Raw genomic sequence first — 136,939 nt, forward strand, 5'->3', positions numbered from 1 at the left:
AGAAGGGGAGCCAGGCCACGAAGAACATGCCCAGCAGGATGCCCAGTGTCAGGCTGGCCTTCAGCGCCTTCTTGCTGTGCTTGTTTGCAAACCTCCTGCTCTCGCTACCAGCTGCAGGCTGACTTGGGGCATGGGGAACCTGCAGTGGGAGTTGGGGTGGTGAGTAAGAACTTCTCCCCAGGCCGGACCCTCCTGCCCAAGGGAAGTGGCATTTGGTGCTGCAAATCCTGCAAGAAAATCCCACTCTTACATCCCTTCTGGCAGAGGCGGGAGGACGGCCCACCCCACCACCTCTGTACCATAAATCAGGAAGAGGAAGCAATAGAAAACCTCAACACTGACAAGATTATTTTTTCCCCTGTAAAACAGGAGCTTTATCATTAAGTTACACAGGAAACCCAGCTCGGTCAGTGCTTTGGTGAGAGTAGAGTGTGCCCCGAAGAGGCAGCTCTGGCTGCTGAGTAGAGCAGCAAAATAATCATATTTTTAAAGTGGGACATCAAGCATTTCAGCCTACAAACACCGTCACTAACTCAGTTCTCTGTCCCTTCTTGCAATCTAGAATTCATTAGTATCTCAGCTTTGCCACAATTAGGTGAGGCCCTATTGCCACTCAGCTTCCTGCCCAAAAAGAGAACAAGAATCCATTTAAAAGCTGACACTGCATTTTCAGCCGGCCACTCACCTGAGCTGATGTGAGGCTCCTATCAACAACCTACAACCTGCACCCTGCTGGGACGTTTGCCTCATTTCAATTCAGCTGAAAAGTTGGTGGGTGCAGGCTCCCCGTGGCAGAGGAAAGCACCTGGGCATCCCCCAGCAGTACAGCAGTGGGGCCATCAGGCTGTGATGGGTTTGGTTGGGTTGAGTTGAATTTGGTTGAATTGGGCTTGGCGTGGTTGGGTTTGGTTTGCTCCATGGAGCCCAAAAACCCGTCACCCAGGGGAAAAGAAAACAAACATGTTTTGATATTGCCTGCCTCTCCTTTGATTCTCATTTTCCTTTTCAGAGCCTGGTGCAGCTCATCGTGCGCAGGAGGGCTGGCTAGGTCTGAGTCCTGCCTCCTTTCTTAAAAGAGAACAACAAACCAAATCAAGGTACTTCAATGCAATTAAGTTTGTCTTTTCCTGTAGGATATGAGGTCAATAAAGCCTATTAGAAGGAATTAAAGCTGTTAGATTTAGTGGCAATTACCTTCTCCTGGAGATATACAGACAGCCCCAGCTGCAGCCACGCTTTGGCTGCAGGAACACACGTGCTGCTGCTTAACCAGCAAGCTCAAGTAAAGAGCTATCTTGCAGTTCCTATTGTAGGCCAGGTAACAAAAACAGAACCTGGATGTGCAAAATAAGGTGCCCTCCAGAATTTCCTATTTGCTGTTTAAGCTCCTTCTCCCCCATACGGCTCACACCCACCACAGTCAAGATTTGCTAGTTGAAAGATAAGATTAAAGCCCTCTGGGATGACACGAGAGGGAGCGAAAGCAGCATTTATTTTGTACCACTGAGCATTTTTGCATCTGAATTTATTTCTCTGCTTCTGCTCATGCTGTTCCTGTGCTCCTGAGCAGCTTCAACGCTCAGCATCACTGGGATGAACGTGGGCACCACCGCAGAGCCACCGTCCTCCCTCTATGGAGGTGGTTGTTGCCCCAGATCCCCACTCTTATCCGGGAGAACAGGAGATGCTGCTGATGGCTGGCAGCGGTGGATTTGCTGCTTGCAGGCTGCAGGAGTGTGATGAGGGCTGTGTGCTCCTGTCCCATCACAGATGCATGGCTCCCCACTGCACACCTCCTCTCCACAAGGAGCCCACCTGCGTTCTGGGGCTGTGACACGGTGCATGGGAACAAGGCACATGCTGGAGCCCCCCATACTCAGATTCAAGCTGCGTGGGCTTCCCAGCCTTCCCTGCTCCCTGGCTCCTGCAGAGGACGCCGTCACCATTTCCCCACCGCCCCCCCAGCTGCAGCCCTTCACCTGCTCCATGCTCTCGGTGGTGGTGGCAGTGGCCACGTTGGAGGCGAGGGAAGCCACCTGCACGGCTTGCTTGCGAGCTGCCAGGAGGATGCGGCAGTAGGTGAAGGAGATGGCGGCGGATGGGAGGAAGAAAGTCAGGCAGGAGGCCACCAGGGCGTAAGGCAAGCTGACCACCAGCCGGCACTGCTCCTCGTCCCCCCGGGAGGTGACATTTGGAGACCAAACCTCGAATTCCAGCTTGTGCCAGCCCAGTTTGATGGGCAGGAAGGAGGCCAGAGCAGCCAAGGTCCAGGTGGCCAGGATGAGCCAGAGGGCCCTGCAGGATGTCATGCGCAGCTTGTATTTCAGAGGGGAGATGATGAGCAGGTAGCGGTCCAAGCTGATGACGCAGAGGTTGAGGATGGAGGCGCTGCAGCACATGACGTCGAAGGCGTACCAGAGGGAGCAGAAGTCTCCCCTCAGCACCCAGTGGCCGTAGAGCTGATTGAGCATGGCGGGGGGCATCACCACCAGCCCCACCATCAGGTCGGACATGAAGAGGGACACCAGGAAATAGTTGGAGGTGTTGCGGAGGGAGCGCTGGGTGACGATGAGGAGGATGAGGAGGGAGTTCCCGGCTGTGGTCAGCAGGATGATGAAGCAGAGGAAGGCGGCCATCCAGCTGCTCCCCACCAGCAGTGAGCGCCCCCCCAGCACGCTGGCATTGGGGGATCCCAAAATGCCCTCCATGAGGAGCGGGGCAGCGGGGCTGGCTCTGCAGCCGAGGACCTTCTCCACCTGTGCTAGGTGATCATGGCAGGCGCCGGCTCCAGGGGAGGGAGCTCCATCTCTCCGGCTGTCCTCCTTGCTGCTCTCTTCTCCCTCTCTTCCCCTGCTCTCTCTCTTCACTGGCAATCAAGGCAGTGACATTTCCAGGAGCCGATGAGCAGCGAGGTTCTCCTCCCTGTTACTCACAGCCAGGCTTCTGCTCGTCCCTGCAAATCCCCTCCGTGCCGGGATGTGCCCGGACAGCACTGCTGGACGCCGAGGATGCCGTGGGCACCGGGGGAGCTCTGGACAGGAGGACACGCCGGACTCTGTGATGCTCTGCACCAGGGAGTCAGACGGACCACGCAGCGCTGGGGATGCTCAGCTCTCAGCTCTCCGCTGCCTTCGTCCACCTGCAGGGCTCTGCCCCACCGACCTCCTCCGTGCCTGAGCTTTGCTGCTGCAGCCGGAGACGGCGAGGAGAGGCAGAGCAGCCCTGGGCGCGGGGATGCTCCCAGCCACGCTCAGACGCGGGGAGGAAGATGCAGGAGCACGGGAAGCTGCCCGGCGGTGCCTGGCCCCCGGCAGAGGTGCGTCGGGCGTGCGGGGATGTGCGTGAACGGTGTGCGTGCAGCAGCCAGCCAGACTTTTACCTGCTGCTCTGCGATGCACAGCGCAGGATGCAGAAATGCCGATACGGAGGAGGTGGGGCGGAGGGGAGAGGAGGAGATGCAGTGAATTGCTAATGAACACGGGGATTTGGGCTAAACTCTGCGAAGTGGCAGCCAGAGAGTTCCCTTCTGTGCCTTAAAGACACAGTCCGCACCGTGCTCTGCCTCCCCCCTGCTGTGCAGACCCCATGCTCACTTTGCAGGCCAACAGCACTCTGCGGCTGAGCCCGACTGCCAGTGCTGAGTGCAAGGTTCTGTCCTCAGTGCCGGCTGATGAGAGCAAAATTTTGCATAACCAGATACAAAGCAACAAAGCCTGCATCCAGTACCTGCAGCTGCCCTCTCAAACAGCAGCCAGAGGCAGGCAGGGGGCTGGGTGGGCCCAGGGCGACTTGTCCCTTCGGCAGCAAGGCCGAGGACCCTACGTGCTCCAGCAGCTCCTCCATGCCATCTTCCAGAAGATGCTTCCAAATCTCGAGGTGCCATCGTGCAACCTGAGCTCCCACCTCCACCTTTCACAGTCAGTACCTCGAGGAGCTTGGCAGACACTGATCGTTTTCTTCTCGTTGCTGACAGGGTTTGTCCTTCAAACGGGCTCAGGTCCCACTGAGGGCACCGCAGACGCCGGCACCGACCCCAGTGCTGATGGAGAGATGGGACAATGGGACACCCCTGCATCTCCGTGGCCAGAGCAGCAGTGAGTTGTGAGGATGTGCCTGTTTGACCCTAACACACTGCCTGTGATACCAGTGGGAAACAAGAACATGAATGAAGGGAAGGAACAGAACTTTGTCTCTTTATCGAGATCTGCTTCGCTAATCTGCTTTTCAACAACTGTCCCACTTTTCCTAGCAGCTGAATGGGAGTGCCTGGCCTGGATGCCATCTGCGAGCAAGACAGAAGGGAGATGCACAGCAGGACTCATCTGTGTGTGTGAGGAACACGGTGCTCCCCCCAGCAGTGTGCCACTCCATAGCTGCTCTCCTGGGAGGATGAGCTCCCCTGGGTGCCTGCGCGTGGCTTCTGCCCCTCTGCATCTGCAGGATCTCCTCCTGGGACGCTCCCATGCAAACCTCCCCAGCCGGCCCTGCGTCACGCTGTCCTGGCAGGCAGCCCGGGGCAGAGCACACACACGCGAGGCTCTGATCGCAGCAGGAGGTTGCTTTAGAAATGCGTTTGTACCAGGAAAGCCTCACTTCCTCGTCCCATCTGTGCTGGGAACAAGCAAGGAAACCCACCCTGAGCCCACGCTGTGGCGGCCTCCCAGCTGGGATAAATCACTGCAGCGGCACACGTTTATCCCAGCTGGGCCTCGCTGCTGCTCCAATGCCCCGCTTCCTTCTCAGCACCGCTGCACCCCAAGCTTGGAGCATCTCAGCTTCACCGCAGAGCTTCTGCTCCAGAGAAGACTGAACAAAGCCTGAGCACCTGAGCATGCTGCATTCCCTCCAGCAACTGGAACCTTACGTGAAGTCCTGGTCCAAGCTTGTCTTCCTCCGGCCCAGAAGCGCTCCTGGAAGCTGCAAAACGTGCTGAATCGAGAGTGTCACCTAGTGGCAACAGAACCGACCGAGGTCGCACGAACCCGCAGGGAGCCCGTGCACAGCCTACGAGAATGGGACCAGAACTGCAGACACGGGCCAGGTGCTGCATCCCTGCGGTTGGTTTTCCTTTCAGCAGCTCTCCCTGCTCTTGAAGGGAAGGCAGCAGAAAGCTTAAGGGAACCGTGGCTCTCCTTGTGCTCTCCTGCTGCACTGCCTGGTTCTGACATCCAGCTTGCTGCTGAAAACCAGACAGGCATCAGAGCGCCCAGAAATGGAAGTCAGAACTAATTTATTTAAGAAAACAAAACCAAAAACCAACAAAGAACACAAACCAAAACTTGTACAAAGGAGAGGGAGGCGTCGGTTACAAGCTCTGGAAGCTTTTGTCAGGACAGTGCCAAAGAAATTAGCTTTATACAACAGAGAGAGGGGTAGCAGGAGGGGCCCCCACGCTGAGCCCAGCCCCGCATCTGCAGTGGGGTCCAGAGCAGTCCCTACAAAGGTCCATCAGCATCCCGGGACTTGTCCCCCTTCTCCCTCCACCACAATTAAAGTGCAGCAGGGAAGGAGGGGAGAGGGGCCAGCTCCCACCAACACCACCCCAGCACAGGCTGTGAAATGTGAAGCCGCAGTGCCCGCGGCACAGTGCAGCTCCCTCACCCTTGCGAGCTATGTGGTGGCCCTGAGGACCAGCAAGGAAAGGGCTCTGGCCACCACGGCTCCCAGCAACCTCACACACAGCCACAGAGGCACAGCCAGGGCAAAATGCTCCCTGTGAGTTACCTCACACAAAGGCACGGGGGTTGAAGTAGGACCCAGCGAGCGCCAGGAGGAACAGCGCGCCCATGCCGAGCCCAGGCACCCCAAGGCAGTCAGGGGAAGCACGAGGAAGAAGGGAGACCCCCATCCCACAGAAGAGATGTGCATCCCTTGTGTGGCTGCAGGGAAGCCGCGCCCTTCTTCCTCCAGACCAGGCAAGAGCCACGTACAGAAGAAAAGCCCAGAGGGCTCATCGAGGGCTCCACAGCAGGCTGAGGATCCTGCAGACAGCCCTGGGGAGCCCGGCTCGGCTCCCACTCTCTGCCAAAGCCCCCTCTGCCCACGTCCCCGCTCCTCTCAATATATTATTACTATGATGTGCAAGTAGTTTTGCATCAGAAACCCCCAGCCCTCCTGTGGCCCCGCTGCTCCAGCCCCACGTCCTGCCCGTGCCTCAAACCGCTCCTCCAGCCCCAGGGTGTCGTGGAGAGCAAAGCGTGAGGGTAGCTATTAGACAGGAAAGCCTCTACCACCCCCCTCCCTTCCCAAGGCCCGGCCCTCTCCCTCGCACACACTGCCTGCCCGCGTTGCAAGGACAGTCCGCGAGGGCCGGGTCACTCGTCGCCCTCCTCCTCGTGGTGGTGGTGGCTGGAAGCGGGGGGCTCTTCTACCTCCTGCTGGTGGTGGGCATAGTGGTGGGGGCCGGGGCCCTCTGCGGCCATGTTCTCCTCCGCGTTCAAGTAGACGTTGAACAGGGCTCCCTCGTGGCTCGGCTCCTTGCCGCAAGCCTGGCAGCTGCAGTGAAGTATCTTCTCCACCAGCTTGTCAACCCTGGGGATCTCGTCGTTGCCTGGGCAGTCCAGTGTCACCTGGGGAGAGGGACGAGGATACAGTGAGCGCGTGGGCTTGATCCCAATGGCCATCTTGACCTGCCCCATGCACAGCAGACTCAGGGTATTTTAAGCTAGAAATCGTGGCTTGCTACCCAAATAGTCATGGTCACAACACGAGGGTGCTTGGGAACATCTTGCAGCTGCAGAGGCGCTGTACCAGCTGGGGAAATGAAATGGCTGAGGTGGGACCTGCCCCCAGGCACTGCAGGCTCAGCAACATCAGGGTAACTGCAGAAAGCACGGTGCCAATAATCTCAGCTAGTTTGGCTTGAGCCATCTGCCAAAATGACTGCGTCCAAAGCAAAGCAGAGAGCTGGAGGCAGTGCCCTGGTTGCCCAAACCTCCCTTGGAGACAGCGCTTATGGTCCTTCCAGGATCCATGTGGCAGGAAACAGATGCTGGGAGGTCTGGGGGTGACTGGCAGGAGGTGACTCTTAAGTCAGGAGCAGGTGACAAAGGGGAGTGGTGGAGAGCAGAGGCACGCAGGATGAATAATGCAGGGACTGGCAGAGGATGCTTCTTCCTACACCGACAAATGCACCGTGCATCACCACAGTCACTCTGCTCCCAGCAGCCCCTGCCACCCAAGCGTCTCAAGCCAGGGCAGAAACACCTGAGGCAGCCTGGAGGAAACTGCGAGCAGAGCAACCTCAGGGAAAGAGAATGACTTCCCCCAGAGAGGCGGCAGTGCAAAGCAGAGAGCAGAAAAGACAGAGGAGCAGGCAGGGATACTTACAATTTCCCACATGGACTGCGCCGGCATGCAGGAGTCGCAGTGAACCAGGGACTCTGTGGACTGAGGGAAGGTGTTGGGGACACTGTAGCTGAAACACTGCCCCAGGCAGGCCCTGTGGAGACAGCGGGACGGAGGAGGGCTCAGGGTGGCCGCCTGCTCTTCCCGACGAAGGCAGGGAGAGGTTTGGCAGGTAGGATCCCTACCTGTTCTGGATGGACTTGGACTCGCAGCCGCTGTGCCCCACGATCTGGGTGATGTTCTTGGCCTCACACCAAGCGCTCTTGTCCGGGAAAAGGGCGAGTTTGTTTATGGGAGGCGGCGCAGCCAGGAGAAGCGCTGGGAAGAGAGCTCCGACCACAAAGCGGAACATCATGGCCAGCTCTGCCGAAAATCTGCAACTGGAGCCAGGGAGCAAAGCGTTAGCAGGAGGGAAAACAGGCAAGCTGACCCATCTCCAGCCCCGCGGCAGCTCCTGGCGGGGGCGCGCACACGAAGCGCTGCTCAGGGAGCGGGACGCGCCGCTCTGCCTCTCCCCTGCAGCAAACCCTCTCTTCCGAGCTCCGTGCCAGGAGTAACAGCAGCCTTTCCACCACATCTTACCCAAGGACAGGCTGGAAGGAGTTTGCAAAACAAAAGCGTCGCCACCGCAGCCTGCGCCAGGTTGGAGAGCTCGCAGACCGCAGAAATGTTTGTGTTTGAGGAAGGCGCAGACTTGCCCGCTTCCGCTTCTCCCACCTTAAAAGCCAAAGCCACAAGACTTCCCAGCAGAGACAAACCGCTTTCCCAGGAAGGAAAACCGCTCTTCTCCTAGCAGCGCGCAGCAGGTGTCGCTGCAAGGCAGCGGGGAGACGAGGAAACCTCACTGCGGAGGCAGGAAAGCACAGAAACGGCCAAAGGAGCGCTGATGTTTACAGAGCCGTGCCCGTTCGGCGGCGCTGTCCGACGGTTCTTCTGCGGATGGGTCCGCAAACAAGGGGGGTCCCGTGCCCGCCTGGAGGAGCTTTGCTCGCAGCGGTGACGGCCGGGGAGGTGGCAGCACCCCGCAGAGATCCCTGCCAGCTTCCGTGCGGGCCGAGGTGCCGGCGTTAACTGGGGTCACTGGGGAAAGGCAGATGGAACAGCATCACAGGAACAGGGACATTTTTTCCTTCGTGGGGTTTGGATCGAGCCGCAGTGAAAGGCAGACGTTTGTACTTTCTAAAATATTTGTTAGACCCGTGTTATTTGTTATTTCCTTCTATTTGTTTATCCAGACAAAGATCCAAAGCCCACACTGGAAAGACTCCCATTGATTCCCATGGCTCCCAGGCCCAGCCCTCTAACGGAAAGGAAGAACGCCGTGTTTATCAGCCCGGGCCACTGGGGTCAGCTCTGCTTGGAGTCCTCCCAGCCGTGCACTCAGCCCTTCCGCGCCATCCTCATCAGCCTGAGGGCCACCAAGTTTGTCTGGACTGCTGAGGCTTTCAGAGCTCAGCTCTGCTGCTGTAAGGCCATTACAGGGGAGAGGGTCCAGCCCTGGTAGCCCTCTGCTGAGGCTGAGCTCCGGGTCTGACTCAGGAACCCTTCTTCACAAGGGACACAGAGCGAGCCGCCTCCCTGCCCTGCATCCCAACACAGCAAAGCCCCCCTCCCTGGCCCCACCATCTCTGAGCAGAGCAGGTCGGGGTCTCTGCTAACTTTTCTTACTTGCTGACCGTACAGGAACTGAAATGATATAATGTAGCACCACTTCTGTAGGCCTGGTCCGTGCAAAGCAGGCTGTGCAGGTTTTGCTTGGAGAGGAGCAGAAGGTTTCAGCCCCTGAACTCACGTCGCCGTTAATGAGAGCAGTGTGATTAAACTTTTGTCCTGCAGACAATTCTTAGGGCTCATTTCCCTCAGAATTCTTTCCGTTTCACTAGGCAAATTCTGAAATTTTCTGCTGAGGAAAACGCAGCTGAGCTGCACACACTGCGTTCGCTTGGTTTTCTGAAGCAAGCATCACTCATTCCTCAAATGCCAGCGGCTCTGTGCTGAGGAATCCCACTCCCAAAGGCAAGACCGAGATCAGAGCCGGGATGTGACCCAAACAGCAATTGCAAACCCCCTGGGGAACAGCTGAAATTCCTCAGGAGTCAGCACGCAAGTTCACTTCCACATGCCCGATTAGAAAGCAATTTCCTTCCTTGCAAAGAAGGTGGTGGCTGGTTTTTTTTCCAGGTTTCTCTGCATGTACACATGGCGGCAAAGAGGCAAGCAGCTCCAATGGAGCATCCTGCTGCAGCCTGGCTCAGCAGATACCAGGGATCACCTGGAGCACCTGGGATCCTGCCTCCAATCCCGAGAGGAAGGCGGGTGAGGTTGTGCTCTGCTAAAGCACAAACCCTGGCCTGGAGTCAGGAAAGCACTTAAGCACATGCTGAAGCCCTCTGCTTTCCTGAGCAAGGGTGCCTTCACGACCACGGCCCCAGCAGTGTGGGGCTGGTGCTGTTTGCAGAGGGGCTGCAGAGGCACCAGGCACATTTACAGCAGTGCAGCTGAGTTTGGGAGGGAGCTGGGGCTGGAAGCAGCCTGCTGGCGGCTGTGCCTCGTTCTCTGGCATCGTTTGAACCAGCCGAGCAAACAGAGCTGCCATGAAAACCATCCATCTGACAGCAGCCACAGGGCGGGGGACAAAAGCACCGCTTTCCTTCTCCTCCCTGGCTGCGAAGGGAAGCGAGAAAGGAAGACGAGGTATCCGAGCAGGTTTGCAAACCCACCATTAAATAAAGGCACTGAGCACATTCCTCAGTGACAAGCTAAATTACATGGTGCAACCCCTCAAGGAACAAGTGTGTGCTCCCCAGCACTGAACCCAAGCCTGGCCTGCCGGCAGGGCCAGCACCACCCTGAGCACAGGGCCTTTCTCCTCTCCACAGCAGGGCACGGATTTTTCTGGTCAAAGCTTTCCAAGCAGAAAGTTCAGCTCAGTTCTGCAGATCATCAGCCCTGAAGGTCTCCCCTCTTTGGAACTACAGCTTCCCCTGCCGCCCGTCCCCAGCTGCGTTCCTTCCCTCCCTCGCGGTGCCCAGGCTCTGCCCTGAAGACACCTGGGGTCGCTCCTGACCACCAGGATTCTGAAGCCAGAAGAAAAATGCTTCTCTCACAGCCCCGCATCCTCTCCCTGATGAAGGAGCAAAGAAATGACTCAGCCCTGGAGCCTGGCACATCCCGGACTCCGGAGACAAACAACATGCGTGCAGCTGCAGCCTCGGAACCCAAAGCCCTTTTTCCAGCCACAACCTGCACCCGCGGAGCCAAAGGGCAAAACATCCGCGGCCAAAGGGTGTCAGCTCACGGCAGAGCCTCCTGGGAGCTGGGGGTGTGGAGGTGGAGCTTTGGGCAGCCCTGAGGACTTTCCGAGCCCTGCAAGGAGAAGGAGAACGGTTCCAAGGATGCCTGGAAGCAGCTGGGAAATCTGCATCGTCCTGCCGGCCGGAGCGCAGCAATCACAGCAACTCCCTGCGAGGCCGAGCTCCCACCACCCAGCCCACAGCTGTTCCCAGCCATTTGGAAACTGAACACTTGGGGAGGGAAGTAGGAAAAAAAAAAAGATCTAATCAGTGTTACCCTGTTTTTCCAGAGGGGAGGTGTAGACTGTGATAGAAGACGAGCCTGCAGGTGGACGTGGGGAACGTTTCATGAGTGGTTTCACGTGTTTATGTGTGTTTTTCTCAGCCAGGATCTCGTAGTTTTGCCAAAGGCATAAAAATGGTGACACGGGTATGCGGTGCCCATGGCCACACACACGGCATCGCAGGCTGTGCGAGACAAGGAAGCCCTGAGCTTTATAAACATCGCCTAGCTGCGGCTCAGAGCCCGCTGTGCTGCATGGAAACAGAGTCGGCTCTTGGCCACAAAAACCAGAAAGCACCAGATCCTTTTGGGGCTCCATTGCTGTGCCAGCCGTGTCCCGAATTAACGTGAGCAATGACATGATAACATCACCAGGGGAGAGGGGAGAGATCAAGCTTGAAAGTGGTTAGAGGTAATTCTTCAGGACAGCAAGACAGATGAGTGCTTAAGTGAACGCAGAAATCCCATCCGAGAGCTCAGGCCTCGCTTTGCCGAGCTGCAAAATCCGGGAAGAAACAACAAAACAAAAAGGGAGCACCCTGAGATGTTTAAAATGCACAAGGACAAATCCTGAGAGCTGCTGCTAACGGAGCAAACGCTGCCTTGCTTCTCACTGTGGAACATTTCTCACTGCTCCTTGCAGAAGCAGGAGGTGTCAGAGCTCCCCGTTCTGTAATGTGCTGATTTCCACTCCAGCACGGCTGGCTGATTTGCAGGGATGAAAGCGCTGCAGCACATCGAAATCCCTCTCCCCTCCAGAATTCACTTTTGGCTTCTCAGCTGCGTGCCAAGTGCCTGAAAAACCTAACTGATGCAGCTGGAAAGAGAAACCCAAGCTCCTCTGCCTACAAGAGTCATTGGAAAGCTACTTAACGACCGAGGCTTAGGACGGGGTCTGAAAGCAGCACTGCTGGAAGGACACGGACGGCCGTGGTGGAGGCGAGAGCAACGTAAGCAGCTTCTGGAATCATTTCAGTGGGTTGATCTCTCCAGCATCGCAGCCACGGCCAGGAAAGCGCAGCGACCTGAAGCGCTGCCCTCTGCCCCGTCTCTCCTCCAGGCACCCACAGCAGCACTGCAGCTGCACACCGTGCTCACATGCCCAGACCTGAGCGAGGCTCAGCTCCCGCCCGCCTTCCACCCCACGCCGGTGTTTCCCATGCGCTGCCCCAACATCACACACCGCGGTCATTCAGTTTCACCGTTCCTACACCAGCCCGTGTGGAAGGGGCCGCCTCGTCCCTGCACACCCCTCTTTTTCGGGTGAAGCCAGCGCTCCTGAGGCCAACAGTGAAGCTGGGAAGGGTCCCAGCGGCGCTCGCTTTTCCCGGTGTGAGATTTGAAGCCGGCGCAGCCGCATCCCCGGGTGCTGGCTCCCAGCAGGCCCAGCTCTGCTTTCACTTAGCGAAGCGGGACCGGCTCCTCCGAATGACTCCGCCGGTGCAAATGAGATCAGAATCTGGCACCGCTCATCCTACTCAAAACAAGCCTAACTGGAACCAGATAAAACCAGTTTGAGTAAATAGTGGCCACCGGGATGATGATTTCTTTTTGCTGAGCACACCCGCGGCGCAAGGCCGGCTCGCAGCCGGGGATGGGTGTTGTCTCGAATGCCAACCGCGCTCGCTTTCGGCTTGGCCGCTCATTCATTACCAAACTTGCATAAAGAATCGAGCCGTGCCCCGTGCGGCGCGATCGGGTTCCAAGCTGACAGCGGGAGGTGGGAAGAGGGGGCAGAACGGGGACGGCTCCCCAGCGACGGTCCTGCTTGGGCCACATGCTGGCCGCAGCCAAACCGAGGGCAGAAATGCGGTGCTGCTGTTCCCCCCGCTCAGTTAATCTCTGTTTTGATCCGAAATCCATCGCCTGCACTGTTTGCCCACGGCATTCAGACGGGAGAAGACACAGCGGCGGCTTTCAGGGCCAACGGAACCGCTCGCAGCCCCGCTGCTGTTTTCAATGACTCCCAGGCGCTGGGGCTGACCTCACACTTGACATTCAGACGGTCTCTCCAAAACTGCAGCGCTGGGCCCAGCACACGCAGTGAAGGTCGATAAGAGCCTGATCAAAGCGGCCGAGCCATTCCTCCCTCCAGCTGCACTCATTTCCCCGCCGTGGAGACGCAGCCGGGCGCTCCAGAGGCTGAGCTTTGAGGGAGCTCCGTCACCCTCTTTGCAAGACCACAAACTCCCCAAGATGGAATTCCGAGCTGAGAGGTCAAGCCAAGAGCTCGGATTCTTCTCGGGGCTGTTTGCAAACACTTGGGATTTTTATACTGAAGGCAAATTCCGTTTCCCGTCCTGAGGTTTTGCAAATTTGAGGCGAGCTGCTTTGTTTTTGAGATGGGAAACTGCCTTCAAAAAGCAAAAGTGCCAGCTGCGGGCAGAAGAGTTTTGGCCAGTGGGACACTGCAAAGAGGATGAGAAGTTCTGAGGCTAAAAATACAAGGGAAAATCCTGCTTGTTTCAGCGAGGTGCTGATTTTTCTTTTCCCATAAGAACCCGTATGGCAAAGCTGTGGTGCCGCAGCTGCACCAACAGAGCACACAGTCTGAATTTTGAATTACGGGGTTAATCCTGTACTAAAGAGTTAGTCCACGGGGCAGAGCATAAGATTCTAAGGGACGGTGCCCTCGTGAGATGTTAGCAGGCAAGTTATGGCATAAGGGATCGTCCAGATCAATTTTACTGCAGCTTTAATGAGCTAATCTGCGTTCTGGCCCCAAAACATGAGCAAGAAAAAGAGAAATCTCCCCAAACGGGCAGCCTGTTGTAGTGAGCGCAGAACGACTGCTGCAAATGCTTGTAAAAATGGAAACACCGCGTTACGGTTCAAGAAGCAGCCACAGATAGTTCAGATAAACGGCTTCATCGGGTTCCAGGAAAGGCAGAAGCTGCAGGATCCATTCTCAGGGCAAACTTTTCAAGCGAGAGAAGCTGACTGCCGCTGGGAAGACCTTCCTCTGCGCTTCCCAAACGGCCGCTCGTCCTGCGCTGCTCTGCGAACCGACTCGCCGCGCATTGCCGTTCAAAGCCCCGGAACGGACGGGAAGAACTCTGCCCCGCAGATGCGCTTCCATCTCCCGTTCTCTTATTTCATTCGAGCTAACAGGCGGCGGTGAAAATAGTTTAATGACCGCACGGCAGATCTCCCGGAGTCCGCCCCGTCTGCGAGCGATTCGTGCCGGTGGCAGCGCCCTCATCAATCGCTCGGGGGAGAACGGGGGAGAAAACGAGGCAGAAAATCGAAGGGCAGAGAAAGCGAAGCGTGCCGGCTGGGTGCGGGGCGCGGGGGGGAGAGAGCGGCTCGGGGAGGGGTGGGGATCCCGGAGGAGGATTCCCGGAGCAGTACTCACCTCCCAGGAGACGGCGGGCGCATCCCATGGGCTCCGGGGCCGCGGGCGGCGGCTGCGGGCGGTTACGGCCCCGCGGTGCCCGGCGGCTGCCGCATCCTCGGCGCCGCGGCCCCCGGAGGCGCGGGGCGGGCGGGAGCTGCCGCCTCCCTCCTTCCCTCCCTCCCTTCTTTCCTCCCTCCCTCCTTCCCTCTTCTCCTCCCTCCCTTCTCCCCGGTGCCGGGCTCCGGGCGGTGCCCCCGGCCCCGCCGCCCGCTATTGCACAACCGGGACGCGGGGGGGAGGAAAGCGAAAGGAGGGGGAAAGAGGGAGGGGACCGCCTCCTCCTCCTCCTCCTCCTCGGCTCCGAGCGAGCCCCACAGTGCCCTTCTGAGCCAGCGAACGGGCCGTGGGGCGAAGGGAAAGCTGTGCGCGGAGGTGATTTCCCAGCGCTCGCTTCCAGCGGTGACATAAACAAAGGCTGCGCTTGGCTCGCTGAACGCAAACGCTTCCTATTAAAACGTCGTATGTAATAGAGAGGGTTTGGGGCAGAGGCTGAGCCACGGCGAAGGCTGTGGGAACGTTCTACAACACTTTGCTTTGCTTTTTCCCTGCCTTTTTCACCTTTCCTCATTCGCTTCTCCTCCGCTCCTCTTTTCTCTCTCCTTCTACCTTTCTCCTTCCCATTAAAGCTCACAGCCCAGTGAAACCCCGTCCACTGCCGTCTTTCACTTACGATAATTGTTCAGAACAGGAAGGGCTCTGTTTCTGTACAGATGCAATTAATCTAACAGAGGCTGCTGCATGAAACACTGGCACGGCCCTGCCCAAATCGCAGCTACCTGCAGGGCTCAGATGGGCCCCGGTGGCTCCGTTTGAATCCAGAGATCAGAGGGGTTGGAAGGGATGGTGATAAGAAAGCAGCAGCTGTGCTGAAAGTTGTGCTGGGAGAAGCAAAGGAAGTTTGGAGATGGCAAAGAAGGCTGGAGGCTGTCAGCAGAGCAATGCTTTCCTGCTGCTTGGTTCCTTCCAGCCCCAGGATAATAGGATGTTGTAAATAAGCAGGATGGCAAAATCCTGCTTCCATCATCGCTTTCTTATCCTGCTGGATGCAACCTACCTGGCCCCAAGCTGCTCAGCCCCAGAAGGGCCAACAATAGACAAAGGAGCTGCCTTTTGCCCCCGCCACCGTTGGCAGGACTCAATTTCCCTGTTCTTTCCCCCTCTGCATCACAGGGCTGAAGGTGGGTTTTGGACTCAGCCCTGCCTGCTCCTCAGGGCCAACACAACCAGCCCCTGCCCCGGGGGGGTGTTTTATTCTGCGTGATGAAAGAGGAGACAGCGGAGTTTTGGAAGCAACATCTCAGGTCTGTGGATAATGAAAAAAAATCAGCTGGAGGCACAACCAGAAATGAAGCAACTGACCACAGACATTGAGATGAAATTCACCCAACTGTGTCGCGTCCTCAGTTCAGTATTTGGATGATTTCTGTGGGATCTCAGCCGGGCTGTGATTATTTGGAGTGTGCAGCCATGTAAGCCAGCCTGTGGTTCACTCACTGCTTCCTACTATTCATCTGTGTTCCAGTGCTGTAAACAGCCAAACAGCAGAAAGGGAAACACGGCCATCTGTACATCTGGGGGTGGGGGAGTGCAAGAAGCAGACTGCAGGTTTTCTGGTGTCAGAAGAAGCAGGCAGAGGTGCTGCGTGACTTGCTGGCTCGCTGGCTGTGGGATGGAGGAAGCTGCTGAGAGGCTGTCGGAGCCCCAGGCCAACATTTTCTCCCTTTTTTCTGGTGATGCAACATCACAGCCAGAACAAGGAGCGAAGACCTGCTGCTTGTAGATGTCATTCGGACGGATGGTGGCCAAGGCGCGGGCTGGAGGCGGCTGCACTGCAGCTGGGAGCAGAGGGGAGGCAGAGCAGGGAGGTGATGCAGGCAGAGATGAGCAGTTCTCACAGCGAGGCCCCTCGAGTCCCTGCCAGGTTTGCCGACATCAGCAGCACTTTTACACTCCTCTCTTGCTGGCTCCTGCTCACCGTAGGCTCTGGGAACTTCCTGCCTGCCCCCAAAACACCGGCGCCAAACCACACTGCTGCTCCCATGCCAAGCAGTGCGATATGTGGGTCAGTGTGACACGATGCTGCAGTCTCACCTCACCAAATTCAGGTGCCTAGAAGGTCTGTGCCCTGATGGACATTACAGCTCTGCCCTTTCCCTTGCTGCTGGATCACAGCACAGCCGAAATCCACTCTCAGGTCTCTGGGAGCTTCCCTCCCTCACCCACTGCTGCTGTTTTGGGCCTGCTGACAAACGCCCACAGTGCCAGGGGCTCCCCGCTTGTCAGGACAGGACTAGGAGCTGTAGGCGTGAGAATTAACAGGGTGTATTTGGAAGTTAAAAATAAAATGATTCCTTTTATTTGTGTCTTAGCGCAGATTCCAAGGCGACCTGCCCATGGCTGGATGCTAGAAAACACATGAAGGGAAAGGCAGCTGGGAAAAGGGAGCGCCTGTGTTGGTGAAGGAGCTGCTCTCCTGTCATCTCAGCTCAACCCACCTCACCACGCTCAGCTCACTCCAGCTCTCGTTGGCAGAAGGCACGACGTGGTGGTGCAGATCCCTGGGGCTCCTCAGGAATCCTCTGCTCTGGCCAAGCAGGGCAGCTCATCACACGGCTCCTAAACAAACCTGGAGGCATCTCCAAGATCAGGATCTCAACTTGCTGTGTCCAAGAGCAGATGTGGGTGAGGGAAGGAGCAGTGCTCATGTCAGGAGATGGATTCAAAGACTTCACTGCTCGGCAAGCGAGAAAACTGGAGTCATTTCTCATCACCACCTCATGAGATGAAGGGAGGGGCCAGCAGGGGCCAGTAGGGTGTGAGCTGCACCTCCTCACCAAGGCATGTGCTTTTAAACCCCTGGGATGCATGCAGAGCATCTGGCTTTGCAACAGAGTTAATGGGAAGCTGAAGGAGAAAAGGTTCAGTCGTGGGGGTAATTCGGACCATCCACCTCCAGCAGAACGCAGCTTTGGGGTAACAGCTGAGCCCTCTGTGCGGGCACAGCAGAAAGACGTGAGCTGCAGTGCCTTTCTCTGGGTTAGCTGGCGTGATAGGAAGCCCAACACACAGAAATGTGCACCAAAGATGTGCAAAAAAGCAGGACCTGTGGGCAGACTCAGCTGGCAGGGTCTGTGCTCAGGAGTAAGGGAAAAGGATTTATCATCGAGCTCATTAGAGAACATCTGGGCTCAGCAAAGGACCTGGAATGCGACTCAGCACGGGGCGCTCCTCTCTTCTCCAGTGCTGGGAATGTGAGCTCCTGCAGGGTGAGACTCAAGCCAGCTGTTTCTCTAATCCCAGCAGCCTTCCTGCCGTGGGGTCCCGATGCTGTGCTCAGCACGCAGGAGAGAACGAGAAAGTCCTGCTCCCTCCCCTTGGTGGCTGGGATTAATGGTTTCTCTGCAGTGCCAATGCGTTTTGGGGCCCTGGGGCAGCAGTAAAAAACAAAGTACCCCTCCCATCTGCCAGCAAGTCCAAGTGTGTTTAATTGCTTTTCTTCCCACCTTGCCCATTGCTGCCGCTCACAGGCATGCTAGGCCCCTCCGTCCCTCCCTCTCTCGCTTCCCCAGCAGCTCAGGTCATGCAAAACTCTTCAGTTCAACCCACGTCTGCAGGGATGGTTTCTATCTGGGAAGGCTGTGACGAAGGCTGGGCTTCATTCGCAGGTGCCCTCCTAAGAGTTCAAACTTTTTTTCCCCCTTCCACTTCCAAAATGTCATTTCCCTCTGACTCCATTACAACCAGCTAACCCCCCCATCACCACCTTAACTGCAATCCTCTTCTATTGATTGCTTTCCTTGCAGTGCTGCCTGATGGCCCCAGCCATGTCACAGTAGGTGCTTGTCTGTGTTTAGGGACAGTTCTGGCACCAAAGCACCTCCCAAGTGTCAACCAGCAGCACGGACTTAGAACACACATGTGCACAGGGAACAGTCTGCACATTACCAAAAGGAAGCCAGCGCCTGCCTCAAGTGGGGTGGCTCAGCCCACAGCAGAACCGTGTGCTGCTGCATGGCAAGAGACAAATTCACTGCCTTTAAGAAGAACACCTGCAATCAGAAGGCTTGAAGTCCTGGTTTCTTCAATCCTGGTGCCACCACAGTTGCTGAATATTCTTTTTAAAAGAAGGCAATGGAGAAAAAAAGGATGAATATGTGTGCGCTTGAACTGCTCTTCTCCCACTCCCCACAGCTCACAGAAGGTAAAGGCAAATATTGTCCTCAAGGTGATAGCAGGATTTTCATACTTTTGAGGGTGTGGCTGCTAACCTCACCATAACGTGGGACCCTGAGCAATTTGCTTTCATTCCCTCCCTCCCCTCCTGCCCCGAAGCAGGAGCGTGATTTTGGAGTATGTGAAGCAGCTAGTTCTATTGCAGCTGGTGAGGAACTGAGCACAACCTGCCAGGGGACACAGCCAGAAGTCTTGGCTTGTCATTGCTTTCTTCAGCATGCCAAGAGGTCTGAGCCATTGTTCACTATTCTGCTTTGGGTTTTTCTAACAGGGATAGATAGGGATTGACAGGGATTGATTCAGCAGCTCCTCTGGTGTATGACAAGAGTTAACACTGAAGCCTCAGTGAAATCACTAGAGCTCATCCTGTGCTCCCAGGAGTCACAGTGACCTTTTCTCTATCTGCCAGCCCACCTCTATTTATACCTAATATGGATATAAAATCCACAGCTGAGCCCATCGTAAACCGCAGCCTCCCTCCAGCATGTCGCCTACCAGGATGCTCCCGAAGATTGAAGGGAATTACTTCTCAGGCATAGGAGAACACAGCAAGTTCAGTTCCTGCAGCCCCAGGCTGATGTCCATCATCCAAAGATGCACTTATTGATGCATGAAATACCTCAGCTCTGAGTGATTATCTATGACACCATGTAAACTTCAGAGAGAACTAAAAAAAACGGGCCCTGTGCACAGAAGAAAAGGGAACAGAAGCACACACCATCAGCTGTTCCTTCAACCCAAACCAAGGAAAACAGGCGAAAGGGAGGAGCTGGGAGGACAAAGCAGTCATGATCAGCATAGGAATAGGTTGTCTTCCATCTGAGAAGCCTGCCAGGGACATCTTCAGGGAGTGCCTAACAGCGTCCTTGGGCTGAAAGATTTCTGCATTTTCATACCAGATTAAGCCGTGGGACGGAGATCAGAACAGTGCAGCCAACCTTTACAGCCTTGGAAGTTCAGCAGAACTTGTGGCCAACACGAACAGTTAGATCATCTGATATGCATCCATGTGTGTTACAGGTCGTTAGGCTTCACCCGGTTACTCCCATGCTGAGCACTGCAACTTGCATTTCAGACACTGAGAGCTGAAAAATGCACCCACTGCTCTGCTGGCTTACCTCAGTCTCACTGCTTACAATCCAGTGCCTCCCTCCCAGCTGCAGGGGTCAAGCTTCAGTCTCACTGCCTCTCATTGTACCTCTCCCCATTAGTAAGCCCTGCTCCTGTGTTTGTTTCTTCTTCCTTTCCAGGAAGTCAGCTCCATATTTTAATCCAGCCATCTCCTGCAGCTGGAAGAACAGTTTCTCTCAGTGCACATTCCTGATGCCAGTTTGTTCAAGAACCATTCTGGCCATTTTTGCACCTGTACCTTGTCCTTCTGGCATCCTCAAATTGCTGAATCTCACCTCGGAGTGAAGCAGGGCTCAAAGCCATGGCCAAGTGAATCACAGGATCACAGAATGGTAGGGGTTGGAAGGGACCTCCAGAGATCATCGAGTCCAACCCCCTGCCAAAGCAGGTTCCCTACAGCAGGTCGCACAGGTCGGCATCCAGGCAGGTTGTGAACATCTCCAGAGGAGGAATACTTTCCCCAAGTGGGGAGAATATTGTTGCTTCTGTTCTACAGGGGACAAAACCGAGGTGCTGTCTGTCACGACTGGACTCCTAAATCCTCAGTGACCACATGGCTCATGGGATTAGTAAGGGTCTTGGGTTAAGCTTTTAGTCACTGCTACTTCAAATGCTACACTGAGGGGGAGGAAGAGTTCTCTGCCTTAAACTTCTGAAAAGAAACACACTCCTTCATATAACGAGAGATTTATGAACTGAATTTGAACTGATAAGGGCATGACCTTTTCTAGGAAGGGATACACACTTCTAACCCAGAGCTGGAGTCTTTACAAGCAGTACCAATAAAGACTGTAGATGACGAGTGATTTATTAGTCACCAACAACTTTCTCAGCATCTTTATAAGCAACAGGAGGTGGGTACCCACCACCACCAGGAATATCCAGCTTTACACGGCCAGCAGTGCAGTACAGCTAAGTGCTGACAGCCAGAAGTCACCAGAGAAAGAGATCCACAGCTGAATTTCCATAAACTCTGTTCCCTTTTAGCTTGTCTCAGTTAAGCATTTCACTGTGGGTGGGCTATAGGCTGGGCCATCAGGGCAGTTGAGACACTGTACACATTGCACACAGCTGCCTACTGCCGTTAGTGTGCCAAAATTCACACCAGTCCCTTTTACAAAGGCGGAGGTGGAGTGGGAGAAGGGGGAAAAAGAAGGAAAAGTTGGTTCACTTCTTACTGTTAGGGTGTGTGTGGGAGGAAGGCAGATCAACAAAACCCAGAGCAAAAGGAAGGGGCGGCAGTGCCTGCTGAAAGAAGGGGTCTTCTGAGCAGGTCAACGATCACACCTCCAGCTCTGCCATTAGCCTCTTCCTTCCAGCTCAAGCAGAAGAGCTCTTGCTCTGATTAGGAGTCACTGCACCAACCAAGTCTCCTTTAGTCCATTCAGACACCTGCTGCTTGCCTTCCAAACAAGCGTCTTTGTGCATCTTTTTGCATTGCTCTGCAAAACTGGAGGGAACCCAATGAAAACATCTTGAAAACCAGTTTTCTCCTCTGGAGAATCACCCTCGTGAACCCTCTACAAGAGCTGAGTCTTTTGGAATGGCTTCCTCCGTTCTTTTTGGATCTGTGGGGAGCTCCACATTTATGGGTCATTCTGGATCCTTTGAGTCCCTCCCCATTCCTACTGGGATATCTGTGAGTCCCCCCATCTTTGGGGCATGCTCCATCTATGAACATCCTACATCTATGGGTTACCCCCTTTCTTATGGATCCTATGCATGCCCCCCCTTCCTATGGGTCCCACCTCGTATCTGTGGGTCCCTATGGTTCCCCCCATTCCTACTGGGGTATCTATGGGCCCCTATTTATCTCCCCCTCTATTACTTAAGTTCATCTTTAAGGTGGATCTACTATGGCTGTGACCAAGGTCTGGGATCTTGCTGAGGCCATTTGTTCCTGACACAGGTCCTGTGCCGTGGGAAGGCATCCCAGATGTGGCTGTGATGCTGAGAGCTGGGAATACATTTCAGTATCTTCTCTGTTTGTCACATACAGGTTTACACCAAAGTCAATACTGTTTGCATTAGCGATTGTAAAAACAAAATCCCTAATTCATTGGGTGTTTTCCATGAAGAAGTGGAGGCAATGGACAGCAGGTACAGAACATACCTTCTGCAGACTCCCAGACCGTGAAGAGGGCAGCCTTCCCTGAGACTCCACGACCTGCCAAGTGAAAAAGCAGTCAGAAAGGAAGGCTGATGGAGGCAATGGCTGAAGACTGGAACCAGAGCCCCAGCAGCGTGCCACGTTCCCTCCAACACTTACCAACAGTCTGGGCTGCACCGTCTCCCATTTCTAAAATGGGAACTACAAACCATTTTTACCCCTTCATCCTATCTGTTTAGTTTGTAAACTCTCCGTGGCAGAGCCTAATTTTTGCTTGTGTGTGCAGCACTTCGTACAGCAGGGTCCTGACCTTGGCAGGGGCTCCTCGGCATGACTGGAATACAAAGAAATGACGCTATCTTGATCAAACACGAAGAACTCAGATAAACAATAGAAAAGCAGCTTGATGTTTCTTTCTGCAGGCTCTGCTTTCCGTGACTTGTTTATCCATCCCAGAGCCTCAGCAGACATCTAATCAAGCTGAGTTAGATTTGTGGTCAGTCGAGCACTCGGGGAGTTGTTAAATGTTCAAAACCAGTTCTGTTCAGCAAACAGCTACTTTCATTTTGTTCCCTCTTGCAGATAGAAATACGGTTTCTTTATTCACTGCATACCCAGTTTTCCCATTAAAATTACATCAGGGTGACACAGGAACTTCTTCACTAAAAGGTGTCATTAAGTTTCAGGTAGGGACACCTGGCATTTTAGGCCTATCTTGCTTGCACTTTTTGGTACCGATCCAAATCACACCACAATTAGATGAAGCAATGATTTCAGCAGGCTTAAGAAAGAAGGAAAAATATGATAGTTTCCAGATGAGTGTATTCTACTAAATTTAACATGCCACTTGGTGCTTAGAATTTCCACTTTTTCCTCTTCCATTTATGTAATTAGAAATCAAGCAGCAAGAAACTGTTCCTATTCCAGCCTCAGTTGGGAACAGTATGGTTACAGAGGTTTGTCCTCACAAGTTTTGTACAGCTTACATGGACAGGTTCAAAAAGAGGGTCTGAATAACATGATTTTAATCACACCAAAACAGATACAGGCTGACTGTGCACAAGTTTCGTAGGCATATATATAAAAAATACATGTCAATTTAAATAACAAGAAGCAAGGCAGCTGTGCAAATCAGAACCAGTCATTTCTCACCAAACATTGGCTGAAGCTTTTCTGCATGCTGACAGTCATATTCTGAGGGTCGCTGCCACTTCTGGTTCTCTTGGTTCTTACCCAGGTTGATGCTCTTCTCTCCAGCTGAACCTGTTGGCTTCCCAGGCTGCTAGCACTGCAGCACACACACACAGAACTCAATAAAAACACTTTCCAAACCACAGAGGAGCTATGGCTCCAAAATACATAGTTCCAATTAAAAATTGGGGCCAGATAAAATGATTCAAAATTGGAAAGAGATCCTGTTTCCAATAAGCTGTTTTGATCTGATGGATGAAGGCAGTCCGGCAAGGGAGGAGATGGAAAAACAAGGACATGCTGGAGCACTGATCCTGGATGGTATCATGCTTTGACAGAATTTAACGCTGCTCTGGCATGAAAGCAATGTTATTTCATAAGTCCCTTGCTCTGGGCTAGCTCTCCAGCTTCTGTTGACTCTGAACACAGCTCAACATGTTCCTTCAGTGCACAGTCCATAACAACACCCAGGGTGGTGTGGCAGTGCAGGACTGAGCAGCACTCCAGCCAAATCTCAGTGACACTGCTCTGCAAGGTAAGGAGTTTCTCAAGCTCTCTGAACTTAGAAGACTGCCCCTCAGTCTGTCTCCTTCCTTCCTTGGCACACTTTGAAAAATAAATATTGTGCAGCTTGTTTTCCATTGTCTCCCCTTTCTGGAGAGGAGTTGTCACTCTTCTGTTTGCCTGCACGCACTGCAGCAGAACAGGCTTGCAAGCTCCCTGTCAACCCATACAACTTGCTTTCTGTCTTGGTACTCATGCATTTATACCTTGCAGCATGGGAGGAAGAACATAAGTCCTTAAGAACCACCTCAATCGCTAGGAAATTGTGCTGAGTAAAACAGCAAAGATCTCGAGTTAGATGTAGAGCAGCAGGCTGCATGCTAACAACTATTTACAAGGAGAAGGGTAAATGTGAAACAGAAGGGAGCATTTGGAGCAATAACTTGCTAAGGCAATAAAGAGATTTAAATATTTGTGACCCACTCCCAGACACTGAAATGTTCTCCCACCAGAAGAGGGGTGAAAAAACAATCAACCCTGAAACATAAGCGCTGAGCCAGGCGGTATGTGTGCCTGCTTCATCCACCACCATACCAAGGAAGCTCCAAGCTTGGCTCACCCCGACTCAAAGCCACAGAGGGACAGCGGTGGCCTGCTGAGTCAGCCCCACAGCTGGGATTTGCTCTTTTCTACTCTGCCCCTTTGGAGAGGACAGAAGTTCCCGTTCTGAAGGGCAACTGCGCAAATAGGACACAGGAGTATTTATACTCCTCTCCAAACACCAGCACGAGCAGCAGGGGTCTAGTGGATGATTTATGAGGTGGGAATGCTTCTTTGAACTGCACGTTAGATGGGGCTGCCTTTCAAGAGTGGAGAGCAACACACCACGGCTGTCTCTTCTGAAGAGCACTCAGAGAGGCTTTACCCAGGTGGTCACAGCTGCTGCTAGGTACTCAAAACGACGTCCTCCCCTTCCATGCTCTCTCTCCTGCACTCACAAAGTCAACACACCACAGAAGGCCATTTTCGTTTTATTTATTTCCCAGAAGAGCTCTTCCTTGCACTTTCCAGACACAAGATACAAAACAAGAAACAGAACTTGGTTTCATGTACAGAAACAGTTTGTTGGAGTATAAAGAGTTACTGGTGATCATTACTGAAGAATGTTGGCTTATTCCAGGCGCACTTCAGTATTCCTGAGGAATAATCATTGATTTCTCCTTCCTTCCCACTGGGATAGTCTCAGTCATTAGTCACTGTTCCTGTAAAGTAAGAAGGCTTATGTTATTAAAAAGCCATTTGGGTTCTTCGTGTGGAAGGTGCTGCACGATGTAAAACAAGCCTCTTAGCTTTGTAATGTTTCCAGAAGGTAGGTCAATGTTTTCATCTTTTGCTAGACTGAGAAGTGAACAGGGAGAGGTTACACAGCTATTTTCATAGCAGCAATGTGCCATGCTTTTGTGCAAACAAGACTCTGTCCTGGTCAGCTGAGTAATTAGAAACAAAAAGTGCTACTTAACTACTTATGGACTGAATATCAGACAGAAATTAAAGCCACAAAGGCAGGAGAAGAGATTCCAATGGCTGAACTTCTTGTAGGACATCAATATAATCCACGTTGTTATCAAAGTACAGTGGTGGAGTTGTTTTGTCTTTTTTTTATGCATGCTAAATAATTTTTCAGGTATCTGATCTGCATGTGTTTTCATTTTGCAGTGACACCTAAGTCATTCTCAGCTATGCAGTTTTAAGCTTTGGAATAATTGCTAGATGTTGATTTTAAATCAGCTGAAGTAACAGTAAAATCCATTTGATCAAATGACTTAAAGCCCTCAGAATCTTATGATCACAGATTAGAATCTTACTGCATTTTGTGTCTCTTGCTGTAGATGAATGGCTCCTGAATTGGTGTTAGTGCTTCATGATCAGTTTACCAACTCAATGGGCAGAACGATGGCCCAACTTAGGGTGGGTGCACTGTCACGTTGGAACCTCCTGATTATCTGCTATCACAAAGGTTCTCCATCCTCTCTCATTCTCACATAGGATTCAGAATTAAGAACTTGATCCTGAAGAATCAAGAATTCAGGCTGGATAAAGCCCCCAGCAACCTGCTCTGACCTCACAGCTGGCCCTGCTTGGGGGGCAGCCAAGGTGACCTCCTGAAGCCCTTTCAACTTCAGTTATCCCGCGACCTTACGAACGTGACAGGTCAGAAAACCAGAAACCATTTCACTCAAGTTGATCCACGCTTACATTTTTCTCCCTTAATGAAGCTGATTTTTCTTGCAGAATCTTTTGAGAAGTTAGCATTTGAAAAATATAAAAGCCTAAGTTTTGAAAAGGAAGTCCCATAGACTTCAGTTACAACAGTATTTTCTAGGAAGAAAACAGATGAGTGATAATGCAACAATATTTTCCATGCTCCTAACCAAGTGAAATGAAATAATTTTGTTGTAATAACCCTGGATCCATTATGCATGACACGACGTTCTGGAGAGAATTAATGGCATTAACTGTTAGATGGCTTCATCTGCATCTTCCCTCTCAGCATGTTCAGCCTCTTTGTGCCAGACAGTCAGTGGAGGCAGCGTGCTGGAAACTACTCGTCTAGTCTTGTGCCATGCAGGCAGCTGCGCTTCTTCTGTGAAGTGTCCTTTCAATTACCTCATGCTCCAAAGGACCACCCTTGCTCCAAAGCCCAGATTAGTCCTTAATCCAAACAAAATCCCTTACTAGGCTGACCTGAAAGTCAGCTTTCTGTTGCTCAACATCCTTAGTAACAAGCATCGCTGAATGAACAATGCTTTCTCAGAATGTGCATGCACGGCATTCATCCTTCGTGCAGCTATAGACAGTTTGTTCCAATTTCTTTTTAGGAATGTAAACTGGAGGAACACGCTCAGGATGGTGTACAAAGCTGATGCAATTCTGCATAAGCAACAAATGTGGCCAGAAGAGTTATGCACAGACTTGTGATGGCGGAGCAGCACTGGGCCATAGCTGGCAGTGCTGTATCAGCTGGATTTAAGTCACAGTTGCTCTGCTTCATTACCCAAATTCTGTTTTTCTGAAGTAGCAGCTCAAGGAGCTGATTGTTTCCCTTTCTTAACAGGCAGCTGGAGATAACCAGAAATAGGTGTGCCTGCTAAGGTTGCAGAAGGCTGGCATAAGCTCACCTGCCAAGCAAACCTAAAGAGGATGGACTCAACTTTCACCTCTCACCTCCGGATGCATTAGATGCTTTCAGATAAAGCCTGACAATACCACCAGGTCTCCCTCATTAGAAGAAAAAAATGAATCCGTGTCAATTTCTGCACCCTGTTTACAGCCCACAAAAAGCCCCTGGCTGAACATTTTACCTCAGTATTTCTGTGGTACTCAAATATCCACCAGCACCCAGTGGGTGGCTCCCCATGGGTATCTCTGCAGTGCTTCTCACACTGCTTTGCTCTGCAGATCCAAAATGCTGCTCCTTCCCCCATTTCTGTTTTAAGAGGCAACAACAAGTTACCAGAAAAACAGTCCCAACTTCTATACATGAATAAAAAGACTATTAATGAGTTGGTCTTTGGGTTCAGTATGCCACGAGTGCAATGTAGGCAGCTTCTGAGTAAAGATAATTCCTACTAATTAATTTATTTTAAAATATTTTTATGGCAGTGTGGTCAGTGACAATCCTGAAGTCATTTAAACCATCCTCTTTACAAACATTCTACTGTACAATGTCTTGTTATTGTTACTACGTTTTTATCCAGCCAAACAAGTCATGAGAACTTAGAAATGATTCGTGTTTTCCTGCTACAAAAAGATCACAGATCAGCTTCCACAGGCAGATCTACCTGACATGACTTTCACTTTCTTCCAGCGCTGCCAATTTCAAAGGCTCAAGACAGAATTAATTTGTTGGTTTGTTTGGTTGTTTTTTTTTTTTTTTTTTTTAAGCTTTCCTATTATTTATTTTTATTATTTGGATTTTCTTATGGTAGGAAAACCCACCTGCAGGAACTTCTACACTGATGTTATGTATTCAGTCTAAATGTTACTGCTTGGCAATACATTTGTAAGGCTTTCTAACAAGCAAGGGAACCCAACCCCTACAGTACAACAGGTTTCTACTATCAAGTAAAACAAACATTGTCTAGATGCAGCACTCAATGCTAACTCACACAAAGCTACCAGCAGTTACTGATACTGGTACTGATACTTACTTTGACAAATTTACCATGGAGAAGATATGGAGACTGGAAGTCATGTTGACAATTGGAATAAGCCATTCCTAACCCCATCCCCGACCCAAATGCAATCGGCCACGTCTTTCCTGTGGGAACAGAAGCAAGAAGGTAAAAACAACCAGAAAAGCCATTGATTTCATATGAGAATGATAGCCTTGTTACATAAACACTAAGATTGAGTTGGCACAGCATTTCCTGCAATTGCAGGACGTGAGCTGAGCACAGCAGATCAGAGATGCCAACGGCTCACGGTTCTGTGACCCGACAGCTAAAAGCTCTGGTAACTTCATTTCAACCTGATAATGAACGAGTCGTTGACACCTTCACTAAGTTCTACTGCCTCAACAATTGCTCGGTTTTAAACTGCAGCTACGGTAGACAAAAGCTAGGGAAGCAAGCCATCAAGATCACTGCAGTGCACTTACTTTTGAAGAAGATGACTGAGAAAACAATTCCTAACCCAAATCCAGCACCTGTAAGAAGAAATACAGTGAGTAAGGCCTCAGGTCACACAAAGAGATGGAAAACTGTTTAGTTCTTTGCAGTCATTCTTTGTTCTGACTCAGGAATAGCAGAGTGCAGTTGTGTCAGCACACCAAACAAAAGTGATCTTAATAGCAATTCTGAAACCAAGAATTCTTACTTTCTTCAGTAATTAGATGCAGCTCATTCCAATTAGAATCCTAACATCTGTAAGAACTTTACAATCAAAAGGAGTTGGGAAACAACTTCTCATCCCCGAGAAAATTTTCTGAATTCGTGGCCCAATTCGCAATGTGGAATTATGATTTATTTGGCTCATTGTCAGTAAATGAGAACGGCTTAAACGCAAACTTATTGTGTCCTGGAGCTTCAGATGAATATCTTATTGTATTTCGTTTATCTCGCTACTTAACTGCTTCAACGTGTGGCCTGAGGGCAGCAGAACGTGGTGCTTTGTGTTACTCCATACCTTGCAAAAGCAAGCTCCGGGCCGCTCATCTTTCACATCCACAGCACTCGCTCTGGAGCATATTTAAACACGTTTGAAGGAGCGAGTGGCTTTTCACATCCCTATCCTATATATAGAAATAACTGCAGCAGTTGAAAGCGTTTACCCGGCACCATTAGGGAACTCAGCTGGCGTATTTGAAAATCATTTTGCTTTCTTTGGAAGGCACACGTGTGATTTTTTGTAAGAATTCAGGCAAGTCTGCAAAATTCCTCTCAAAACCCAATAAATATAACGGTGAAAAGTCTGAGTTCAGCAGCTAAATCCTACCCTTAATTATATCCACTCGAGACAAGAATTTCAGATAAGGTGCAGAAGGAAAAGAATGTTTTTAAGAAAAAATAAATCAGTCACGCATGCATGAGCTCACTAAAAAATACCCAGCAGCTTCAGGTTTGCAGCAAACACATCCTGCTAAGAGTCTGAATTCTTTCAGTACAAGAAGTCTACCTTAGGAATATACTTCTGTTTTCCCACTGAATAGTCCTAAAAGCACGTGGCCTTCATTTCAGCTCCTGCTGAATGCATTACTAAGCGGGCTGTGCCCAGAACAATGCCAAAGCATCCTATGCCCTCTTGGCATATAGCAGTAAAGGTCTTTTTTAAGTGGGCTTTGTTTTTTTTTTTTAATATATATTTTCCTTAACCTTCCTTTTCCTCTCAAAAGCTTTTTTCCTTGCAGAAAGTCCACTAACGGGGGCTCAGGCACAGATTACTGAAGCACATTCACTGCACTAACTAGTATGTTAACTAAGCACCCCATGCTTTTCACTGATGAACAAGCCTTAAGCACTAGAAGAGATGACCACAGAGTAAGACTCCCACTAGCACTTCTGTCCATATTTACCAAGGGCTGGCAGTCAGAGCTGCTTTTGCAAACTCCTTTCGTTGTCCTACACGTTTTCACGAGCTCTGGTTGCACTACAGCTAACTGCTTCAGCAGCTCATCACAGCCCAGCCGGCTCACAAACTCGCCGTGGCAGACAAGCACTGTGCCCACCTGCCGAGCAGCGCTGACACAACGCCCCCAGCCGCTTTCCAGCACTTCACAGAAGGTCCGGCTTTCACTCTGATCACTTGCACAGCTAAAAGAAAAACGTCTCGGCTCCTCACAGGTCTGCAGTTCAGACAGCAGGAGATGCAGTACTCGGGGGAACGTCATACAAACAGCCAACTACTCATCCTGTGTCTGGATGTGACTGGCATTTCTGCTCGGACTGGAAGACATCAGGCATTAGGAAGAGCAGCAGTCCATCCCTGCTAAGCCCTCCACTCCCCCTCCCCAGGCAGAGCCTTCCTCCTGCACCTTTGCTATAAAACAGCTGGTGCTGGCTCTAGCAGCATGTTTATGCTATTAGGGATAATTACTATCTTCAAGAATTCATCCAGCGGACAACTGCCGGCCCCCCGGCCTGCCTTCCTGGCTGCCTTTTCCTCCAACACACTGCCTTTTTGTTTGCAGCTATTGTGCTGCAGGTCACAGTCCCACTTTCTGAGGAAGTCGCATTCGGTTTGGAGGGCTGCCCGTTCAGGACTGATTGTGTGAACTGCCCGCTCAGAAGCCTGTCCTGCAGTGAGCAACACCAGTCCCACGCTTCCAGTCCAAGAGAAGATTCCCTCTGCCAATTCAAACAGTTTAGCTAATCAATGAGAAATGATTTAAACGATGACAAACTCTGCATCATCTCAACGCACAGCCCAAGCAGTTCCTAACGTCACCACATTTTCCAGACACAGTTACCAGTCAAACCCACATTTCTTCCTACCAGTGTGGTGGTAAACCAGCTAGGTTCTTGTCATAAAAAGGCTACAATACAGAAGCAGCTGTAGTTAATACATTTTCTTTCCAACCACACTCAGAAATGTTCATTATCTGGAGTTCTCTTCACCTCCCTCCTTCACAAGTGAGAATCACACCCCCAGTCGTGAGGGCTCTGCACAGACACCATCAGCACTGCTTCCTCCTGGCATTTTTCTTTGCAATTAAAACGCAAAGCGTGAGTTTCAGATGCTCTCACTCCATCCTATTGGGCAGGAAGGCAAGTACAGAGGCTGACTGGTTAAGAAAAATGATGGTAAATTAGCCAGGGCCTCGCTTTAAGTAATGAAAACACTTCAGAGAAATACAGATCTGCCAGGTAACGTTTTGTGGGTTTTTTCTGTTTTCTGCACAAGAAGGAAACCTGAGAAACAAAGCCCAAGAAGTTGTTCATTACCATGGCCATTGCCAAAAGCAGCTAGGCTCATTTCATTTCTTGGTTAGGGAAAGCAACAAGCCGTACTGAAAGCTGTGGCTGACCCCAACACCCCTATCAATAAGAAGAGCTCAGATCTGCCTCTCATGTAGCCACTGCTTATATAACATTTGCTCTTTTCTTGGTTGGTTTAAACATTGGTTTTAACTTCAAACCAGAAGCTTGAACTACATTTCACTTCTTAGCCCATCTGGTTAAGAATCTATTTCTGTGGACAGTTTGTCACTCATCTTCGTTCCACTAGAAAGTATTTGTGGTTATGTGGTCATTTCCTGCGTCTCCAAGACAAGGGGGGAGCTGAACCATCTTTTCTTGGAAGCCAAGCAATGCATTTTGCTTTAATTCTATATAAAGTTACACCAGAGATAAACAATGGCACAGCCCTTGATGAGTTTTACAGGTTGAAGTTCTCACATGCTCGATTTCCTTTTAAAGAGGCAACACGTCGCTTCAAAGAGCCTCCCACCTGACCAGGGGACACTGGGCCTGCAGCTGTTCCTGCTACAGAGCAGCACCTCTAGGCCAGGCTCGAGCTTCAGGACAATAAAACACGAAAGGTTTACCTTACAATAAAAACAAATGAACACAGAAAAGCCAAGGGCTTGAGCCACACTCGGGCGCATTTTGCCTCCCTCTCTTGCATGACAGGCTCTTTGGAGGAAAAGGCCACAGGAAAGGGTACAACACATTTTTCACCTCCTCTGACAGTTTAAAATGTTTAACTAGGAAAGCAGCCTCTTCCACCCTCCATCCATCATCTCAGCTTAAGCTCATTTACAGTCAGTGTCAGCAGAGGACAGGGTGGTTCTGCCGACGCTGCGCTGCGCTCCCCGGCTGCACGGACGGGAGCAGCCACACAGAACTGGTGTGAGGTGAAGCTGCTCTTGGAAACTCTTATTTCTGCTTTTTTGGCTCACACACCTTCCAAAGAAAACGTCACGGTATCTCAGATCAATGTAACATGCAGGACAGCACGCGCTGCATACCCAACAGGACATCATACAAGCGCCTCGTAGAGAAACACAGATCTTCAGGAGAAGTTTCTGCCCCCAGAAGAACATCTGGGAAAAGCTTTCTCACAGCATCACAGAATTGTAGGGGTTGGAAGGGACCTCCAGAGCTCATTGAGTCCAACCCCCTGCCAATGCAGGTTCCCCACACCAGGTCGCACAGGTCGGCATCCAGGCAGGTCTTGAACATCTCCAGAGGAGGAGACTCTGTAAGTTTAACCAGCAGTGCCTCCAGCAGTGACACCACACAGTTCCTTCGAGCGACCCAAGTAGCTGCAGGCTGAAGCAGCTCTGAAGGCTGCCACACCTAGGCAGCCTTTCCTCCAATGGCTCGAAGCTTTAAGATAGATGGATTAAAATGCTTGCTGACATCCGGCAATGTGTCGTCGTTACTATAGCAGCTGGAAGGTTTGCAATTACTTAATAGTTTGGGGTTGGTTTTTTTTGGTCATCAGATCATTTTCCTCTCCCAAGCACAAAGCTTCAGGCTTTTTTTACAATTCTGTTGTTTTACACTTAGTTCTTCTAAGTGACTGCAGTAAAACAAGGAAGCAACTGCTGGAATTTGGCTTCTTGTTGTAACAAAGCAGCACCTCCACGCAGACCAGACTCAACAGAAGCAGTGAAGGACTTTTCTACCAGAGATTTCTTCCCAACTAAAACCTTCCCATTTTGATCAAGAAAATCTATGGAGCTCAGTTGGTTTCTGTGACAGCAACAGCTTTGAGGCTTCGTGGCACATCTCATCCATGGGCCCGAGCATCAAGCAAGCAGCAGCTCAGCAGCAACAGAATTTGCTTTAAACACTTAAAAATTAAAGCATTCAAAAGAGGCAGCTCGCCAAGTATCCTTCCTGTTGTAGGGTGTCCCATCCTAACCTCCCCCCTTCTCGCTCCTAGAAAAAGGTCTGGACAATGCACACAGGTAACTGTTGTGCAGAAGTGAGCCTTCTTTGCACACTGGAGCATTGCAGGGCAGGGCTGAGCACCAGCTGAAGGCTGAGAGCACGCAGCCATCAAGAGAAAATTAATTCCAAGCAGACTCCTTGCTAGGTCTTTCATGGCAGGAGTCAGATTTTCTTCAAACACCAACCTTCAAGCTTTCATTCTCATCTCCCCTGTTGCGTGGGCTGTTTACACTGCAGACAGAAAAACGAGCAAGGACACTGGAAGAAAACACAGTGAAACCAGACCCCGAGCACTCGAGGAAGAAGCCGGAAAACGAGTGTTTTGTTTTCTTGTAGCATTTGACTGTAGTAACACAGAATACTTGGGAAGACAGAATAAAAATACCCAAACACCCATATAATAGGAAAATGCTGACATGCTTTCAGGGGCCGCTTTCACCCTTAAGCACTCCTGCAGTTTAACTGCTGCCCAGATGCAAACCTTAGATAGACATCAGCACTTCTGCACACAGACTGAGTGCAGCAGGGAGTATCAAGTTTAGTCTGTGATCCCCTACACGGTCACAGCTGCTCAATCTCAGAGCCTAAGAAGAAACTCTTCATCCCCACACTGGCAAATGAGACAACGAGCATATACTACATTTCCTCCTTCCCTCTTACAGAGGACAAAGAGAGAAGAGAAAAGCAGCTCTGTGAAGAAAGGATCTTCTTAATACTGCATGCAGCCTTTAGACACAGATCAGGGTTGCACTCTCTGACAGCCATACTCCTCCACATCCACCATTACCGATGTCTAAGGGACCGTGGCAATGTAGCAAGAAGCAGAGACGGCAACATGTACTAGAAACGCTCCAAAAAAGCAGCCTGAATTCTTCTCAAATCTCTTATTCTTATCAAATGTGTACAAGCAGCCCTGATTTAGACAGAATTAAATATGAGTCTCAAAGAGCTCAAAGGAGCTGTTCCCACAAAATGCTGTCACATCCCACGGACCTAACAAGTGATTTAGGACACTGCTTGGCAGGAAGCCCCTTCTGCTGGGCAGCGTCCCCATGTGCCAACTCCCAAAAAGGCACAGCTGGCACCTGAACAATGCACTAACGCAGAGGATGAGGAAGTCGGTGTGCTTTGAATTCACTTCCAGCAGAGGAGATCTTATGAAGTCAGGGGGTTTCAAATGGCTGCAGTATCACATGGGCATCGCAGCTCTTCCTGAGGGCTTCCTGGCACACCACAAGCATGGCCAGGAGCTGCTGGAGGAAGGCACCAGCAGGGCTCCCCATAGCACAGCTTGCAGCTCCCTGCCACGGTGGCACGAGCCAAACAGCACCAGCTGCCACCTTACAGACAAAGGAAAAGCAGCTGGGGTTACAAACAAATCACAGTGCACATCGTAATGCAGTGCACGCATTGTGTCCTCCAGCATTAAAACCAAATTCCCAGTTGAAAAACAAGTCTTCTGTCCTGGTAGCTAAGACTAAATGGCACGTTACAATGGCCAAGCAAAAAAAAACCTGACAAAAACTTCAAAATAGGAATTTCAGGATTTCTGTATATTTAGACAAAGTTTAATCCAGTTTTCAGAAAGTGTAATCAAGTTTTATCATTATATAGACTGACTCTGTCCTGTTCATAACCATGTGAAGGATTATTTAAAAATACTGACACCACAATCCACACAATGACTCTCTCTGACAAATTCAATCTGGGGAATGACACAAACAATACCATTTTACCCTTGCCATTAACAGAGACAGCTATTCAAGCAGGCAAGATGATGCAAGCCAGAAGAAATCATGTAACAGTTGCAGGACAATTGAAAGCGCCTTCTTCCCTTAAAAAATTCCCATTAAATGGGAATTAGAAGCATTTTATTTTCAGATGTCAAAACAGAGGATTAGAGGAAAATGGACATTATGATGCTGAGTTCTTCACAAGCTTCCAGGCTGAATCTTGGTCAAGCACAGACAGACTTCAAAACATTCATCTTCTGCAAAAAATAAACTGATGTCAGCAGCAACTTAACACACAAGCCAAAAAGTAAATAGGTTTCCTAGATTACCTTTTGGTTACAGGTAAATTACAGCACTGAATCCTGTAAAACTACAACAGTTCCAAAACAAAACAACACGCATGCATACAAACTCCACCTCCACTTACATACACACTCTTTGCTCTGAAAGCAGCACATTCTATCCACTGCCCAAAATTACAGCCTAACAGAGAAAAACAACTCTGCCAGTCTTTTACAGATAGCGGCCTTTCTAAATAAAGAGTCAAAACCTATCAGTTAAAAAAAAACAAAGCAAAGAGAAAGTAAAACCACCACCAAAACCATTTAAACAGCGGGGTTGGAAGCAATTCAGCTGAGGTCTCTGCAAAACCCAAGTGGTATGATCTGCATCGCTCACCAGAGAAACCCCTTGGTTAGCCAAGGACACGCAAACCAGCCTGCTGTGCACAGAACGCTGTGCTTGCAGCCAGATTTACACTCATCCTCATCATTAGCAAAATAAACATCAGTCTCCTTAAAAAGGAGGACAGCACACAAGGCCCATTTAACCACGCTTGGACACTTTACACAGTGGTTTAAAGCAGCCAGCTCTTTGAAATGAAATACTGTCTTCACTAGACCTGACAACAGGTCTGTTTCGTACAGGAAAAAAAGAAAGATTTTTAATACTGAATTACAAGATGTATGCAAGTAGTGAGCAGGAGGTCAAAAATATAATATTGGAGTTCAAAAAAAGATACAACTTAAGATAAATATGTATTTTGGACGTTTTAGCAGCAGGACATCTCCAACTAAAACAGCACAGCATAACTACGAACAGCACAGCCAAACACAAACAGCTTTAAGAAACTAGTGGGAAGTCTAACAGACTAATAATACAGGACAGGCTGCATATGGCCCACAGCTATCATTTAACAAAACACTTGTGCTCATAACGGTACTCTCCTCTGCTACCTGTGTACCTTCATCTCTCACATTAAAACAGAGTGAAATTGGTCGCTACAGTTCTCACAGATGCTGGAAAAGATGCTGTCAGGCTTGCAAAGCTTCAGAAACTGAATGTCCATCTTTAGTTACAGTACCTAAAAGGGGAAAATGGAGAGCTAACCACGAGGTTCACTTTCTTCCCAGCCACTGGCTCAGAGCTACTTCCTGCTCTAGTGCTTGGGATGTGATGGAACACACAGACAGAAGCCAGCACCCAACAAAGAAGTGAGGATTTGATCCATTCCTACATCTCACATAACTGACAAAATTCTCAAGTGAAAAAGCTCATCTATTTTCTTTGCATTATAACAACCACCCTTGAGAGTTTATTGGAGAGTTCAACCCAAAAGTAACACTACAAAAGGTCCTCTCAACCATGCAAGTTTTGAACTCCTGCAGAGAAAGTAATCACTTCCACTGAGATAGGCTGGGTTGGTGCAGCCAGTACTCACGTAACAGTCTGCCCAAGCCACGTCCATTTTCAAGGCCAGCATCATCTTCTGTCACTAACAACTGCAATAGGAAGCACTTTCTGGGGTGTTACAGTTTTCAAAGCTCACAGTGAATCAGTCTGCTGTTACTGCCACAGAAGAGGTTGCTATTCTTTTAATCCAGTATCTACAACAACAAAATCTATTGCACACGAGGAGAAGGAGAGCCAAGGACAAAATCAAAGAGCGCAGCTCATCTACCATCCCAAGGCAACGCGTTGACAAACCCCATTGACAAACCTGAATTTTACTTAAACCTCTCCTCAACGCCACTGTGAAGATAACAAGCAGGAACTCTTGAGCTCTAATGCAGAAATTCTACATACATCTTATTTCCCCCAACACCACGTTTGGATAGAAGAAAACACCAACTGAAAACAAAAGGCCTGATAAAGAGGCATGCTGCATCATAACCAAAGCTGAATCTGCTTCTTTCAGCCTCCCAAGGAGGCTTTGCACATAAAGGACCCCTGCATGTACAGCTGCAGCATGGAACAAGCTCTTGTTTATAATTTGGCATACTTAATATTTTATGATAAAGCAACCAATGGTATGGAAACATAAACATATCTGGATATGTTTGTCAGGCAAACCTGAATAGAATTTCAGAAGACAAAACATTGCTCCACAGTACTTGACACTTTTCAAAGGCCTGTTATAAACAATGGAAGTTTCAGTTTACTCAAAATTATTAAACATCTTTTCTAATGGAAAAGTATTAGGTAACTAAAGCCCCGAGTTCCTCATCAGCTTTCAAGCTTAATGCCGCTAGAGCAACAAGAGATAAACATTCACATTTCTCAGATATTATTTATGTCCCTAAAAAAAGACTTTTGCACCAACAGGGCACCCACACCTCCCATATCAGACACAAGTCACTCTGTACAGAGCATTTAAAGACTTGCTTTGATGCACTCTTCCTGCAGAATCATTCAGGTTGGAAAAGACCTCCACAATCATCCAGTCCAACTGTCTGCCTACCATCAATACTGCCCACTAAACCCTGTCCTTAAGTGCTACATCACCATGTTTCTTCTCCACAAAGCCACAACCACTCTCTCATTCAGACAGTGATGTGGACATCACCAGACCACACAAATGAACTCTGCTCACTCACAGAATTCCCAGGTAAATGTGAAAACTTATCAGTGGTTTGCTGCACATGAATCGCTTCAGACACACATACAGTCATAGAAGCACAGAATGGGCTGGGTTGCAAAGGACCACAATGCTCATCCAGTTCCAACCCCCTGCTGTGTGCAGGCCGCCAACCAGCAGCCCAGGCTGCCCAGAGCCACATCCAGCCTGGCCTTGAATGCCTGCAGGGATGGGGCATCCACAGCCTCCTTGGGCAGCCTGTTCCAGTGCCTCACCACCCTCTGGGGGAAAAATTTCCTCCTATCTCTATCCTAAACCTCCCCCATCTCAGTTTAAAACCATTCCCCTTAGCAGAGAAGAAAACAAGGAGAGACATTCTAATGCTTTAAGAAGAGACACAGCTGTGTGCAGAGCTGGAACGCCAGATGCAAAGCTCAATGTCAAAGCATGCACACTGCACTACGGAACACACCCAAAGCTATCGGCGTGCCATGCTGCTTACTGCTTTTAATAAACACAGCCCACCTCGCACACAAATAATTCTAAACCCAAATTTCCATCACGGCAAAACCGAGCTGGTGGCAGGGACGGATGCAGCAACGCAGCCCATCTGGGCTCAGTACTGACGGCATTTCTCACAGACACCGCTCACCTTTAACACAAGGAGCGTCAAAGCAGAGGTCAAACCCGACCCTCCGCCATCAGCCGGGCCGGATCACAGCAGCGGGGGTCCGAGCCCGCCGCCAAGGTCACCTTGCGGGGTTCTCTCCAGCCGCTCCGCTCCTCGGCCCTCCCGGTGGGGGCGGAGCTCCGGAACCCCTCGCCGTTCCGCCCGCCGCTCAGCGGCCCGGACCGGGCCCTCAGGTGGCACAAGGCCACACGGGGCCCTTCCCGCCGGGCATGGCCGCAGCGCAAAGCCTGCCGAGCGGCGGCACGCACAGCCCCAGATACACACCGAGCCACCGCCGCTCCTCCCCAGGCCCTCCTCCTGCGCCAGGCCCTCCCCGCCCTTACCCAGCTTGACGGCGGAGTCCGCCAGACAACGATCCCACTTCCTGCCCAGCTCGCCCTCCGACGCCATCTTGACAGACCCCTCCCACCTCAGGCCGCGCCTCTACCGCCTCCTCCTCCTCACAGCAATTCTCGCGAGACTCTCCGCCGCGGGTTGGAGGCGGCAAGGGATATCTCGCGAGACTTCACTCGACCCGTTGTCAAGGTTACCGGCGGGAAGGCGCGATGGCGGCTCCTTGCCTCGAGGCCGTTCCTCCCCACAGTCTCCAGCCTCAAAAGGGCTGTTCTTCCCCGCAGTGCCCGGCTCTGAAGCTCCGGCCCCTCCTGGGCCCTGTCTCTTCATCCAGGGCTCTTGCCGTGCCCTTGTAAGGACACAGATCCGTCAGGCAGCATCTTCATCCCCCCACAGGCAGGGCGCACCACACAGAGCTGCTCCCCTCAGGGCTCCCACCTCTAGTTCGGTAAGAGCCCTTTTTGCTGTAGGGCCCTGTCAGAGTTCGTTTCATCCCATAGACAGCCATTTCCACAGCAGAAAGGTCACAGAGGACCTTCATCTTGCACAGCTCTTGTCTTCATCTCCTCAGGGCCTGAAATGAGGCACAGGTGTGAACAGACAGCAGTTACCAGCCCAGTGTTACCCTAGGCATTGCCCCCTTTACTTAAGGCCAGCCTCAGCCCTACAGCCTGCTTCCTTATGTGGGAAGAACGTCTGAGTATTATCAGAAAGAAAAGAGTGCTCTTCAGGATGTGATTACAGCAGCATTAGGGTGAGGATTTGTGGGAGAGTTATTAAGTGAATTATGAGCTTAAGTGAATCACCAGGGTATAGCCTGAAGTGGGCTGCAGTGCTGTGGAACTGGGGATGTGTGTGTAAATAGTTTCAAGCTTACTGTAATGTGTGCTCTGTAGCACTTTTTTTTTTTTCTATAAGTCTTAATCTAGGAGCCTCGTTTAAAAAAAATAATTAAAAAAAAGGGTGTTTGTCATAAGTTAGTATGAATTTTTAACAGTGTTTACTTGTTTTGATGAAGTTCAACTTAGGGAGGAAAAGGCTTTGTTTTAGAAAACTGGATGCTCTTTAAAAAGAGAAAGACCAAGCTGATAAATAAATGTCAGAACTTTCCAAAGTGGGTGAACATTTTCTGAAGTTATTTATTGTTATCGTTTGTGCACGTTGGTTGATCTTCAAGGTGTAACTGTTCTTGATCTAAAGCAATGGTGGGAGGCATTGATTTCACTCCTTCACTAAAGCATGGAATGTTCATAACTGGCTCTTACAAACAGAAGTTATACTTAGTTAACAATCTAGTTTATTTATTTAGAAGGCACACGGTTAAACCAAACCCTTGCAGCTTTAAAAGCTTTCACTGGAGAAGGCAAATCTTGTTTCCCTGTAAAGGGAGCCTCATTTTCTCCTCTTTCCCATCCACTGTACTCGCATCACTTCACGTTGGGGTCAGTATCAAAAATAGAGCCATGCATCAAATTGCTTATAAAAATACCAGCAGCATCAAGCAATTTTTTCCCTGAGCGGATGAAGGAGTGTTTTTTGAAACTGCTGATCCTGTGGTACATCCCAGTGTGCCAGCTCCACCCTTCTATTTCCAGGCACACTCAGCTCTGAAAAATATTAGGAGAGAAAAGATATTTGAAGCATCCAGATAATTCTTTTCTTTTTCCCCCCCAGTTTAAATTCTAGCAATCAATATTTTTAAAAACAACCCAGAAATACAGTCTTCTCTTTGGCCTGTGCTGGTATTTGTTATTGCCAATGTGCAGTTTCACTTCACACTTACTCGTTTTCAGGCTTTTCAAGTTGCTGGAATGCGCTGTTTCTTCACGGATGAAGGAAGTGGTGGTGAGCTGTTGGGCTGTAAGACGATTTATAAAGGGTCATGTTGCTCTGTAATGGGTCTTGAAGTATTTTGACAGCCTGGTGTCAGGAACCTGATGCTTTAAATCCCTTCTAAGGAGATGGAATAGTTCAGTGTAATTGTTTTGGATGTCCAGATTTCTTCTGAGAAATGTCTGCTTCTTTTAAATCCTGGAGTCACTGACTGATGAGAGGGGTCTCTGGAAAATGTTATCCATTAACAATCTAGAACACATTCTCTGCACCCTTTCTCCCCTGCTTACCCAAGGGAAAACTAAGGCAGGAGAGAATGTGTCCAAAGACAGCCTTTTCTCCCCATTGCTATAGTAACTTGGCAATTAGACCCTCTGAGTTTAATACGCAGTATTTATTATTGTGTGACTCCAAGGTGATGTTCAGAACACGTAGTTTTGAAAAACCTGTTTTACATTTCACAGTCTGGCGTAAGCTACCTTCCCTCCCTTCTTCCCTTGCACTCTCTTCTCCTTCCTTTCCAGTCTTTTTGTCAGCATAGAAAATAAAAATGCAAAAATAGAGGAGGATGAGCACTGAAAGAAGCTTCAAAAATGCCTACCGTTCTCTGATGGAAATCAAACTGTAATGGGTTCACATCTTCTATCACCAATTGACTTAATTGTATACCTCACTTAAAGTATTAAAATAATAGGATTGTCCACAGTTAAACATTAGGGATTGACATAAATACACTGTGGGTTGTTGTTCAACAGATGGCCATCAAACAATCAGGAGACAGAGCTGGGAAGAACTGTGTTTCCCTAGGGAAGAAGCTGCACAGAAGCCTGCAGAAGGCACAGTCCCTGCTTGTACCCAGAGGTGGAGAGCTTCCCTGCTGCTACACCAACCACAGCTCAAGCCCTGGAGGCTGTTACTTGTCTTTTCACCCTTTGCCCTGGCTTGTGCATAATGCAACATGGGACAAATTCATGTTCCCCTCAATAATTTTTGTTACAAAACTACAACTGACTTTCTTTTACATCCTGACTTTTGCCTGGGTTGAGTATATCGCCTCTTCTGGTGCAAGGCGTGTTTTCAAATTGTATAGCATCTCTCTTGTCAGTTCCTTGTTGGGCATAAATGTGTTCCCAAACTCCTCTTTTCCAAGGAATACACATGTAAGTTCTCGCATATTTATTAAATAACATGAATCCCCTCCCACACACTTTTTTTCTTGCCAAGAGCAGCAGTAATCTGCATGGGAACACAGCAGCGTAGGAGTTGTCTGCTTGAATTGGTTGACACAGCCATAGTGGGTCCCCACTTGCTCTCAGACTGCTTCTTTCATGTTACAGAGAGAATGAAACCCAGGCTGGACGCTTCTCTTGGTTACCACTTTGGTTATTTTTTTCTTCACACTTAGTGAGGAACACACATCAGTGTTTGCCAGCAGATACTGATGCTTATTTTCCTCTTGGAAAGCCTCCTTGCTGCTCGAGCCACAACAAAAAGAAGACTAAATCCAAATTCCAAGGAAAAAGAAACCCCTCTTCAGCAGGACATTGCCTTCAAGTGGGAAAAGTGCCAGAGGCTCCATTAAGTCTACTTTGTATTCTTATTGATTTTATGTGGAAGGCACTCAGATCCGTGGGGGTGAACAACAGGCTAAGGGCTGAGGTACTGCATTAGGAAACACAGCTCGTGATGCAGAGTGATCATTCAGCCCTTTACAGTGATCACATTCACAAGTCCATCCTGTGTCTGTGCTAATGTATTTTCATGCCAGTTTTGCAGAGCTGACGGAATGTTACATTCAGTTCCATCCATCAGTGCTGGTTACAGTTGTCAGCCACAGCTGATTGAAGTGGAACTTTAGAAAACGGAACAAGACGTGTCCCAGCTCGTTGTGCTAATTCTGCTTTAAGCTGCTTTTGCCATGAATACGAAGAGTGGTTCAGGAACCTGAAGGAAAGCACTTTGCATGGAAAGATTGATCTGAGCTTTTGCTAACTCTTGTGTTGTGGCTTTTTCCCTTGCAGGAATCAGCATCACTACAGCACGCCTTCATTGGATGGCTGCTACTTTGTGATCCGTTTTTTAGTTTGATTGTTGAAAAAGTGCTACTGCTCTGTGCTGATAGACTGCTTAATGAATAACCCTGCAGAGAGCACTCCTCCTCAGCTCTTCAAGCACTTTTTTTCCATGCAGATTCTAACTAGTGAACCGTGACTATTGTATTAAGAAGGAATCCAAGCCCTTACAACTCTTTTGGCTGGTATGTTAGCATGCTTCCAGTGAAGTGCAACGTGTCAAGGAAGAAGGAAAGGAATGGAAAGTTTTGTTTCTTTCTGGTGCATTTAATCAGCTTCTCCTTGTTTCTCTTTTAATGACAGGCATTATTAGTGCAGTTAATGACCAAGCTTGACAAGAATGTTCTCTATATTCTTTGCTCAGGCTAAAGACAGTTCTGCGAGGTCTTTCCTATTGCACTTTCTATGCTTAAAATATAAAGGTAAAATTGCAATCACAAGCACAGGAGTAAACAGCATCCCTGAGTACACAATGAAGAAGCATGTGCTGAAAAACAAACAATCTCAGTAATTCTGCAGGCTGCTTTTTGGGATTGATATTTAAAGAAAGCCTCGTGGTCCTTTTGTGAGCAGGCCCTGCTGGGTTTTGTGTGGTGAGGTTTCAGATGTATCACTGACATTTGCCCACTGGCATCACGCATTCTGTGAAACAACTGGGTGGAAATCTGTGGGACACAGAAAGAGTGTGGCTGCAAACAACTGCAAGGTGTTTGTGAAGGCACTCATGAGGGTGGGCAGGTACTCCTGGACTGAAATAAGCAATTACATGGACCTTTCAGGCCACTAAATTTATTGCCTTTTATGTTATCCAAACGAACCTCTAAGGCAGGCAGTCTATCTGCCTGGATACTGATGAAGAGTCTCGTTTTGGAGCCTTGTTTTAGTGCTCTTGGCATGGGAGGAGGAGTGCCTCAAACCTCTCCAGATGGACAGCATGTTGCTTTTTACCAAACACCGTATTTTGATTTTCTCATCAGCTCTTGTACTGTATTGCAAGAGTACCCTCAGCAAAGCTGCCTTGGAATTGGACTGGGAAGGAGGTGGTTTTTATTGTTTGTGCAGCTATTTTGACAATGTGTACAAAGATCTCCATAGTGAGAACTATCTATGGCTTGAATACGAAATCCCAAACCATTGGGTAGCACTGCAGGTACCTTTTTTCTATATTGGTTTCCAAGAAACGCTCAGTTTTCAGTCTCAAATCAAGTGAAGCTGCTGGTTTACAGACTGACTAATACAAACCAGCAAGCTACACTTTACCACTGCTGGAAGTGGAGACTCTTGCAGCAGTAAACTCAATTTATGAGAACCCCTAATAAAAAGTTTACATATCTTTCAAGTGCCTCAAGCTGGACATGAAAGAAAATGGGCAATCTGACTGAAAAAAAAAAAGAAAGAAAGAAAGAAAGGAAAAAGAAGCCTAAGATATCTTTTTCTTTAGCGGAAAAATGAGTGTTTGGTGAAGCGTTAAAGCTTTCTTTAGGACCTGCTTTCTAAGCATGTTCTCAGTTACATTTTGGTCCTGGCTAAATGCTGGAATAAACAAAATAAACAGGGTTTCACCATGCATGCAACACATGCAAGGAGGATAAAATAAAAAGCATATCGTGTTTGAAGGAGCTCTGGCTAAACGTGACAATGCTAAAAAAGAAGTATTTATCCTTTTGCTTCCTTGAATATAATCAAAAGTACAGGGAGAGCATATGTATTTTATAGTTGCTGATTAAAAGATGAAAAGCCTTCTTATTAGTTGCACATGAATCCGATGTTGTAGGGCTGGTAAGCCACCAACTAACATAATTGTTTGCTTCCTTTGTTTATAGGCCCTCATTCTAAGATGCATAATGCCTGCTGCTGAGCCTTTTGAGCACACTCCTAGCTGTAGGTGGATGACTCCATGCTGGGAGGTGTGGGACGTGCCTGGAGTGCAGCTAACGCGCCTCACAGCACTCAGACCTACTGAATGTCCCCCAGTCACAGACTGAATAAGCTTTGTTTTGTGTCAGCCTCTCCGAGAACTGCAACAGAAGGTAGGATGGCCACAACTGTAGTTGCATACACTGAGTTTTCTGCCAGCTGAGATCTCCACACTGCAGATTGCAAGGAAGAGCTTGCTCCTACATCTTAATAAACAAACAAAAACATTCCCTTAAGCATGTCCTGCTATAAACAAGCAAAGCAAGCAGCTGGTCCTCATTTGAAAAGATGTTACATCAGTTTCAAAAGGAATCTGCAGATCTTCTTAATGCAAATATTTTTTGGAAAACAAAAAGCAGCTGCTTATGCTGCTTTATACCTATTAGCAGGAAAACAAACTCCAGGATGCTTGTATTTCTTCATGTAAGAAAAACATCCTCTTGGCATCGACGTTCATTCAGATCTCAAATTGTTTAAAATATGGCAGGCTACATAAATCTGCATTTGCTCTGTCTTCAGCAAGCAGCTAGAAACCTTTTCAGTTCATTAACTGTAAGACCTAAAAGCAAAACAGTCATTGAGCAGTTTGCATGAGTTTTGTGACAAAAGCTGTGAAGTTTAGAGCATGTGTTTGTCCTCCCAGACCCTGCTGCAAGGAAAACATGCACATTAGACGTGTGGAACCCTGTAAAAGGAAGGAATAATCTACTGAGTAATGAAGGCGGCCTTTTCTTAATTAGTGCTGGTAGGAACCTCTGAAGGAATGTAAGGACTGAAGGATGTGGGGACCGGGAAATAGAAGGAGCTTGGATTGCTGCAAGTTACAAACTGGCTTCAGGGAGGTTAGGCTGAATAGTACTGGCAAAGAATTGAATTTGGAGACTCTAAAGCAGGAAATGCCTTTTGAGGTCATGTGGCCTTTCTACTAGGCATTATTTCCCATCCTAGGGTTTGTTTGGTAGTGTTTTTTCATGTGCTTTTGTTTGTTAAGCAGCATAGCTCCTTTTTTTCCTGAGGTTATCATTCTTCTGCTTTCCACTCTTTGCCTCCCACAATCATTTTATTTCTTCATCAAAAAGAACAAAAAAGCCCAAACAAATCAACCAAATATAGGCCAAGGTTAACTTGGAAAAATGGGTAACAGTAACAGTCATCAGCAGATAGGACAGTTTGGGTTTTATAATTCATGACCTCCAGCAGTTCCACCTCGTGCTAACATGTCCCATCCCTGGAAATCAGCATCTTGCCTTGAAGCTGAAAGTTGCAGCTGTTCTGCCCTGTGTTGTTAAGTGCAGTGAGCACAGCCCGAGCTGCCATCTCTTGAAAGGTTCTGCTTGGTATCTGAGAGCTACTAAAATTGACAGCCAAACCAAAAACATCTGTGATAATGTTTTAGTGGAAAGTCAGAGCTTGGCCTTGGCTATCTCCTGGCGGGTGGATATACCACAAAATGTCACCTCCCAGGAAAAAATGAAGCAGTTCACTTAAGAATACATAAGTCCTATTACAATTGCACACAGGCTGTGGTTTCACACCATTGCATCAGAGCAGGAAGCAATGCATGACTCCCCTTGACAGCATTTCCAGTTTCTACAGCAAAGAAGGAAAGCAAACAGAACAAGAGCTGGGCTTTTGGCTCACCACGGCCAAGCCTGCAATGCAGGAGCCAGGGAGCACCAGCAGAGGGTTCTCGGGATCCTGGCACAAAGCTCTCATGAAGCACAGCCCCAAAGATTGCTCCCAAAAAGCTGCAGCGGAGAGCTGTGCCACTACTGACTCTGACGTGCTCTGCACAGGAAGGACAGTCAGAAACGGGGATTGGTTTTACCTGAGATCACTGAAAGGCAATTCAGTATTTTAGGAAGAGATTTCTTCCAAGGACAGTCAAAGGAAAGCAGGAATGTTTTATTTACCCATACGCCCGGACACACTGATTTTATTTCACAGATGTGTATCAGCTTCTTGAGCTCTGAAGTCACCAAAACGTGCGAGCACCTGCTCACCTTCCAGCAGGCACACGCACGCTTTACAGAATCAAAGCTACGCTCCCAGGCAAGCTGGACACTTGCTGTTCAAATTACCCTTATCCTTAATTAGCTAGAAGCCGACTATTCCTCATCACCTGTCCGTTGGGACTGAAGGAATAGAGGAATAACCGCAGCACGCCTAGCCCTACAAGCAGCACTCTGCAGCACTAAGCGCTGCTCCCCCGCCCACCTTTAGGGCGCCTTCAGGCGTTCGGGCAGAACCGCGAGACCGGCGCGCGGGAGCGCTCCCGCAGGCCCCGCCCCCTGCACCTGATTGGCCGCGCTTCTTCCGGTCTCAGTTTTCCCCACCCCCGCGCTGACGTTGGTAGCGCCTGGCGCTGCTCCCCCCGCCCTGCGGCGCGGAATGGTTCCTCCCGCCCTTCTCTCCCGCCCCGTACGCGCGCAGCGCTCCATACTTGGCGAGGGCCGGCGAGCCGCGCTCTGATTGGTTGGACTGCGGTGGGAGGGCGGGGCGGTGCGGCGCTGACCCGGATGTTCACTCCTAGGCAACGGCGGAAGTGGAAGGGCCGCGGCCTGCCTCGGAAGGAGGGAGAGCGGAGCGGAGCGGACCGGGAGGCGCCGCCGTTGCCACCGCCCAGCGCAGCCCCGCCGAGCCGCCATGGTGAGCGCCGCGCGGGCAGCGCCGGGATCCGCCGCTTCCAGCCCCACGGCCGCGCCCCGCCGCTTCCTTTTCCCTCCCCCGGGGCGGCGGTGAGGGAGGCCCCGGCTGCGGCCTGCACCGGGGGGAGGCGGTAGGGGCAGGGCCCACGGGGGGCGGTGGGGTAGGGCCAGGGGTTCCGCAGGATCTGACGCCTCGCGGTGCCGCCGTCTAACGGAGCCGGAACGGGCGGGCAGAGAGCCGCCTCGAGCTCCGTGTCCCTCCGCAGCTGTGCGGAACCGGGAACCGACTGCGTGCGGGGCGGCCGAGCCCGGCCGGAGCGACACCGCTGCCCTGTGCGGTGTTCCCGGGGTCCGGGTTGGAGTCTTTGCCTTCTGCAGCCGCGCAGTCCGGCTGTGCCGTGTTGGCGGGATGAGCTCGCCCAAGGGACAAAGCCTTCGTTTTCCCTTTGGTGCTGTGCGTGGAGGGGATGCAGCCCTGGAGGTCTCATCTCCTCTGGGCGCACCCAGCAGTAAGGGCGGAGCCGTCCTGCTGTGCCCGGCCCACCTGGCGAGGTGCCTGCCGAACCCCTGTAACACGGCGTGCCTCTAGGGCTGTAATTGCTCCGGTGTTGGTACTGCTCAGGAATTTGTGGTTCGACATTTTTTAAGACCGTTCAAATATAGTTAGGCTAAGAATGTGTCTGGCTGTACATGAAGACTGGTTGAGTAATCAGTCCTTTGCTTCAACTGTAAGAATTTCAGAGGCAGTATCTTATCCTTTCCTCTGGAGGCTGAAGGTCCTGGTGATCCCACCACTTACATGGCACAGGATGAAGATCTTTGGTTTCTAGTGGAAAGTGAAGAATGCCTATGATCAAGATTCTGTGCCTGTTGGAGCAAAGCTGTGCTTGGCACCTGTGCGTGGGATTGGTATGATGGAGCATCTAACTTCACCTGTGAATGTTAGACCAGGAGGCCTGGCTGAAGTCTTTGTGCATGAGACCTGCTGCAGGATTTATTAGTCAGGAGTTCAACCAACTGTCCTGACTTCTGCATTAGCAGAAATCCTCACACAGAAAGAACTGAAGGAAAACAAGCAGGCTTCATGTAAAACAACAGTGGTGATACTTGCTGCTTTTAAGGGAATGCAAAAATATACTGTAAGAATAATTTAGTTGAGGTGTGTGACTTTATCACTCTTCAGGGGAGATAAAGCACAAGCTCTTTAGAAGTCCTGTGAGTGCTATAAGCTTTTGCTGTCTTCTGATTTCTCATGTTTAGTCACGGAGAGCAGTGGGCACGGGAGAAATCTGACCAGGATCTCCAGTACTGTGCTAGACTCAGCAGTTGGGTGGACTTCAGGTAGGAACCTGTGGCAGCTGCCCCGTTATTTGTGTGTTGTGGTGGCTGTGTACACACCTGAAGGCTTGCTCACTGAGTGGGGCAACTGGAGTGTGGTTTATCCAGGCCTACTGCAAGAAAGGTCACTGGGCTTGGTTACAAGAGGTAAATGAGCTGTGGTGATGTGTTAATAAAACCTTGCTCTTATAATCAGCATTATGCAGACAGTGCAATTTCCAGTTTCAGCTTTAGTTCTCTTCTAGAGCACCCCCAGGATCTTTTGCTTTAATAGACAATACTCAGATGGAGCATGAAGGAGCTAAAATGGCACTGGCACAGCTGCTGTTTTATACAGGTGCTACCAAAATAGTGTAAAATTTGTGAAACCAATCAACTGATGAGGACACTTTTTCATCTTCTTGAACTCTTGAGTCTGTTTCTGATTGCGATTGTGTCACTCTTGAAACCCATGGCATCAGCTCAGGGAAGGTTATCAGTGCTCACAGCATGTCCTTTGCACCTTGTGCCTCCTGAGAAATCCTGATTTGAGTTATTTTGTAGAGTCTGTGTTTTGTAAGCTAAGTATATGAGCTTAGATAAATGCTGTCTTAAAAAGCAAATTCTCAAAGTAAATCAAATTGGTGGGTGTCGTTGGGACAGGGAATGCTGTGAATGTAGTGATGTTAAATCTTTGGCTTGAGAATATTTGAACCACGAGATCTTCAGATGGGATTTCCTCATATGGTAAATATACATGCTGATATCTTATTAATTGAAATCTGGGAATGAACCAGAATGAAAGCAGAGTTTAACTCTTTTGAATTACTATTTTTAGTGCTTATTGCATTAGTAGTTAAATGATTCTCTGTGGCAAAGACACATTCTACAGTTGTCTGCTGGGCTTCTTCTCAGTTGAGTTTCCCATGCAAAGGATGGCTGATGAGCTCCAAACTGTGCATGGAGAATTCTCCTGCCTGCCCTTTGGAGCTATGTTTGGTCACATCCAAAGGGTTCCTTACTCTAATTCAAATTGTAGAGCTGATTTCTTTTTCCTCCCCTTGAACTGGTGCACATCATTGCCGTGCTGCCTCGAGTTTTGTTTCAACATGAAGCTGTTTCAGTGCCTTCTGAAGAGCTGCAATTTTACTGCCTGAGTGTGAAGTTCTGAAAGGTGCCTGTGCAGGCAGCTGGGGCTGGAGTTCAGGTCTGTGCTGAGCCTGGTTTTCTGTCCCACTTCTATTCGGTGCAGTGATTGTGTTTTTTCCAGACGAAGGATGAAATTCCAAAAGTTAAAGGTGCTCAAAATGAAACTGGTCTCCTGTTTTCATCTGTATCCTCAGTCAGTCACTGTGCGTTAAAATTTGACTCCTTTCGGCTGATTTATGTAAGGACTTCTGAAGAGTTTGAAATGCCCAACCAAACCTTTGTCTCTCTTCCCCTAATGCACAAGATCCAAAGCATTGTTTTGCCCCCAGCTTGCCCACTTTTCCTAATTCCTTGCCATTTCCAGCAAGGAAGAGGGTAAACTGCACTTAAAACGGTGAGATTTCAAATCTGAATTTCCCCTGTGGGTGGCATCCATGCGGTGTGAAGGAGCAATGAATATCTGAGCATTATAAACCTTTTCCCACCTTTCTGGTCCCCCCAGCTGTGCTGTAGTGCAGGGTTTGTTTGCTGGTAGGTTACATTTGTTTGTTTATTTATTACAAAGCTTTTCTGACTTGAACAGGAATTCAAGGGTGAATGCTGGTCAAGCAAGTTTTAAATACGTCTCCCTGCTGGTTGAGCTGAGAGGTTTTATTACAAGGAGAAAATGGAGAATGCTTGTGGAAGCTGCTCTGCTTGTTTCCTAATTATAAAGTTGTAATTTTCCATGCCAAATGGAGTGGCAACCCAATCCTTCTGGCTTTTTAGCTGCAACAAATCTCTGAGTTCAGGAATCAGAAACGGGATCTGCTTCCTATCTGTGGTTGTCTAAAATAGGCTTTTATTTAGAATTACTTTAATTATGTTAGGTAATACCTGGTGCTCGGTTTCCTAGAATGGTGGCTTGAGTCCTTGGCATCAAAGAATCAGACTTCCTTGTATTATTTGGTTCTCTTTTTGGCCCTGCTGTCCTCCTTTAGGATTTAGTGGAAGTGCAGCTTGCTGTAAGCCTGTGCTCTGTGAGCTTGTGCTGCCTTGTTCGAGCTGGGCTGAGGAGTTGCAGAATGCATCTGTAGGCCCTTGACTTATCCAGCTGCCCTTCCCATAAATTACCTGCTTTATTCCTGCTGAATGCAAATTCAGCCTTGCTGCTTTATATTCCACTGGCGTAGCTTGTGTTATTTATCAGCACGGCGTTGATTTGGGAGCCCTGCCTCTTGGTTTAAACCCATAAGAAATTGCTTTCAGTGTTCATAGCTGGGCTGCAGAGCAAGTCATTACTGGTGCTGTTCTGGAGGATGTCCTCCAGGTCTTTCAGTTACAGAGAGCAGAGCAGAGTTCTTGTTTGGTGCAGTGCCTTGGGATTTCCATCACATCCTTGTTGCGGAGCGGGAGGGCGAGCAGTGTGGGTGAAGGCAGAACCTGGGATCTGAGAATTCTAGCACCATCAGCTAGACAAGAACAAAAAGAGCACTTAAGAGGATTTTGTGCGGAAGGAAAAGGGGTTGAGATGGCTCTAAAGACATGAGCCTAGTGCTTGCCTTAAGCCATCAATCCACCCCACCGTAAATGAAATACTTATTTCCTCCGGGAATTTTGTGTTCTTTCAGGTGATACTTTCTATCTTCGTGTTTGTTAAAGTGCTGAGCTTGCAAGTGATGTCCTGTAACCTGGCTTCCCCTCTTTGCTTTGGGAAGTAGCTGGATTTAAAAAAAGCTTGCTGCTTGCTGAGGTGGCTGTGTGATGGCTGTGCTGGCAACTTGAGACGGGCTCAAGAAACAAGAGATGGTTTTGTTGTTTTTTTTTCTTTTTCTTTTGGTAAGACAATTCAAAGGATGAGAAAACTGTGAAATGGTGGAATGAGGTAAAATATCAGCTACATCATGCTGACTGCAGCAGGTGAAAACTGCATTTATCCAGCAGTTCCTATTGCTGTGCAAATCCAAGGGTCGTCTTGGGTGCAGTGCGGAGAGCGGTGTGATCTTGTCTCCATGCTCACTGCTGTGCTGGATGGCCAAGTACAGCTTTCATGTGGCTGTTGGTACAGGTGGAGGTGCTGCAGAGTGGGGTCGGGTGAAAATTGGTCAGATGGAGTAACTTTGTGTGAAATTGAAGGGGAAGTCTGACATGGATTGGGATTGGCAAATAAGTACCTCAGTATAACCTGTCTCTGTTACTGAAACGTGTTAAAACCTTGGAAAACAAAGGCACACTGGATGGCAGCTGTCTGGATTGCACACTGACTGCAGCTCTGTTTTGGGGGGAAGTCAGGCATGTACATGAACAGCAAGAAAAGCATGAAAAAACATGGAAACGTTGGGTGAGCCTTGGAGTTATGATAAGGGGAGGAATCCCAGGGTGCTTGAGTATCTTATTGGATGGAGATGGGAATTTCACGGCCTTAGTACAGGTGAAACCACTAGCTTCCTAGCTTAAAACTCTTCTTTGGATCCTTTGGATGAAGCTGAACTGTTTGCAAGCTTTGAGGTAGAATCAGCAAGGTGCATTTCACTGGGCACAGTTGAAAGGCATATTAACCTACTTTTGTGACCTTTTAGGCAATAGGAGAATGCTGGGGGGATGAGAGCTAATTAGATAACCTCTCCCTGTCTCCTCGCTGCCCTGCCAAGCATCCGATTACTTGCCAGAGTTATCCCATGAATTTACAACCCCAGCTACGAGACTCTGGGGTACTGGAAAGTGCTGAGCTCATCCCAAAGCAGCGGGCAGGAGCTGCACTAACAGCCCAGCATGGAGCTGTGTTGATTAGGTTCTCAGTAAGCATGTCTGTTTGTAGTCATTCGGTGATAGGGTATGTGCCTCCCTGCTGCTATAATAATGTGTGCTTTCTCTGCTGTTTTTGATGTAACTTGTATGGAAAAAAAATCTAGGTTGCTGTTGGCTGGAAGGAGAATGCAGATCTGCCAGGCCAGGAGCAGCTCACTTTGTGCAAGGGGAAAAAATCTCCATCTGATTTGGGCAGCTCCTCTTCTGATGCTTTCGTGACCAAGTTGATTGGGATGTGAAACAAGCAGCACGTAGGATAAAACAGTGCTTGGAAGAGATCATCCGGGATTAAAAGAAAGCATCGCAAGCAGTGCCTTCGCAGATGGTCAGGGTGGCAAATGGCAGTGCTGAATCTCGGGAGCTGCTGGGTTTGTTGTGATTAGTTTTTGTATTTAAAAATAAAATGGAAGGATTTCCTGTCTAATCACACCCATCTGAAGGTGCTAAATGCCCTGTGCATTCAGCTGTATCCACTGGTAGACAAGTAGCTTCTTTGAGAGGTACCAAAGTCTGATACCTCAGTGCTCAGGGACTGTGGCACACAATGGAACCTCCTATTTTGCAATGTCCTGTTAGCAGCATGTGCTGTAACACAGATCCTTGAATGACATGTGCTGGGATCATGTGTTTTCCTACAGATCTTTTTTCTTAATTTCTTCTGCTACTTTACTTTCTAGAAACAGCAAACAGAACCTGGCTGGCTTGCTGAAGCTGAGCTCAGTACTGCCATTGCCAGCAGAATCAGCAAAAAGCATTCTATCTCTAAAGACTGATTTGAGCACTTCTTCTGCAGTATTTGGATGGAAGGCAAGAAGATGATCCACAAGAAATAGATCATCAGGCTGGGGAACCACCACAGACCTGTTCCATTGCCTTATTTCAATGGTTGTGCTAACCAGGTAGTCAGAAACAGCAAGCCTGTGAAGAAAGAATGAAGTGGAAGGATGGGGACAACAGACTCAGTGATTTGGGGTGCATCTGCAGGGCAGAAGCAAAGAGGTAACAGGAGTTTCAGCCAAAGGTCTGAGAGGATCAGGAAGATCCTTTGAACAATTTCCTGTTACAGGTTGTGTGGAAACTTGTAGCTACTCAGCAGTAATCCTGCATTGGATGAGTCAGGGTGAATCTGCACGTGGGGGCAGGGGAGCAGAGCCTTCAGTCTTTAGAAAGCAAGAGATGCTTACCTGCATGGTGCCTTGTACATGCCATGGTGTTTGTGGAGCTACAGAAAGGGATTGAAGCACAGTGCTGCCTTGAGTCGCAAGGAAATATCTGGAGGCATCTTAAGTTACTGGGTGCATTAAGTGACACTGAATGGTTACAGTGTCAGAAAGCAGCCTGCGCCGGGATGTCTGCAGTGGGGGTGTGTGAGCTTGTGCTGCAGCCGGTATCTATTCCAATAGCAAAGCTGCTAGGCAGATCCATAAACATCTTTACAAAGCGGATGCAGGACATGGATACGTTTTATGTCTCCTTTCTGTAGAAATACCTGATGAAGAAAATGCTATTTTGTTCTTTATCCACGCTTTAACCAAGCAAAAAGATACAACCATTGTGAGGTAACATCAGCCTAATTAAACTTATTAACATTGCTTAGACTAAGGTGGTCAGCTCTGCAGTCAACTCCAGTGACTTTAATCCCATTTATTAAAAGTTAGCAATGTGGCTTTGCAGTCTGCAGGTTTTCCATGCTGTCTCCTCTTTGCTCTTTCATGTGGGGCTAATAGATTGCATATTCACTTGATGCCATGATTTATTGGGAAATGACTTTTTGCAAACTTGATGCTTCACAGGAAATCTTGGCAGAAGATGAAAGCCAGTAAATTACATTGTCATGTTCAATGACAAGTTTAATAAATAAAACATTGTTTCTGTTACCCAGAAGACAAACACTGTGCAGAAATCATTAGTGATGGTGGGAAAAGGTCAAGATGAATAGCCTGTTCCCACAAAGCCTTGGTGCTGGTCCACCCTGCTTGTCTGTTTGTTGGACAGATGAGAGACTTGCACTGGGCTTTACATCACACCTGTGGATGTGCTAGCAGGAATGCCTCTAACTGAGACACAGCCCCAGGGAGCGTAAATTGGCTGCAGGAGCTGCTGAATTCCTGCTGCTACAGCAAAGAGAGTTACAGTCCAGTGGCCTGCCCCAAACTGCCAGGGTTGTTAGGTTTTCCTCGGTCGGTGTAAAGTAGTTTGACAGATAGTTGTTCCATGAGACTGAGCTTCTTAGTAAGGTAGTGCAATGAGCTGTGGTTTGTTCTGAAACTGCTGGATGGAAATGCCTTCAGTGTGCTGTAATCCATTTGGTAATTGTGTCTGAGGTTGGGCAAGGATGTTGGGTAGTGCCCTGCGAGCACTGGGCAGGGCTCACCTGATCTGGAGGTAAGAGTGATGAAGTCCAGACACAGAGGTTGAGTCAAAGGACACTTGAAAGCATCTGCTGAAAGGTAAAGCTGCAAGGGTTTGGAAAGAGGCTTCCTGCAAGCTTTGAGGAGATCACTGAGTGCAACTGCAGGAGGAGACCTCTCAGGTAGTGCTGCTCTTTCCCTCCAGAACTTGCCTTAGTTGTGCTGTCAGCCTGAAATAGTGTTAAGTATCCAATGTCACTAGCGTGCTGGTGGCAATGAAACTTAAGCTGCCTCATTTTGCTCTCCTTCCCGTGGATTATTTTAGTTCCTATGCAAGCCTTTGGAGCAGATGTAAGTTACTGTCCCTCTGCAGGAGGTCTGTAAAGAAGAGGTGCCTTGTGAGTGCTCGAGGTCTGTGTCTATTCAGTTCGTGGGCCAACACAACAAAAGCTGGTCAGAGTTGTCCTCTCACTTCTTGCCAAGCTTGCAGGTGACTTTGTCAGTGCATACAGCACCCAGACCTGAGTTTGGAGAAGAAGCTTGAAGGAGTTTTCATTCATCAACTAGCTCTAGTGCTGCGTTTTCATGGCTTGCTCAGCTGTTTTAAACGGGAGAGCAGAGGAGAATGAAGTATGTTCTGCAGGAGAACATCTCTGAGCAGGATTCACTGGTGTGATGTGTAGAGTTGCTCTCTAAGTTCGGGTTACACAGTAACTCAAGTACAGCACTTTCAGCTCAAATCTTCCAATCCGTCACTTCTTGCTTTTGTTTTAATCTTCAATCCCCATTTCACATCTGTGGAAGGAGCATTCTCAGCAGCTGGTCTGTCTTGTTTGATCTTGACCACAGCACTAATGTAACAACAAATTGAGCTACATGTTACTAAAGATATGTGATGGCCATAATGGTCTGGGAAGATAAAAACCTCTGGATCCCATCCTAACCTGAGAGTAGTCGAGGGGGAGTCTGTCTGCATCAGCATCATGATCAAAGATTATTAAAAGAACTCTTCTTTATTACTATCCATGTTGCAATGGATCTTCAGCTTTTACTACATGTGATTGTTTCCTCAATGTGCAGTCAGACCTTCTCCCACTGGTGCTGCCAGGAGGCCGTGATTTATAGCAGTATTACAAGTGGCTTTAGATAGGATCTGCCAGAAGAGGGTTAATAGTTAAGGGAAAAGTTACGAGGGAAAACAGATTGCAAAGGGTGCGTAGAGCTGATGGAAGTGTCCTGAATGCAGTGATTCATAGATTGGATGGAGGTATTCCCCTTCCCATCTAATATCCTAAAAAGTGAATGCTGACAGCCTGTTGTGCCGGGAGCCGGCGGGGAATCCTGTGCTTAACATACGGCTGTGCTTCTCATTGCTCAGGGTTACAATAATTGAACCCTTTGCTAAAGCTTCTAGCAGTAATACTATCCTATTGTGTAATTTGAAAGAGGAGGCTTCTGCCTTTTGAGCTCGGGAAGTTGGCAAGGAGGAAAATGACGAGGAGGATGGGAAGCCACGTATCTGTTTCAATTAAAGAAATTTAGTGTTTAGTGCCACAAAGCTGAAACATTAGTCAGACATTCCTGTTGGGAGAACTGGCAGGAAATAATATGATTTACAATCTGGGGTATGTCTGCAACATAAAAGGAAGAGAAAAAGTCATTTGCTGGTTGCGTACTTCTGGTCCTGGATTAATTTACGGAGGTATTTTGCTTGTAAGCCGACCAGCGATCAAAGCACTCTGATGTGTGATTGCTTCAAATTGCCTAAGTTAAGCAAATATTCTATTTTCGGTGTCCCTTTGGGTTTTCATCTTTTATTTCAGTTCTCTGGAAATTGAAATGCCAGCTTGTGCTTGAAGTTTGGTAACTTTTCACATTCCAGGCTGGAACAAATCTGAGTACGAGCAGCTTGCAGACCCCAGGTCATCACCAGGGGCCTGGCAGCCATGCCATTTCAGAGCCAAGCCAGAGTGTTCAACTGGTAAACATGGGCAGCACTGCACAAATAATGGATGTTTTCACATGTGGTGTGGTTTTTTTTACGCCTTAATCATAACTTGTGAAGTTGTTTTTAGGTCATCTAGTTCTTTTCAACTTGCATCAGAGACTGGAGACGGCGTGGGTCAGAGTGGCGCAGCCAGACCTGGTGTGGATGGACGTTATGCTGGGTTCTGGTTGGAAAGATTTGCTGCCCCAAGTGGCTTATTTCCCAGAACAGGCTGAAATAGGGAGAAGTGCCCAGTGCAGTAGCACTTGGCTGCCCCAGCCAGTCTCTCTTGGTTCAGGAGCGAGCTCAAGGCAGTGCTCAGATAGAAACGCGACGCAGAAGTGAAACCAGTCTGGTTTTTCTTTTTGAAGAAAATGCTGAATTCTGTTTGTGCTCAGCAGCAACGCAGGCAAATGAGCAGGAGCCGTCCAAACACAGCTGTGGGGGCCAAAGAATTCAGTCTGCAGTGTTGTGATTTGTGGTGGTCAGCCTTTGAAATGAGCCTTGTAGAGCCTGGGGTGTGGGTAGCTGGCAATGGAGAGATGGGAAAACCTGGGAAAGCAGCCTGTGAATTTCTGTAAATGTTGGTAGTGACTTCCTTACTCTGTGCAGCTTACATCCACTTTCATGCTGGCTGCCTACACGTGTAAGGTCAGAGGAGTCCCTTGCTCTTAAATAACAGTGACCTTAATATGCCCTCTTTCAGGCACTGGAACATGGAAACATAATAGTTTACCGCACGATCAACAAACCCTCCTCAAAACAATCAAACACACTGCAGTAGCTTCCTGTCTTCCTTCTTTGTGGCTTCTGCATTGAAGGACATCTGTCCATCCTCAGCCTTCTAACACAGCTGCTTACTCCTGTATGAACAGAATAAATAAACACGTACACAGCCGTACCTCTGTGCAACTATGCTCTTAGATAACTTGGTTTTCTCCAGATTCAATGCTGTGCTGAGATGATTTGTGGCTGTTTTGAGAGTTTCTGTCTTTGCTGTGCTTGGCTTATTTGCTAGAGACTGAAGAGAAGAGCAGAATGCAGGCAGAAGAAGCTAAACAACCGTTCCTGTAGACATATTCATAGCATTTTGCCCTGCGGTAGATGGGAGCAGCATAGCAGAGTGGAGATAGCCAGATATCTTAGAGGAAACTTATTAAGAAGAGCTTTCATCTTGACTAATATTTTCAGTCTTTGAGATTCCTGTGATCTTTGAAATCCTTCAGTGACTTGAGCTGTAATAAAACTTCATTTAGAATTTCTGTCTGAGCTCCCTACTCCTCCACAGGAGTTCTGTGCTGGATATAACAGTGGGATGGGGGAAAGCAGGCTGGTATCAAGTAAACACTAAGCTCATTAAGTCCTGCAGCCTCAAAGCGCTTGGCTTCGAGTCCAGGCTGAGAGAGGGCTGTCTGATCACCTCACCAAGCAGGGGGATAAGCCTCTCCATGGCTAAAGGCAGGAATTCTGCGGTGTTTTGTCTAGAGGTCTGTGAAGGAATTGTCTTCAGTATGCAATTTAATGACAGCCTTAAGCAAGTGGAGATCTAGAAGAAGTGAAGGTAGAGTGGTGAGATGGATGGGCTCAGTTGTTGTAATGAGGTGAGGTGTATTCTGAGTTCCCAAAGAGCACCTTTCTCCTGCACAATTGGTGTAAGTGTTTTGTGGGATTTCCTATTAAAATGCCACTGTCAGAATCACAGAAAAACGTGTTTGTTCTTCTGTAACATCAGGAAATGTGTGCTGCTCTAAGGGCTCAGCACCTTAGATGTGATGCCTCTTAGATATCTACAGTTATTCCATACATACCCAGCTGGGGCAGAGATTGGAAGCAAAGGATGTGTGTGACCACAGGCCTGGTTCCTAGAAACCTTGCTTCCCCAGCACAGAAAGAGCCAGGAGTGTTTGCTCCTGGTAGAATTACTGATTCTCTTCTGAAAAAGGGCATAATGAGTGCATCCAGCACCCAGACATATGGCTGTGCTGCTGTGTGTGCTTTGTATTGCCTTCTTGTTTGGGCCAGCATGGATTTGTGCTGGGTTAAAGTCACCATATAGCCACAGACTTAGGCGTAGAGATGCATCAGAACCTGCCTTTATTTCAGTGCTTTAAGGGATGTGCAGGCAAGCCATTTAAATATTATTTAAATACTCTGCAGGAAGGCTGGAATCCTGCTGTTCAGCCTCGCTTCTCCTTCAGGGAAAGAGATGCTTCTCAGTGTATGCCTGGATGTTTTTGAGCTTTTCTTGGTTGCGTGCAGCCACTTGTGCCAGCTGTGGCTGAATGCCTTTAAGAATCTCTGCCTTAAGCAGTCTTGCTCGTGTATTTTCACAGCTGTTAATGAATATACTGTTATAAAAAATGTCAGTACAAGTTCTTCTGGTTATCCATAAAAGGATTCTGCAACTGCAGAAGATAATCCTTCACTCATTGCAGTTTATTTTGAAACTGCCATACTATAAAACACCTTCTCTGAGGTTGCATTTTAATAGTGGGTTTTTAACATTATTATTTCCTTAGTTTTTTGTCTGTCAAACAATTCCAGCTGGCAGAGCAGGAGAGAGCACTTCCGTGAGCGTTCCCACGATCCCCAAGCACAGAGCATGACCTTGCAATCACATACCAGCTCTCCTGTGACGTAAGGGATAGCAGGAGGCAAAGATAATACTTGATGTGATAGATCCCCTGCCTGGGCTTGGCTGTTGCAGAGGGGCGCTCGTAGCCCACCTCAGTAATGCCTGAGGGGTGGTTGCAAGAAGTTTTCCTTTCCCTCTATTTGGAGAAGGACACGAGATGTTGCTGTCAGTGGGGAGCTGGGATTTTTGTCCCTTAGTTTCTCATGATGCCCATGGGTTATTCCCCAGCTCATGCCTGGATTGGTGTTTCATCTTCAGCTGATGTGAAACATCCTCCTGGGAGGAGGACTGTTCTCGGTGTGGAAATAAGAGGAAAGGAGCGACTGTGCTCATAAGCAGTGTTTGGAGGAGCTTCTATTCTTGAGCTTGTGACCTGCAATGGACAGCTAATGGAGAACAGCAGCACCAGGGCTGTGGGTTTCTCTGCCTGTTGATTCTTCTCTCTAGGCTCATTTCTTCTGAGGATTTGCTTGTCGCGTTACCCAAGCGCTTAAAGAGTGTGGGGATTGAATGCACCCCGATTAGGGAATGCATTCTCCTTTGATCACAGCAAGTGACTGCCGTAAGTTCTGCTCTCTGTGCAGAGAGGTGAGTTGATGCCTACCTGCCTGTAGAGCTGGGGTGTTTTTCCAAAGGTGATTCCCAGTAACCTAAGAAATAACTACACAATCTCCCCCAACCGGTCTGTCTGACTTGCTGTCCATGCGATATTTACCTTTTGATAATGAATGGGCAATGCCTTTTTAGATCTGTTTTCATAAAGCTTGACTTCCTACTGCTTCTCCTTGGCACGGGGGCTGCTACTTGAATCTCGTGGCAATGCAAGTGCTTCAGTTTTGAAGCCTTTAAGTACATCTTAGAGCTTGGTTGAATGTAGGAGGAGAAAATTAAAGTTAAGCTTGTTGTGTATGGGTGTCTAGAAGTAGAGAAACAAAAAGGGAGGGGAAGAAGCAGTGAAAATAAGCTTGCTGTGCTTCAGGATGGCGATGTGCTGATGAAAGGAGTGTGCTGTTGGGTTTGCAGGGAAGTGACACTCGCCCTTGGTGAGAAGAAGAGCAGAAGGTTGTGCTGGGAGCTTGGTTCCGCTCACTGAGTGCCTGTGATGATGTCTGTTGCAGATTTTCCAACTCTGAAATGATTCTTAAGCTTTTATCTTTTTCCGTGTGGAATTTATTGAGAGGCCAACTGTAATAAACCCCACTGGAGCGTATTGCTGTGGTTTCTCAGGAGAATTAAAGCTGTTGATTCCTTAGATACAGGCAGCTTTTGGTTTGTCTTTTGGAATAAGAAGGAAATAATGGATCATACTTTGTGCATGTTTCACTTTGTTTTTTGGTAAAGCTGAAGGAGGAGGGGTGAGATCTGTCGGAACAGAATTTGCCTTGGGTACTGATTGTCTTGAGCTGAATGACACAACACGAATGAGGAAGTGCTCGGATTGTTTCAGGAGAAGGAACTTTCAGTTCCCTAACCCAGATTAATGTTGAGATAGCATGGAAAAACATTGCATTGAGTGTTTCCTTAAGTGTAGGAGACAGATTTTGGCGAGGACTGGACTGCTTGGTGTTAAATTGCTGGCGTGGCACCAGCTTAAACTGGGCCCATTGAACTGGGCTCTAGAACCCTTCTTGCAATACCATGTGAATAATCAGTGATCAAATGGTTCCAAACAGTGTTTTTTCAAAATGTTTTGATGTAAAACATTCTGCAGATTAGAATTGCTCTCTCTCTCCCCATTAGGAGGGTTGACAAGCACCACAGTTCCAGTTCACCTGACTTTGTGCTTATCTGTGCAAACTGTGACAGAGGGATGTTTTTGTTTCTGCAGAGTGACCAGCAGCTGGATTGTGCCTTGGATTTGATGAGGCGTCTGCCTCCACAGCAGATAGAGAAGAATCTCAGTGACCTCATTGACTTGGTGAGTACTGCATGCTCCAACCAAATCATGACTGAGTCCTGGGTGTGACGGATCTGGTATGTAAGAACATTTCCTGAGGCATCTCCCAGGTATGGTGATCTGCAGTTCTCTCCTCCTGTTTCGAAATGGTTGAGGAACTGCCCACAGAACGCCAGGAATCCTGGTGTTTGTTGTGGGCAGACCAGCAGGTACTGCTGTGAGTGCATGGAGATGCTTTTGGGTAAAGAATCATCAGCACCTTTCTCGATGGAGTTGTCATCAACAGCTTGAAGGCTGCTTTTTATTCCAAATAACTGGAGAGTTCATGCAAGTCGGGTGCATGCCCTCATGCTGAGTATTCTCTCCAGATTAGCTACTTTCCAGTCTGCAGTTTGACCAGGACTTTTACCATAGATGCAGCAGTGACATGTGCTTTGGAGGCCTTACTGCAACAAAATATTGCAGGGTTAGAGCACTGCAGTTCTGGAGAATGCCCAGATCTATTTATACATTATGACATACCAGGTATTCTGCAGTCCAGTGAGTATCCAAGAAAGAACCCTTGCCAACTACCTTGTGCTGATACCTGTTTTCTGCTTGCCCATGCAACATTCATTATCCTTCCATAAATTGGTAGCAAAGTAACTGAAGTCTTACCCAGATTCCCATTCTCAGTTGCATAAGGTTGAGTTGTGCATTCTGTGAAGTGATATGCTATGCATTTGGTTTTATAGTGGGCTTGTTAGTGTCAACTGTCCCTGAAAACTGTGTGCCACAGTTGCCTCTAGAGCAGGTTAAAGTATTACTAAATGCAAATGTAATCTGTATAGAACCAACTGTAGAGGAAGCTGGGAAAATGTTTTTCCACTGTCCACTCTGAATGTGATTTATGCTTAACAGTTTTCTGACCTCAGCTTCCAGAGTTTTGTAGACAGGGATATTGAATTTGGAACGGAGCTGTAAGACCTTTGAATTAAGACTTTTCTCCTATCTTCCTGTGGGAATTGCAGCCCTTTCCTTTTGTGGAGCTGAATCTTACGCATGACTCTCAGACAAGATTTGTCAGCCACTTTAAAAACCTGGTGGTTCTGCATATAGCATCCACTTGAACTGATACCTCTTAATTAAACTGCTTCAGTTGCATCCAAGCTGTTTGCCATCTTTGTGTGCAGAAGAGTGGCTGCTTAACAGGGAAAAACGTAGCTGAGAAGTCTGTTCCTAAGTGGTGTTGCAGCTGGTGTTGGTGAACTTGGGAGGAGTCCTACAGTGAAAGAGCTCTGGCTGACTGGAGTTGATCAAACTCTATTTAAATATTGCATTTGGTTCCATAAGCCAAGGTGTAGGTAAGAAAGCTCTGTGGGTCAGGGAAATAAATCATTCCCTCCAGGAAGGGATTATTTCTCTTTCTTGAAACCATTTAGTAATTGTCTACATCTGTGCCACCAAAACTCTTGGCAGCTTAAGGCATCATTCTTGTGGCTGTTGCTGGAGGTGGGACACAATAACTAAATCCTGGTTTGATCTGGTATGATACAGTAGGTTTTCTGATGAAATGTTGGAGGAATGAGTGGATATCAAGGTTTGAGCAACTCCAAGGACCATCCAGAACGATGAGTTGTTTGGAGAGCCTATGGTAAGCCTGGCTGTGTAATTGGTATGAGGTTTTTCTAATGACTCAGAAAATTGCTACTTACCTCTCAATGTTGGAATTACTTTTGGATGGTGCTCATTAGTGTTCTACATGCTTTCCATCAGCAGCACGCTCTGGGGGCTTCTTTTCATATTGAAAGTGTAACGTGAAACAGACCAGTTTGAAACATGCTTATGAGGAGGGGTTGTATGATTCCCTCACTGGTTCCTGCAGTCCCTTCTGTGGGGTGGAGATGACATAACGTATTAAAACCAGTGTGATTTATTTATAATCTGTATTTAATTTATAATCTGTAAACCTCTTCTGCAGCCCACTCTGAGCCTGACCTCCACAAGACAGAAGCCTGCAATATTTAGATAAGAGCAGTATATGCACTGCCACCTTGTAGGAGTTCCAAAAACATCATGAGCCAGCCTGTAGCAAATAGTTTTTTGACCTTTCTTGGCAGGTTTCATCCAAACCTTTACAGCTGATGATTTTTATTCTGTTTGCTTTACCATTACCAGACAATAACCTCCTTGATGTAAAAGGTCAGGCATGGCAGGCATGAGCAGGTTCATTAAATTTGTGATAGAATTATAAAAGATGGCACCTTGACTTCTGCTTCCTTTCTATTTGGTTTCCTTGCTTCATTGCACTTCCATGCTGGAGTAGACTTGGAACAGAGACCTGAGTCTTGGTTTGTTTTTTTTGACTCTCCTGTGGGAAGCATGGGTTATTCCTTGGTCTGTTTGCAGTTCAGCTTTCCATCTTTTGATAGGAGATGATCTGCAGAATGATGCACAGCTACTGTTTTGATGCTTATTTAAACCTGTTGAAAGACATGGATGGTGACTTAAAAGTGTCTGTATGCAAAGTGTTTTCAAAACAAATCCAGGAAGAAAGTAACATCTATTTCCTAGGCTTGTCATGCTGCTGGGAAATCTAGCTGTGCTAAATTTCTTCCCTCAGGTCCCTATTATTCGATACCCAAAGCTCTGCTTTGTAATAAAAAGAGCATTTTGGTGCCAGAAAGTGTATGGAATATGTTCAAGGCTGTCCATTACTGCCCCCAAGCGTCAGGCTGGCTAGGCAAGGGGTCCAAACTTGAACATGAAGTAAAAGGTTGGGGGAAAGAATAGGATTTTTGGGTCACTGGCCCTCATCAGACCAGACACTTTTCATTCATTAGCAAAACAATCTGTGGTTTGCCCTTTTACCACATCTGTTGTTGCTTTTTCAGACTGCAGAGTCCTCAATTAGAGTTCATTAGAGACCTTGTCAATCACAGGACTCAGGAGCCCTGCCTGAAAGAAGCTGTGCAGGGTGCTGGTGATGTGCCTTGGCATGGAATGCACTGCTTGGAGTTCAATTAGTTGTTATTTGTAAAATAGACTACTTGGAGGCTGTCAGAATGTGCAAGAGGACTTCTAAATCACTGGCAAATGTGTTTAGTGCAGGTATGTGCCTTTTTAAGGGCAACTTGTTTAAATTAAAGTGTTTTTTTTCTGTGTAATGTCTCTGGAAAACCATGAGGGAAGCCTTGGAGCCTGTACCTGTGAGCCAAGTGTGGGGTGTAAAGCAGGATGCATGAAAAGGGCATGAAGGGATTGCACTGCTCATGCAAATCACACTTTCTGGCACTAGAAAGGAGGCTGGTAGTACTGTTAAATGGCTTATACTGACAGATCAGAACCCATCTGTGGGAGTTGCCCTCCTGCTTCCTTACTCTGAAGGTGACAGCTGTGCAGTAAGCCAGTCCTCACATACCTTCAGCTGTTCTCTTTCCAAAAGAAACAGCACAGAAGACATCAGCTTTCAGGTGGAGCTGTTGTGGAGGACCTCTGCTGAGGAGGTGGGTGAGCAGTGGCTGAATCCCACCTTCCTGACACCCTTCCCATCACAAGGTGGAGGAGGGGTTGGCTGTGCTCATGAGCCACATGCAAAAGTAAGGAGTCTGCAGCTGGGATGTCTTGGTGACTTTGGCTTCAAGTATGGAAGTTGATGTGCCCTCTGTGTTGGTAAAAGTTAAGCAGGTTCCTCTGCAAGTGAGAATTTCCTGCAGTGTTTAATTTGGATGCTTGCCTGTGGGTACATGTATAAGTCAAATGAAAAAAATCCAGCTGACTCAGAAGAATCAGATGGCTGGCATGAAGGTGAGAATTGTCCTTGTAAAACTTGACTGTAGAGTGGACAGGCAGACTTGCCATGTACAGGGCTTGCTCACAGCCGTGCCTTTCTTTGTCTCTCTCCCCAGTAAAGCTGGTATTCAACTTATCCCATTTTTATCCAATGTTAAACGTGAAGGCCTTCTCGTAAAGCCTCAAGTTCTTGTTGCCATGGAAGAAACAAAGCTCAAGTTCTTCTATCTATAAATCCATTGCTAACTTTGTTAGGTGTTGTCTGGTTTCTCCCAAGGGTCATTTGCAGTTACGGTTTTGAGGATGACCTCCTATGATGAGAAACATCAAGCAAAGATGAATGCTTAATTATTTTAGTAGCATGTGTTGTTAAGAAGTCCCACAGTGATGAATTTATGCTTGTATAAACCTCAGATGTTGAAATATTTGAACAGTATTCATGAGCTTGCTTCACATAGCTAGTGTGCTTCCAGACAAGCCTCAGATCTGCTTGTATGCCTTCAGTAACAGAAAATACATTGAGCTGGAGAATTTATCCTCTGGAAAACTGCACAGACCATAAAGAACATGAGAATGTGGCTGGAGCTTTATGTATTTGGAATCCAAAAGCCTGAGCAATCTGCAGTACTGAGAAGAAAGATAAAATAATTGAGTACAGATGGCTAGCTGAACAACTAGTGATGGTGGAAGATTTTTCTTCTTTTAATGAAAATCAAAATAAAATTGAGACTTAAGGAGTGGAGACAGAAGGGCACTGACCAACCAGAGCTGGGTTTTGCCCTGCTGCTGGTCCTCAGCTTGCTGAGCTCCAGGCTGGTAGCAGCCAGTTGGCTAAAGAAAGGGGCTCTGGCTCTGGGTGAATTGATGGTGGGTGAGAGCCAGTTTTCCATTTGGTGAGTAGCTGTAAGCAGGAGCTTTTCCAGCTAGAAAAGATTCCCTATGGTTCCTTGATGGCAACTGGACATTGCAGTACATCTAAGTTGTCAACAGAGCACTTGGCATAGAGCTTGCAATCTCCCCATGCATGAGACCACGCATTGTTTCACTTCTGGCTTCAATTTCACCTAAGTCTTTTTCTTTTTAAGCCTAAACTGTACCTTTTTTTCTTCCAGGCTCTTGCCATTGCATTGCTGCTGTTAACAAGCCCTTGAGTTGCCTATTTAAATCTCTTCCTAAAGGAGGGGAATTGCTTGATGAGCTTGAATCCTAATTAGAAAGCTATATAAGTTCTTTTAAAGGTCGTGGGGGAAGTTAGACTATAGAAACATCAAGAGGAAGGACTGGAGAGAGTATGTATGCCTCTGCCTTTCCCATGGCTGTCACTGGGTATCTCCACCACCAGCTGGATGCACAGCCAGGACTTCCCAAGATACTGATACACTGTGACGGCTCATGGGACTCAGGGCTGGTAATGGGATACAGAAGCCTTCACCTGCAGGTCACTAGTCAGAGTGTGGGGCATCTCCTTGTGCCTGCCAGATGGCTAGCTTTTGTTTCTCACTAAGCTGCATAATGCTGAATCCAGCCCTGGTTGTCACCTTTCAGACAGTTTAGCTGCACTTCCTCGAGCTAAGCTGAAAATGCCTGTAATTAATTTCTGCCGTGACATCGTTAACTAGACGAACCTAGCTTTACAACCTAATTAGCATTTGCCTTTTGCCAGAAAAGCGAATTGATTTTTATTTCACTTTTGCAAATTCTTACAGCACTGGGCTGCAGTGCAAATACTCGAGTCAAGCTGAGCTGTTTCCAATATCAATTATATCTGGCCTTGAACAGAAGTCCATTTAAGTGTCATTTAATAAACGAAGTTTAAAGAATGTGTGGCCCTTGGACATCTGATGGATCAAATTAAGGTTTAGCAATGTGTGGATTTGTGGGAGTGACTTTACTGGTGGTTTTAAGCCCAAGATGAGTGGAGCCAGGCTTCCTTCTAGAGTTTCCACAACATCCGTTATGCCGTGTCTGTGTTCTGCAGGAACAGGAAAATCTGAGGCTGTGGAATGACTCAAATTATAATAATATTTTATTAGATGCTAGCCCGGAGGGGAGGAACCCGGGTTGCAGGGGGGTCTTGTGCCAAAGCAATTCTTCTGCAGGAGTGCTGGTGACTTGCATGGGCTCTGCGTTGCTGTGGAGTGTTGCTCTGCCCAAGTGACACGGGCAGTGTTTATTGTGTGAGCTGTCTTAAAGAAGACAAAGCAAATTAAAACCGTGGGTTCGCACACATCTAAAATATGCATTTTCCTGTTTGCATGCAGGTTTTAATTAAAAACAACTTGTCATGTGTGCTTTCAGATAGCTGTGTGTTACAGACCCTGAATCAAACGGCAAATGGATCTGAGTGCCTGCATTGCTTATCTTCTGGAGCTCACTCCATCTTCCTTCTGATTCCTTGAGGAAAACTGTTTCATCTTTTAATTTTACTGCTTCTAACTTAGTTTTCCAGCAACACGAGGTTCCTGTGGAGGTCAGAATGTACTGACCTCTGCATAAACATGGAAAAAAAGAGGTATTTTTAAGCCCAGAACCTCACACTAACAATATTACTGCTTCAGTTGCAAACATGATTCATTTCAGTCAAGGCTGCTGGAAAAAAACAATAATGGTAGTGTGCTCGGGTTGCAGGGCTAGCAAGCCAATCCATTAGCTGTTCTGAATATGTAAGGTGAAGAATTTGATGCAATCCAATGAGCATGATCAAAGCCAAGGTGGAGAATGCATAGCCATGAAAAGCTGATTTACTTCTTTAACCTTTGCTGCTCGTTTACTTCAGTCTTTTCAAGAGGCTAATTTAAATGTAAGAACCAACAAAACAGCAGCAATTGTTTTGGTGATACGTTATTTTACCAAAAAGTGAGATGAGAAGGAATGATTATTAGGTGAGCTGCTGTGAGAAGAGCATGGTTTTGACTTTGGCACGAGTGATTATTTGTCGTGATAGCGGTCGACTTCATTAAAACACTGTCCACATACCTGGCTTGCTCTGATGGGGAATATTGTTACACAGGACAACAGAAACCTTGTTCAACATGCAGGAGAGTATGCTTAACTCACTTTCATTCTGTTTCTTTTTCCTCTGTACTGCGCATTCATTATGTATCTCCTTGGGAAAAAAAGCAATCCATCCCCCAAGCAGTGCCCTGTTGCATGGAATGTGCTGCTGAATGATGCTGCTATTCAGTTCCAGGCTGAGTTGAGGTCTCCCAGGAGCCCTCTTTTTTCTTTATTGATTTACATTGAGGGTGGTCTCGCTCCATGGCTGTGCATACGAGCTCCGGAATAGGTCATTGAGCTCTTACTTGTGGAAACATGGGTGTGCCATGGACTGAATAGAATTAATGATGGCTTTTAGCTCAAGATACAAGGCTAAGATTATATTCTGCACGTGACCTGCTTAAAATGGGATAAGTGGGTGTCAGGATAAAGATGGGAGCACGCTCTTTGCTTATGAATCAATCCCATCCCTGTACAGCCAGTATTTTCATTGCAGGAACACTTACAGTGGGGTGGTGAATCAAATCAACTCTTTGAAAGGGTAGATAACAGCAGGACAAGGGAAAATGGCTTAAAGTTGAAGGAGGGAAGATTGAGGTTGGATGACAGCGGGAAGTTCTTTGCTATGAGAGTGGTGAGGTGCTGAACAGCTGCCCAGAGAGGCTGTGGATGCCCCATCCATCCCTGGAGGTGTTCAAGGCCAGGATGGGGCCCTGGGCATCCTGGGCTGGTATTAAATGTGGAGGTTGGTGGCCCTGCATGTGGCAGGGGGTTGGAGATTCGTGATCCTTGAGGTCCATGAGAACCCTGGCCATTCTGTGAAATCACTGCTTTGCATTTCAGGATTTGGCCTGAGAAGTGGGTTTATTCGTGCTGTTTTGAATGCAAGCCTGAGTTCCCTTTCTGATGACTATTGGAGACAGATGCACTTACTCAGGCACCCAATGCCTTTTGGCTTTCCCATTAACGCAGTAAAAGCTAATGAGAGAAGTTCACAGTGCTAATGTACTTGCCTGGAACCTTTGAATGACAGCAGGTCAGCTGGGCTTTCAGGCAGAACTGCCTTCAGTTCAGATTTGGAAGTTTTCTCACTAAATATAAACTGAATTCCATCAGGGTTTAAGTGCACACAAAGTAACTGAATTGCTTCAGGAAGAAAGTTTGGTGCTTGGCTTGGGGAAGACTTAAGGAGAGGTGCATATGTAGTGTAAAAGAGCTGCTCAGTGCCTGTGTAGCAGTGCTTGCTCAGCCCCAAATATTTTATCACTGCCTGTTTTAAAAAGGAAATTCAGAAGGAATCCACAAATTTTGTGTTGCTGGGGTCTTTAAAGCTGCAGATCACTGTGTTGACTTCCTGCTTTTGCTTTTTAAGTGGCTTCGTAACACAGAAGAGGAAGACCAGTGTGCATAAATCTGGTGAATCTCTTGTAAAGGAAGTGCAGCAGCTGTTGGAAGTTGATGCAAGAAGTGATACAGAAATTCTCTGAGGGTAGCTATGCCAACCTTGGATGTTTTTTTCCAAAACTTAAATTGCATAAGCAGCTCCATCAGTTGAAACAGCTCAATTCTTCTATGAATGAAGGAAATTCTCATATTCTTCCAAAGTGGATTGGGGTTTTCTTCCCCATTTCATTCCGAAACAAACTGAAGGAGGAAAGAATATATTGCCTGAAATCCTGGAGCAAAGAGAGAGTGAGTGGTTAGAAATCTGACTGCAAAATGGTACTGAATTATAGTACAATATCTTAGTTTAGTAAGTAGATGCTGCAAGGCATTCTCTGCTATTCCTCTAAGATCAGCTACAGCTCATACAGACTAAAAAAGTGTCTGTGCTTATGCACATTTCTGTTACTGAATCATCCAGGGAGGAGTTTAGTTCATCATTACTACAGGGAAATGCAATTCATTGTTTTTAAGATGTAATTAATGTGCCAAGGGTTCCTTCTGGTCACTGAGAGCTTGTGCTGTCCCAGTAAGCAGCGCAGCAACGCCCTCAGCACGGCTGGGATCTCCAGGAGTGGCACTTGTTGGTGTTCTGCATGGAATTTTTGGAATTTTAATAATAAATCCTTAATATTACTTTATGAAAACAGGGGCTTCAGGGGGTAAACGTGGCAAAAAGCCTGCAGCTGTAACAGCACAGGCAGAATCATCCCAGCGACCTCTGAGCACCGCTCAATAACAGCCTGACTTTATTTGGCTGTGTGATTTATTTAATTTAATTTTTTTTTTTTTTGGTCTTGGGCGTGAGAATTCGTGGAGTTCTGTAAGGATTGAATAGAACTTTAGATGGGAATTTGCAGGTTTTTTCTTTTTTTCCTGAGGGGTCTTTAGTTGGTGATCTTGGATCTCAGATTTGTCTTTTGCAGATGGGGACGGTGCTGTCATCCCTGCCTGTTTGGGGTCAGTGGGTTTGGAACAACAAGGCTTAGTGCTCCACATCCCTCTGTGGCATCTGAGTGTTTTGCAGTGATGCTTTAACCAAAGTCCTCCCTCTGCTGTGTTCCTCATTCTTTTCTACCCAAGGGATCCTCTCTTGAAAAAGAGGGCACCCTGAGGAGGGGGGTGAGGGGCTTTGCTGTGATCCTTGGTGCAGGAATACTGATGCCTGTGTTAGGAGATGGATTGGTTTTACACAAGTGTGTGTGCATACATGCACATATTTTATTAACCAGCATGGTAATGGTTGGCCAGCTGCCTGGAAACTGTTCTAAACTGTACCCAGAGAGGGAGTTTGTGAAAAATACATTAGTGCATACGGATGGCGTGTTCTTTTAGCAGCTCTCTGCTTTCCACTCCATTATAAATATTTACCTTGATTCATCAGTCCTCCACAATTGCTTTACTGGCCGTCCTTGGCAAGTAGCTAACATTCAGACTGCGTATATTTAAGCACACTGGACCACACCAGTGGTTAGGTAATTAAATCTGAAATTATTGGAGGCGGGCTGTTAATAGCAAAAGCTGTTCTTAAGAATACCGCGCTCTCCTAATTTTAATCTCATTACCTTCTCTCTCTGTATTTTTTCTCCACAATCAGGTCCCAAGCCTCTGTGAAGATCTCCTCTCTTCTGTTGATCAGCCATTGAAGATTGCACGAGATAAAGTGGTAGGAAAAGACTATCTATTGTGTGACTACAACAGAGATGGAGACTCGTATAGGTGAGTTCCTATCCCAAGAAATGAGCTAACTGGTTTTTTCTGCATCAGAGTATTGAAGTCCCTTCTCCCTCTTATCCTGATCCAAAAAAGGGAAATTTAAATGATATTAAACTGTATTAAACTCATCTTGGTGATAAGCCTGGTACTGTTTCAAACCCTGACAACTGTAGAATGCTTTGCTTTCAGACAACGTGGTTGTATAGCCTCTAATCTGATGACCTTAGCAGCTCAGGTCCCTGTCTGTCCATCTCAGAAACAAGATATGTTTTATCCTAGAAACCCCAGGACTTTGTGTGTTTTCTGTACCAAGATCTGTAGTCATTCACTCAAGCCTAAAATCTGATGTTGTTATCCTGTTAAAGGGCTGACACTAACGGGTTCCTCTTAGGCTTCCTGTAGCACAGCTCTATCTTTGAGGATTGGAACCAATTGGATCTCCAGAACTGTGGTGTGAAATTAAATCATCACTTGTTGCAAGGTTGTAAGATGTTTGGAATGGCTGACAACAGAGAAAAATGATGATTCAGGCAGCAAGTTTAAATAAAAGAATTATTGGTTTGTACAAAGCAGCGTGGACTTGCCAGCTGGGAAAGCTGCTTTCAGTTGTGTTTTCAAGGGGTTGTTCTCATTTTGGATGTGCAATGTCATTAGTTCTCAATGACAATCTTGGCCCCAGCTTTCAGTGAAGGAAAAGAATCCCTTTCTACCAAAATAGCTAACTTATTTTGAGAACTGCAGGCGAAGACAATGAAAATATTTGAACAATATGAGCTTTAGATAATTATAATAAATTTCAAAGTGGAAAGAGCTGTAATAATACGATGAGTATTCAGGATATTGGCAGCCACTTGGAACGCAGTCTCTCCTTTTATGCTTTTCTTCCATACCTTGCCATTAGGATGATTATATTTCAGCAACCAATGCTTAAAGCTATTTGTTTTCCTTCCTCCATTGCCTGCCTTTTGTTAATGTCCGTAGCATCGGTGCCATAGTTCCAAATATTTTGATAAAGAATTACAGAGCTCATCCAGAAGCCTTTTGAGTATTGCATCACCTGGCTTCTGCTCTTTTCTCCTAATGAAGGCTGCTACACCAGGAAGTAATGAACACCATCCATCTTCTGTCCTGAGTTAGCAGCTCAGCTGTTCCACCTCCTCTTCTGGTTCCGATTAGAGGCTTAGATTCTGTGCTCCCTTTCTGGTTTGGTGTAATAGCTTATGTTTGCAGTGCTAACAATTGGAACTGCTTTGCAGTAAGAGTTTAGCTTTCCTTTGCTTCACGGTGGTGATTTATGTTCATTTGGCCAGAAAGTTTCAAGAATTCTGTTCTAAGTTGGAATTCCACAAAATATTTTGATTTTTCTTTGGCTCAGATCATCACTGCAGACACAGGTAAGTTTATGAAGGATTATAACTTAGTTGGTTTCGGTCACAGGAAAGGTACTTAACTGAAAGCACATCTGTCTGTAGATGATTGATACAGGGAACACACTGAGATTCATCTTGCCCTGTTAGTGTGAGGAGCAGACTGCTAATGGATGTGGAGTTTGACAGTGCATCTGAGTTGTGGCCAACTGTAAATGACAGAGAGCTTTTTTTAAGTATATCCTCTATTGCAGTGGGCCCAGAGGTAAGCAAGTCTCTAAGGTGAAGTTTCTGCTCATGTTCTGAAAGGTACGATCCTAACATTGAGATCTTCTCCAGGCCACCACAAGGTGTGTGTGTGCACAGCTCATCCTTTATGGCATGTGCAGGAGGACGGAGCATACCACAGATAATGTATTTCTTGTGGGTCCTTCATGAGATGCTTTCTCCCTGAGGCTGTGATGTGTTTCTAACAGTCTCTTGGGATCTTTGTTAGACTGTTGACATGAGTATCTATCACCAGATGCTCAGAAAAATGGAAAAGGCACTTGTTAAACTGTATTGCAGCATGCTGCAATAACTAATAACAGTTGCCCCTCCCCATTCCCTAGCACTCCATGTTTGATTACTGCATTTGGAAGCCCTTTCTTTAAGGTTAGTTTCATGCTTGCCTCTGAAATTTACTCAGTCTCTTCCCTACTATATCCCTACTCAGATACTTAAAGACTAACAGGGAAGCAGGAGGACTTATTACATCATGAGGTTTCAGAAAAGGTATTTTATTTCTTTGCAGTGAGTAGCCACAATGTATAAATTGTTGGCATTAGAGAATGCTGTTCTTTCTCTGAGGCTTTTGGTTCAAGTGTTCTGGATCAAAGCGATTCTCCCTTCTGGAACTGATTGGCCTCAGCTCTGTTTCACAAAGTAAATTCCTTCCTTCAACAGAAAGCAAAAGCCTTTGAAAACCAGGCAATGTGAACATGTGCATGTGTTGATCCAGTCGGTGCCTGTGTTCAGATAATGCTATTCATACCTCATAAATTCTGAAGTTGTTACTGGGAAGTGGCTCTTGCACTAATGTGATCAATTAGACCCGAATCGAGGAGGAGTGTTTTATACTTTCAAAAGCTTTTGATATTTCCACGCAGGTTTTCAGAACCCCACTCACTGGGTGAGAAGTCACAAGAAGTGCTGCAGTCACCTGCAGAGTGCTGTGTCCCCAGTTACTGCATGCTTTGAACTAAACTTCAGTTTTCTTCTCTTGGAGACTTTACCAATTGCATTTCTTTTAATACAAATCCAAAGATTTGAAGATGTTCTGTGGACAGCTGAGCCTTGTGTGAATTCTGCATGGAAGCCTGGAGCTTCCTCACTGGGAATCGAGCTTTGTAGGCCTTTTTTGAGCAGCTTTACAGTTGGACTGGGTGGCAGCTTTGAGAAAAAACAGGGATGTTTGTCCATTCTGATGACTGATAACCTCACATGTTTCATGGGGGCATCCTTCAAGGAAATTAATATCCTAACTGCTGAGCCACTCGCAGTTGACTCCTTCCTTGTATTAAGGAATGTGATTTTCTTTGTGTTGGCGTGGATCAGACCACAAAGTACATCCTGGAGTCTCTCTTGGATCTTCATATGTCAGTACTTTCACATTTCATCATATTATCACGCTGCTGCTTATGTGATCGGCCTCTTCTGTGTGTATGCTTGCAGGCAATTCTATGAGTGCTCCTGTAATAAGAGGAAGGTTTGGGAGCATATCAAAAGGCAGTGGAATCCACATTGTGAAAGCAGACCCTTTTTTTCTTTTTTTTTCTTCAATATATAGGACTTCAAGGTCTCTGACTTTGTCCGTACATTCCCATTCAAAGTATGTTTGATCACTCCATTAAATGGAATCCTTATGGGGAATTTGGTGCCAACAACACTGAAGCCTGTTAACTGAAACAAAAAACATTCTCTTTTAGGGAAATTAGAGGTCTGACTTTAGAAATTTAAGTGCCCTTGTCCATCTGTCTTTCTTCAAATAGCCTCCATTAAAGCTTTTAAATGCATTGTGAATACTCTTCCACAAAGAAAAAAAAAATTATGGGGTTGTGTTATGAATTTTTTTAGGTGAAGCTGCTTCTGGCTCCAACTATAATGGGTTGAAAATGCTGCGGTCCGCTTGCTAGAAAGACTCAGTTGCTGGCTTTCCCTTCAACACCATTCCAGCAGCCTGCAAAAGAGATCTGAGCAAGGAATCAGAGAATGGCTTGGGTTGGAAGGGATATTCGGTATCATCTAGTTCCATCTCACCTGCTGTGGATGGGATTGCCACCGACTAGATCGTGCCACTGTCTTGTTTCTCTCCATTTTGGATGCAGAAGCTTCCACCTAGTACACCTCTCAGCTTTTTTTGACATTTGCAGTCAACTTAGATAACTTAGTTATCTTTGGGCTGTAAATGCAGTTCTGAGTCTAGCAGTACCTGCACTACAGGCTCAGTAGCTCTTTGTCTTATATATTTGGAAATAAGCATCTGTCTGACTTAAGGAAACAAAGCATGAAGGGGCTGCTGATCTGATCACAAACCAATCAGTGTCAGAAGTGGGAAACTGAAGCTTTTTACAAGCATCTGGTATCACAAGTCTCATTTATCTCAGTCTTGCATCAGTTTCTCTGAGAATCTCCTTTAAATATTTGCAGTTCCATTTTCTTCAAGTTCTTCACTTCACGCAGAGAAATCTCATTGTCAGGTGCCATTTGCAATTTGCACTTCATGTATTTCCACTGTGCCTTTACCATTGGTTCTTTGCTCATCCACCTGGGTCTCTTTGGTGCAGGCTGGCTTTTAGCATGCTGCCCAATGGGTGCAGGTGTCCCATTTGGGAACCTTTTGGGGGATTTTTTTTTTTTTTTTTCAGATCTCTTCTGGATTTCAGTGGACTGTTAGGTAAATAAATGTTAGCTGTCTTCTTCAGAGCAAGTGAGTTTTAAGCAACTATTTTAAAATGAGAACCACCAGCTGAAAAACATTGCCCTGGGTGGATGTGACATGGTGATTTAGCTTTTCCTGATCTCTCACCTATTTGTTCAGATGTGGTCGGGAGGAGAGGGGTGAAGTGCTGTGAAAGCACGAGGGCAGCATGAAGCAGAGCCTGTTCTTTGTGCTTTGCATTAAACACGTCCAAACGAGTTACTTGTCTGAGAAATGAGTAACAAATGGGTAGTGAGGAAAAAGCCCTTACGTATGGACTGCATTAAGACCTAGCGTTAGTCCACTGGAGTATTCTGAAAACTGAGTGGGCAAAAGGTGGAGGTACCTTTTCTTAAACTAGCAGTGATATATGTAGGTTGGTTATCCCCAGGGGAAATGAAGAGGAGAATGCAACTTTGCAGAAAGGGAGTTATAAAAGTCTCAAGCATTAATCTTTTAATACCAAATCTTTCATTAGGAGCACAAAATCTCTTCCACACCTGCAGAAATAGTACAATAAAAACTGCAGCTTTACAGACCCTATTAAACCCTGTGCATTGTTCAAACATTTTCCTACCATTGTGCTAAAAGACAAGTTTATTTGAAAGCAAAATAGTGGAGGAGAATTTGGACCTTAATTGTAGATGGCAAAGTTTAGCTCGAATATTGTCAGATGCCAAACAAGCTGCATAATGTATTTGTATTTGCATGGAAATAATTTTAAATACCTGATGTGTAACAGCTGAGGTTGAACCTTTGAATACTTGAGAAGGAGCAGATGCAAACCCAGGCGTAGTTTTATACATTTATAGCATAAACTCAAAGGATGCTCGCCATTGTTGGACAGGTCAGGCCCACCACTCTGACCTCTCTGAGTTTCCCTGTTGTCTGACTCTGCTTTCCTTGTCTCCTTGGCAGATCACCGTGGAGTAACAAGTATGATCCTCCCCTGGAAGACGGTGCCATGCCATCTGCTCGCCTGCGCAAGCTGGAGGTGGAAGCCAACAATGCCTTTGACCAGTATAGAGACTTGTATGTCAGTTCTACCATACACAGCCCTCTACTTCCTTTGTTTCCTTCAGGAGGCATGCAGTACATATATTGGCCTGAAATGCAGTGCCACTGAGGGTGGCATATGTGTGTATACTGGAGGTGGAAGGGTAGGCAGCAGCTGATCTGCTGGGAACACATCACCTGTGATTTCGTGTTGGGAAAGCACGATCCAATTTGCCAGCTGATGCTAACAGCAGAAGCTGAAGTGCTTTCTTGGCTCTCTCATCTCTTGAATAGATTAATGGCATCTTTGTCCTGAAATGACTTTGTTCTCTTTGATCTCAACTAAGTTCAGTCCTAAAGCATCTGCTTTTTCTGTTCCCTCAAGACTCTCTCCAAATATCTACCTCTATAGCAGAAGCTTGCACATCTTGTCAGATTGCAGGCGTTGATTGTGAAATGTGGCAGTGGTGTGGGGAGTCATGTACTTCTGCAAAGATGATTGTGTTTCAGGCTTTGTCTTGTGAAAGAGATGTGAAGGGAAGGAACTAGTGGAAATGTGTGAGAACAGTGTAATTAGGCTGTATCCTTTCAAAGCTGCAGTTGCAGTTTTTCCAGGTGACTTGTCAATTAAACAGTCTTGCTAAAAGGAGGGAATGCACTTGTCTTGCATTGCATCCACAACTGTCTTCTGTACAGCCTGTGGTCTCCTAAGCAGCAATAGTATGGAAACAGTCATGTTAAATCTAAAAAGCAAAGGTGTGTGGAAAGCAAAAGAAACTTACTCCTTTACCAAAGTTGGGATGCTCTCACGTTGGAGATCCCTAGTGACCATGGAATAGGTGAACAGCATTCATTGCTTCATGTTGCATCCAGGTGGAGATAACTTAGATGTAGTTAATCACGTGTCACTTGAAATTTACACTATTTTAGTGCTAACAAAGGCAGCTTAAAAAGGAAAAAATATTCTTGCTGATTTTCTACTCATTTTAAGATGTTATTTGATGTAAGTGTTGCCTGTCCAGACATAGAGTCTTCTCTTATAGATACCAAATTCTACTTTTCTTGCAATATGTGAAGGTATCCGATCTCTAATAACAGTTGTTATGGGTGTCTGAATCCACTGAAAGATTGCATTTCTGCATATGCAGCAAAGAGAGGTTTGCAGTTTCCCTTCAGGTGCAGAACGGACCCAGACGAGTAGGGGTTTTTGTTCAGTAAGGTGAAAATGAGTAGCTTTCTGGAGCAGAGATTGAGCACAGAATCCCTCTGTGATCACTGACCATGAAGTCACAGCTGGATACAATAACTCCTCTAAAGAAGTTTGCAGAAAGGAAAGCTCAGTACAGCCTGCCCTCGGACTCAGTGAATCTGCTGATCCCTCTCGGCATGGGGTACAATAGTAGCATTAATATACTGTATGGAAGTAAAAAGGAAGATTTTATCAAATTTCATCTTTCAGTTAGCCAGTCCAAGTTTGGCAGGCAATACATTGTGAGAGGGATGCAGGAGGGATTGCTCACAAAAACTTCATTCTTGTGGCATCAGCCAGAAATGACTGAGGCATTATGGCTTGCAGTACAGACTAGATAAGAGCATCAGTCAGCAGAACACACTTTGATGCACGTTAGGATCTCAAAAATGTGTCAGAAAAAGAGGAAAAGGGTGGCTTATGTTTTGCTGAGTGGTGTAAAAACTGTAGTATTTTTGGAAAGAATTTGCAAAGTTAGGGAAACTTAACCCAACCGCTTGAAGGGTTCCTCATGCTTGAAATTGGAAGTGATTTGTGCTTTACCTACAACAGAGGTCTGGATAGAAACGTGCTTTTGTTCTTGTAGCTGGACTCTGCAGTTTCCTTAACAATTGGATTTGGTATTTTGACAGCAAAAGCTTAATTTTTACTTGGAGATTGGAGGGGAAAAAATGAGGTGGTGGTAACAAGTGCCAGCTTTTCACACTTCTGCTGCCAGCAGGTCAGATTGGGAATGGCTGTAACAATTACTGGCATAACAGCTGCTGAAATCATGTGGGAGCCCAAAGCATAGGGAAGCTTATAGTGGGAAGAAGATGGCAATTGCAGTGATGTCATTTCCATGGTCTGCTGGAGCTGGAAACTAATGGTATATCTCCACTGCAAAGGTCTGAGTGCTGTTGATTCAAGGTGTCACTGGCCTTCTGGTTTGGTTCTAGGCATTCATTCACAGGGAACACCAGGCTCCAGTGTGCTTGAACTATATTGTTGAACTATAATGAATGTTTCTGCTAGGAGGTGTTTCAAAGCACTTTGAGGCTTTGTTTCTTAGCCCTGCTGGGCTGACCCACTGTCTCTTGTGCTTGCACTTCTCCAGGCACTCGTGGAAAGACATTGCACTGTATGGGGCTTGTCGTTGATTGTAGGGCTGAAAAAGGAAGATTGTGTGCAGAGGTGAGTTCAGGCTGCCAAAGCAGTTTGTGTTAATTGCACCAGAAGAGCCTTTGCACAAGGAAGCAAAGTTTAAAAACAACAACAAAAGCAAATCCAGCCAACAATCTGCAGCATGCATGGTTGTCTGGCATCAGATGTTAGCCTGCAGGTGGGTGTGAGCAGGTCAGGATGAATGACCTTCACCTCACCTGAGACAAAATACTGACCATAATAAAGGGATAAAGCATTTCCTACCCTGGCCTAAATTAGTGCATTGGAAGCACTTGTTTCTGAGATGTTGCTCTGCATGGTGCTCAGCTTTCAAATGCATCTTAGAGAAGCCATTCCAGTGGGGGAGCGGAAGAGGAGGATGTTTACTTACCAAAGGAAAATAAGTACTTTAGAGAATATGTGCTTTTCCCACTCAGCTCTCAGCACGCAGTCCAAGCTTCCTCTGGATTATCTCCCTTTTTACCTTCATGCACAGTAAGTGATAATATCTCACAGAGTTCATGTTGAGCCTCTTCCAAAACCTCAGCTCGTTTCAGCTTTTCCTCGTGCCGGTTGCATTTGGCCCACATACCATTCCTTTCTAGATTTCTGTTGTAATCAGGTGTGGTTAAGTATCCACCTACATCTCATGAGTCATCAGCATGGATCTGCCATTTCCCAAGGGTTGACACCTGCTGGTGTGGGTGGTTTGAGGAGAGCAGCCTGTGGTGCATTTGTTAACAATCGGTGTGAAATAATCCGTTCATGTTTGTTTGCTGGTGACATACATTTGAGTTTTGCCCCTAAAAGCTTATTGAGCAGCACACGGGGTGACTGCAGTGTGAAAACAACTTTGGAGGAGTCTTGTAGAGTCCCACAAAGTAATTTCAAATCGTGAAAGCTTGAGAAAAGCTTTCCTGGGGTGTGGAAGGTTCAGTGCTTCCTAACCAGTGCTACGTTATTTCCTCTAAACATCGCTTGGCTGCTCACCTTTTATGTCTGGAAATCTCCTTGGGTTGAAGAGGAATCATACTCATTTTTTGCTCTCACAGCAAGTGTATTTCTCAGTTATCAGTTTGACCAAAATGTATGTCAGTTTCCCCCCCGAAAACCCCACCAACTTTAATTTTGATCTCCTGCTGCCAGGTTTAACTCAGACACTGCCTGAAGCTAATGCCCCGGTATGTTTTTGTTCAGCAGGTTATTATTCCCAGATGGAAGCCTAATATCTCATACCATTCAGTGAGGGCTTTGGCTTTCCACTTCCAATATTGTGAAGATAATTTCTTCAAACACATGGTTGTAATTTATTGCCCTTTGCTTGACGTGTGTGTGCGCAATTGATTGAAATCAAAGCATAATGAGGACCAGGGTGGCTGGGTAAATCTATTTTAGATCCTGCATTCTGTTGTTTTGGGTTGGAGATAATCAGTGCTTTAATTAAGTAATCTAATCGCTCTTTGTTGTCTGGAAGGAATCGTTTCTGAAGTGATTAAATAGACCTCCCTGGGGAAGGATGCTGCTGCTCTGGGTGTTTCTACAAACAGGATGATTTTTGGCAACTCCAGACTAGTTTAGTAAGTGTACATACATCTAGAGAGCTGTTCTTACCTCTTCATTTCTTGGGCTAAGTTGAATTTCTTGGTGGTTTTGATTTTTAACAGCTGTGTCCAAAAAAAAGAAAAAAATCCATCCTCATGTTGATCATTCAGCTTCTGTAAATATTGTTATTGATTAAGACTTGGAGTTCCTTCAGCAGGGTAAGCCATGAAGCCTTGAACTTCCGCTTCTGTCTTTGAATAGATGTTGATCCATTTTCAATTTGTTATGTTAGGGCTCTGGATGAGGAATTTAATGGGAGTGGAAGGAGGTCTGGGAGAGGATTGACCTCTAAAATATGTCTTTATTGTGCGTAATCCTCTTGTTATTGAATGTTGGATTGGAGTTGTGTCTGAAGTGGAGTTAAAAACAAGCTGGCACCTCACCTTTTAACTTTCAGAGTACTCCATTTACTCTTCTTGGTGTTTTATGTCACTGAACAGCCTGGGTTCTCTCCTCTTTGGGGATCACAGAAGTGGAGTCATAGGTAGAATAGAGATGTCTCATTTTGGGGCTCTGCGCCATCGTCTCTACCACCAAGCGCCTTTAAGCCCTGGAGCTCTGGGTAGCTTTCCCCTTTTTAGCTGTTCTTCTGGTTTTTTGCATCCTGTTACATGATCTGACTCCGAGATCCTCCAAGTGGATTTCTTTCATCCGAGTTTGAAAATATTTTGTGCTGCTGGCAAGGTTGGTAGCAATTCCTTTATTTACCAAGCTGCTGTGTGTTGACTCCTTTTGCGTATGGAGCGGTGCTGATTCCACCACACTGATGGAAGCAGAGCGGCAGATGGAGGAGGTGCAGCTCACGGCTGAGTTCAGCACAGCCCTGCTTTCAGCTCACCAAGGGACCAGGCAGCTGCACGCTCTCTCTGTAAGCATTCTGTCTGTGTTTAGATGTAAACCTACTTTGCCTAAACTGAAAACCCATGGAAAGCTTTGAAGTGACTTTATTGCCATTAGCTCACTGTTCCTCATTAATGGTTACTAGCCCTTTGTGCTGGCTTTCTCTTGGGCTCCAGAGTCGCTGTGGTTTGCACAGCGAGAGCCATACAGATTGAATCCAGATGCATTTGTTATGCATCCTAGCACTAAGGAAACCTGACTTTCCATCTCACTGCTGGCTGCGCTTTTGCACAATAGGGTGTGACATCAGGATTATGTCATCTGTGAGATTCTTGCCTCCGGGTTAGGCTGATAAGTACAAGATGGAGGCTCGTAAGACAAACCTAAACTGCCAAGATGCTCACTGCTTTAATGTTTGTGTGCTTTTAAAATTAAAGCCGTGTTGTTTTCCCAAGGAAATTGTGTTTAGATGTAAGAGTAAACAGAGCAGCGTTGGGATCCCTTCCTTAGCCTGCCCATAGCCAGCACAAAACTCAAAGTAGCACCAACCCTGAAGTTGTTGTACGTTACAAAGGTTAAGGTGAACTTAGAGGAGGAAAGCATTAAGCACACTGTCATGCTGTGCAATCTAAATTAGTTGCTTTTCATCCAATTTCTTTTTTCTTTGGGTGCCCCGTTTTGGATTATATCTGCACAGGCTGCATTCTTATCTTCTGAATCTGAGATTTTCAGAACAGGAGGAGTTTTTCCCTTGGGTTCCCATGGTTCCCTATGATTACATAAAGCCTCAGCACAAGAGGGGCAGCTTGTGTTAGGAAGCCAGCACTGTCACAAATGAACGGTGTTCAAAGGGTGGAAAATGGAAGACAAATTTAAGAGCAAGCACTAGCCATCTTGCAGTGTATGTGATGGATGCATATTGGAAGGAAGAAGCTGCATGAAATCTCTAGCCTGCTCTGGCTTTGGCACACTTAGTACATGACACACAAGACTTGTGCTGCTGCCTTCTCCCCTCCTACCCATCCAGGAATTGTAGCTGGCAGTGTCTGAAATGTGTCAGACTGGTGGCTGATGAAGCAGTGGGCTGTGCAGAACAGGCTGCTCCAAGGATGGGCACGGGTGAGAGATTTGTGAGCATTTGGTGCTTCCTGGCTGGTAATGAGCCACTTCCCCCTTTGGACTCGGTACAAAATGACCCATTGTCTTGATTATTAGGTGGCTAATGGAGCTGTTTCCAGGTGACTCCTCAAAAGGGATTTGGTCTGTAGTTTCCATCTTCTGAGAGCAGTTGGATGGTAAGGAAGGTGTGAGCAATGCAGGGTTTTGTTTTTTAAATAATGAAAGGTACTAAAAAGCAGAAAACCCAAGGTCCTGGGGATATTTAGCCTTCAGGATCCCATTGGATCCCATTGTTTGGGTACTGTTTTCGCTCCATGCAGAGTTCTTGCACTTCACAACTCTGCTTCACAGTTTGAGTCATCCCACCACGGTCCAGATGTGTGCTTTTAAGTACAACTGGCATTGAAGTTACACATACCTAACAAGATTGGTATGTTTGCTCCAGGGACTGTTGCACCTGTGTATGCTGGAAAGAATGTCAGTAAAATACCTGTGCAGAGTCCACGGGCATAGTTTGGGCTGCGTTCATAAACTGCAGTGAAAAAAACAGCTGCTCTGAATACACAAACATTTTACCTTCCTCTCTGCAAGTATTTAGGTAACATTCTTTACGTGTTACATGGTTGCACCCCTGGGATTGAGAAGGCAGAGGCGAATTCTCAATCATTTATGTGCAGGCCAGCAGGAGAGGTGTTACTTCTGGTAGCAGGCTGGCCTTTTTTAGAGAGTTAGCTTTTGAGCATCGTTACTAGAAAGCTGGACACAGGCAGCAAAATTATTTGGTGTCAGCTGCTGTCCTAAAGACTTTTTCCCCCCTGACTTGAGCTACAAGTCTGCAGGTGATTGGAACAGCCACCTCAACAATGTTTTGGGTTTGGTAGGGAGTGAGCTGCTGGAATTGCCCACTTCATGTTTCTGTTGCTGTTTGTGTTTGAAACAACAGGGTGCAGGCACAGAGGAAGGACTGGGGGGAAGCTGTACCAAGTCACATGGCACCAATGTCATCTGCTTTAATAGGAGGTGAGGTGTCTCCTTCCTCACCTCATCATGTTTTTGGGTTGCTCTGGTTGTGACCCAGTCATTGTCACTGCAGCACAAACATCTGTAGGTGAACCCTTAGTATTTCCCCTTGGGGTAGTTTTTTTTTAAGATAGGTTTCTTGGAAGTCTGAATAGAGACATTTCCCTTTCCATGCTGGACTTCTGCAGTTGGAAGAAGTATCCATACAGCCTTGAGAAAACAAAATATTTTACTTCTTTGCAAGAGCCAGCTTGAAGCACTGCGCCTCTTTTGAAGGTTTGCATGGCCCATCTGAGATCCCAGTAATGGTACTTTGGCATCAGGGTTTTGTTGCTGCAAGAGTCCTAAGCCAGCTACAAAAACCCACCCACAGCCTTTGGCATTCAGTTCCCTACTGGAAAACTCACAAGAGTTTTTATGGATGAATGATTTGGTTCTAGAGTGTAACTGAGAGTCATGGCTTCTTTTTATTGCCGTGTGGTGGAAACTCATTTTCTCAGCATACAGTCCAGTATTCATTTGCAAGGCTTCTGGGAAGCAGAATGCTATCAGGAAGGTTATGGTGTCTTTTCTGATGTGTTCCTTAGTGGCAACGTTAAGAACCTGTCCTGTACTGAGGAATCTGTCAGGTCCCTCTTGAAGTCACAGCTTTGTTCTGGCCACAGCCTCTGTCTGATGGATGCAGCTCAGGTTCCTTAAATTTCCATCCTGCATCTCCACCCGCTGGAACTTCAAACACTTCATAAAGCTCTGGATCACCCTCAGCTTAAATACTTCCCTTTATTCCTGCGTTTGTAAAGTAGGTCAGTCCTAAGTGTGACTTTTTTGTATAAAACAGCTTTTTTTCCAGGAGCTTTGTGGTTGATGAGTAGCGGGTATGAAACTGAAGTGTTTGATCGTGGCTTTAGAGCTAGAATTGATTTTGAGTGAAATGCTACACTGAATTTCACAGAGAAAATAATAGGAGCGGTTATGTTGGGTTTATGGCTCTCAGTCACCTTCTTGGGCAGCCACATAAAAGCTGATTCTACTGGAGATGGAGGAGCACTGGCCGTCCTCAGAGCAGGTGGTGGCATTGGCATGGTGCTTGGCAATGGGGGGATGTGACTGATAGCTAGAAAACAATGTGTTTTGTTGTTCCCTTCATTTTGCTGTAGGTAAAGGAGGATCTGTCCCAGAGAGATGTAGGATTTTAGTAAATAATAATTAGTTTCAATCACCATTAAAGGGGTTTCTTGGAGAGAATCCAACCTTCATGCAGCAATTCCAAGTTTATGAATGTAGGTTTAAATTCCTACCAACCTGTCTGTCATCCCATTTTCTATTATGCAGCAGCCAATTAACCTGTATTACTTCTTAATTTTTCTTGAAGAAAACAGCTTTCAAGGAATGTTTCCCCCCCCAAACATGGCTTCAAATAGTCTTCAGAAGCCTCCCTTCAGTTCATTTACAGCATGAGGAAATGTAGGCTCTACAATGGTCATTTTCTGTAGGTTTTCTCCCCACAAAGGAGGAATGAGTGGAATGGTTCAGGATTGATGAGACACAGAGAAAGCCTTGGGTCGTTTCCATCGCAGCGTGCCTCGGATTCATGATGGTTCAATCACTGCCATTATTGTTGGAGCATCCATATACGATGTTAGAGCAACTTCATTGAAGTAGCACATTAGCATTTAAAGCAATGTTAATGCTATATTTGATTCATTAAATATACACAGGCAAGTTAAAGCACTTCCATGTGTGTGCTGTTAGTTCTGGCGGGGGGTTCTTCAGATGGTTTTATGTGGTTTCAGACAACATTTTAGCACATTCTTAAAATACCCACAAAAGCCTTTATGTAGAATCTCATAAAGGTGAACCACATAAAATTATTCTTTTTTTCCCGTTTCATGTCATTAGGATCAAAGTACAGTAGGTAAGGATGAATTTCCAAAAGCCTTGTTTTGGTCTCTCTCTTAATTAATGTTTCATGCTTGTAGCAAGCTCATAAAGTGGGTAATAGGGAAACTCTCTGTGTACATGGTAATATTCCCAGAGACTTCCAGTTTATTTTGACTGAATTCACTTATTCTTTATATGAATATTTTAAGCAAACTTGCTGTGGAAGTGGGCAGTGCTTTGGGTTCTGTGGCCTTTGGTTCAAGCCCTTCAGTCAAAGGAAGCATCAGAACTCAACATCAGAATCAGAACTTAGCTTGCTGAAGTCCTGAAACTCCTGTTAACTGCATTAACCAAAATCCATTTGTGAATTCCCCAGGGGACATAAAAAGGGTGTTTGTTGGTTTGTTAGGTTCAAATTGCCTGCTGGAAGCCTGGCTTCAGCACACCTGCAGAGCACAGGGCTTTCCTTTAAAGGCAGCGCCTTAACAAATGTCATAGGATGGTGCTGTGTGTTTGTTTCTTCAGTTACACAGTTATGCATGCACACAGTTGTAAAGAATCAGGGCTGTTTTGGTGACTCGGCCTTACAACAGCATGCTAGACTGGCCTGTAAATGCAGATCAAATGTGCAGAGCAGCACAGGTTATTTGCAATGCATTCCTGATGTTTTTTCTCCCAGCTTGTGGAAGGTGGGTTGGTGTTCCTGAATCCACAGCGCTTCAAGCTGATATGCCAAGTCCAGAATGCACCGTAAATCACATCTGAAGTGCCATTGACAACTGCCAGGCTGGTGTTTAGAAAGGAGGGGAGCACGAAGGCAGGAGGCTCCAACTTGTTTTTCATGTTGGCGATGAGCGATGTTTCCATTTCTTGCTGGAGAGGAGAAACGTGCAGCCACTTGCAGATCCTCGTGATCGTCTTGCTTGTGTAGCAAGAAGCAGGAATACAGAGCACCAGTGCTAGAAAGCAGCTGAGTTCTGCAGGTGTCACTGTTTTGTTAGTTCTCTTAGTACGTACCTTGTGCTACCTGAAACGTGAGGTTGAGGTGGTTTAGCTTGTTCTCTGCTGTATCTGAAGCTGGAGTATGATGTGAACCTAAACAACACCCCTTTGTTCCTCAGGACTTTGGTTTTGGTTCAGCTCTGTTTGCAGTCAGTAAGTCAGCCTCACACAGAGTCTTGAGATCCAGCATGAGGCTGCTTACTTGCTCCCTTTTGTCTTAATTAGCAGGCTGCGTTGTAAAGAACTTCCAGACTTGCTCGATAGAGAAAGAGAAGGAGGAAAAAAAAATCAAAAACTGTAAAATAGAGCCTTACTCTCAGCCTGCTTTGTAGCTTGTGCTTTCACCAGCTGTTACAGTTAATTGGAATCAGAGGGATTGTTTTCTCAAGTACTGTAGAAATGTGCAACTTGCTCTGTTTCTCACCAGGCTTTTATTCTCCTTTAGAGAAATACAGTCTTGTTGCAGTTAAAATCTGTGTATTATAAAATCATGTCAACTGCTGTGTTTCTAGGTATCTAACCATTGAGACTGGGCCGTCTTACAATCAAAAAGTCTTTGTTAAGATGTAGAGGTTCTGCTTATTTAAGATGATTATCTGACTCCAGCTTGGATCCTGCTTGCTGTTAACATGCCTATTGGATTGCATCCTGCAGGTATTTCGAAGGTGGAGTCTCCTCTGTCTACCTCTGGGATCTGGATCATGGTTTTGCCGGTGTGATCCTCATTAAGAAAGCTGGAGATGGATCAAAGAAGATTAAGGGATGCTGGGATTCCATCCACGTGGTGGAGGTTCAGGTACAGCCTCTGGGGCAGCTGATATTCCTAAGTGAAAACAAAACCCAGTTAATTCCAGACAATTAACAAGCACAGGTGTTCCACAGAACAATGCAATATTGTGTTCGGGGCTGTAAACTTCTTTCCCCTGTTAATTTTGAAAATTCCCTGAAGCAATTTGGATAGAGATAAGTCAGGGCTGTAATCAAAAGGAATCCCAGAAGAATTGAAGGTATGTTGCTTTCTATACTCGCGATCCTGAGATTATTTTTTTTTTTCTTAAAAAACATAAAGGTTTACAGATAAATATCACTAATTAGGTAATAAAAACGAGGTGACGGGAGGTTAAATTGCTTTAGCAAGATTTGCTTTTGGAGAACTGGGAAAATAGGCACACTTGTGCTTGCTTTTAAGAAACAGGCTGCGCTCTGTAATTGCAGTTACATGCATCTGCCCTTTTACTCATGGAGCTCTATGGCCAGCCACTTTTCAGTTTCTGGAGGGTTTGTCACCTTTTGTGTTTTTCCTTTTTCTTGTCCTCCCTCTTCCAGGAGAAATCCAGCGGTCGTACTGCTCATTACAAGCTGACCTCCACAGTGATGCTGTGGCTGCAGACTAATAAAACTGGTTCTGGTACCATGAACCTTGGCGGGAGCCTTACCAGACAGGTACGTCTGCATACTGCACCAGTGCACACTGCAGACCTGCACGCCCTTCCTGATTTATTTACCCAGTAGCCTCAGTCAGGAGCAAAAAGTTCATTTTGTGAGGTGTTGGATCAGTGCTGTTCTCATGCTGCATGTGCACTCCAGTGAAGAAGTTAAGGCACAAGTGTGTGGTTACCAGGAAGCCCCTTGAATTTGGGTTGATGGCAGTATAGCTTTCAATTAGAAATACAAAGCGTTCAGCAGGAGCTTAGATGTTCATTTAAGTCTTAATTTTGTGTTCAGTATTCCTGAACTCTTATACTTCTGCACGCATTGCATGGACAGATGTTTTTAAGTTTGCCCACACTGTTACCAGAAGATTGCAGTAGGATTATAAAAAAATAAGATGACCTTTTTTGTTCCATCTCTTTTTTTAAAAACCAGCTAGGCCACTGTGGCCAGCCCTGTATTTTGCTTGGACCATACAATTCTTCTGCTCTTAAAGGCTTTAAGTATTTTTTAGTATCCTTCAGTGTTTCACTCCTGCAGTACCAGGACAATGATAAAGAATTACATGTCTTCTAAGCATTTGTTTCTTATTCCAGTGCAAATTGCTTTGGCTTCCTGTTGAGAAAGCTGTTTCTCAGACAGAAGGTGCCAGAATGCTGACTGTTAGGCAGCACTGCTGTCAAAGGCTCTGGCACAGCTGAAGGTGCCTCTGCCCCAGCCACCTGCCAGAGGTTGCTGTCTGTGTACTGCATGAATTGGGGTTGTGGAAGTCAGTGACTCGCAAAGAGTAATAAACTCAGAGGGACAGGAGGCATATTGTGTGGTCATGAGTGACTGGAGAGATTGGCAGTTGCTAAAACTCCTTTATGAGACTTCCCAGAGCAGCCTGTTGCTTTCGATACAAAGGACAATGCAGACTCTGTTAAGCAGCCCGTGGTTTTGTACAGGTTCGAGGCAGGCAAAGGAACAAAGGATCTACGATCACAGAGAGGAACTGAATTGTGTTAGTCTTGCAGACGTGGAAGCTTGCCCTAGATTTTTCTTTCCACCTTGTTGATTTACAGAAGAAGCTGATAGAAAAACAGGAGGTGAAAAAGAGGCATCTGGAGCTGGTTTTTGAGCATTGCATACTCTTTTAAAGTGTTTGCAGTAATTACACTCGAGTTATGGTGACCCAGACAAATATTTAATCACAGGCCTTCCTAATACTTCAAATCACAGCTGTGAAGTGGACGCCAAGGGCTTGACTCTGGCCATGGCCTTATGGTGTGTGAGAGCTATGCCAAGGGAAACAAGGGTCTGTTGAGAATGGGTGTCCTCAGTACACCTTGGCCTGAACTGCTTGGCCTTGTTTAGTTTGACTTTCACTCTCTCAGCTTTGGTGAGGAGATTCATGCTTCTGTCATCATTTTAACAGCAGATCATTTAATTCATATGCGATGCATTAAAGCAGGGGCCTGCTTCCAATGTAAGTAACCATAAAGGAGCCACTGGGGTAATGATGCACTGCTTCTGCACAAACAATGGAAACTTGCGTTGTAGAATTCAGCTCTGGGCTGCAGAGCTGTGCTTTGCAGATGCCACGACGTGCTTCATGGGACAGCAGTTCCAGATTTGCTTTTTGGTGGGCTTTTTATACAGTCTGCAGTGAACTCAGGCACCAACAGTAGGCTGTAGTTATCTTGTTATTGGCTGTTACAGTTTGACAGTATCAGTGAGCTGCTGTTCTAACCATCATGACAAAACACCTTTCTCTATAGTAGATTGTTCATGTTTTTGGTCAACATTTAAGTTACTTGACCACCTTTGATCCTAAAATGCAAATAGCAGATGTCCTTGTGTTTCAGTGGAAGCTTTTGAAGTGTTCACAAGTTTTGTAATATCCTGGCTTATTTGCTGATGGCAGGGAGAACCTTTCAGTGCTTGGAAAAGGAAGTCTGTTGAGAGCCATTACTTTGAAACCAGTTTCACCTCCTAGCTGCAAATCGGGTATTTGTCGAGTGATGACTGGAACGATTCCCTTGGTGGCCAGGAGCAGGCTCATGTAATGCCTCCTAATTCACCACCTCTGGCAGCTTCGAAGAGCTGGGCACAGCTCACATTGAAATGCTATGGGGAGCATTTGCAGCTTCATATGGAAACCCTTGCTCAGTAATTCCCCTTGCTGGTGTGTGCAGATGGCACTCGGTGCAAGCAGTCAGGCAGTCCTGTTTGTTCTGTGAGTGGACAGCACGGTACTGTGGTAGGACTGGATCTGGAAGTAAGAGCTTAAAATATTTTCTGCTCTCGTTTCCTATTGGTGAAGCATTGTTGCAACGCATCAGACACCAGCGTACTGCTTTTTGGTTTTTCTCTTTGTTGATTTTATTGAGACTGTTTGGAAAAATGTGTCTGTGCGTTTCTAGATTATCCTCAGAGTTGTTCCTGGAATCCTCCTGCTTAGGCTCTTCCTAAGTGTTGCAGAGAATTTTTAAGAGTAAAACCTTTTTTTTTGCCTCTCTTTCCCAGATGCTGTGGATCTCAGTATTTTTACAGCTGACTTTGGGCCATTGAAGTTACGCTCTGGCTAGCCAGAAGTCATTTCCCTGCCCTGTGTCTCCTTTAGTGTTGTCTCTGTTTAGAATGGGAAGCTGACTCTACAGCATTTTACATTTGTTAGTAGGCAGAATAAGGAAGGAGAGATGTGAGACACTGAAGAGCTGTCCTGTTTTAGGAGCTCAAACGTCTTTATGTAGCTTCACTTAGCCTGATGTTTTTCTAAATGAGAACTTCAGGCTTTTGCTTTATCCATTCATTATCCATTGCTACTGTCTTGCCCCAAAAGGCAAGAAGAGTCAGATAGAGACCTGCTCCTGCAGTGCTCCCTATGCAGCTTGTGTTCTGGGACGAGCCTGGATGCTGTTCAAGAGAGCATGGAGCTGCTGCACCACAGCCAGGACGGAGGAAGCAGCTCCCAGCTCACATCTGACACTGGCAGGCTTCAGTAAATACAGGGAGCGAGGCTGGAATTTGGATAGGGAAGGAGAACTCGGTGTGTTCTGTGCTGTCTGCGTCAGTGAGGGGCCGCAGATCGGAGTGCTGTACATCTGAGAGGAGAGGACAGGACACACTGCCTTCAGTTTGCAGCAAGGAGTGGTGCTTACAGGGAAATGAAAAATGCCAGCAGCTTTTCAATTGCCTTGCACGCACTCCAATGGCAGCAGGTAGCTCTCACCCCATCCTGATTGGAGCCAGATGCCTGGCAGATGATTCTCTGTCTGACAGACGTTAGGGTCCCATCCTCTGTGTGTGCTGCAATTACTTGTGCTGTTCACCACAGTGCTGCTTCAACCAAGCTTTGTGCTTGCATCAGGCTGCACTTTTATTTCAGTCAGAGCAATCGTGTGGTCCTGTTTCATTTTACGCAGAGTAGATGGAGCCTTCCAGTGTCTGGCAAACAGTCAGATGTGCACTTTGTTGGACAGCTTTCTGCAGTCCCATCCTTAAAAGCAAGGCTAACAGGTGCCTTGCTGAGCTCCTGCTGTGCACAAAGAACCCATCTGTGTTTCCTAAGCCAGGGTGAGCATCGTGAGGAAGTGCCAGTTCACTGAGGAAGATGTTGGCTCCAAACCTGGAGTTTATTTACATCTGGAGGTATGGGAAGAGGAGGTTATAAAGTTGTAGAGGAAGTGAAGCCTGGGATTTCAGATTAAAGCAACGCAGATGTATGTTGATTTTCGTGCTTGAAATACTCTGTAGCAAAGGTGGAATGTTTTGCAGGGCTGGATGAAGGCTGGTCTGCTGCAATATGAGCTTTTCCTGCGCACAGGAAGATGTGCTCTGTGATATATTACTGCTCAATAAAGCACCAGCAGAGACATTCTGCCATTTATCATAATAGGTAAATCCTCTGAGGCTAGTGCTCTGCAATTAGGCAAGTCATATATTTTCATCAAGCTGAGCTTTCATGTAAAGGCCTATCCCACTGACTTCCAGATGTTGAGGCAGAACGGGGTGTTCAGGAGTGTATTTCCAATGGAGGAATCTGTGAGTTGTAGCTGTCAGACTCCTTATGCCGTTTTCCCAATTCCTGGAGGCATTTTGGGGTGCAGAGAATAGCAGAGATGTACTGAGCAGTAATTGTACAGCAAAAGGAAGCTTTCTGCTTTACCTGGCACACTGATTTTACTGATTCACAGAATGCCCAGGGTTGGAAGGGACCTCAAGGATGATGAATCTCCAACCCCCTGCCACAGGCAGGGCCACCAACCTCCCCATTTAATACCAGACCAGGGTTTAGGATGAGAGAGTAGAAGAGATGAGCAAGAACAGACTGGCATGGAGAGCTGGTGTGGTATCACTGGTTTTGCTCATGGTTTAGAAGGTGCAGTTTGGGAAGGGGTGGGGGATGTAGTTTGGTTACACTGATGGGAATAAATGTGCTTGAAGGCCATGAAAAGATGAGGTTAGCTCTTGGCTGATTTCTGCAGCACCGTAAGCTGTGTGGAGCTCACAGCCTTCATTTATCTGCTTAGAGTTTGAAATAAGCGTTGGAGAAAAAGGCCAATTTCTGTTTCATTGATATCCAAATAATTCCACATAATTTCCACCTGGAGACTTCACTCTGCCCACTGCCTGTGGTTTGGGAGCCTTTGGCTCACGTTGGTCTGTGTTTCATTAAGAGGATTTTCACGTCGCTCCGTGGCCAGAGCAGCTGTGGCTGTTTGTCGTCAGTTCTTCTGTGGATGAGTTTCTCTCTTATCTTTCTAGTATTCTTAGATGCTTTCATGATGAACCAGTGTTTATCCAACTTACGTTTCTCATTCAGTCTTAACTCTTCCTCCAAATAACATTTACAGAAAGCCCAAACAGCTGCTGTGTTCCATGCAGGAAACAACCCAAGTGACCAGCCAGCCATCGAGAGCTTAATATGCCCAGAAGAGTGAGTTTCCTTCTGAGTCAGACCTGCAGCAGATGGCTGGGGAAACGAGGCAAGGAAACGAGGCAGCATCTCCCTCGAATGGGAGAGGAGAGACTGGGCCATGGGGATGGGACTTGGCTCCTTCTGGAGCATTAGGGTTTTTGGCTGAGCTCAGTGGCAGATGGGCAGGGACAGTGGGAAGATGAGCTGCTTGTTAACATCAACATAGAGAATGGAATTTCCCCTCTGTGCAAATTAACCCCTTTATTTAAGTGGCTGTAGGCTTTCTGCCTAGGTCCATGCAGTGACAACCAACGGAAGGAACCTTTAAAAGTCCCAACAACTCTGCTGTGTGTATAACAGGCTGCTTACTGACTCTGAACTCCATTAAAACAGCCTCCCATAACATCTGGGCTTCTATAGCACATAAAAAATGTTTTCCTTCTGGCAGCAGATTTTATGGAGATGTAATAATACAAGTTTTGAAAAGAAAAAAGAATCTATTTTCAGTTGCTGTTTCTTACCCATGAAGTTGCTGTGGCCACGAGTGGAGGAGACATGGTGGAGAGCTTGTCAAAGTCAGTGACCCACTGCCAGCTGCCCCGCAGCCCCAGATCTGATCCATTTGCTGCTGGTTCCCAAACTCACCATAACTTGTATGTGTGTGTGTTTGCATAGTTCAGATTTATTTTCTCCTTCTCCCACAACTGGATCCATTCTTCAGGCAACGTGTCTCCATTACATGTAAACAATCTGACTGTAATCTAAAGGAAGAATTTAAACGTTCTTACTCTTTTTCTACCCCCCCCAGGTTATCTTTTTGCCTTCAGGGTTCCAACTAAATTACATGCTTCCCTAAGCCTGTTAGAGACTTGGCTTATTAGAAGAAACCTGTAGCTGGCCCAGATATTTAAACTCTACCCTGAGGGAGGGATATGAACAGATGGATAAGAGAATTCAGTGGGATTAGTAAAACCCTTTGAAGACTGTTCTTCCCACTACATTTTTCTCCCAGTTGTTTTTTTTTTTTCTTCCATGCCATCTCAGCACATCTTGTGTCATCTGAGGTTCCTGGGTCTGATTGCTCAACAGCTTGTCTGCTCTTAGCCAGAATTTTCATCTTGGGAATTGGGAAGATTGTCGTTTTCCCTGGCAACTGAAGCTTACAGATCTTGGACAGCCATCCACAGCCCCTGGGTGAACATTGTATTGGGTAAAGGCAGCTGGAACATAGAAAACAAGGCATTCTGCAGTGCCAGCTTCTGGTTTTCAGTCTTTGTAATGGAAAATCTCACCTGAATGCTCAAATTTCTCTTTCCATGTAATTGCAGTTTATGCAGTTATCAGTAGTCTCGCAGATAGCTGTGATTTTTACATTTCTCTTTTCCTTCCCTCTCTACTAGAAGGTAAGTAATACCCAAGGCTTCTTTTGCCAGGAAATCCTGAAAATGGAGAATGTGCCCCATGTGTGGTTGGAAAAAGCATTTGAGATGAAGATGAAATGAAACAGCTGTTTTTGCAGGGATAGTTCACAGCAGTTAAACTGACAGCACCATCCTTGTGTGCATCTCATCAACAGCCTTGTTTTCACATCCACATGTTGTGCTCCTGTGCTGCTTGCCCTGCTACACGTGCACCTCCTGCAGCCCCTTGGTAGGTAGGGAATGGCAATTTCGTAGTGCCTGTCTACACCAGGAGTCTACTGCAGGGTTTTGCTTTGATTCATGGCTTTCATTACACCACATTGCTGTTATCAACATGTGAGCCTTTGTCTAGTTCAGGGCATTTCTCAGTGTGTTACTTGTCTGTTTGCACACTGAAAGAATAGAGATAGTCCAGGATTTTGAGACCTCCTTCTTTTATCCCTTCTCTTGAGGAGTGAAGCTGTAGTGCACGCATCATCAGACTTCCACAGTGCTGATGGATCTGTGTCTTTTCTTAACAGATGGAGAAAGATGAGACTGTGAGCGACTCTTCTCCACACATAGCCAATATTGGACGCTTGGTAGAGGTAAGGCTGTGAAGCCATTGTAGCTTCAGCTTGCTGCAGGTTCCCACCCATATTGAAGAACTCTGTGTTCTGCTTGCCTTTGGCTTCACAGGCAAGTTAATGGTTTGTACTGTACTGCACCCAGTGGTGGGAATGGTGCTCCAGCAGTCTGTAGATGCAGAAGGGCCATCTGCACCTGGTCTCCTGCTCAGCAGAGCAGCAATCTTCCTGTCAAATAAGCTGAGATCTAGCAAACAACAGCCTGCCCCCTTCATCGTTTCTACAGTCATTTTTAAGGCACAGTTATTTAAAGTCAGGATATGTTATTCAGAACTCAAAAATTCAGTGTTTCAAGTGCTTATGAAGTCGACTGGAATTGTTGCTACTTTTCATGGTTTTGTGGCACCTGTTGGTCCCATGTGCTCAGCACAACGAGACTGAAGGCCTGAGGCTGGGTGCCAGGAAATTGCCATGTAAAATTGAGGTGAAATGCACTTTTTTTGCTGATATATGCAGGAAAAAAAAAAAAGAAAAAAGATAGGTGGACAGAAACTGCCCTCTTGTGGCCGAGAACAGCCATCTATCTCCTGGAGTAACATTCAGGAGTGGGCAGGGACAGAGCTGAATCTTTTAAGCTTAGGTAAGACCAGAGGGATGGGGCCACGCTGTTGAATATTGAGGTGAATGTGTAAGTTGCACAAAGGAGTGTGAGTGCCACTGTCCTGGAAGCAGCTGAACAGCCTAAAGACTGGTTTCATACTTTTCTTTTCCAGGACATGGAAAACAAAATCAGAAGTACACTGAATGAGATTTATTTTGGAAAAACAAAGGACATCGTGAATGGGCTGAGGTAAGGAGCCCTCCAGCTGACCATCTGCTTCCTTGCCATTCCCCATTGTGCCTGGGGCTCTGTTTCCCCAGCAGTCACCTGCTTTCTTTTGCTGGCACTGCCCTTTCCTACACAAAGCCTTTCCACGTTTAATTACTCACCTCCCTGTGCTTTGGAACAATTATTATGTGTGGAGTTTAGGGAACGTTTCTGTTTTGTAACTGCAGCAATGTGAAGCAAGGTTTAAATCCTTTATTCCCTCACCAGGAAGAAAATAGCTCAATTAGCAGTGCTTGTACTTCAGGATGATTGTTAATTGGGAGCCTTATTCTGCATAGTTCTGAAAATAGTACTTAAATTCTGACTTCTCCTTTCAGCTTTCTTAAAAACAGTCGGTCCCAAGATCAAGTAATGACTTGTGATATCTAGGCTTTGTTTTAAATTCTGTCTTTCTCTCAACACCTCTGGTCAAAATATAACATACTAGAACAGATGAAGTGAATGAACCCTCTGTGCCTTTCTGCAGGGAAGCTACTCTGCTTTTCAGCCCCTTCTCCTGTCTGGTGAGGCGTTCTGTATAGAAATCCCAAGCTGGTGGTTCTCATGCTTGTAGAGACAAGTGTAGAAATGTGATGCCAAGTCTTTTTTTATTTTAAACTGCACGTAGAGCTCTGCTGCACGGTGGGTAATGCAGAAGATCCAAGTGGTGCACAGATGTCTGCTGCTCTTCTCTCCTGTGCTGAAATAAGGAAACAAATCAGTAACCTCTTCTTCAGATGATAGAATAACAGAGCTAGCTGAATATTTGGGCTGCCTTCTTCACAGCATGGCCAGAGGGAGTCGACAGCATCATGACCAAGCAGCTTTTCTGTTTTTATTTCCATTTGCAGCGTGCAGGGCTTTAGCCAGGAAGCATGTCTGAGCATTAAAAGGAAACGTAGCCTTTTTTTCCTCGTGAACGTGGCCTTCACATTTTGTAATTGAACCTTTCCTGTGTCTCCCCATTGCTCAGTTTGTGTCACGTTCCTTTGTGCAGCAGTGAGATGACCTGCTCACAGCTGGTACCACGCAGAGCATCCAGCTGTGCCTTTTCCTCTTGCCTTTTTCCTGTTTCTTCCAACTTGTGATTTTACATTTTTTCTCCCTACGTTTCCAGTGGGTTCCAGAATACCAGCTGTGTTACCTGATTTCTTCTGACTGTTCTTTTCCCTGTTTACTTCCCTCGTTTCTAAACTGCTCTCTGTAGATCTATTGATGCAATCCCCGACAACCAAAAGTATAAGCAGTTGCAGAGAGAACTTTCTCAAGTGTTGACCCAGCGCCAGATCTACATCCAGCCTGATAACTAAACCAATCCAGGTACCCTGCCAGGTGTGACAACCAGCACTAAACCAGGACTCACCCAGCCGAGACCTCTGCATGATAACTGAGGGCAGAACTAACCCCTAACTGCTGCAGACTGACCAACGACATCCGACCCATCCTTCACCCAAGGGTTACTCTTAACACAGCCGACTAAACGGTGTGGTTTTACTCGAGGTGTTTCTGCTCCATTTGAAATGTCACGCTCTGAAATGGGGCAGGCCTTACCACTTTGCACTGTAGCTTGGGAGCAAGAAAGGAGCACATGGTCATTTACCCAGAGCGCTGTTAGCTTGGGCTCACTGCCTCCACAAGCCCTGGGACTCTGTCCCTTGAGCACCATTAGTTTGTACAGCTGTGGCACACCGCTCCAGTGAAGAGATTCCTTGTAATCTTCAAGTCCTCCTTGCAGAAAGGAATAACATTTTGAAAGTCTGGGCAAGAAAACACCTCTGCCTGTGGTGCTTCTGAGTCAGTTTCCCCTCCATGCACATCCCGTAGTGCTTGGTGTATCTTCAATTGGAGCTTGAAAATCCAGTCCTGCTCAAGCTCTGCTGAGTGCTGCGCAGCCTCCAATGGGATTTGTTCATATGCTCTCATTTGCTCTGGAGCTCTGAATGTCCAGGACACACGGCAGTGACTAACCCTGAGCCAGTTTAACCTTCCACTGCAACTGGTAATGAATTACAGATGTTGTCTTAAACACGTTCAGCTGACGAAGGGGAAAATGCACTGTTTGTTGATAATGGCTGAGAACCACTTCTTTAGCCTGGGACAAATGCAAATATAAAATGTATATATTTTTATGAAGGCAGTGGAAGTCTCCAGAGACAAGAGAATGGAAATAACTGCAAGAAAAATGTTAGGAAAATAACTGAGGCACAGAGCAGCCTTGTTTACAGGAGGTGGCATCCAGGCAAAATGAGGTAGCTTGGAGCACGGAGGAGGGTGTGAAATATGGCTTATGTGGGTATAAATCCTCCCAAACTGCATCCTCACTGCTTCTGTGCTAGCAGAAAGGCCTGGTAGTGTCATTCTGTGGATGATCATGTTGAAAAGTTTGTTCTCTTGAAATTGGAAGTTGTAGCATCAGAAAGCGAGGTTCCTCTGCAGTTCTCTTGCAGAGCAGTGAGCCCAGATGGCTGGAAGGTGCAGCTCTTTGTAACCAAACGGGTAGCAAAAAGGAGCCCCTGCAGTAATCTTGCCAACTTGATTCACTGATTACTGTAGGCAGGGTATAAGCTGGAAAAGCAAATTCAAGAACAAACCCTGAGTGCTTTTCCCATTGGTGAGTTTGCTGGAAGAGGTTTTGACGTGGCTGCTGTATCCTGGGTGAACAGTGTGCAGAAAGGAGCTCCCAGAGCTGGGATTTCACTTCTGTTGGCAGAGGCTGGACTTCTCCACTTTCCTGTTGTGGTCCTTTTGAGAGTGAGAGCACTAACACCTTCTGCTGGTGGTGTCCTGGGGTTTTCCAACCTGTAACATCCAACGGTGGGACTCTCCCTCCAGCAGCTGGAGGTGGGGTGCAACTGCTGGAAGCATCTCTTGGTGCTTAACTTCTTACAGGCTTCTCTCTGACATAAGCACTGAAGTGTTCACTTTGCCTTCTGTTTTCTGTATTAAAACAGGCAAGCTGAGTTTTGTTTTCTCTAAGCCTGGGTTGAGGTGCTTCTGCTATTGCTCCCATGCCAGAAGAGCTGGTGGAAACCCTCGTTCAAGAGCATCGCCTCTGACTTGTGTCTCCTTCTTCCCCGCAGGTCTGTGCAGACTTTTGCAGACAAATCAAAACAAGAAGCTCTTAAAAATGACCTGGTGGAGGCTTTGAAGAGAAAGCAGCAAAGTTAAAGTACTCTCCGTGCTAACAAGACATGCCATGCACTCGTTAGATTCCTTTCTTAGAAAACTCATCCCCCTGACCTTTTCTGTTACGTCACGTCACGATTTGCATTCAATACTATTCATGCAACGCCATCTTCTCCCCATGAATAAAGCTGTACAAACTTTTTCAGTCTCTGAGGCCTACTTTGCACCACATTTTGCTATTGAGACCTTAGGCTATGTTTCTGTAGAAGCCCATGTATTTTTTTTCCTCTTCCACCCTCCCCCATTGATACGCATACACACGGATCATTGTTTGTCTTTTCCTCCCCCATCCCCCTCCTGCCTTTTGTTACATTGGTGTAAAAAATGTAAAACAAACAAAAAAAAATTTATTAAATACTGTGGTGTGTGAAAGAGGAAGAACTGGAAACAAGAAGAAAAAACAAATCTATTCCACGTGTGTTTGGTGGGGGTTGGGCACAGGGGATGGCTGCTGGGAGGGAGGGAAGAGAGGTTGTTCCTTGGTGTTGTACTATACTGACTAAACCAGATTTGCAAGGAGACATTGATTAGGAGACCTGCTGAACGTTCTGCTCTTCTACAGCCTGGTTCCAAGGCGCTTTTCTGTCAATTTTTATGGAATGCAAAAGGGTTGTTTTGTTTTGTTTTGATTTTTCTTTTCTTTTTTTTTTTTTTTTTTGTAAAGCTTAAATTGAATCTACATCTGATACTTGAGCCTCCATACTAAAAAAAAAAAAGAAAAAAAAAAGACTAAAAAAATGAAAATAAAAACAAATCCCAGGAAGCAGTGTGTGCAGTCGGTGTCGTCCTTCCTTCCTTCCTTCCTGCTGCGGTGCTCGGGGTTGGTTCTGTGAATGCTTCTGGATGGTAGATGTGTGCTTGGGAGCACCAAGCCCAGCTGTAACGCAAACAGCTGCTGTGTTACGTGGCTTTAAGAGGTTAAAAAGCTGAAATGCATTTGTTCTGAGCAGGATTGCTGTAGGCTGGGTCGCCCTGCTGCGTTAGCATCCAGCTGATGCACTGAGAGCAGGGTGAGGGCGCTTTGCTGGGGGGACTGGCTTGTTGCAGGCGGAGGAGGAAGGGGTGTCTGGAGCCATGGCTGCTCGGTGGGTTCAGGTGAGGTGCTTCTGATGGTGATGCTCTTTAAGAGCTGCTCCTCTGCTTTGTGTGTGGTTTGTGAGCTTTGTTCCCTGTTTTGTGAAGTTGGAGATAAGCTCATGGGAACTCCTGAAGCTTAACAGCAGTGTGTGAGCCGGGTGGGGGAGAGGCAGCGTTCTGCTCCTGAGACCCAATTGCAGCTCACATCTGTGCGTGCTTGTTTTTGGGACTTCTTCACCTCCTCCAAAGCCACCTGCCTGCACTCGAGCCACAAATGAAACGGAGCCCCCATGGGCTTAACGTACTTGTGGCATCCATGCTCCCTGTGGCCCTTGTGCAGGGATGTGTCCCTTTCACTGAGCAGTTTGAGAGGGCTGAGCTGCAGCCATTCATTCCTTTCTAGGCTCACAGCAGCATCACCTACCAGCGTGGTTATCTGCAGCTTCTGCTGGCCTAAGCCTGCTGCTGAGTTTTGTTTGGATTTTGGGACAAGTTGGTTTATAGCTGTGCCTTTGCCATTTCAACGTGACACCCAAACTCTTCCCAAAATGGGAAACAGCACATTCGTTTGGGAACAGGGCTGCATCACAGCCTCAGAGGGACCAGAACCTCAGCAGGACCCTCATTGGGCTGCTCTGCACTGTGTGCTTCCACCTGCTGCCAGATGCAGAGAGCTGGGTGCCCCACGACTTGTGCTTTGGTTACGCTGGGTGAATGACTTTTGTTTTTATATCTCCTTAGGTCGAGGTTCTTCCAGCTTCAAGAAAACCTTTGCTAACCCGTGCTTGGCCAGGAGAGCAGCTGGAGGGAGGCAAGAGGAAAGCGAGCCCTGCTGGGGAAACTGCCATGGAACAGAGGAGAAAAACTCACCACTCTGTTTCAGGAAGGTCGAGGAGTCTGGAAACAAAGGGGTGAGCTCCAACCACGGGCTGCTGTGGTTTTAATTAACTGCTGTTGCAGTGGTGTCAAGCAGTCCCACGTAGCATCCAGGCTCTGTGCCTTCCTTGGGAGGGCAGGGAAAGGCGAGTGGCGTGGTGGTAGGAAAGCTGGAGAGTGAAAAAAGGGGAAGAAAAAGACGAGCGAATGGAAAGCGTAGGAAAGTTCCCATGTGTGGGACAAACTGTGCTGGTTTCCTTTCAGCCTTGCTGTAACAGGGCTGTGTTGGCAATGTCAAGAGGGCTGCATTCAGTGCTGGTTGCTTCCCAGCACTTGACCTCCTTGCTCCTGGAGTCTGAGAGTGCTGAACCTCCTCCCTGCACGCTCCTGTCTCACACCAGGACAACAGACCAGCTTCTCCCAAATCCCATATGAACAAAACAGGGGTAAGACAAGATGAAGAGTCCAAGCGTTTCATGGAAATGGGGACTAATGAGAACAATTAAGAGGCAAGGAACTGACACATGAACCAACAGAACACAAAGGCACGTGGGGCAATGTTTTATGGAAGCCTGAGCCATACCAATAACGTGAAACGCTTTGGCTGCCCTGCACCTTCCTTTCCTTGTTCCAAGGGGTTCCAGTCGCTGCCCCGTCTTCCAAAAGTCCAAAGGCAGCAACACAAGAACCACACAGTGATGGTCGGCCACCCCACGCCCTCTGCAGGGCTCAGCACAGGGAAAGGCGACCTCCTGAGGTATCTGATTGCTTTCTCGTTGATCCACCGCTGGTGGTGGTGCTCGAGGTCTCACAGCAGCAGTGCGTGCCACCAGGCCAGGCAGAACGTCTCAGCAGCACCAATCCATCTCTGCCCTGCATCCCCCTCTCCCCAGCACCACACAGAGAAGAGGACAGGACCAGGAGCGCTGCGGTCACCCTGTCAGCTGTCACCGTGCTCAGCAAGCAGTGCTTCTCGCTCCTCACCAGCGCTGGGCCGTCCTGTGCGATAGGCGAGGAACTGGAACGAGATCTGAGGAGGCCTTAAGGATCTTTGCAAGGTGAGGATCGGCACAACAAGCCTGAAGAGGCCGTTTGCAACGTGAGAACAATGAGCTGAATACAGCTATAAGCAAAGCATTCAGCTCTTGCATCACTGCATTAGTTACAAGCATGGGATGCAGGAAGTCACAGCCCCAAAAACCATCCCCACCCTGAAGGAAAACATGGAGGAGAAAAGGATACGATGACATCCAGGGAGAGGACACCCAGGCTGCCGATGAGCCAGGGCAGGTGATGCAGGATGTAGTCACCTTCGCTCTGCCCTGGCTCCGGGTTCTTCAGCAGCACACTGGTGCCGTACAGCAAGTTCCCCAGCATCACCAGGGCAAAGAGCAGGAAGGAGACACCGGCCGTGGATTTCCTCCGGTACTGGAAGGAGAGGCTGTGTTACATGGAAATAAGCTCTGAAATCTACTTATCCATTTGGTGTTAATCATCCTGCCATGGGAAAAGAGAAAATGGGAACTGACGCAGTGCTGAGTGCCTTTTGGTTCCCTTTTTGCTGGCAGATGTTGAAAAAAAAGAAAGCTCCACGCTGACAATATTGTTATGTCAGAGGGGAAGGAAAATGAATCGGGCTTCAGAGCATGCTGTGACACAGTGAGAAATAAGGGAGCTGCAGCCAGCAAGCAAAGAGGAAGGAAGAAACTCACTGCCCTGTTCAGACCAAGACTGTGTGTGCCTACTGCCCTCACTTACGTTGGTGTAGATCTGGGGGAGCCGGGAGCAGAGGTACAGCACGGAGGAGACGGAGCCGATGGTGAAGCCGATGATCTCAGTCTTGCTGATGGGCTGTGGACAAGGTCAGCCCTGAGCAAGGCCTCACAGCCACCCACACTGGGACTCCCCCAGCCACCCCCATGTCCCACCTCAGGGCCAGGCCCCTCCGGGCCCAAGGAGAGCAGAGATCTCCCTCTGAAGGCCGCAGGATCGAGGGCTGGGCCTGCGTCGCGGCTCAGCACCGTGAGGGTCGTGGCTGTTCCCAGCAGGGAGAAGAGGCAGGCGGCGTTGATGGAAGCTGTGGCTGTGGGGAGACAAGTGGGGGATACTTGAGGTGGGCTGTTCCTTCTGCAGGGCTGGGTCTGGTGCTGGGAGCGAGTCTGAGCCCTCTTATCTCCATCTGCGGCGTTGGGATCCAGCAGTGGGGCATGTGGGTTTTTATCTCAGTGATAAGAGCCATTTGTAACTTAGCGGGGAGGAAACCACTCCTATCTCAGCAGTTTCTGTGGTTTAGGGTTAAAATCACTCGAAGCTTTTTGCTAACTATTCTGCCACGCTGCCCCAACCCTGCAGCCCACCCAGCTAAGGGACAGGGGTAAGAGGGGCTCTGTTTTTGTCACAGAATGGCTTAGGTTGGAGGGAATCACAAATATCACCCAGTTCCAACCCCCAACCTGGCCTTGAACACCAAGGGATGGGGCACCCCACACCTTGGGGACGTTCCCAAGGTCCCCTCGCCCCACTTATGTCCCCACAGATGGGCATTAGCCACAGCTCACCTCCTGCACCCCAGTTCTTGGCTTTATAATAACCGTACAGGGAAAGCATCACCAGGTCTGCCAGCACGTAGTACACAGCGGTGTACACCTGCAGAACAAGGATGGGAGCTCTGAGCACACCCAGACCCCAGCCTTGGGGACAGGGGAGCGATGCAGGGCAGAGCTGAGGGTACCTGCAGGGGCAGCTGGTTTGCCAGGAAGGAGCCGATGAGGTTCAGGAGGTCTCCACCGAGCCAGCCCAGCAGGAAGTAGATGGAGAGCGCCCGGTCCATGATGCCTGTCTTGCAGGCTTGGTAGAACTGCCTGCAGGAAGGACACAAAGCATCAGCTCCAACCTGTTCCATACCCCCTGAGGACCTCGTGGGGTTTTTCTCTTGCTCCCAGCACTCAAACGTGAGGCCTGACTGAGAGTGGGGGCAAAGAGCTGGAGCACAGATTGTAACGAGAGCTCTAGAATGGCTTGGGTTGGAAGAGTTAGGTTAGAAGGGACCTTAGGGACCATAGAACCACAGGATGGTTGGGTTGGGAGGGTCCTTAAAGATAATGTAGAACCATGGGATGGTTGGGTTGGGAGGGTCCTTCAAGATAATGTAGAACCACAGGATGGTTGGGTTGGGAGGGTCCTTCAAGATCACACACCCACAGGTTGGCTTTGGCTGGAAGCCACCTCCATTTCCTCCACACTCAGCACACCCAGATCACCAGAACTGTCTCCCACGACCCCTTCCTCGTCCCCCACGTCCCTCCAACCCAACCCCAAAGCTGGGCACTCACGGCAGCGCGGCAGCAGCGAAGCAGCCGATGGAGATCAGCCCCAGCAGCGCGCTGCCCACATCGCGCCCGTCCCGTGCGCACTCGCCCAGCAGCCGCAGCACCCAGCGGGCGCCGTCGGGGCAGTCGGAGCCATTGCCGGGTGGAGGCGATGCCCAGAGCCCCTCCGCCATGGGGAAACGGAAAATACGGGCAGAAAAGGAGGTAACGCCTGGAAGAACATTTATGCGCGACGGTCACCCGACCGAGCTGAGGTTGGTTGTAACGAAGCCCGAACCGCACCATCACCCCCTTACCTCGCTCGCCGCTTTTGGTTTGTTTTTGTTTGTTTGTTTGTTTTTAAGGGGAAAAAGTTACTTTTTGAGAAATCTGCTGCTTTCCAGAAGTTGGGATGTTGTTGTTTTTTGTCGTTGTTTTTTGTTGTTGTCTTTCTTTTTCTTTCTGGAAGTTCCGCTCTCCCCAGAAGCGCGCTGATTCCTTACAAACCGCCGGCTTTCGGGGCCAAACAGCGGCGTTCCGCCAAACTTCGGCTGTTTTTCCCAAATCCACCCGTTTTCGCAATGAGATCCTAAGATCCGGCGGGGCCGCACTGCGCATGCGCGCTCTCACACTGCCCCTCCCACTCGCGAAGCGGGCGGGGCCTGACCCTCCCCACGCGCATGCGCAGTGTGGGCACGGCGAGCTCCTCCCTCTCTCCCCGCGCATGCGCAGTGGCGGCGGCAAGATGGCGGCGGGCGGATCGCGGCCGGGGATCGTGCTGGGCGCGTTGGAGATGGGGCGGCGCGCGGGCCCTGAGGCGAGCTCCGCCATGTTGCGCGCCTTCCTGCGGCGCGGACACCGCCTGCTCGATACCGCCTATATGTACGCGGGCGGGGAGTCCGAGCGCGTCCTCGGCACGCTGCTGGCCGGCGAGGAGCAGTCCGGTACGGGGCGGGTTGTGAGGAGAAAAGCGCGGTCTGTGGCGTTATGTGGGGGGAGGTGTCTCCCCCCGGCCCCGAGGAGAAGGGAGTCCCTGATTGCTGAGGTAAAAGGGACTGGTTTTGAACCGTTGGTCCCTGATTCCAGAGGAGAAGGGCTTTCTTTGCTGGACTGAGGTGTTTCTGAGGTAAAGAGGCCGTGGTTTGTATGGTAGAGCCCTGATTCTTGAGGAGAAGGGCTCCGTTTCCATGGTGGTCCCCATTTCCAAGGCAGTCTTCCTGAGGAATAGGGCCTCTGCTCAGCATTTCTGAGAAAAACAGACCTTGGTTTGCATTGCAGAACTCCTGGTCTGTGAGGAGAAGGGTCCTCCCACTGTGCTGGTGTATTTCTGAGGAAAAGGGGCTTTGAATTTTAGGGCAAATCCCAGGGCCTCAAGGAGAAGGGTCTCCTCTGTTATCCTGAGGTATTTCTAAGGAAAATAGAGCCTGGTTTGTATGCAGACCCCCAATCCCTGAGGAGAAGAACCTCCCTCTGCAGGCTGACGTATTTCTGAGGAAAAGGGCCTTTGATTTTGGGGGCAGACCCTCACCCCAAGGAAGAGGGTCCCACTGACATTGTGTTTCCAGGAAGAACGTGCTTTGAAAGCACCCTGAGCACACTGTACCCCATTCCCATCTGGGTTTGGGAACATCACTGCTCATTCCTCCTTTCCCTTTGCAGTGGAAGTGGCCACCAAGGCCAACCCCTGGGAAGGGAAGACACTGAAGCCAGAGAGTGTGCGGTCACAGCTGAACACATCCCTGGAGAGGCTGCAGAGGACGAGCGTTGAACTCTTCTACCTCCATGCTCCCGACCACGGGACCCCAGTGGAGGAAACGCTGCGTGCCTGCAATGAGCTGCACAAGGAGGTAAAGCAGAGCTGGGGCTGCTGCTTGTTTCCTTCCTGACACTTTTTCAGTGCTTGCTGTGCTCCTGTGCAGTGCAGGGTGTGCGTGGTGCTCAGGGGAAGGAGGCCAGGTGACCAGGGGAGTGCCAGGAGCTGCAGCACTGCTGCATGTTCACGTGGTGCCCTTTGCCTTCAGGAGCATTGGAAAATGTTGGAACTGATGAACTTTGCTTTCTGCTGTGTTAACTGAGCCAGTTAATGTTATTCTCATAATGGGCAGGGAAGAATTCATCAACTCCATTAGTCTGAGAATTGAAACTGGAAGGTGTGAATTCAAAACATGAAATGAGGGTTATGTTTTTGTCAGGTGTTACATTGCAGTGGGACCAACAGAGAGCTCTGGGCTGACTTTCAGTGGTGTCCCCTTCACCATACACATTTTGCATTTCATAGGTTTTCATTTCATAGGTAAACTGTTTTAAAAGCTGGATCTGAATGCTTTTTTGTTCCTCTGCAGGGAAAGTTTAAAGAACTCGGCCTGTCGAACTACGCAGCGTGGGAGGTGGCAGAAATCTGCACCATCTGCAAGTACAACAACTGGCTGATGCCAACTGTGTACCAGGTGAGGTCTGTGGGAACCCTGTGCTCTGTGTTACAAGCACAGGGGAGCTGCTGCAGTTAGCCCAGGGAGTCCTTTTGGGACATGGATTTAGAGAGCTGGGTGAGATCACTTCCCAGAAAGAGCTGAGTGTGTGCTTAGTGCTTGAGTCAGTGACTCTCGTGATAGGGAACTGAAGTCATTGTTGCATTGTTTGCAGTCCTTTAGAAAGTCTGTTCCTAGGGAATTAATCATGTTGTCTGACCTGAATCCACCCTTCTGGGTAAGAGAACTCAGAGAAGGGTGGGGAAGAAGCTGTCCTGGCTTCTTTAAAGCACCATTGATCAAACACCCCACCACTGTTAAAGGGAATCACATTTCTGAGGAGGAATTTTGCTGCTGCAGTTGTTTGTCTTGGTGAAACGCAGAATTATTTTGCCAGGCTGTGCATGTGCTGCAAGGGCAGATCCCAGGATGTTGGGTTTTGTTTGTGAGCAGCCATTAAAATGAGAGGAAAAGCAGGATGAAGCATAGAAATGCATAACTCTACCTGTAAACTGCACTGCTGGCAGGCAGGTTGGGGTCACTGCTAGATGTCACCCTGGTACCACCTGATAAGCAAATCCAGGTCGTGTTTTAGCAGCCAGGATTTGTGCTGGGAGGTCTGAGGCCACCCCGTGCTCTGTCTTTGTGCAGGGCATGTACAACGCAACCACCCGGCAGGTGGAGCTGGAGCTGTTGCCTTGTCTGAGACACTACGGGCTGCGGTTCTACGCCTACAATCCGTTGGCTGGTAGGGGGAGCTGTGACGGGAGGGATGTGGCTGTGGGTAACCGAAAGTGGCCACGGGGTTTGTTAAGGTGTCACCTGGATTGGAGATGCCTGGCTGGGCGCGGAGGCTCGCAGACGAGGCGGTGCCTTGGAGGGCAGCGTAAGAGCTGGTGCTAAACATGCTGCTGGCACTTTGCAGGAGGGCTGCTGACTGGGAAGTACAAGTATGAGGACAAAGACACACGTCAGCCCACTGGAAGATTTTTTGGGAATGACTGGGCTCAAGTCTACAGGGACAGGTGTGTCCTGAGCTGATGAACAGGGAGCTGGGGCTGCATTTAAACAAAACCACCCAAATCCTAACAATCAGCTGGGAGGGAGCAGAACAGACTCAAGCTCACCCTGTGATTCTGCAGGCTCGTGTCCTTTCTCGGTGATGCTGCCACCCAGGGTTGGGGACACAGAGCACCTCGCTTCCTCCTTTCAGAGGCGGTTGGGCTGTGCCTCGTGACTGAGCTTTGCAGAGCAGTTTTTAGGGTCAGCTTCCCCCTGCCTGGATTGCAGAAGCCTGGGGGCTACAAACAGCTGTACAAAGCTTTTTCAGAGGCCTTTTACGCTTGCTTGGAATTTATGATTCTCGAGGGCAGTGATGTTGATTTATTTATTTTTTCCTTCTTGCAGGTACTGGAAGAAGCACAACTTTGAAGGAATTGAACTAGTAGAAAAAGCTCTGAAAGATGCTTATGGTTCCAATGCACCAAGCCTGACCTCGGCCGCACTGCGTTGGTTGTACCACCACTCCAAGCTGCAGGTCAGAGTTGAACAGCATTCAGAATTTTGGCTGGGGAGGCAAGCTGGGCTTATTTTGGGATGAACGATTCCCCTTCTGGCTTCACAGGGCGCTCTTGGAGACATGGTGATCATTGGGATGTCCAACATGGAGCAGCTGGAGCAGAATCTGAACTACAGTGAGGAGGGCCCACTGCTTCCAGCTGTAGTGGAGGCGTTTGACAAAGCCTGGAAGCTGACTGCACACGACTGCCCCAACTACTTCCGCTAGACTGGGGAGGGAAGAGCAGGCAGCCGAGCAGTAGGGAGCATAAATGTGAGGCTCTCATCCACACTGCCCTCGGGGTGGCAGGCTGTGATTTGTCCCTTTAATGGAGCTTTGTAGGACCGGCCGTTCTGTGCCCACACTGCCCCTGCCAGCACTGCAGGCGTGGGGCCTCGTGCTTTCTCCCCTCGGGGACCTTTCCCCAGCACATGCTGTGATTAAAAATGCACTTAATCAAGGGAAGTGGAGCACATAACTGAAGGGTTTAGTTCTGCTTTCGGTTAATAATGAATCTTGAGCGTGGATGAGAATAAATCATTTTTTCTAATGCAGTCATTGTCTCTTAATAGCAGAGCTTTAGTCTGCTTTCCAGCTCAGAAAAAAAACTGAGCCAAAATGCCTGCAGAGCTAAAACTGACCCTAGTGAAGCAGAACTGTGGCACAGGGCAGAGCTGGCTCCCCACGAGCTGTGGAGGCCAACTTGGGCCTGAAACGTATCTCCCATTCCTCAGATCCCACTGTACTCAATAACAGGCAGCACTGGCAATTTCTGAGAGTTTTATATATGTTTTTATATAAAAGGTAGTTAGATCATCTTTAAGAATGTCGAGTTAATCGCATGTCCTGCTGCAGACAGGGAAGGAAAACATCCTCATCTTTCAGCTCTAAAATAGAGCTGTCTAGTGTCCGAGCACAAGGACTGCTACGAGTCCTCACTGATGTCAACATCCTCCTCTTCTTCCTCCTCTTCCTCCTCTTCCTCCTCATCTCCTGCGAGTTTCTGGAAGTCTCCGGTCTCAGAATTCCACAGGAATTTGATGGTCACTTTGAACTCTGCCATCTCGTAGCCGAAGAGTTTCTAGGAAAGGACACACACTCGTCATCCCCGCGGCCAGGCCAATGGTACAGATATTAGGTAAGCTGATAGTGAGAACCACACAGAACAGTGCATTTCCCTGGGGCAGTGACTGTGCCTGCAGGGCTGTGTTGCATTCTCACCAGGACCCGTGCTTGCTCGGGGGTCAGAATGTCCCCTTCTTTGCAGACTTCATAATCTGAAAGCAGTGTCACCACTCCTGCAAGAACAAAAGCTCTTGAAACAGCCTAAGAAAACCCACATCTGGCTTCTCAGTGGAACAGTGCGTCGCTGTTTGCACTGCAGAAGCAGAGCACGAGGCTTCCCTCCTTCCTGTGACAGCAGTCAGGGAAGGCTGACACAACAGGAAGAAAACAAGGCTTTGAGCGCCAGCTTTTCTCCAAAACTCAGTCCCAATATATAATGTTCTCCTTAAAAGACTTTGCCCAGACTCAGTGCAACAGAAGGGAAGCGGCTCCCTCACGTACCTTTCTTTAAAGCTGTTGGCAATCCCAGCTGTCGCAGCTGAGGCTCCATGGAATGGGGGAACTGCTCCAAGGGCCCCGTGTCCAGGCTGACGGTGTACGTCGCCTTGTTCCCTGCCCTCGCAAAGTCCACCTCCTTGAAGCTGGAGAACCACCTGAGGCAGATTGGCAGACAGAGCTGCAGAAATGGCGGCCCAGGGACATTTTTTGACAGAGCAGAACAAGACGGCGCTGAGCTGTGGGCTTTGTGCTGCGTTCTGCTGATGGAAACACCCAGAGGACCTGGGTGCAGCTCACGGCGGTGTCGATCAGAGCAGCAGTGAGGGAAGAAGCTGCCTGCATGCACTGCAGGCTCAGCTGCACAGGGGCTTCACACACACACACATACTTACTCATCCACCTCCTCCTTGGTGCGATTGGTGAAGAGCAGACCAACCTCCCCCCTCAGGTGCTTGCTGACCTGTGAGACAGGAGCACAGAGGTGCCGAGGCAGCATTGAGACTCAGAGTTTAGGCTGGAAAAGACCTTCACGACCACTGCAACCCACCACATCCTGCAGTGCCACACCTACAGCTGTGCCTGTTCTGTTTCCAACTGAGACCCCCCCCCCACCTTATGCAGGTTCTCCCGATACTCGCTGCTCGGCTCCCGGCCCAGCGCCACCATCATCACTTTGTTCTTCCCGAAGAAGATCCTACAACGCAACGGAGAAGATGATGAAGACCAGAAGGCTGCGAGGCCCGTAGTGTCTCAACCCCCACCCCAGCCCTGCGCTCACCGGCTGTGCTTCCAGGCGTTCCGCACGTCCTTCAGCTTGTTGTTCCTCATGTTGGCCACGGAGAAGATGAAGATGTGTTTGTAGGTGTCCACGCATCGCCGCAGCTGCACGACAGCGGTTAGCGGGGCCGGGGGGATCGGGGGAGAGCGGGGCAGCACGACTCACCTCAGCGATCAGGGCCTGCTTGGCTTCCAAACCCTTCCTGGGCGTCCGCGTCAGGGACACTGCGGGGAGCGGAGCGGGAGGATGTGGTTAAAGGGAAAGGGGAAGGGCGGCACCGCGGTCCGGGCCGCGCGCTTACCCTTGCGGTCCCGCTTGGACTTCGGCATGGCACCGCCGTGCTTCGAGGCCCCCCGGGAGCCGCGGGGGCTGCCGGGATGTTGCGGGCTGCCCCGCGCGATGCCTGAGCGCAGCCGCGTGCCGCTCTCCGTCGAATTCCGCTCAGGCGGCGCGCGGGACAGCCCCGTGAGGCGCGTGGCCCCCGGAGCTCAGCGCGGGGCACGACGGGAGCGCTGTCATGGCGGCGGGGCTGTGGGTGCTGCTGCTGCTGCCGCCGCTGGCGGCCGCCGTGTACGAGGACCAAGTAGGGAAGTTCGACTGGTGAGTGCCGAGCCGACACCGCGGGCTTTTCCCTGCGGCTCGCGCCCGTCTCACGCTGCCCGTCCCCGCAGGAGGCAGCAGTACGTGGGGAAGCTGAAGTTCGCCTCTCTGGAGGCCGCACAGGGCTCCAAGAAGCTGCTTGTGGGCACCGAGAAGAACGTGGTGGCAGCGCTCAACTCCCGCAGCGGCGAAATCCGTGAGTGTGGCGGGGGGGGGCCGGGCACGGGGTGCTCGGGGTGGGCCTGCGGTGCTGCTGAGGGCGGCTGCTCCTGCAGCTGTATTCTGCCATTGAGTTATTTGGAGTGGAAAAGAGCTCCTGGATCCTCGGACCTAGCCGACCGTCCCGCTGCCTGTGTCCCTCAGTGCCACATCTCCACACTGAACTGCAGGGATGGTGACCCCACGCCACCCCGTGCAGCTGTGCCAGCACATTGCTGCTATTTCAGAGCAGAGATTGTCCCTGAAGCCCAACCTGCACCTCCCACAACGGGCAGTGAGGACACGGCTGTTTGGGAAGTCCTGAGGCTGTGGGTTTGAGAGCAGTAACCAACAGCTTTGTTGTGCCCACCTCCTTCTCCCTTTCTGTGTCTCTCAGTGTGGCGCCATGCAGATAAAGCCACCCCTGAAGGAGCGATCGACACGATGCTGATCCACGGGCAGGGTGAGGAAATCACAGTGGCAGCACACAGGAGCCGTCCTGCTGCCAGAGCTCCCTGCTCTGCTGCCCCGTGCCAGGCACAGCTTCTGGGTTCACCTCCCCTTTGCTCTCTGTGCAGATGCCATCACCGTATCCAGCGCTGGGCGCATCCTGCGTTCCTGGGAGACCAACATTGGAGGGCTGAACTGGGAGACGTCGCTGGACACGGGCAGGTAGTGTTGGTTGGGGCTCTCTCCCACCTTTGTCCCTTGTCTTTGGGATAAGTTAGCATTAAGTTAGCAAGCTTAATGTACCTGGACTGCAGGACAACAGCTGGGAGATTAGACTCTGAAAATCTGGATGTTGTGAGAGCAGCTGGTTGGAGGTTGCATCCAGGGCTCTGTTAACTCCCAGTGATGAAAACGTGGCCTTTGGGCATCTTGCACGCACAGATAATAAAGTGGCTCAGAAGTTGTAGGTAGTATGGCTATTAAATGTCCAGAAAAAGGAAAAATTCACCCTGTTTGATAACCTGCAGACTCTCTAATTTATCACGCCTGACTTATGCTTAGTTTCCAGGCCGCGAGTCTGGTGGGGCTGCAGGATGCAGTGAAGTACGTGGCAGTGCTGAAGAAAGCAGCCATCTCCCTGCACTACCTGTCCAATGGACACCAGAAGTGGGTAGAACACCTGCCAGAAAGGTGAGAATGTATTTGAAGCAGAAATTTCAGATTCAGAGCCTGACATCTTGGGAGGAAAAGATGCTGCGGTTCCCTCATGTTCTTGAAAACCTTTGGAAGCGACAACACGAGAAAACGACGTTTTGTGACCTTTGTTTCTCTCACAGTGAGAATACTCAGTACCAGATGTTATATTCCCGTGGGGCTGGAGTGATCCACGTGCTTGGAGTTGTCCCCCAGAGCCATTTGAAGGTTTTAACGCTCAGAGTGGAGGATGGAGAAGTCATAGAACAGGTAGCGCTCAATTATGGATCCCAAACAGCAAATTTGATACGAACAAACACAGTGCGTGGAGTTGTGTCAGTGAATTCATTCTTTAAAGACAGTTTTGCTGTTGACATCTTCGTGTCTTGATGTCTCTCCTGGCAGACCAACGTAGCAGCACCGTGGCTGACGAGCTTAAATGGAGCCTGCGGTGTGGTGGGGGAGGCAGTGCTGGTGTGTGCAGACACAGCCACTCATTCGCTCTATGTTTGCTCCTTGGAGACTGAGCAGGAGATGAAGCAGATCCCACTGCAGGTAAGCAGTGCTGAGGGTCTTCATATGCACTTACCCAGCTGATTTGGTGCCTGCCTGCACCTTGGAGCACAGCGGTTCTCCTACAGGTAACCTGCACAGTGACTGAGGATGTGTGTGATCCATAAGTAAGAGGGAGAAAACTGTACGTTGTGTCTGTCTTAAATCAGTTTGTCTGGATTGGTGTTGCCAGAGCCATGCTTCAACAGCAGTCCAGGTCTTACTGCTTTTGCTTTTTGTTTCTCATGGTGGACGTAACTTCCTCACAAAGCATCTGTTGCTGCTGATGAAAGGAAGCGATTCGTTTCACGGGGGAAGAAGTTTTCATGAATGCATGTGCTTGTCTTCCTTCCACAGTCACTTGACCTGGAGTTTGCTGATGGCTTCCAGCCCAGGATCTTGGCTACTCAGCCCAGTGTGATCAACGCTTCCAGGACTCAGTTCTTCCTGCAGCTGTCTCCGGGCCACTTCTCTCTGCTGCAGTGCAAACAGGGGCTGCTCAGCCACCTGCGAGACTTCCAGCAGGTAACCAGGAAAAAGGCATTGCACTGAGAGGCCAACAGAGCTTACCATTCCTTACAACAGCCAAACACCCCTCTGCGTTCCGACCAAGCTGCTGAATTTCTCTTTTCACTTGTGCTCTCTGCTGCAGCATTTGGAAAGCATTTGGTTTTATTTATATCATCTGCTGACACGTTTCCAAGCATTTGTTTAGTTGTGCTTTGTTGCTGACAGCTATCCTGGGTTTGGGGTGAGTGGTTGCTGTGTTTATATTTGAGGAATGTTTTCAGCTTCAGAGAGATTTTCTTGTCACGCAACACAAAACTTGGCCATGAAATCTCATCTCCTGTTAGCTGCAGTCTGGATTAATTTGCTGCACAGGTAGTTTTTGTCAAGTTTTTGTTTTTTCATGGTGTTGTATGACTTATTGCTGCTCTTCTTCTTTTTTTTCAGGCATCTCTGGTGAGCTTTGCAACAACTGGGGAGAAGACCGTTGCTGCTGTACTGACCTGTAGGAACGAACTGGTGGGTACAGCTGGTCAGAACTGTGTGTTGAGCACAGCTCTGTGATCTGAACGTGCCTTGGGAGTGGGTTCCACACTTGTATTCCTTTTCAGGCCTGGATGATGAGTAACTTTGGAAAGAGTGAGATTTAATGCAGTGGTAATGCATGCAGATGTTGGTTACACCCAGATAAGGCTCACCTTGTCTGAACTGTTGATGTGCAATGTAGAAGCCCACCTTACTGATCTGCAGCGGATTTCAGTTCTTATGGGCACTGAGCTGAGCACAGCCTCATTTTTAGCAGCACTGTCTGCTGTTTGCAGAGCCAACCTGAGACTTGTCAAGCACACAAAGCACTTTATTTATCGTTCTCTCATGTTGTGTGGAGCCACGTTACCTCCTGTCTTCCTTGTTTCAGAAACCTGGAAGTTCTGATGGCCTTCATGGAAGTGCTCTGGAGGATTCCCAGAAACAAGTATGAGGGGGGTCGTTCCCATATGCAGTAGAAGTTCTTGACAGTCCCTTTCCTTCCTTTGCTTGTGGGAACATAGAGCATAGAAGATGTTAAACCTGGGTTTTGGAGGCTGATGTTTCACGCCAGCTCCAGATAAATAATCTAAAAGCATTTTGAAGCCATAGTTCTTGCTCACGTGAGATTCTGCTGCAGAATTTGGTGTGACAGGTGAGTTTATCTCAGTATTTTTCTGCACGATGTTACAGGAATCCTTAACCTGTTCCAATCAAACCTACAACATCAATCTTTACCTGGTTGAAACTGGACAAAGGTTGCTGGATACCACGATTACCTTTAACCTGGAGCAGAACGGTGCCAAGCCAGAGCAGGTGAGTGGGAAAAGATTGCTTCAATCCTGTGATCTGTGGGGCCTGCAATGCCCTTCATACCCTGACATGGCATTATTGGTAGGGCTGTTGAGATCAGGTGAAAAGATTACTGCATGCAGCTGTGCTGTTTGCTCTTCTTTCACCTGAGAGTTCGCTTTTATCCAGGCAGATGATGTGATCACAGACCTGGCTGCTTGGTTTACTCTTTTTCTTTTTCCCTCAGCTCTATATCCAGGTTTTCCTGAAGAAGGATGACTCGGTGGGCTACCGAGCCTTGGTGCAAACAGAAGACCACATGCTGCTGTTCCTCCAGCAGCCAGGTGATTGGCACAAACAGCAAACCTGGCCCGGGTTTTACCAGCAACCTTCTTGTTCTGGAGGAGAAGAAAACTCCAGTGCTGTAGAACCCAGGCCCCATGTTTTAGGATTGCTTTCTTTGCAAACTGATGTGCTGTGGAAGATACTGCAGTCTTGCATCATCTTTCACCCTCAAAAGATGTCTCAGTTAGGACAGCTGTTCTGCTGTGCTCTTTGTACAGGGAGAGCCTGTCAATTTTATGGTGTTTTATTGTTACTTTAGGGTGTTGGGTTTTTTTTTTTTTTTTGGGAGGGTGAGGGCACAGATTTCAAACATGTTACCATAGGGTGAGTCTGAGCCATGTTGTAGATCTTGGTGTTTCTGCAGATAACACATATTTGCAGGAAGGGCTGGAGGTCCATCTCAGGGATGGGAATGTCCCAGGGCTTATGTCCTTTACGCTTCATTTTGATTTGTCCAATATCCTGTACTTGGTTTTTTTAACCAGGAAAGGTTGTGTGGAGCAGAGAGGAGTCGCTGGCAGAAGTGGTGAGCTTGGAGATGGTGGATCTGCCTCTGACGGGTGCACAGGCTGAGTTGGAGGGGGAATTTGGGAAGAAAGCAGGTGAGCCATAGACTAATGGAATCACCCTTCAGCGTATGAGCCTGTTTGTTTTTCTCTCTGAAGAAATATATCATTTTCTTTCTCCTCTGAACTCAGATTAAGATTCTAATTTCCCCTCCTGGCAATTAAAGCGAGCAGAAATAAACCCATTTCTGCCTTGACTTTTAAGTCTGATGCCAAAGGCAGAGGACACAAACGTATTGCAGTCAGAACCGATCACCATCTGTGGGTGATCTCCACCACTCCCCCTAAACATTTCCCTTTGATCCCCTTAGAGAGCCCTTTCTGGAAGACCCATTTGCAATAGCTTTTGTTTTTGCTTTGTTTTGTTCTTCTCGCTGTCCTGGATGCAGCTATTCAAGGTAACCTCAGACTGCATGCAGTGTTTTCTAATTGCTTCTAACTAACATTTCTCAGTGGAACTTGATTTTCTTTCTGTTTGCATTCCTAATAGTGAAATACGCTTCATGCCTGGTGTTTTGCTTCTTTCAAGTAGCTGAATATCAACTCTTATTGGACAGAATGGTGGTTTTTGATGTGTTTGGTTTTTTTTTGTCTTAACAATCATTTCTATTGATCTGAGTGATGGATGTAGAGGGAGATGCAGACCTCTCAGGTTGGTTAGCTTCGGGAGGGCACGAGCAAGAAGGGATATTAAAGAAGAGGTTATGTTCTCTAGATGAGGGTTTGCTGTCAGTTGATAAGAGCATATCTGGGGCTGAGATGTAAGGGGGAAAAGGTTGGTAAAAGCCAGAGGGTCTGTGACAGAAATGGGTATAAATCTGCTGCTCTGGAGGGAAAGGCAGAGGAAAGCACGTGGCGTAAATTCATGCATGGCAGCGTTTCTTCTCCTGGCTGAGGCTGAAATCTCAGATATGGAGGGGGATGTGGGTGATTTCCCTTTGTTACCACCACTGGTCTGTTTGCAGATGGATTGCTGGGGATGTTTCTGAAGCGGCTGTCCTCCCAGCTCATCCTGCTGCAAGCCTGGACTGCTCACCTTTGGAAGATGTTCTACGATGCCAGGAAACCCCGGAGCCAGATTAAAAATGAGATTAACATTGACAATCTAGCCAGGGATGAGTTCAACCTCCAGAAAATGATGGTGATGGTCACTGCTTCAGGAAAGGTGAGGAAGCCAGAGGAGTACTCTGTTTCTAGACTGTAGTGAAGAGCCTCAGTGCTGAATTTCCCCCCTTTTTTTCACCTGGGTTTTGAGAATAATGTCTCAAAGATGTGCAGAGTACTTTGTGGTAGCTTTGAGGAGGAACTGAAACTCTTATTTCGTACCCCAAAAGAAGGTGCAGTGCTTGAATGTGAGAGAAGTGTTCTTAACTTTTGGTTTTGCTCTATCTCTGCTCAGCTTTTTGGCATTGAAAGCAGTTCTGGCACCATCCTATGGAAGCAGTACCTCAGGAACGTGAGACCGGGTGCCTCCCTCAAGCTGATGGTCCAAAGAACAACAGCCCACTTCCCCCACCCTCCACAGTGCACCTTGCTTGTTAAGGATAAGGTGGGTCCCCCTCCTCTGCCCCTCAAAGCATGGTGTCTCATTAGAGAAATGACTTCAGTGCTCTGATGGAGCAGCTGAATTCTATTCTTTTGAATAATGAACAGTGGCAGATAACTGGGAGAAAACCAGCTCTTTTGTCTGTCTTAGATAAAGTTCTGCATCTTGTTTTGGTTCTTAGGAAACCAAAATGAGCTTTCTGTACGTCTTTAACCCCATCTTTGGGAAGAGGAGCCAAGTAGCACCCCCTGTTTTGAAGCGTCCAGTTCTTCAGACTTTGCTTCTGCCTATTATGGATCAAGACTACGCCAAAGTACTGCTTCTGATCGATGATGAGTACAAGGTAAATTGCTTTGCCTGGAGACAGTTTTCAGTGATTCCATTTCCTTTGGGAGCAGAACAACAAAAAAAATTGCCATGAAGTCCCATTTTACACAAAACTAGGGGGTTATTCTGGTAAGGCAGACTTCATCCTGCTTAACTGATTCAAAGTAATCTGCTGTGTTTTTTGTTTGCCTGTTCATTTTTAACCTCTTCCCATTGTTCTTTGCTTTCCCAGGTTACAGCTTTCCCAGCAACTAAGAATGTTCTTCGCCAGTTGGAAGAAATGGCCCATTCCATCTTCTTTTATCTAGTGGATGCCGAGCAGGGAAAGCTCTCTGGGTTCAGGCTGAAAAAGGTATGGAAAGAATATAACAATCTAAACAATGTCACCTTCTTAAATGTTGTTTGGGTAACAGTAGATCACTTGGTTTATTGTTTTTTGCTTGGAATAAAAGCAATTCAGCTGACTTGAGAATTCTTTCAAGCTTTAAAACGTGTCTCAGAAGCATTAAAAAGGAAGCTCCTCATGTCTTACTGGTTGAAGTGGTGTCTGGTGAGGACAGATAAACTTTACCACGTGGTGCTTTTTTTTTTCTTGCAGGACTTGACAACAGAGGAGAGCTGGCAGGTGGCCATACCCACCGAAGTACAGAGGATAGTGACAGTGAAAGGGAAGAGATCCAGTGAGCACGTGCACTCCCAGGGCCGTGTGATGGGAGACCGCAGTGTTCTCTACAAGGTGCCGTGGGAGCTTTCTGCTGATGCAAGATTTCGGCATTTGGGACACTGCTTTGAGCCTTTGCCACTTTGTTATTTCTTTCTATTTATATGCATCAGTATCTCCCATTTTCCCAAACAATGCTAATTGTGTTGCAGGTTTCTTCTGCAGTTTTTTTTTTCTTGCTGCAGTTAACTCAGGCATCAAATGATGGGGAAACTGCTTGATTTCTCCCTCTTTGCTCTAATAGGACAATTGATGAGATGCCTAGTTCAAGGTGAAAGGCAGATAAATGCAGTGCCTGGGAGGTGAGGATCTTACCTGATTCTTCTTTTCTTGCTGTTACAGTCCTTGAATCCAAACCTGCTCGCAGTGGTGACAGAGAGCACCGACACGCACCACGAGCGCACTTTTGTCGGGATATTTCTGATTGATGGAGTCACAGGCAGGATCATCCACTCATCAGTACAGAAGAAAGCCAAGGGACCTGTCCACATCGTCCACTCAGAGAACTGGGTGGTGGTAAGGGGCGTTATTCTGTTCTTACTCTTGATTTTTAGGAGCTAGGGGGCAATTGCCAAACTTAACTGGAGAAGACTTTTGATCATCATCGGTGGTTTCCTGCTACATCTCTGCTGTTGTGCCCTGCGTTCCTAAAATCCTACTCTCATTTCAGTACCAGTACTGGAACACAAAGGCACGTCGGAATGAGTTCACTGTGCTGGAGCTGTATGAGGGCACAGAGCAATACAACGCCACGGCCTTCAGCTCCCTGGACCGCCCCCTCTTACCTCAGGTCCTCCAGCAGTCGTACATCTTCCCCTCTGCCATCAGTGCTATGGAGGCCACCATCACTGAGCGAGGCATCACCAGCCGTCATTTGCTGAGTAAGTGCTTGCTGCTCTGGTCTGAACATGGCGGTTATTCTTGCATCAGTCAGGCACTGTGCTCAAAACCAGGCCAGTGTGCTTCTCTGGCCAAGATCTTGCTTGCCTGTGGGCTGCCCTGGATTCCTGGCAAGTGCTAGAATGTGCACTAGGAGAGTGTTTGTATTACCTATTAGAAAATGCTGTCAGAACGGACAGTTTTTAAGATTCATTTCTTCTAACGTGCAGTCGGACTTCCCTCCGGTGCCATCCTCTCCCTTCCCAAGGCTCTGCTGGATCCTCGCCGACCAGAAATCCCCACAGAGCAGAGCAGGTAAGGAAGGCACAGCAGCTGTTATTCCTGTTTGAAGATGGATAGATTTTGTGTATAATAAGAGAACGTGATGTAGTGTTCAGATGTGGGGCAATTCTTGCAGGAATTTAAGTGAAGCTGCTTTGTTCCCTGTATGTGACAATGGAATATATGTCATACAGCAGATCTTATCATCAGCAAAAACCCTAAGAGACAAAAGTTTGAGGAACTGGCTGTTAGAGTGACACATAAAACATTAGAACCCTAAAAGGAGGCTGCTGCAGTGCAGTCTGACCCATCTGGCATATTTGATTGCTTTCTTGCAGCAAAAATAAATCTGCACTAGAGCAGAGCTGTTCATTTTGCTGTTTTAGGGCAGTAGGCTGTGCTGATCAGATGAGGAACTGCAGATGATGTCCTTTGCATGCTGTTTGGCTGGGTTATGATATCTCTTTAAATGCCTTTCAGAGAAGAGAACCTGATTCCCTATTCCCCAGATGTGCAGATCCACGCTGAGAGGTTTATCAACTACAATCAGACCGTATCCCAAATAAGAGGGATTTACACAGCCCCCTCTGGTCTGGAGTCTACTTGTTTGGTGAGCACAAGGCAGCAGCTTCTGTGTGGAATTGTGCAGTTTGTGGAGAGAGCAGCAGGCAGTCTGTAACTTCTGATCATGTGGCTGCTCAGCACTCCATAATTCCTTCTTTCAATCACAACTGCAGATATAGGATGATTATTTTATGAAATACCAGCTCATGATGATGTCTCTTTAGGTTGTGGCTTACGGCCTGGACATCTACCAGACCCGTGTGTACCCCTCAAAGCAGTTTGATGTCTTGAAAGATGACTATGACTACGTGCTGATCAGCAGCGTCCTCTTCGGGCTGGTGTTTGCCACAATGATCACAAAGAGATTGGCCCAAGTGAAACTGCTGAACCGTGCCTGGCGGTAGGGCTGCAGTCACAGAACAGTGGGGCTGGGAATGGCGCCTGAGGATTGTTCTGGCTGAGGATCTGCGACCCAGCAGGGCTGTGGGGTTGTTAGAAATTCCAGCTGGAGTGACTGCAATAGCTGCAAAACATCTTGCATTTTTACTGGAAAATACTTGAGAAGAGCTCGTGCTGCCTGTAAAGAAATGGAAGAGAAACGGTGGAGAGACACCGTAATGTAATGACTTTAAAATCTCCCACACCACCCAGCAATCTCAGTTAAAGCCCTAAAATCTGCAACCTTCTTATTTTCCTGATTTTAATGAAGGTAATACCGAGAATGTGTCTTTGAGGGCCCGCTGTGCCCGGACCTTGGGTGTGTGTGAGATGTGAGGATGAAATGAAATGAAATGAAATGAAATGAAATGAAATGAAATGAAATGAAATGAGCACACAGCTCATTTCATTCACAAGGCTAAAAGTTTCCCACCTGCCCATGGGAAACTGCCTCTTAATTAAATTGTTGGGGTGTGGGAGCACTTGGAATGTAAAATCTCACCACGTTCTTTATTTATTACGATTAAAACATTACTTTCTTCCGGTTTTTAAATGTTTCTGCGTTGCAACTGTAACACAGTGTACAACTGTGGGCCTGTTAAACACGAAAAGCACCACTGGGACGTGGTTTCTGGCAGCACAGATCCACTTCTCAGCAGGGTTCGGACCGCAGCCTCTGCGGGGCTTCTCATCTCCGTCTGAGATTTCAAACCCCCCTCAGCGCCCCCTGGGGCTGTGATTGGCGACGCCTCCTTCCCGCCTTCAGTTGTGCGCATGCGCCGCTAACCGCGCGCAGTACCGCGCATGCGCCATCCCTAATCCTGCTGACTCACGTACTGCACAGGCGCATAGGCTCGCCGTTCCTCCTCCAATCAGGGTGCTGGACGCGCGCATGCGCTTTTCCTCACTTCCTGTCTCGCTGCTCGCAGTGGGGGGGGCGCTTCCGGCCCGTTCCCTCCCCCCCAACCCCCCCCTCCCCTCGGCCGCCGCCGCCCCCCCCGGCGCTGCACAGCGGCAAGATGGCGGCGGGCGGCGGCGCGGCGGAGCCGGGCTGGGAGGTGGCGGTGCGGCCGCTGCTCTCTGCCTCCTACTCGGCCTTCGAGATGAAAGAGCTCCCTCAGCTTCTCGCCTCCGTTATCGAGAGGTGAGGACGGCAGCCGCGGGGTGGGCACCGGGCCTTGCTTCCCTTCAGGCTGTGTGCGGCCCTGAGGTGTTTTGGCTCGGCTGCGTGGGGCCGCGCCTCGGTGCTGTGTGCGGGGTTGGGTCCCTCGGTGTAAGAAAGGCGTTGGGGCTCCAAAGTGTGGAGCTGAGAGGCGTGTGTGCTACGGGGAGCTGAGGGAAGGGGGTGGGTCGGGCTGGGGAAGGGGAGGCTCTGAGAACTCATCGCTTTACGGCTCCTAGAAGGAGGCTGTGCTGAGGTGGGATCGGCCTCTGCGCTTCTCCGGTGATAGGATGGGAGGGAACGGCCTCGGGTTGCTGCACCAGAAGAGCAGTGATGTGCTGGCACGGGGGTCACCGGCCATGGAAGTGTTAGGTATGGAGATGTGGCGCTCAGGGATGTTGCCAGTGGTTACACGGGGTGGGTTGGGGTCGGTCGTGGTGACCTTGGAGGACTTTTTCCAACCTGAGCGATTCCTTGAAATGCTGCTGGGAGAGGTGTGCTTCCTCCCCTGGCGTTGAGGAAACCCTGTAGAACTGTGGAGTCCTGCAGGGCGGAAGATTTTGTCATGCCTAGTGCAGAGGAAAAAATAGCTCATTACTGTGCAGAACCGTGCTCTGCTGTTCTAAGAAACAGCCTGTCTATAGATTTTTCATTGAAAGATGCACTCTTTGTCACTTTTTTTTAGAAGATCAGTAGTGAGGGGGTTGGCATCCCAGGCATCCATACAAACTGGAAGGAGCGGTCCTTGAGAGCAGCCCTGTGGAGAAGGACCTGGGGGTCTTGATAGATGAAACACTTAACAAGAGCCAGCAAATGGGATCCTGGGCTCCATCAGAAGAGGGGTGGACAGCAGGGACAGGGAGGTGATTCTCCCCCTCTACTCTGCTCCTGTGAGGCCCCATCTGGAATACTGCGTCTGAGTGTGGAGCCCCCAGTACAAATAAGACAGAGAGCGGTTGGAGAGGGTCCAGAGAAGGGCCATGAAGATGATCAGGGGACTGGAGAACCTCCCCTATGAAGACAGGGTGAGAGAGCTGAGCTTGTTCAGCCTGGAGAAAAGAAGGCTGCGGGGTGACCTCATTGCAGCCTTCAGTACCTGAAGGGAGCCTACAAACAGGAGGGCAATCAACTCTTTGAAAGGGTTGATAACAGCAGGACAAGGGGAAATGGTTTGAAGTTGGGGGAGGGGAGATTTAGGTTGGATGTCAGGGAGAAGTTCTTTGCTATGAGAGTGGTGAGGTGCTGGAACAGCTGCCCAGAGAGGCTGTGGATGCCCTGTCCATCCCTGGAGGTGTTCAAGGCCAGGCAGGATGGGGCCCTGGGCAGCCTGGGCTGGTATTAAATGTGGAGGTTGGTGGCCCTGCATGTGGCAGGGGTTTGGAGACTCATGATCCTTCCAACCGTGGCCATTCTGTAGTGCTGGTTGGTCCGCAGTGTGGTTGGGTGTCCTGGTGCTACAACAGTGAAATCACCAACGTTGTTCGCTTCAAAATGAATTAAGATGCTCCTTTTCTTTATAGCTCTTCTATTCCCAAGTTTAAGAATTATCAACTCCCTAACGTCCTCTTATTAGAAGATATACTCAGGAATGAATAGATGTTGGTCTCATTTCTTGACAGAGGTCATAGGAGTACTAACATAGAAAGACTCAGCTGCAGAGGGACACAGTTTACAGAGTCTGTGACAGTCAGATGATGCTGATTTTTCAGGAAAGGTTTTCAATAGTGAGAGAACTGCACCTGCTGTTGTACCTTTCCATGGTGGAGGGTGTTTTGTGCTGCTGCCTTACATAAAGGGTCTATTTCTGGCTGGCTGAGATTTGGAAGCAGAAGTGAGAACGAGGTGGTATTCGTTGCTGAAGTGTTATATTGATGGCTGGCTTCTTAGTTAGCATGAGTAATGATTTTCCCTGGTAAGCAGTGTTATTTAAGCAATAAATCACAGCACAGTAGCCTGAAGTTGTTATCAAGTGTCACTGTATATATGTATGTATATACATATACAGTATAACACTTGAACACATGACAGGTTAAGCTGTTACCTTTTTTCTTGTTATTTGCAAGGACTTGATGACGATGATTAGCAGACAGGTGCCTTCCACTTTGCACTGCCCTAACTAACAAGACCACAACTCGTTTAAATAAATCTCAAACCTCTTGTTGTCCAATTGGGATGAAAATGCCTGTCTGGTTCAAGTATCTGCACTTTTCTGTTCTTATCCCTGCAGGTATTGTGTGTTGCTCAGCTTGACAGTGAGCTCATTTGGAGCTGCCAATTTCTTCTGTGCTCCGTTACTCCCAAACTGTTCTAATTTGTTCTCTTAAAATACATTGTGTGCACCTACAGCCCCTTATTTAGAACTGGCTGTAAAGCAGAAGGTGAGCAAAATGAGCGTCTGACAGCAGCACAAATGCGTTGGCGCATCCAATGTCTGCTAGTGCTGGTTGTTGCCAAGCCTGAGGAATCGTCCCTTTGGTTGGGAGTGGAGCCTCTGCCTCCCAGCAGCTCCCCTGAAATGAGGTCTTTTTCCCAGAGGTGGAGGAGCTGCTGTTTTCAGAAGCAGAGCGAAGCTGTCGTGCCATCTTTTCATCCAACTAGCTCATTGCCTGAGCATTTCTGCCATCTGCAAATGGGAAGGCAATTAATTTAAGTATTTAATGAGCGGACTTCCACACCACTTTGTTGTGTTGGAGGACTCGTAGGCTGGCCTTGCCCTGCAGGCAGAGCTCTGCTTCTCGCTGTGGCCGCCTTCAGGTTGGTGCAGATGGGACGTGGGGCGAAGCCTTCCCACAGCTGCCTTCAGTGTGTCATCTGTGCAAAGCATGGACGCTCTCTGTGGCCAGCAGGCCTCACAGGGAAACCTCAGAGATTTGACTGTACTGACACATCTTTTGCTTTACAGTTTTTACTTTAGCTTTGAGTTGACACTGAATTTTCACTTGGTGTTGATTTGTGTGCAGGGAAAGAACGGCAAACAGCTGTAAAGCTCTGAAATCACCACCCTCTGCCCACGAGGCTGATGACAGCAGATGCATTCTTCTGGACTCTGTGCTACCTGCCAAAACTCTTTGCTCCTCTGCTTGTGCACATGCCGCATTGAGTATTTGTTGTTGTTATGCAATGGGCTGTTTTGATCCTTCTGTTTTGCAGAATTGCATAAACTGCTGTTGGCTCTGCCTTGTCAGAACGGGAATGCTTGTGCTGCAGCCCTGGCATCAGCAGAACAAACAGCCCCAACTTTACGGGCAGCTGACTTTAGAGGAACTTAAAGATTAATGAAAGCTGACAGGAGGGTGATTGTTGGAGAGGCTGACTTCTGGTGATGTAAAGGAAAAGTACTGGCCATACTGGGGGCTGGTTTCTTTAACTTCCAGTGCAGGCAGTAATTCTGATGCCCTGATCTGTCTTCTGCTGCAGGACTCAAGCCTGAGGATACACAAATGGGACGCAGGACAAAATCCTGTCCTCAACATTTTGATTTGGAAAGAGCGTGTGATCTTAATGATCTTGTCTTACACGTGTTAATGGATATATCTTGTTCTGAGTGTTGTGTGGCAGCCACTATTGTGCCGTATCAAATTGACGTATCCCTTCTTCTCCTATTGCAGTGAATCAGAAATCTTGCACCACGACAAACAATACGAGCCTTTTTACTCCTCCTTTGTTGCACTTTCAACACATTACATCACTACTGTGTGTGGTCTCAGTAAGTGTTCTCCATCCTCCAATTTTACCCTTGTACAGAGACTGAAGGATAGTGAAAGTAGGCCCAAGCTGTTCCTTTGGGATTTGTCTCAGGCCCCATTTGTGAATCAGATATTAATGTAGAGCACGGAGTGGTTCATTCCTGCTGGCAGATGGAAAGGGAACTTGACTCGTTTTGGCATTTGGGCACCTACTGGGGGGTGGTGGCAGCTTTTTGGTTGCATATTTCTTTTCTCAGCAGAAAGGTAGTTTGGGTGAACTTGTTTTGTGTCCATCAGTTCCTTTTCTCTGAGCTCTGGCAGTATTAAATCATAAATGTTGCAAGGAAAGCCATCCTATATGCCTGTGTTAGAAGGTTTTATCCTTGCTTTCCTGACATTTCTTAGGTTACGTTTTAATGAGACCAAATTGACACTGTGTTTCTCTGTTAGACATACAGTGCCTGCATGCATGCATTCTGCTTTGTTGAAAGCATTAAGAACATGCTATACCAATTTACTTAAAGACTTGCCCTAATTGGTGCAACCATCTGCTTTCTCAGTACCCAGAAACCAACTGCAGTCGGTGGCAGCAGCATGTAAAGTCCTGATTGAGTTTTCCCTTCTGCGTCTAGAGAACCCAGACGAAGCGTGCGCTGTTTCACAGGTAAGCACAGATTTTGACCACGTGGCCCTGAGAGCAAAAATGGACTCTGACCTCTAATTCTATAAATATTTGCTCTGATGTTGTGCAGAGCAAGAATGCCATCACAATCTTTGCTATGAGATCCGATTGTATCTGAGATGCTGTGGTTACATTACTCATAATGCAGCAGCTGAGGGTAAACAGTGCCACAAAATAATTGGAATCGAGATGTTTATGATGTATTTGATACCTTTTCCTTTGTAGAAACACCTCATTCTGCTGATAAAGGGTCTGTGCACAGGCTGCAGCCGCCTGGATCGAACGGAAATCATCACTTTCACAGCAATGATGAAATCAGCCAAGCTGCCTCAGACCATCAAAACCCTCTCTGATGGTGGGTGGTTCAGTTTGTGATTGTATTGCTGTGGCAGTGGAGCGAGCTATAGCAAATGTGAAGTGCTTTGATGTATGAAATGATGTTTTGCTGTTCGCCCCGCAGTAGAGGACCAGAAGGAGTTGGCCTCCCCAGTGAGCCCAGAGCTAAGGCAGAAAGAAGTACAGATGAACTTCCTGAATCAGCTGACATCAGTCTTTAACCCCAGAGTCTCAGCATCACCATCTATCATGCCAGAGACGCAGGTAAACAGCCCCAGAATAAAAGCAGCCTGATTTCTAACCTGAATATCAGTGCACTCAAGGACTTCTCTGAGTTCTGTTGCTGGTGCACCTTGCTGCTTTGTGGAGTCATTGCAGTGCCCTATATTTTTTGTGCTTCTGTGATATATTTAGTATGTGCTTGATTTTAGGTGGAAGGAGAAAACGAGGATCAAGCTTCCGCAGATCAAACCTCTGCAGCAAAAACAAAAAGCATATTCATTGCTCAGAACGTAGCCAGCTTGCAAGAACTGGGTGAGGATCAGCTTTGTAGCACTGCGGGGATAAAGAGTGCAAGAGCAAGCATTTCTCTTGATGGCTGTTAGATCTGTTCTGCTTAGTAGCTCTCCTGTGGCACAGTAACAGTAAAACACTGTTTTTGTTTGGTAGGTGGCTCTGAAAAATTGCTGCGAGTGTGCCTGAACCTCCCATATTTCTTGAGATACATCAATCGGTTTCAGGATGCTGTGTCAGCCAACTCATTTTTTATTATGCCAGCCACGGTGGCAGATGCCACTGCTGTACGTAACGGGTAAGACTGTGCCATCACTCTTCTTTGGTGTATGCTGGATACACTGTATGAGAAAAAACATTGTGCTGCTCCCACGAGCACTGCATAGGTTGCATTGCTGATCCTTAACCTGTGTTGTTACTGTAGGTTTCACTCGCTGGTGATAGATGTGACCATGGCACTGGATACTCTGTCTCTGCCTGTGTTGGAGCCCCTGACACCCACACGGCTCCAAGATGTGACTGTTCTTGCTCTCAGCTGTCTCTATGCAGGTGACTGATTTCCTCTATTTTTAGGTCTCTAAGTCATTCTTGCTTCTTCTCTCTGTTACCCACACGTTCATGGCTCACCCCACAAGTAATCTTCATTATGGATGCACCAGTTTGCCCCATACTGCTAATGCAGGGCCTGGGGCAATGTGAGCTTTGTTCTGGTGGTACTGAGGTTCTGATATGTTCTGCAAGTGCAACTTGGTGACTCAGGACCTTTTTAATAACCTGTAATTTCTTCCCTCTCCTAATGTTCAAAGCATAACGTGTGCATGTCTGATACTGCTTGTTTCTATGTGCTAAATGGGAAGATTGGCTTATAAGAAGACTGTTCCCTTTGCTTATTTTCATCCAGGTGTGAGTGTGGCAACTTGTATGGCCATCCTACACGTGGGTACCACACAGCAGGTACGGACTGGATCTACGAGTTCCAAAGAAGAGGATTATGAAAATGATGCTGCTACTATTGTACAGAAATGTGTAAGTAGATGGGAAGGAGTGCATTTGTTTTGGTTGTTTTTTTTTCATTCTTGGCAAGTGAAATGTATAGAATTCATATTTGTTTGGATGCAGCAGATGTATATTATTTCTAGGTATTAGTCTGGCTGATAAAGTAACTGGGTTGGCTAATTGTGGATAGGAAACAGCAATCATATCAGGAGTTTTAAAAGTGTGTGGGCTGGTTTAGTTATTGCCCAGTGCTTAAACATTATTGTGGTTTTGTATCTATTTGCAGCTTGAAATCTATGAAATGATTGGACAAGCCATCAGCAATTCACGCCGAGCAGGGGGTGAGGTAAGATCTGTGCCCTTCAGGAAGCTCTTATAATGCTGTTGTGTTCTGGCATTTGGATTCACACTATTTCGTCTTTTTTTTTCTCCCCCCTCAACCTTTTGGATGATAGCATTATCAGAACTTCCAGCTGCTTGGGGCCTGGTGTTTGCTAAACAGTCTCTTCCTCATCTTGAACCTCAGCCCCACAGCATTGGCTGATAAGGGGAAAGAGAAAGATCCATTGGCTGCTCTTCGTGTCAGAGACATTATTGCTCGGACGAAGGAGGGCGTTGGGTCTCCCAAACTGGGACCTGGAAAAGGGTATGTAAAGACCCCTTGGAGTAGTCATTGTCCATGTAACTGTGCAGAGCAGAATTACTATGGAGTCTTGTTGGTCTCGCCATGTGAAATTCAAGTCTTGATTCTTGAAAAGAAAATGAATCACCTTTTCTTTCTTAATTTAGCAAAGCAGTTCCTCAGTCACCTCACTCAATCTGCTTTTTTTTTTTCCCCCTTGCAATTACATTTTATCTTTTATTTTTCTGTAGGCATCAAGGGTTTGGTGTTCTGTCAGTGGTGCTTGCAAATCATGCCATCAAATTGCTGTCATCCCTCTTTCAAGATCTGCAAGTGGAGGCATTGCACAAGGTGTGTAGGTAGTTCTTGTGAAACATTTGCCCTTCTCCACTGAAACACATTTTAAATTCTCTCTTCAATGCTGTCCTCCAGGGCTGGGAGAGTGACGGCCCACCAGCAGTGCTGGATATCATGGCTCAAAGCACATCGATCCAGAGAATCCAGCGGCTGATAGATTCTGTGCCACTCACTAATTTGCTGCTGACTTTGCTGTCTACATCATACAGAAAGGTAGGAACTGACGTGCAGCTAGGGAGGAATCTGAGCAACTCCTACTGAGTGTCATCTGCATGGAAAATTCTCTCTTTACAATCTGTGAATATGCAAAGAAGAATTCTGTCAGTGTCAACCAAAGGCACTCTCCCTCCTCGTTTGGAGACGGTAAATTTGACAAACTTGTTCTAACAAAATAGCTCTGTAAGCACAGTGGCATTTGTGAATTTAACGACAAGATGAAAAGGCTGTGTTCAGAACAGATGCTTTCATGTTAAAGCTGTTACTTGAAGTGTTGCTTAAATTCTTGGCATGCATAATTTATTTTCAGCCATCCTGCATAAATTCTGATACAACTTTAAGGGAGAATCTTGAGAAAACTGTTAATAAGTCGCTTGACTAGAATTGACTGGAAGCAAATTAAAATGCTTTAGGAAGATAATTTGTTTTCAAATTCTTGTCTTTCTTAATCCTAAAATTGCATTTGTTCTGCTGTTCTTGTAAGGCGTGTGTCTTGCAGCGTCAGAGAAAGGGCTCCATGAGCAGTGATGCAAGTGCCTCCACTGATTCAAATACTTACTATGAGGATGATTTTAGCAGCACTGAGGAGGACAGCAGCCAAGGTAATAGAGTTTTCAACAAAGAAATGAAGTCAGGATTTTATGCTGTTTTTCAGACTTTGTGGAAACCTGGCTACTGGGATTTTGCCTTCTTGGGCTAAAATAACATGTAATGCTGAAAATATGAAGCAGTTTGTGAGATCTGTTTGGCAGAAGCAGTGCTGACTGTACTCTTTTATGTAAACTGAAGCCAGAGAGGCTGGTATGTGGCAGTATTTGCTTGAGAGGAGAGTGGAAATAATTTCTTCTTGTAAATTCCTGCTGTAAAACTGCTGAGCGTTGTGACTGGAAGGGAGAAATGAAGATTGCAGATGCCTTAAGTCTGCTCACTGAAGTTCTTCAGGCCTTTACTGTACCAAGTCCCTTGCATGAGGTGGTTCTTCACAATCCTGTGCTTTTGGTTTGTTTGCCTCCTGTGTCAGATGATGACAGTGAACCAATCCTTGGGCAGTGGTTTGAAGAGACGATATCTCCAAGCAAAGAGAAAGTGGCCCCACCACCACCCCCTCCACCACCACCTTTGGAGAGCTCTCCTAGAGTCAAAAGCCCAAACAAACAGACTGCTGGAGAGAATGGGAACATCCTGGCCAGCCGCAAAGATCCAGAATTGGTATGGAAAGGTCTCCAGGGTTGATGAAATGATGTGTGCTGTAGCTAGCTGTGTTGCCAGGTAACATGATAAATGTCAGGTATTAAGTATACTGCTGATGGAGGATTGGCTTTGAAGAAGTGTATTTGGTTTACTCTTCCGTCAAGTGGAATATTGCTGCTGTATTGGTTATTGCTAGGGAATCAGACTGAAAGTATCAGTTTGGGTTACAAAGGAAGAGGGAAAATGAGGGCAGAGCTATAAGTAAGTTAAGTTGCTGATAGAACGCTGTAAGCGTTGGGGAAAGACAAAAATAAATTCTGCTGCCAAGAGCTTTGGAGACTTGAAACTTTTTTTGGAGAATTGCTAAAATTATACAGAGTGCAGTGAGCTGCATTGCAGTGAGTAAAGTAAATCTGCTCTCTGCTGCCAGGGATGTTATTAGGGAACTTGATCTGTTTTGCTGACAGTTCTGGCTTTTTTAATGTTTTCTTATACTCCCTCGGGTTTTGTTGCTTCTGCAGCATGTTTCTCTTTTTTCCTTTTCAGTTTTTGAGCCTGGCTTCAAACATTTTGAACTTTATCACTTCTTCTATGCTGAACTCCAGGAATAACTTCATTCGCAACTACCTGAGCGTCTCTCTTTCAGAGCAGCACATGGCAACACTTGCTAGCATCATCAAAGAAGTGGATAAGGATGGGCTTAAGGGTGAGTGAGCAGTACTTGTCTGTTAGAAAGCACAGACAGTAGAATTTGCAGGTGTCTCTTTTCATAGTTCCATACAGAAATCATAAATATGGGACAGCAGCAGTAGTGAATGTCTCAATCTCTGTATGACAGGCACTTCAGATGAGGAGTTTGCTGCTGCACTGTACCACTTCAACCACTCCTTAGTGACCTCAGATCTTCAGTCCCCTGCCTTGCAGGTAAAGCTGTGATGAATATATAAATGAAATGAACAAATGTTGGTGTCTGTCAATGCCTCTGTGTGGAGTCTGCAGCTGAAGTAGCATGTTGTGATTCCACTTGGCCCTAGAGAATGGTATTTTTCAAACAGAGCTTGGGATGTTTTGAATCCAAGTTGAATGACACTTTGCAGTGCATAAGCTTAACATCCAGAGTTCAGGTTAATCTGCTGAATTTCGGAGGTGATGAAGGCTGAAGGAGAAGTGAGTTTGTGTGTTGTGTTTTGGAGACTTGCCTCTGTCCGTGTGTTAGCAAGAGGCATTCCTGCAGATTTACTTTGCTGTCAGGATTGATGCCAAAAGGCCTTGGAATTCTCTCAGGAGAATCAAGTTAATCCCTTTGCTTTCATGTGCTAACTCTGTAGCCTCTAGGTTTCTTTGCTGGGTCATGGGCTGACCTGACCTAACACTGTAAGTAGGGCTCATTTACCAGTCAGTGTATTCAGAGCCTATGCTTTTAGTTGTCTGTGTTTAAAAAAACCTTTTTTTACACTTTTGTTTTCCCCCAAAAGCAGCTAAACAACCTTTTTGCTGAAGCACAAACTGCAGGCTGATCTGTATGATTCTGCCAAAGCCTAATCTGTCCTGCTGTGATTTTGTGGCGAATGAGTAGAGATCATTAATGCCATTCTGTCCTGCCTTGGTGCTGAAGTTCAAAATTTGTAGTGTCTTAGATGGCAAAATGACAACATAAACATCCTCAGTAGCTATGTGATACATTTAGGATTAGAGAAATATTGCTGTATTAGCTCTTTTCAATCTCTGGGAACAATATTCTTTATTCAAATCATGCTTTTAATTAAAGAAAGCAGGCAGGACTTCCTTCTTTTCACCAAGTTTCTGCTTTATTCCAGAACACACTTCTTCAGCAGCTGGGGGTTGCCCCTTTCTCAGAAGGTCCATGGCCTCTCTACATCCATCCCCAAAGTTTGTCGGTGCTCTCAAGACTTCTCCTCATTTGGCAGCATAAAGCCACTGCCCAGGGAGACCCTGATGTCCCAGAATGCCTTAAAGTTTGGGAAAGGTGAGATAATTTTATTTTAACTTGAAAGTCAGTCACCATCTTTGTGAAATGGCCAGTATTGATTAGAAGAACAAGCAGAAAAATGAAACAATAAAAATATTTCTGTAAGCTCTGGTTAAAGAGATCTTCAAGACGTATCTAAGCGAGAAGGAAAGGAGTGCATGAACTTTCTGTCCTGTTGTCAGGTTTGTGGGCACGCTGAAGCAGAATGCCTTGCAGGGGACCCTTCCTAGTGACGCAGAAGATCTGAACGTTGAACATCTCCAGCTGCTGCTGCTTATTTTTCACAACTTTTCTGAGAGGGGCCGCAGGTCGATCATGATGCTCTGTATCCAGACAATCGTGGAGCTGACAGTGAACATGGACACCCAGCAAAGTTCTGTACCGCTTATTGTGGCACGCCTGCTCTTGGTGTTTGACTATCTGCTCCATCAGTATTCCAAGGCCCCCGTGTACTTATTTGAACAGGTAAAACTTTGTGATGCTGAAATGTAGTTCATTGCTCAGCAGAGATCTGTGGCAGACAATCGTTTGGTGTGTTCTGATCTCTTTGGTTTTGTTACCAATCTTTCAGGTTATAATAAGAGATCAACTCCAGTTGTTGATTCCTAATGGCAGGTTCAGTTAGAGCATACATTTGTGATGTAACTGCTGTCCTAATAAATCCCACTGAGGTCAGGGTGAAAGCCCTGCCTTCATCTTTCATGGCTATTTTGGGTATTCACACACCATTTCAAATGCCTTGTATGCACTGTTCTTGCTTTAGCTTGTCCCCGTTGAGTTATGGCACTGTTCTGATTAATGAGATGCTAATATTTTGTGTGTGGCTTTTTCAGTAGTTGGAAGCTTGTTAGGTAGGATCCAGGGCTTCCCTCAGAAGCTGAGAAAACTGTTGTAGGAATGGGATTGTTTGTATCTTATGGCTCTTTGTTTTGTTACTGTGGTTCCCCTGCTTAATGACTTAATGCTTTTCTGCTTAGGTGCAATATAATTTGCTGACTCCACCCATTGGCTGGGTGAGTGGATCCCAGGACAGTAGCAGACGAACTTCTGTTCCACTCTATCATGGTTTTAAGGAAGTGGAAGAAAACTGGACCAAACACTGCTCATCAGGTAAGAAAGAACACGTGAGCAGTTTTTTCTTCCAAGATTTACTTCTGCAAATAAGTGTGAGCCATTCCTATGGCCTGGGTACATTTTCCTGCCTTTGACAGGCATACTTAAAACAGACGAAAATGCATGTAGTTATGCTTGAACGATTTTAAACAAAATTATTGCTGTTTATCACTTTCCAGATGCAGTTCCACAGCCCAGGTTCTACTGCATCCTATCTCCAGAAGCTTCTGAAGATGACCTGAACCGTCTGGATAGCACGGTACTGGGATTTATATGTAGAGACCTTTCTGTAAGCCTTCCAAGGGCAGCGTTGGCTTGAGAAGTGCCAGGGCAAACTGATGAGAAGGGCCTGATGCAGTGGCTAGAGCAGGAATTTTATCCAAATGGAGTGAAGAGTAGTGGCTGAGTAAGATAATGTGGGATTCTTTGCACTGAGTTGTGTGTCAGGAAAGTCCATTTGCAAATTCAGATGTGCTACTATGAAGCTGTGTTGGACAGCTTGTAATGCATACGATTCAGTTATTTATGCTGCAAAGCAGAGTCCTACCATATCCACAGTTGTTTCTCAGTGCTGCTGAAACATCTGAGGCAAAGATATGATAAGTAGGGTTACTTCCCCATCAGTTTGATCAAATTCTCTCAGAACACCTGACAGAATTAACTTCCTGAAGTCACGTTTTGCATAGTTTTGGTATGCGGGCATGTTGAATACTTAACAGAAAGTATAAATAAGTGCAGATGCAAAACAGTGATCATGACTTGTAACCTCTTGCAGGTTTGTGAGGTCCTTTTCTCTAGGACTATGAAGTATGATGAGCTTTACACAGCGCTGACTTCACTACTTGCAGCAGGGTCACAGTTTGACACACTCAGGAGGAAAGAGAACAAAAATGTCACTGCACTGGTAAGACTGTATGTGTTGCTGGAGTGTTGTCTGTGCTGAGGAGTAACAGATTTTCAGTCTTATTGTTTTCAACGAAGTATTGAAAGTATTCTGGACAGTGGTTGGAGTAATGGAGAACTTAAAAATCCTATGGCTAATGGTAATCTTTTTGGTGGTGCTATATCACTGGAGGATTTTTAATCCATAGCGTGTTTTAGACTTACTGTTCCTCCCTGGTAATGCCAGTAGGTCTGCCTGGAATATGATGAGACAGAAAAATCTTGTGTAATCCTTCTTTTTTTCTCTTTTTTCTTTCTTGCTCCTCTTCCTTCTATGCCTCATTGCATAATATGACAGAAATTCAGTTCACCACGCGTTCGCCCAGTTCAGCACATCTACATGAGTCTATGACTCTAGTCTATGAGTCTAGAGCCCTGATGAGATAATTTGAGCAGCTGTAATGCTCGAAACTGTGATCTTCCTTTACTAATTTATCCAACCATGCTTTTGTTTAGGAAGCCTGTGCACTTCAGTACTACTTCTTGATACTGTGGCGGATACTGGGGATATTGCCTCCATCCAAAAACTACATGAATCAGTTGGCTACAAACACACCAGAGATGAGTGAATGTGATATTTTACACACGTTGCGCTGGTCTTCTCGCCTGCGAATCCCATCTTATGTCACATGGATCAAGGTTACAGTCTCATCTTCATTGAGCTGTTTTGTAATGTTGTTTATTAGTAAGAATGTCAGTTTCTTGTTCTTCTGTGCTTAGTGCATGTGGGATTTGTTGTGTGGGCATGGTGAGAAGTGGGAACTTGTCTGTGTTTTTGAAGTGTTCTAGCCTGGTAGTTGGCAGAATGCTTAATTATAGAGCTCTTCTAAAGTGTGGTCTTCTTCTGGCATCTGTAGGATCACCTTACCAAGCAGGGGATGAAAGCTGAACATGCTGCTTCTCTCATTGAATTGGCCTCCAACAAGTGCAGCTCAGTAAAATACGATGTGGAAATAGCAGAAGAATACTTTGCTCGGCAGGTGAACTGATGCAAATGTAAATGTGCACATGGAACATCTGTTGTTATAGAGTGATTTACACTTACAGTTCCATTCCTTTGTATTTTAAGATATCTTCATTTTGTGGCATCGATTGCACAACTATTCTCCAGCTGCACGAAGTTCCCAGCTTGCAGTCCATTTACACCCTTGATGCTGCAATTTCCAAGATCCAGGTTTCTCTAGATGAGCACTTTACCAAGCTAGCTGCAGAAACTGATCCACACAAGTCTTCAGAGATGACCAAGAACCTCCTACCTGCTACACTGCAGCTTATTGACACTTATGCTACATTTACCAGGTAAATCCATGGCATCTCTGATAGAAATGATGTTTCCTTCTGTACGTGAGGGTTTTTATTTTATTTGTTGTTTTGGCAGAGAGAGGTTGGTCTGTTAATAGTCCAGTCCAGTTACTCTAACTTAGATCCTTCAGACTGACCGTTGTTTTTTAAAAGAAGACAAAGCTATTCAAGCTGTAATGTGGTCATTATTTCTAAGTAGCTAAGTAATCTTTCAAGATTTTCCTGCAAGTTTGTAAAATCAGCTTTTCCTCCAAAGATGAAACCTCTTCTTACCACTCTGTAGAACAGTGCTGCTCAAGGTTATTTCACTCATTATTGAGACTGTCAGAGACCATCAGAGAGAGGAGGGGGGTGTTAATTCTTAGATTACGAGTCTGAAGTCTTCTAAACTCTCATTAGCCCCTATGTGGAAGAAAGCAAAAGTAAATCAGCTTTTTCTTTTGAGCAGATGCTTTTGCTGGTAAGAAGCTTAGAGGAGATAAAAGCCTCGAACTCTCTTAGTGGTATCACATGAAGTGTGGGGCAGAACTTCACAAGTTTGCTTTCTTATCTGTCACCATATTGACACATTTAGTTATGAAATGCAGAACTGCTTCCTTGAAGTGAATCCTTTCCCTCATGAATGCAGATCTTACTTGCTACGTAGCCTCTCTGAGGAGGGCTCCAGTGAGAACAGACCTTCTGAAGAGAAGCTACGAGGTTATGCTGCTGTTCTGGCCATTGGATCCAGCCGTTGCAAGTCCAATACTCTAGGTAAGCATCCTGCATAGTTCAGGTTTCCTTTTGTGCACAGGTGAAGCTTTCTGCAATGTTTCCAACGTTCAGCTTCAAAGCTGTGTGCTGGCTAATGTGTTCTTTTTCCTCTACCACTGTGTTCAGATCACTGTATTATCCTGTATTATCCAGCAGCAGACAGGGAAGTCTGTTCTTTTTAGTATTGTAGCAGGTGAAAAAGAGGGGCAAGCCTTGAAAAAGTAACTAACTTGTGAGCTTATCTGGCTTACTGAAATGCTTCTATAACTGTGCTGGTGCTCCACAGAATGGCATGGAAGTGTATGGCAAGATGTGAAATAGTAATGTGTTGAAGGCAGCTGTGAATTTGTATTTTTGCCATGTCTCTTGTTGTACTAATGAAGTGAAAGAAGCTGCTGCAAACTTCAGGAGTATTTTTGACTGGTAGAAAAGCATGAGAGTGGCCTTCAGCAGGATAATAGGTCAAACTTAGCTGCAATTGTGTCCTGGTTAACTCATGATCTAGTTTTAAACAGTTTTTAGAAGCATTCTTGTTTTCAACAGGACCCATGGTATTACAGTGACTTACAATTCTGGATTGATTGCAGGTCCAATGCTTGTTCAGAACTTACCATCAGCTGTGCAGACTTTATGTGACTCATGGAACAACATTCATACCAATGAATTTCCAAACATTGGCTCGTGGGTGAGTCCAGCCTCGTGGGTTGAGCCCAATAATATAAATTGGATAAAATAATCTTAACTCTGTAAATTAGTGGGAATGGCAAGTAGTCTGTCTTTCTGCTAAACACAGGTTGTTTTGATTGTCATGTGTGTGTCTCAACCCTTAGCGCAACGCCTTTGCGAATGACACAATCCCTGCAGAAAGCTACATCAGTGCAGTTCAGGCTG

At 47.4% G+C, this 136,939-nt stretch overlaps 9 protein-coding genes across 13 annotated transcripts in view; 4 read left to right on the forward strand and 5 right to left on the reverse strand.

Moving 5' to 3' along the window:
- Positions 1 to 2,708, reverse strand: part of HTR6 (5-hydroxytryptamine receptor 6) — a 3,299-nt gene extending 591 nt beyond the window's left edge. The window contains exons 1-2 of the mRNA XM_042882960.1: positions 1,980 to 2,708; positions 1 to 139 (exon numbers count right to left, since the gene is read on the reverse strand). The exon at positions 1 to 139 is cut by the window's left edge and continues 20 nt beyond it. Of these exons, the coding sequence (XP_042738894.1) occupies positions 1 to 139; positions 1,980 to 2,708 (868 nt within the window). The remainder of the gene's footprint in view (positions 140 to 1,979) is intronic.
- A 2,505-nt stretch (positions 2,709 to 5,213) lies between these two features.
- On the reverse strand, positions 5,214 to 14,338 carry LOC122186519 (neuroblastoma suppressor of tumorigenicity 1). 2 transcript variants are annotated; one of them, XM_042883273.1, is made up of 4 exons: positions 14,279 to 14,338; positions 7,533 to 7,727; positions 7,330 to 7,441; positions 5,214 to 6,569 (listed from the first exon to the last, which is right to left on the reverse strand). In XM_042883273.1, exons 1-4 carry the CDS (start codon positions 14,299 to 14,301, stop codon positions 6,315 to 6,317), a joined length of 585 nt encoding a protein of 194 aa, XP_042739207.1. In that variant the 5' UTR covers positions 14,302 to 14,338; the 3' UTR covers positions 5,214 to 6,314. The 2 variants fall into 2 exon arrangements, with proteins under 2 accessions (XP_042739207.1, XP_042739208.1); XM_042883274.1 differs by lacking the exon at positions 14,279 to 14,338 and adding an exon at positions 7,930 to 8,153.
- Positions 14,339 to 24,504: 10,166 nt separating this feature from the next.
- On the reverse strand, positions 24,505 to 38,596 carry MICOS10 (mitochondrial contact site and cristae organizing system subunit 10). Its single transcript, XM_042883188.1, has 4 exons — positions 38,492 to 38,596; positions 28,150 to 28,197; positions 27,701 to 27,810; positions 24,505 to 24,751 (listed from the first exon to the last, which is right to left on the reverse strand). Exons 1-4 carry the CDS (start codon positions 38,556 to 38,558, stop codon positions 24,743 to 24,745), a joined length of 234 nt encoding a protein of 77 aa, XP_042739122.1. The 5' UTR covers positions 38,559 to 38,596; the 3' UTR covers positions 24,505 to 24,742.
- An 8,272-nt stretch (positions 38,597 to 46,868) lies between these two features.
- Positions 46,869 to 98,715, forward strand: CAPZB (capping actin protein of muscle Z-line subunit beta). Of its 3 annotated transcripts, none has more exons than XM_042883030.1 (10): positions 46,869 to 46,972; positions 61,026 to 61,115; positions 70,903 to 71,024; positions 76,266 to 76,379; positions 86,854 to 86,995; positions 87,526 to 87,642; positions 94,476 to 94,541; positions 95,294 to 95,370; positions 96,596 to 96,720; positions 98,469 to 98,510. In XM_042883030.1, the coding sequence occupies exons 1-9, from the start codon at positions 46,970 to 46,972 to the stop codon at positions 96,696 to 96,698; spliced, it is 834 nt and encodes a 277-aa protein (XP_042738964.1). In that variant the 5' UTR covers positions 46,869 to 46,969; the 3' UTR covers positions 96,699 to 96,720; positions 98,469 to 98,510. The 3 variants fall into 3 exon arrangements, with proteins under 3 accessions (XP_042738964.1, XP_042738963.1, XP_042738966.1); XM_042883029.1 differs by having other exon boundaries at positions 96,596 to 96,708; XM_042883032.1 differs by lacking the exon at positions 96,596 to 96,720 and having other exon boundaries at positions 98,469 to 98,715.
- A 2,358-nt stretch (positions 98,716 to 101,073) lies between these two features.
- On the reverse strand, positions 101,074 to 104,188 carry SLC66A1 (solute carrier family 66 member 1). The gene is made up of 8 exons (XM_042883028.1): positions 104,153 to 104,188; positions 103,860 to 104,067; positions 103,259 to 103,388; positions 103,086 to 103,173; positions 102,456 to 102,610; positions 102,286 to 102,378; positions 101,770 to 101,955; positions 101,074 to 101,557 (listed from the first exon to the last, which is right to left on the reverse strand). Exons 2-8 carry the CDS (start codon positions 104,027 to 104,029, stop codon positions 101,468 to 101,470), a joined length of 912 nt encoding a protein of 303 aa, XP_042738962.1. The 5' UTR covers positions 104,030 to 104,067; positions 104,153 to 104,188; the 3' UTR covers positions 101,074 to 101,467.
- A 377-nt stretch (positions 104,189 to 104,565) lies between these two features.
- Positions 104,566 to 108,415, forward strand: AKR7A2 (aldo-keto reductase family 7 member A2). Its single transcript, XM_042883386.1, has 7 exons — positions 104,566 to 104,779; positions 105,495 to 105,682; positions 106,178 to 106,282; positions 106,955 to 107,051; positions 107,229 to 107,328; positions 107,711 to 107,840; positions 107,928 to 108,415. The coding sequence occupies exons 1-7, from the start codon at positions 104,581 to 104,583 to the stop codon at positions 108,087 to 108,089; spliced, it is 981 nt and encodes a 326-aa protein (XP_042739320.1). The 5' UTR covers positions 104,566 to 104,580; the 3' UTR covers positions 108,090 to 108,415.
- A 209-nt stretch (positions 108,416 to 108,624) lies between these two features.
- MRTO4 (MRT4 homolog, ribosome maturation factor) lies at positions 108,625 to 110,563 on the reverse strand. Its single transcript, XM_042883387.1, has 8 exons — positions 110,504 to 110,563; positions 110,368 to 110,426; positions 110,203 to 110,306; positions 110,037 to 110,118; positions 109,817 to 109,884; positions 109,428 to 109,579; positions 109,083 to 109,159; positions 108,625 to 108,942 (listed from the first exon to the last, which is right to left on the reverse strand). Exons 1-8 carry the CDS (start codon positions 110,529 to 110,531, stop codon positions 108,787 to 108,789), a joined length of 726 nt encoding a protein of 241 aa, XP_042739321.1. The 5' UTR covers positions 110,532 to 110,563; the 3' UTR covers positions 108,625 to 108,786.
- Positions 110,564 to 110,709: 146 nt separating this feature from the next.
- EMC1 (ER membrane protein complex subunit 1) lies at positions 110,710 to 120,740 on the forward strand. Of its 2 annotated transcripts, XM_042883301.1 has the most exons (24): positions 110,710 to 110,802; positions 110,874 to 110,998; positions 111,398 to 111,463; positions 111,579 to 111,672; positions 112,012 to 112,140; positions 112,287 to 112,413; positions 112,549 to 112,698; positions 113,053 to 113,220; positions 113,650 to 113,721; positions 114,119 to 114,175; positions 114,421 to 114,543; positions 114,767 to 114,863; positions 115,350 to 115,466; positions 115,820 to 115,828; positions 116,396 to 116,595; positions 116,830 to 116,979; positions 117,158 to 117,319; positions 117,536 to 117,655; positions 117,902 to 118,039; positions 118,367 to 118,540; positions 118,695 to 118,905; positions 119,134 to 119,218; positions 119,666 to 119,795; positions 119,974 to 120,740. In XM_042883301.1, exons 1-24 carry the CDS (start codon positions 110,720 to 110,722, stop codon positions 120,151 to 120,153), a joined length of 2,967 nt encoding a protein of 988 aa, XP_042739235.1. In that variant the 5' UTR covers positions 110,710 to 110,719; the 3' UTR covers positions 120,154 to 120,740. The 2 variants fall into 2 exon arrangements, with proteins under 2 accessions (XP_042739235.1, XP_042739236.1); XM_042883302.1 differs by lacking the exon at positions 115,820 to 115,828.
- Positions 120,741 to 121,079: 339 nt separating this feature from the next.
- UBR4 (ubiquitin protein ligase E3 component n-recognin 4) overlaps positions 121,080 to 136,939 on the forward strand; it is a 68,335-nt gene continuing 52,475 nt past the window's right edge. The window contains 29 exon segments of the mRNA XM_042883413.1: positions 121,080 to 121,118; positions 121,120 to 121,331; positions 124,958 to 125,055; positions 125,596 to 125,699; positions 125,943 to 126,072; positions 126,178 to 126,317; positions 126,485 to 126,587; positions 126,723 to 126,864; positions 126,991 to 127,115; positions 127,468 to 127,592; positions 127,849 to 127,908; positions 128,018 to 128,208; positions 128,436 to 128,535; positions 128,617 to 128,754; positions 129,242 to 129,359; positions 129,779 to 129,966; positions 130,495 to 130,654; positions 130,787 to 130,872; positions 131,766 to 131,935; positions 132,121 to 132,403; positions 132,916 to 133,048; positions 133,231 to 133,310; positions 133,827 to 133,955; positions 134,450 to 134,632; positions 134,851 to 134,973; positions 135,063 to 135,292; positions 135,924 to 136,048; positions 136,636 to 136,733; positions 136,879 to 136,939. The exon segment at positions 136,879 to 136,939 is cut by the window's right edge and continues 97 nt beyond it. Coding sequence (XP_042739347.1) covers positions 121,080 to 121,118; positions 121,120 to 121,331; positions 124,958 to 125,055; positions 125,596 to 125,699; positions 125,943 to 126,072; positions 126,178 to 126,317; positions 126,485 to 126,587; positions 126,723 to 126,864; positions 126,991 to 127,115; positions 127,468 to 127,592; positions 127,849 to 127,908; positions 128,018 to 128,208; positions 128,436 to 128,535; positions 128,617 to 128,754; positions 129,242 to 129,359; positions 129,779 to 129,966; positions 130,495 to 130,654; positions 130,787 to 130,872; positions 131,766 to 131,935; positions 132,121 to 132,403; positions 132,916 to 133,048; positions 133,231 to 133,310; positions 133,827 to 133,955; positions 134,450 to 134,632; positions 134,851 to 134,973; positions 135,063 to 135,292; positions 135,924 to 136,048; positions 136,636 to 136,733; positions 136,879 to 136,939 — 3,874 coding nt within the window.

This window comes from Lagopus leucura, unplaced genomic scaffold (assembly GCF_019238085.1).
Source record: "Lagopus leucura isolate 7727_CA_CO unplaced genomic scaffold, USGS_WTPT01 Super-Scaffold_100037, whole genome shotgun sequence".
NCBI lineage: Eukaryota > Metazoa > Chordata > Aves > Galliformes > Phasianidae > Lagopus > Lagopus leucura.

What these genes read in the sequence shown, in the direction of transcription:
- LOC122186519 (XM_042883273.1), bottom strand. Translation starts at nt 14,301, where the DNA reads ATGCGCCCGCCGTCTCCTGGGAG. An exon ending in TCCAAGTCCATCCAGAACAG is followed by an intron (nt 7,442 to 7,532) that starts GTAGGGATCCTA and finishes CTGTCTCCACAG; the next exon opens with GGCCTGCCTGGGGCAGTGTT. An exon ending in CGCAGTCCATGTGGGAAATT is followed by an intron (nt 6,570 to 7,329) that starts GTAAGTATCCCT and finishes CCCTCTCCCCAG; the next exon opens with GTGACACTGGACTGCCCAGG.
- MICOS10 (XM_042883188.1), bottom strand. Translation starts at nt 38,558, where the DNA reads ATGGCGTCGGAGGGCGAGCTGGGCAGGAAGTGGGATCGTTGTCTGGCG. An exon ending in GGACTCCGCCGTCAAGCTGG is followed by an intron (nt 28,198 to 38,491) that starts GTAAGGGCGGGG and finishes TTCTTCTTACAG; the next exon opens with GTGCTGGATTTGGGTTAGGA. An exon ending in CTCAGTCATCTTCTTCAAAA is followed by an intron (nt 27,811 to 28,149) that starts GTAAGTGCACTG and finishes CTGTTCCCACAG; the next exon opens with GAAAGACGTGGCCGATTGCA.
- CAPZB (XM_042883030.1), top strand. An exon ending in TCAGTGACCTCATTGACTTG is followed by an intron (nt 61,116 to 70,902) that starts GTGAGTACTGCA and finishes CTCCACAATCAG; the next exon opens with GTCCCAAGCCTCTGTGAAGA. An exon ending in GACATCGTGAATGGGCTGAG is followed by an intron (nt 95,371 to 96,595) that starts GTAAGGAGCCCT and finishes TGCTCTCTGTAG; the next exon opens with ATCTATTGATGCAATCCCCG.
- SLC66A1 (XM_042883028.1), bottom strand. Translation starts at nt 104,029, where the DNA reads ATGGCGGAGGGGCTCTGGGCATCGCCTCCACCCGGCAATGGCTCCGAC. An exon ending in TTCGCTGCTGCCGCGCTGCC is followed by an intron (nt 103,389 to 103,859) that starts GTGAGTGCCCAG and finishes TCCTTCCTGCAG; the next exon opens with GCAGTTCTACCAAGCCTGCA. An exon ending in CGGAGGGGCCTGGCCCTGAG is followed by an intron (nt 102,379 to 102,455) that starts GTGGGACATGGG and finishes CCTTGTCCACAG; the next exon opens with CCCATCAGCAAGACTGAGAT.
- AKR7A2 (XM_042883386.1), top strand. Translation starts at nt 104,581, where the DNA reads ATGGCGGCGGGCGGATCGCGGCCGGGGATCGTGCTGGGCGCGTTGGAG. An exon ending in TGATGCCAACTGTGTACCAG is followed by an intron (nt 106,283 to 106,954) that starts GTGAGGTCTGTG and finishes GTCTTTGTGCAG; the next exon opens with GGCATGTACAACGCAACCAC. An exon ending in CGCCTACAATCCGTTGGCTG is followed by an intron (nt 107,052 to 107,228) that starts GTAGGGGGAGCT and finishes GGCACTTTGCAG; the next exon opens with GAGGGCTGCTGACTGGGAAG.
- MRTO4 (XM_042883387.1), bottom strand. Translation starts at nt 110,531, where the DNA reads ATGCCGAAGTCCAAGCGGGACCGCAAGG. An exon ending in GTCCAAGCGGGACCGCAAGG is followed by an intron (nt 110,427 to 110,503) that starts GTAAGCGCGCGG and finishes CGCTCCCCGCAG; the next exon opens with TGTCCCTGACGCGGACGCCC. An exon ending in CCGAGCAAGCACGGGTCCTG is followed by an intron (nt 108,943 to 109,082) that starts GTGAGAATGCAA and finishes GTCCTTTCCTAG; the next exon opens with AAACTCTTCGGCTACGAGAT.
- EMC1 (XM_042883301.1), top strand. Translation starts at nt 110,720, where the DNA reads ATGGCGGCGGGGCTGTGGGTGCTGCTGCTGCTGCCGCCGCTGGCGGCC. An exon ending in GATGCTGATCCACGGGCAGG is followed by an intron (nt 111,464 to 111,578) that starts GTGAGGAAATCA and finishes CTCTCTGTGCAG; the next exon opens with ATGCCATCACCGTATCCAGC. An exon ending in ACGGTGCCAAGCCAGAGCAG is followed by an intron (nt 114,544 to 114,766) that starts GTGAGTGGGAAA and finishes TTTTTCCCTCAG; the next exon opens with CTCTATATCCAGGTTTTCCT.